We start from the raw sequence: 144,179 nt of genomic DNA, 5'->3' as shown, positions 1-144,179 counted from the left end.
AAGCGCCCACGATCTGGCGAGAAGTATGCGAAAAATGCGAAAGTATGAGCCAGATAATGGCAAGTGCCAGACCCAACCCTGATCTCACCGCTGTTACCCTCTAATATGTAGATCGAATCCAGGATTAACTCACAGTTTCAGTGTGGTACCACATTACTACGTGATCCAAACCAGAAAACGCCCAGGATCTGGCCAACAAGTATTCGAAAATTGCGAAAGTATGAGCCAGATGATGGCAAATACCAGACCTAACTCAAACCTAACCGTTGTTATCCTCTAAAATATAGATTCTATCCAGGCTTAACTCACTGTTGCTGTGTGGAACCACATTAGTACGTGATCCAAACCAGAAAACGCCCAGGATCTGGCCAATAAGTATGCGAAAAATGCGAAAGCATGAGTGGGATGATGGCAAATACCAGACCTAACCCAGATCCAGCCGGTATTATCCTCTAAAATATAGATTGAATCCAGGTTTAACTCACTGTTTAAGTGTGATACCAAATTGCTATGTGAGCCAAACCAGAAAACGCCCAGGATCTGGCCAACAAGTATGCGAAAAGTGCGAAAGTATGAGGCAGACGATGGCAAATACCAGACCTAACCCTGACCTAACCGGTGTAATCCTCTAAAATATCGATTGAATCCAGGTTGAACTCACTGTTTGAGTGTGGTGCCACATTACTACGTGATCCGACCCAGAAATCGCCCAGGATCTGGCCAACAAGTAGGAGGAAAATGCGAAAGCATGAGGCAGATGATGGCAAATACCAGACCTAACCCAAACGTAACCGATGTTACCCTCTAATATATAGATCGAATCCAGGATTAACTCACTGTTTCAGTGTGGTACCACATTACTACGTGATCCAAACCAGAAAACGCGCTGGATCTGGCCAACAAGTATGCGAAAAGTGCAAAAGTATGAGGCAGACGATGGCAAATACCAGACCTAACCCTGACCTAACCGGTGTAATCCTCTAAAATATCGATTGAATCCAGGTTTAACTCACTGTTTGAGTGTGGTGCCACATTACTACGTGATCCGACCCAGAAAACGCCCAGGATCTGGCCAACAAGTAGGAGAAAAATGCGAAAGCATGAGGCAGATGATGGCAAATACCAGACCTAACCCAAACCTAACCGGTGTTACCCTCTAATATATAGATCGAATCCAGGATTAACTCACTGTTTCAGTGTGGTACCACATTACTACGTGATCCAAACCAGAAAACGCGCTGGATCTGGCAAACAAGTATGCGAAAAGTGCGAAAGTATGAGGCAGACGATGGCAAGTACCAGACCTAACCATGACCTAACCGGTGTTATCCTCTAAAATATAGTTTGAATCCAGGTTTAACTCACTGTTTCAGAGTGGTTCTACATTACTACGTGATCCAAACCAGAAAACGCCCAGTATCTGGCCAACAAGTATGCGAAAAATGCGAAAGTATGAGCCAGATGATGGCAAATACCAGACCTAACCCTGACCTAACCGGTGTTATCCTCTAAAATATAGATCGAATCCTGGATTAACTCACTGTTTCAGTGTGGTACCATATTACTACGTGTACCAAACCAGAAGACGCCCAGGATCTGGCCAACAAGAATGCAAAAAATGCGAAAGTGTGAGGCAGGCGATGGCAAATACCAGACCTAACCCAAACCTAACCGGTGTTATCCTCTAAAAAATAGATTGAATCCAGGTTTAACTCATGTGGCTGTGTGGTACCACATTACTACGTGATCCAAACCAGAATACAACCTGGATCTGGCCAACAAGTATGCGAAAAATGCGAACGTATGAGCCAGATGATGGCAAATACCAGACCTAACCCAAACCTAACCGGTGTTATCCTCTAAAATATAGTTTGAATCCAGGTTTAACTCATGTGGCTGTGTGGTACCACATTACTACGTGATCCAAACCAGAATACGCCCTGGATCTGGCCAACAAGTATGCGAAAAATGCGAAAGTATGAGCCAGATGATGGCAAATACCAGACCTAACCCAAACCTAACCTGTGTTACCCTCTAATATATAGATTGAATACAGGTTTAACTCATGTGGCTGTGTGGTACCACATTGCTGTGTGATCCAAACCAGAAAACGCCCTGGATCTGGCCAACACGTATGCGAAAAATGCGAAAGTATGAGCCATATGATGGCAAATACCAGACCTAACCCAAACCTAACCTGTGTTGCCCTCTAATATATAGATCGAATCCAGGATTGCTTGACTGTTTCAGTGCGGTACCACATTACCACGTGATACAACCCTGAAAACGCCCAGTATCTGGCCGACAAGTAGGTGCAAAATGCGAAAGTATGAGCCAGATGATGGCAAATACCAGACCTAACCCTGACCTAACCGGTGTTACCCTCTAATATATAGATCGAATCCAGGATTAACTCACTGTTTCAGTGTGGTACCACATTACTATGTGATCCAAACCTGAAAACGCCCAGTATCTGGCCAACAAGTATGCGAAAAATGCGAAAGTATGAGCCAGATGATGGCAAATACCAGACCTAACCCTGACCTAACCGGTGTTATCCTCTAAAATATAGATCGAATCCTGGATTAACTCACTGTTTCAGTGTGGTACCATATTACTACGTGTACCAAACCAGAAGATGCCCAGGATCTGGCCAACAAGAATGCGAAAAATGCGAAAGTGTGAGGCAGGCGATGGCAAATACCAGACCTAACCCAAACCTAACCGGTGTTATCCTCTAAAAAATAGATTGAATCCAGGTTTAATTCATGTGGCTGTGTGGTACCACATTACTACGTGATCCAAACCAGAATACAACCTGGATCTGGCCAAAAAGTATGCGAAAAATGCGAATGTATGAGCCAGATGATGGCAAATACCAGACCTAACCCTGACCTAACCGGTGTTATCCTCTAAAATATAGATTGAATTCAGGTTTAACTCACTGTTTGAGTGTGATGCCACATTACTACGTGATCCAACCCAGAAAACGCCCAGTATCTGGCCAACAAGTAGGCGAAAAATGCGAAAGTATGAGACAGATGATGGCATATACCAGACCCAAACCTTACCTCACCGCCGTTATCCTCTAAAATATAGATTGAATCCAGGTTTAACTCATGTGGCAGTGTGGTACCACATTACTACGTGATCCAAACCAGAATACGCCCTGGATCTGGCCAACAAGTATGCGAAAAATGCGAAAGTATGAGCCAGATGATGGCAAATACCAGACCTAACCCTGACCTAACCGGTGTTATCCTCTAAAATATAGATCGAATCCTGGATTAACTCACTGTTTCAGTGTGGTACCATATTACTACGTGTACCAAACCAGAAGACGCCCAGGATCTGGCCAACAAGAATGCGAAAAATGCGAAAGTATGAGGCAGGCGATGGCAAATACCAGACCTAACCCAAACCTAACCGGTGTTATCCTCTAAAAAATAGATTGAATCCAGGTTTATCTCATGTGGCTGTGTGGTACCACATTACTACGTGATCCAAACCAGAATACAACCTGGATCTGGCCAACAAGTATGCGAAAAATGCGAAAGTATGAGCCAAATGATGGCAAATACCAGACCTAACCCTGACCTAACCGGTGTTACCCTCTAATATATAGATCGAATCCAGGATTACTTCACTGTTTCAGTGCGGTACCACATTACCACGTGATCCAACCCAGAAAACGCCCAGTATCTGGCCAACAAGTAGGTGAAAAATGCGAAAGTATGAGACAGACGATTATAAAATACGAGACCTAACCCAAACCTAACCGGTGTTATCCTCTAAAATATAGATTGAATCCAGGTTTTACTCATGTGGCTGTGTTGTACCACATTACTACGTGATCCAAACCAGAATACGCCCTGGATCTGGCCAACAAGTATGCGAAAAATGCGAAAGTATGAGCCATATGATGGCAAATACCAGACCTAACCCAAACCTAACCTGTGTTGCCCTCTAATATATAGATCGAATCCAGGATTACTTCACTGTTTCAGTGCGGTACCACATTACCACGTGATCCAAACCAGAAAACGCCCAGTATCTGGCCAACAAGTAGGTGAAAAATGCGAAAGTATGAGCCAGACGATGGCAAATACGAGACCTAACCCAAACCTAACCGGTGTTATCCTCTAAAATATAGATTGAATCCAGGTTTTACTCATGTGGCTGTGTTGTACCACATTACTACGTGATCCAAACCAGAATACGCCCTGGATCGGGCCAATAAGTATGCGAAAAATGCGAAAGCATGAGTGGGATGATGGCAAATACCAGACCTAACCCAGATCCAGCCGGTATTATCCTCTAAAATATAGATTGTATCCAGGTTTAACTCACTGTTTAAGTGTGATACCAAATTGCTATGTGAGCCAAACCAGAAAACGCCCAGGATCTGGCCAACAAGTATGCGAAAAGTGCGAAAGTATGAGGCAGACGATGGCAAATACCAGACCTAACCCTGACCTAACCGGTGTAATCCTCTAAAATATCGATTGAATCCAGGTTGAACTCACTGTTTGAGTGTGGTGCCACATTACTACGTGATCCGACCCAGAAATCGCCCAGGATCTGGCCAACAAGTAGGAGGAAAATGCGAAAGCATGAGGCAGATGATGGCAAATACCAGACCTAACCCAAACGTAACCGGTGTTACCCTCTAATATATAGATTGAATTCAGGATTAACTCACTGTTTCAGTGTGGTACCACATTACTACGTGATCCAAACCAGAAAACGCGCTGGATCTGGCCAACAAGTATGCGAAAAGTGCGAAAGTATGAGGCAGACGATGGCAAATACCAGACCTAACCTTGACCTAACCGGTGTTATCCTCTAAAATATAGATTGAATCCAGGTTTAACTCACTGTTTGAGTGTGGTGCCACATTACTACGTGATCCGACCCACAAAACGCCCAGGATCTGGCCAACAAGTAGGAGAAAAATGCGAAAGCATGAGGCAGATGATGGCAAATACCAGACCTAACCCTGACCTAACCGGTGTTATCCTCTAAAATATAGATTGAATCCAGGTTTAACTCACTGTTTGAGAGTGGGGCCACATTACTACGTGATCCAACCCAGAAAACGCCCAGTATCTGGCCAACAAGTAGGCGAAAAATGCGAAAGTATGAGACAGATGATGGCAAATACCAGACCTAACCCTGACCTCACCGCTGTTATCCTCTAAAATATAGATTGAATCCAGGTTTAACTCACTGTTTAAGTGTGACACCACAATGCTATGTGATCCAAACCAGAAAACGCCCAGGATCTGGCCAGCAAGTATGCGAAAAATGCGAAAGTATGAGCCAGATGATGGCAAATACCAGACCTAACGCTGACCCAACCGGTGTCATCCTCTAAAATATAGATTGAATCTGGGCTTAACATACTGCTTCAGAGTGGTTCTACATCACTACGTGATCCAAACCAGAAAGCGCCCACGATCTGGCGAGAAGTATGCGAAAAATGCGAAAGTATGAGCCAGATAATGGCAAGTGCCAGACCCAACCCTGATCTCACCGCTGTTACCCTCTAATATGTAGATCGAATCCAGGATTAACTCACAGTTTCAGTGTGGTACCACATTACTACGTGATCCAAACCAGAAAACGCCCAGGATCTGGCCAACAAGTATTCGAAAATTGCGAAAGTATGAGCCAGATGATGGCAAATACCAGACCTAACTCAAACCTAACCGTTGTTATCCTCTAAAATATAGATTCTATCCAGGCTTAACTCACTGTTGCTGTGTGGAACCACATTAGTACGTGATCCAAACCAGAAAACGCCCAGGATCTGGCCAATAAGTATGCGAAAAATGCGAAAGCATGAGTGGGATGATGGCAAATACCAGACCTAACCCAGATCCAGCCGGTATTATCCTCTAAAATATAGATTGAATCCAGGTTTAACTCACTGTTTAAGTGTGATACCAAATTGCTATGTGAGCCAAACCAGAAAACGCCCAGGATCTGGCCAACAAGTATGCGAAAAGTGCGAAAGTATGAGGCAGACGATGGCAAATACCAGACCTAACCCTGACCTAACCGGTGTAATCCTCTAAAATATCGATTGAATCCAGGTTGAACTCACTGTTTGAGTGTGGTGCCACATTACTACGTGATCCGACCCAGAAATCGCCCAGGATCTGGCCAACAAGTAGGAGGAAAATGCGAAAGCATGAGGCAGATGATGGCAAATACCAGACCTAACCCAAACGTAACCGATGTTACCCTCTAATATATAGATCGAATCCAGGATTAACTCACTGTTTCAGTGTGGTACCACATTACTACGTGATCCAAACCAGAAAACGCGCTGGATCTGGCCAACAAGTATGCGAAAAGTGCAAAAGTATGAGGCAGACGATGGCAAATACCAGACCTAACCCTGACCTAACCGGTGTAATCCTCTAAAATATCGATTGAATCCAGGTTTAACTCACTGTTTGAGTGTGGTGCCACATTACTACGTGATCCGACCCAGAAAACGCCCAGGATCTGGCCAACAAGTAGGAGAAAAATGCGAAAGCATGAGGCAGATGATGGCAAATACCAGACCTAACCCAAACCTAACCGGTGTTACCCTCTAATATATAGATCGAATCCAGGATTAACTCACTGTTTCAGTGTGGTACCACATTACTACGTGATCCAAACCAGAAAACGCGCTGGATCTGGCAAACAAGTATGCGAAAAGTGCGAAAGTATGAGGCAGACGATGGGAAGTACCAGACCTAACCATGACCTAACCGGTGTTATCCTCTAAAATATAGTTTGAATCCAGGTTTAACTCACTGTTTCAGAGTGGTTCTACATTACTACGTGATCCAAACCAGAAAACGCCCAGTATCTGGCCAACAAGTATGCGAAAAATGCGAAAGTATGAGCCAGATGATGGCAAATACCAGACCTAACCCTGACCTAACCGGTGTTATCCTCTAAAATATAGATCGAATCCTGGATTAACTCACTGTTTCAGTGTGGTACCATATTACTACGTGTACCAAACCAGAAGACGCCCAGGATCTGGCCAACAAGAATGCAAAAAATGCGAAAGTGTGAGGCAGGCGATGGCAAATACCAGACCTAACCCAAACCTAACCGGTGTTATCCTCTAAAAAATAGATTGAATCCAGGTTTAACTCATGTGGCTGTGTGGTACCACATTACTACGTGATCCAAACCAGAATACAACCTGGATCTGGCCAACAAGTATGCGAAAAATGCGAACGTATGAGCCAGATGATGGCAAATACCAGACCTAACCCAAACCTAACCGGTGTTATCCTCTAAAATATAGTTTGAATCCAGGTTTAACTCATGTGGCTGTGTGGTACCACATTACTACGTGATCCAAACCAGAATACGCCCTGGATCTGGCCAACAAGTATGCGAAAAATGCGAAAGTATGAGCCAGATGATGGCAAATACCAGACCTAACCCAAACCTAACCTGTGTTACCCTCTAATATATAGATTGAATACAGGTTTAACTCATGTGGCTGTGTGGTACCACATTGCTGTGTGATCCAAACCAGAAAACGCCCTGGATCTGGCCAACACGTATGCGAAAAATGCGAAAGTATGAGCCATATGATGGCAAATACCAGACCTAACCCAAACCTAACCTGTGTTGCCCTCTAATATATAGATCGAATCCAGGATTGCTTGACTGTTTCAGTGCGGTACCACATTACCACGTGATACAACCCTGAAAACGCCCAGTATCTGGCCAACAAGTAGGTGCAAAATGCGAAAGTATGAGCCAGATGATGGCAAATACCAGACCTAACCCTGACCTAACCGGTGTTACCCTCTAATATATAGATCGAATCCAGGATTAACTCACTGTTTCAGTGTGGTACCACATTACTATGTGATCCAAACCTGAAAACGCCCAGTATCTGGCCAACAAGTATGCGAAAAATGCGAAAGTATGAGCCAGATGATGGCAAATACCAGACCTAACCCTGACCTAACCGGTGTTATCCTCTAAAATATAGATCGAATCCTGGATTAACTCACTGTTTCAGTGTGGTACCATATTACTACGTGTACCAAACCAGAAGATGCCCAGGATCTGGCCAACAAGAATGCGAAAAATGCGAAAGTGTGAGGCAGGCGATGGCAAATACCAGACCTAACCCAAACCTAACCGGTGTTATCCTCTAAAAAATAGATTGAATCCAGGTTTAATTCATGTGGCTGTGTGGTACCACATTACTACGTGATCCAAACCAGAATACAACCTGGATCTGGCCAAAAAGTATGCGAAAAATGCGAATGTATGAGCCAGATGATGGCAAATACCAGACCTAACCCTGACCTAACCGGTGTTATCCTCTAAAATATAGATTGAATTCAGGTTTAACTCACTGTTTGAGTGTGATGCCACATTACTACGTGATCCAACCCAGAAAACGCCCAGTATCTGGCCAACAAGTAGGCGAAAAATGCGAAAGTATGAGACAGATGATGGCATATACCAGACCCAAACCTTACCTCACCGCCGTTATCCTCTAAAATATAGATTGAATCCAGGTTTAACTCATGTGGCAGTGTGGTACCACATTACTACGTGATCCAAACCAGAATACGCCCTGGATCTGGCCAACAAGTATGCGAAAAATGCGAAAGTATGAGCCAGATGATGGCAAATACCAGACCTAACCCTGACCTAACCGGTGTTATCCTCTAAAATATAGATCGAATCCTGGATTAACTCACTGTTTCAGTGTGGTACCATATTACTACGTGTACCAAACCAGAAGACGCCCAGGATCTGGCCAACAAGAATGCGAAAAATGCGAAAGTATGAGGCAGGCGATGGCAAATACCAGACCTAACCCAAACCTAACCGGTGTTATCCTCTAAAAAATAGATTGAATCCAGGTTTATCTCATGTGGCTGTGTGGTACCACATTACTACGTGATCCAAACCAGAATACAACCTGGATCTGGCCAACAAGTATGCGAAAAATGCGAAAGTATGAGCCAAATGATGGCAAATACCAGACCTAACCCTGACCTAACCGGTGTTACCCTCTAATATATAGATCGAATCCAGGATTACTTCACTGTTTCAGTGCGGTACCACATTACCACGTGATCCAACCCAGAAAACGCCCAGTATCTGGCCAACAAGTAGGTGAAAAATGCGAAAGTATGAGACAGACGATTATAAAATACGAGACCTAACCCAAACCTAACCGGTGTTATCCTCTAAAATATAGATTGAATCCAGGTTTTACTCATGTGGCTGTGTTGTACCACATTACTACGTGATCCAAACCAGAATACGCCCTGGATCTGGCCAACAAGTATGCGAAAAATGCGAAAGTATGAGCCATATGATGGCAAATACCAGACCTAACCCAAACCTAACCTGTGTTGCCCTCTAATATATAGATCGAATCCAGGATTACTTCACTGTTTCAGTGCGGTACCACATTACCACGTGATCCAAACCAGAAAACGCCCAGTATCTGGCCAACAAGTAGGTGAAAAATGCGAAAGTATGAGCCAGACGATGGCAAATACGAGACCTAACCCAAACCTAACCGGTGTTATCCTCTAAAATATAGATTGAATCCAGGTTTTACTCATGTGGCTGTGTTGTACCACATTACTACGTGATCCAAACCAGAATACGCCCTGGATCTGGCCAATAAGTATGCGAAAAATGCGAAAGTATGAGCCATATGATGGCAAATACCAGACCTAACCCAAACCTAACCTGTGTTGCCCTCTAATATATAGATCGAATCCAGGATTACTTCACTGTATCAGTGCGGTACCACATTACCACGTGATCCAAACCAGAAAACGCCCAGTATCTGGCCAACAAGTATGCGAAAAATGCGAAAGTATGAGCCAGATGATGGCAAATACCAGACCTAACCCTGACCTAACCGGTGTTATCCTCTAAAATATAGATCGAATCCTGGATTAACTCACTGTTTCAGTGTGGTACCATATTACTACGTGTACCAAACCAGAAGACGCCCAGGATCTGGCCAACAAGAATGCGAAAAATGCGAAAGTATGAGGCAGGCGATGGCAAATACCAGACCTAACCCAAACCTAACCGGTGTTATCCTCTAAAAAATAGATTGAATCCAGGTTTAACTCATGTGGCTGTGTGGTACCACATTACTGCGTGATCCAAACCAGAATACAACCTGGATCTGGCCAACAAGTATGCGAAATATGCGAAAGTATGAGGCGGGCGATGGCAAATACCAGACCTAACCCTGGCCTCACCGCTGTTATCCTCTAAAATATAGTTTGAATCCAGGTTTAACTTACTGTTTAAGTGTGATACCACATTGCTATGTGATCCAAACCAGAAAACGCCCAGGATCTGGCCAACAAGTATGCGAAATATGCGAAAGTATGAGCCGGATGATGACAAATACCAGAACTAACCCGAACCTAACCGGTATTACCCTCTAATATATAGATCGAATCCAGGATTACTTCACTGTTTCAGTGCGGTACCACACTACTACCTGATCCAACCCAGAAAACGCCCAGGATCTGGCCAACAAGTATGCGAAAAATGCGGAAGCAAGAGCCAGATGATGGCAAATACCTGACCTAACCCTGACCTAACGGGTGTTATCCTCTAAAAAAAAGGTTTTGATCTAGGCTTAACACACTGTTTCAGAGTGGTTCTACATCACTACGTGATCCAAACCAGAAAACGCCAGGATCTGGCCAACAAGTATGCGAAAAATGCGAAAGTATGAGCCAGTTGATGTCAAATACCAGACCTAACCCTGACCTAACCGGTGTCAACCTCCAAAATATAGATTGAATCCAAGATAAACTCACTGTTTCAGTGTGGTACCACATTACTGCGTGATCCAAACCAGAAAACGCCCTGGATCTGGCCATCAAGTATGCGAAAAATGCGGAAGCATGAGCCAGATGATGGCAAATACCAGATCTAACCCAAACCTAAACGGTGTTACCCTCTAATATATAGATCGAATCCAGGATTACTTCACTGTTTCAGTGCGGTACCACACTACTACCTGATCCAACCCAGAAAACGCCCAGGATCTGGCCAACAAGTATACGAAAATTGCGAAAGTATGAGCCAGATGATGGCAAATACCAGACCTAACACAAACCTAACCTGTGTTACCGTCTAATATATAGATTGAATACAGGTTTAACTCATGTGGCTGTGTGGTACCACATTACTACGTTATCCAAACCAGAAAACGCCCTGGATCTGGCCAACAAGTATGCGAAAATTGCGAAAGTATGAGGCAGATGATGGCAAATACCAAACCCAACCCTGACCTAACCGGTGTTATCCTCTAAAATATAGATTCAATCCAGGTTTAACTCACAGCTTCAGAGTGGTTCTACATTACTACGTGATCCAAACCAGAAAATGCCCAGGATCTGGCCAACAAGTATGCGAAATATGCGAAAGTATGAGCCGGATGATGACAAATACCAGACCTAACCCAAACCTAACCGGTGTTACACTCTAATATATAGATCGAATCCAGGATTACTTCACTGTTTCAGTGCGGTACCACATTACCACGTGATACAACCCTGAAAACGCCCAGTATCTGGCCAACAAGTAGGTGAAAAATGCGAAAGTATGTGCCAGATGGGCCCGGCGGGCCGAGTTCGTCGCCTCTATGTGGCAATGGTCCAGTCGGTGGCCCTATACGGGGCCCCCGTCTGGGCGGACGACCTGGCTGCCTCCCGGCGCGGCATGACTATGCTGCGTCGGGTGCAGAGGCGCATGGCGCTCAGGGTCGTCCGCGGGTATCGGACCATGTCACATGAGGCGGCGACGGTTCTAGCGGGGATGCCGCCCATGGACCTGCTCGCGCGGTCGCACGCGGTGATGTACCGGCACCGCGTCGACCGTCGCGCGGGGGTGGGGGCGGTCCCGGGCGGGCAGGAACCTGCTTGGGGCGATTTGAAGCGCCAGGCCCGGCAGTCCGTGTTGCTCGCGTGGCAGGAGCGGCTGGCTCTGCCAACCGCGGGGCACCGGACTGTCGGGGCGGTTCGGCCACTCCTGAAGGAGTGGCTGGACAGAGGCCATGGCAGCCTCACCTACCGGATGGCACAGGTATTTTCCGGGCATGGCAGCTTCGGAAGATACCTGTGCCGGATAGGGAAGGAGCCGACGGCGCGTTGCTGCCACTGCGACGCTGAGCAGGACACGGCGGATCATACCCTGGAGGTATGCCCCGCGTGGGAGGGGGAGCGCCGTGTCCTGGTCGGCGTCGTCGGGCGGGATGTCTCGCTGCCGGGCGTGGTGCGCGCCATGCTCGGCAGCGAGGAGAAGTGGAGGGCCGTGGCCTCCTTCTGCGAGAACGTAATGTTGCAGAAGGAGGCCGCGGGGAGGGAGCGCGAGCTTCAGCGGCGGGCTGAAGCACGCGCTCGTGCGGTGGCCCGAGGTCGTCGCCCGGTCGCGAGGCGTCGCGGGCGGCCGCCTCGGCGTGGCGGATGACCTAGGCTGGGAGGGGGGTCCTGAGGGGACCCTCCTCCCGCCAGGCGGCGCCGGGTCGGACCGGTTGGGGGTAGGAGTGCCTCCCCCTACCGGTCCGACGCAAGGGGAGGCACCCTCGGCGGTCTGGTGCGGCCATGAACGCCCGGCCGCCGAGGGGTGGAAACGGGGTCGCGGGCGGTTGCGAGTTGGGGCACGCAGCCGCCACTAAACGCGGCCCCGGGACGGATAGCGGCGGGATGGAGTGGCCCCGTCCCGCCGCTATGAGGCAGTGTGTCTACTGGGGGGACCGATTGTCCCCCCGGGGGATGGGCGCGAAAGCGCGGGCACGGGGAGGATACCGGAAGAATGCTTCGAGCGATTCCCGGTATCCTCCCAAAGCGTGCCGAAGGGTCACCGTGGGGTTTTTAGTGGGTAGGTCCTGCGCCTGTCGTTGTACGGGCGCGGGGAATCCCACACACCCCTCCCACCTCTCCCCAAGGAGGTGGGAGGGAGTCTTTCGAAGATTTTCCCCACAACAAAAAAAAAAAAAAAAAAAAAAAAAAAAAGAAAGTATGAGCCAGATGATGGCAAATACCAGACCTAACCCAAACCTAACCGGTGTTATCCTCTAAAATATAGATTGAATCCAGGTTTAACTCATGTGGCTGTGTGGTACCACATTACTACGTGATCCAAACCAGAATACGAACTGGATCTGGCCAACAAGTATGCGAAAAATGCGAAAGTATGAGCCAGATGATGGCAAATACCAGACCTAACCCAAACCTAACCTGTGTTACCGTCTAATATATAGATTGAATACAGGTTTAACTCATGTGGCTGTGTGGTACCACATTACTACGTGATCCAAACCAGAAAACGCCCTGGATCTGGCCAACAAGTATGCGAAAATTGCGAAAGTATGAGGCAGATGATGGCAAATACCAAATCCAACCCTGACCTAACCGGTGTTATCCTCTAAAATATAGATTGAATCCAGGTTTAACTCACAGCTTCAGAGTGGTTCTACATTACTACGTGATCCAAACCAGAAAATGCCCAGGATCTGGCCAACAAGTATGCGATAAATGCGAAAGTATGAGCCGGATGATGACAAATACCAGACCTAACCCAAACCTAACCGGTGTTACCCTCTAATATATAGATCGAATCCAGGATTACTTCACCGTTTCAGTGCGGTACCACATTACCACGTGATACAACCCTGAAAACGCCCAGTATCTGGCCAACAAGTAGGTGAAAAATGCGAAAGTATGAGCCAGATGATGGCAAATACCAGACCTAACCCTGACCTAACCGGTGTTATCCTCTAAAATATAGATTGTATCCAGGTTTAACTCACTGTTTCAGTGAGGTACCACACTACTACCTGATCCAACCCAGAAAACGCCCAGGATCAGGCCACCAAGTATTCGAAAATTGCGAAAGTATGAGCCAGATGATGGCAAATACCAGACCTAACCCAGATCTAACCGGTATTATCCTCTAAAATATAGATCGAATCCAAGATAAACTCACTGTTTCAGTGTGGTACCACACTACTACCTGATCCAGCCCAGAAAACGCCCAGGATCTGGCCAACAAGTATTCGAAAAATGCGAAAGTATGAGCCAGATGATGGCAAATACCAGAACTAACCCAAACCTAACCGGTGTTATCCTCTAAAATATAGATTGAATCCAGGTTTAACTCATGTGGCTGTGTGGTACCACATTACTACGTGATCCAAACCAGAATACGCCCTGGATCTGGCCAACAAGTATACGAAAATTGCGAAAGTATGAGCCAGATGATGGCAAATACCAGACCTAACCCAAACCTAACCTGTGTTACCCTCCAATATATAGATCGAATCCAGGATTACTTCACTGTTTCAGTGCGGTACCACATTACCACGTGATCCAAACCAGAAAACGCCCAGGATCTGGCCAACAAGTATGCGAAATATGCGAAAGTATGAGCCGGATGATGACAAATACCAGACCTAACCCAAACCTAACCGGTGTTACCCTCTAATGTATAGATCGAATCCAGGATTACTTCACTGTTTCAGTGCGGTACCACATTACCACGTGATCCAAACCAGAAAACGCCCAGGACCTGGCCAACAAGTATGCGAATAATGCGAAAGTATGAGGCGGGCGATGGCAAATACCAGACCTAACCCTGGCCTCACCGCTGTTATCCTCTAAAATATTGTTTGAATCCAGGTTTAACTTACTGATTAAGTGTGATACCAAATTGCAATGTGATCCAAACCAGAAAACGCCCAGGATCTGGCCAACAAGTATGCGAAATATGCGAAAGTATGAGCCGGATGATGACAAATACCAGACCTAACCCTGGCCTGACCGGTGTTGCCCTCTAATATATAGTTCGAATACAGGATTAACTCACAGTTTCAGTGAGGTACCACATTACAACGTGATCCAAACCAGAAAACGCCCTGGATCTGGCCAACAAGTATGCGAAAAAAGCGAAAGTATGAGGCAGGCGATGGCAAATACAAGACCCAAGCCTGATCTCACCGCTGTTATCCTCTAAAATATAGATTGAATTTAGGATTAACTCACTGTTTCAGTGTGGTACCACATTGCTATGTGATCCAAACCAGAAAACGCCCAGGATCTGGCCAACAAGTATGCGAAATATGCGAAAGTATGAGCCGGATGATGACAAATACCAGACCTAACCCAAACCTAACCGGTATTACCCTCTAATATATAGATCGAATCCAGGATAACTTCACTGTTTCAGTGCGGTACCACACTACTACCTGATCCAACCCAGAAAACGCCCAGGATCTGGCCAACAAGTATGCGAAAAATGCGGAAGCAAGAGCCAGATGATGGCAAATACCTGACCTAACCCTGACCTAACGGGTGTTATACTCTAAAAAAAAGGTTTTGATCTAGGCTTAACACACTGTTTCAGAGTGGTTCTACATCACTACGTGATCCAAACCAGAAAACGCCAGGATCTGGCCAACAAGTATGCGAAAAATGCGAAAGTATGAGCCAGCTGATGTCAAATACCAGACCTAACCCTGACCTAACCGGTGTCATCCTCCAAAATATAGATTGAATCCAAGATAAACTCACTGTTTCAGTGTGGTACCACATTACTGCGTGATCCAAACCAGAAAACGCCCTGGATCTGGCCATCAAGTATGCGAAAAATGCGGAAGCATGAGCCAGATGATGGCAAATATCAGATCTAACCCAAACCTAAACGGTGTTACCCTCTAATATATAGATCGAATCCAGGATTACTTCACTGTTTCAGTGCGGTACCACACTACTACCTGATCCAACCCAGAAAACGCCCAGGATCTGGCCAACATGTATTCGAAAAATGCGAAAGTATGAGCCTGATGATGGCAAATACCAGACCTAACCCTGACCTAACGGGTGTTATCCTCTAAAATATAGATAGAATCTGAGCTTAACACACTGTTTCAGAGTGGTTCTACATTACTACGTGATCCAAACCAGAAAACGCCCAGTATTTGGCCAACAAGTATGCGAAAAATCGAAAGTATGAGCCAGGTGATGTCAAATACCAGACCTAACTCTGACCTAACCGCTGTCATCCTCCAAAATATAGATTGGATCCAAGATAAACTCACTGTTTCAGTGTGGTACCACATTACTGCGTGTTCCAAACCAGAAAACGCCCTGGATATGGCCATCTAGTATGCGAAAAATGCGAAAGTATGAGTCGGATGATGGCAAATACCAGACCTAACCCAGACCTAACCGGTGTTATCCTCGAAAATATAGATTGAATCCAGGTTTAACTCATGTGGCTGTGTGGTACCACGTTACTACGTGATCCAAACCAGAAAACGCCCTGGATCTGGCCAACAAGTATGCGAAAATTGCGAATGTATGAGCCAGATGATGGCAAATACCAGAGCTAACCCAAACCTAACCGGTGTTACCCTCTAATATATAGTTCGAATCCAGGATTAACTCACTGTTTCAGTGTTGTACCACATTACTACGTGATCCGAACCAGAAAACGCCCAGGATCTGGCCAACAAGTATGCGACAAATGCGAAAGCATGAGCCAGATGATGGCAAATACCAGACCTAACCCTGACCTAACTGGTGTTATGCTCTAAAATATAAATTTAATCCAGGTTTAACTCATGTGGCTGTGTGGTACCACATTACTACGTGATCCAAACCTGAAAACGCCCTGGATCTGGCCAACAAGTATGCGAAAATTGCGAAAGTATGAGGCAGATGATGACAAATACCAAACCCAACCCTGACCTAACCGGTGTTATCCTTTAAAATATAGATTGAATCCAGGTTTAACACACAGCTTCAGAGTGGTTCTACATTACTACGTAATCCAAACCAGAAAACGCCCAGGATCTGGCCAACAAGTATGCGAAATATGCGAAAGTATGAGCCGGATGATGACAAATACCAGACCTAACCCAAACCTAACCTGTGTTACCCTCTAATATATAGATCGAATCCAGAATTAACTCACTGTTTCAGTGTGGTACCACATTACTACGTGATCCAAACAAGAAAACGCCCTGGATCTGGCCAACAAGTATGCGAAAAATGCGAAAGTATGAGGCAGGCGATGGCAAATACCAGACCTAACACGGACCTAACCGGTGTTATCCTCTAAAATATAGATTGAATCCAGGTTTAACTCATGTGGCTGTGTGGTACCACATTACTACGTGATCCAAACCAGAATACAACCTGGATCTGGCCAACAAGTATGCGAAAAATGCGAAAGTATGAGCCAGATGATGGCAAATACCGGACCTAACCCAAACCTAACCGGTGTTATCCTCTAAAATATAGATTGAATCCAGGTTTAACTCATGTGGCTGTGTGGTACCACATTACTACGTGATCCAAACCAGAATACGAACTGGATCTGGCCAACAAGTATGCGAAAAATGCGAAAGTATGAGCCAGATGATGGCAAATACCAGACCTAACCCAAACCTAACCGGTGTTACCCTCTAATATATAGATGGAATCCAGGATTACTTCACTGTTTCAGTGCGGTACCACACTACTACCTGATCCAACCCAGAAAACGCCAAGGATCTGGCCAACAAGTATACGAAAATTGCGAAAGTATGAGCCAGATGATGGCAAATACCAGACCTAACCCAAACCTAACCTGTGTTACCCTCCAATATATAGATCGAATCCAGGATTACTTTACTGTTTCAGTGCGGTACCACATTACCACGTGATCCAAACCAGAAAACGCCCAGGATCTGGCCAACAAGTATGCGAAATATGCGAAAGTATGAGCCGGATGATGACAATTACCAGACCTAACCCAAACCTAACCGGTGTTACCCACTAATATATAGATCGAATCCAGGTTTAACTCACTGTTTGAGTGTGGTGCCGCATTACTACGTGATCCGACCCAGAAAACGCCCAGGATCTGGCCAACAAGTAGGAGAAAAATGCGAAAGCATGAGGCAGATGATGGCAAATACCAGACCTAACCCTGACCTAACCGGTGTTACCCTCTAATATATAGATCGAATCCAGGATTAACTCACTGTTTCAGTGTTGTACCACATTACTACGTGATCCGAACCAGAAAACGCCCAGACTCTGGCCAACAAGTATGCGAAAATTGCGAAAGTATGAGGCAGATGATGGCAAATACCAAACCCAACCCTGACCTAACCGGTGTTATCCTCTAAAATATAGATTGAATCCAGGTTTAACTCACAGCTTGAGAGTGGTTCTACATTACTACGTGATCCAAACCAGAAAACGCCCAGGATCTGGCCAACAAGTATGCGAAATATGCGAAAGTATGAGCCGGATGATGACAAATACCAGACCTAACACAAACCTAACCGGTGATTCCCTCTAATGTATAGATCGAATCCAGGTTTAACTCACTGTTTGAGTGTGGTGCCGCATTACTACGTGATCCGACCCAGAAAACGCCCAGGATCTGGCCAACAAGTATGCGAATAATGCAAATGTATGAGGCAGGCGATGGCAAATACCAGACCTAACCCTGACCTAACCGGTGTTATCCTCCAAAATATAGATTGAATCCAAGATAAACTCACTGTTTCAGTGTGGTACCATATTACTGCGTGATCCAAACCAGAAAACGCCCTGGATATGGCCATCTAGTATTCGAAAACTGCGAAAGTATGAGCCAGATGATGGCAAATACCAGACCTAACCCAGATGTAACCGGTATTATCCTCTAAAATATAGATCGAATCCAGGATTACTTCACTGTTTCTGTGCGGTACCACACTACTACCTGATCCAATACCAGACCTAACCCTGACCTAACCGGTGTTATCCTCTAAAATATAGATTGTATCCAGGTTTAACTCACTGTTTCAGTGAGGTACCACACTACTACCTGATCCAACCCAGAAAACGCCCAGGATCTGGCCACCAAGTATTCGAAAACTGCGAAAGTATGAGCCAGATGATGGCAAATACCAGACCTAACCCAGATGTAACCGGTATTATCCTCTAAAATATAGATCGAATCCAAGATAAACTCACTGTTTCAGTGTGGTACCACACTACTACCTGATCCAGCCCAGAAAACGCCCAGGATCTGGCCAACAAGTATTCGAAAAACGCGAAAGTATGAGCCAGATGATGGCAAATACCAGACCTAACCCAAACCTAACCGGTGTTATCCTCTAAAATATAGATTGAATCCAGGTTTAACTCATGTGGCTGTGTGGTACCACATTACTACGTGATCCAAACCAGAATACAACCTGGATCTGGCCAACAAGTATGCGAAAAATGCGAAAGTATGAGCCAGATGATGGCAAATACCGGACCTAACCCAAACCTAACCGGTGTTATCCTCTAAAATATAGATTGAATCCAGGTTTAACTCATGTGGCTGTGTGGTACCACATTACTACGTGATCCAAACCAGAATACGAACTGGATCTGGCCAACAAGTATGCGAAAAATGCGAAAGTATGAGCCAGATGATGGCAAATACCAGACCTAACCCAAACCTAACCGGTGTTACCCTCTAATATATAGATGGAATCCAGGATTACTTCACTGTTTCAGTGCGGTACCACACTACTACCTGATCCAACCCAGAAAACGCCAAGGATCTGGCCAACAAGTATACGAAAATTGCGAAAGTATGAGCCAGATGATGGCAAATACCAGACCTAACCCAAACCTAACCTGTGTTACCCTCCAATATATAGATCGAATCCAGGATTACTTTACTGTTTCAGTGCGGTACCACATTACCACGTGATCCAAACCAGAAAACGCCCAGGATCTGGCCAACAAGTATGCGAAATATGCGAAAGTATGAGCCGGATGATGACAATTACCAGACCTAACCCAAACCTAACCGGTGTTACCCACTAATATATAGATCGAATCCAGGTTTAACTCACTGTTTGAGTGTGGTGCCGCATTACTACGTGATCCGACCCAGAAAACGCCCAGGATCTGGCCAACAAGTAGGAGAAAAATGCGAAAGCATGAGGCAGATGATGGCAAATACCAGACCTAACCCTGACCTAACCGGTGTTACCCTCTAATATATAGATCGAATCCAGGATTAACTCACTGTTTCAGTGTTGTACCACATTACTACGTGATCCGAACCAGAAAACGCCCAGACTCTGGCCAACAAGTATGCGAAAATTGCGAAAGTATGAGGCAGATGATGGCAAATACCAAACCCAACCCTGACCTAACCGGTGTTATCCTCTAAAATATAGATTGAATCCAGGTTTAACTCACAGCTTGAGAGTGGTTCTACATTACTACGTGATCCAAACCAGAAAACGCCCAGGATCTGGCCAACAAGTATGCGAAATATGCGAAAGTATGAGCCGGATGATGACAAATACCAGACCTAACACAAACCTAACCGGTGATTCCCTCTAATGTATAGATCGAATCCAGGTTTAACTCACTGTTTGAGTGTGGTGCCGCATTACTACGTGATCCGACCCAGAAAACGCCCAGGATCTGGCCAACAAGTATGCGAATAATGCAAATGTATGAGGCAGGCGATGGCAAATACCAGACCTAACCCTGACCTAACCGGTGTTATCCTCCAAAATATAGATTGAATCCAAGATAAACTCACTGTTTCAGTGTGGTACCATATTACTGCGTGATCCAAACCAGAAAACGCCCTGGATATGGCCATCTAGTATTCGAAAACTGCGAAAGTATGAGCCAGATGATGGCAAATACCAGACCTAACCCAGATGTAACCGGTATTATCCTCTAAAATATAGATCGAATCCAGGATTACTTCACTGTTTCTGTGCGGTACCACACTACTACCTGATCCAATACCAGACCTAACCCTGACCTAACCGGTGTTATCCTCTAAAATATAGATTGTATCCAGGTTTAACTCACTGTTTCAGTGAGGTACCACACTACTACCTGATCCAACCCAGAAAACGCCCAGGATCTGGCCACCAAGTATTCGAAAACTGCGAAAGTATGAGCCAGATGATGGCAAATACCAGACCTAACCCAGATGTAACCGGTATTATCCTCTAAAATATAGATCGAATCCAAGATAAACTCACTGTTTCAGTGTGGTACCACACTACTACCTGATCCAGCCCAGAAAACGCCCAGGATCTGGCCAACAAGTATTCGAAAAACGCGAAAGTATGAGCCAGATGATGGCAAATACCAGACCTAACCCAAACCTAACCGGTGTTATCCTCTAAAATATAGATTGAATCCAGGTTTAACTCATGTGGCTGTGTGGTACCACATTACTACGTGATCCAAACCAGAATACGCCCTGGATCTGGCCAACAAGTATGCGAAATATGCGAAAGTAAGAGCCGGATGATGACAAACACCAGACCTAACCCAAACCTAACCGGTGTTACCCTCTAATGTATAGATCGAATCCAGAATTAACTCACTGTTTCAGTGTGGTACCACATTACTACGTGATCCATACCAGAAAACGCCCTGGATCTGGCCAACAAGTATGCGAATAATGCGAAAGTATGAGGCAGGCTATGGCAAATACCAGACCTAACCCTGGCCTCACCGCTGTTATCCTCTAAAATATAGTTTGAATCCAGGTTTAACCTACTGTTTAAGTGTGATACCACATTGCTATGTGATCCAAACCAGAAAACGCCCAGGATCTGGCCAACAAGTAGGAGAGAAATGCGAAAGCATGAGGCAGATGATGGCAAATACCAGACCTAACCCTGACCTAACCGGTGTTACCCTCTAATATATAGATCGAATCCAGGATTAACTCACTGATTCAGTGTTGTACCACATTACTACGTGATCCGAACCAGAAAACGCCCAGGATCTGGGCAACAAGTATGCGACAAATGCGAAAGCATGAGCCAGATGATGGCAAATACCAGACCTAACCCAAACCTAACCTGTGTTACCCTCTAATATATAGATCGAATCCAGAATTAACTCACTGTTTCAGTGTGGTACCACATTACTACGTGATCCAAACAAGAAAACGCCCTGGATCTGGCCAACAAGTATGCGAAAATTGCGAAAGTATGAGGCAGATGATGGCAAATACCAAACCCAACCCTGACCTAACCGGTGTTATCCTCTAAAATATAGATCGAATCCAGAATTAACTCACTGTTTCAGTGTGGTACCACATTACTACGTGATCCAAACCAGAAAACGCCCAAGATCTGGCCAACAAGTATGCGAATAATGCGAAAGTATGAGGCAGGCGATGGCAAATACCAGACCTAACCCTGACCTAACCGGTGTTATCCTCTAAAATATAGATTGAATCCAGGTTTAACTCACTGTTTGAGTGTGGTGCCACATTACTACGTGATCCAACCCAGAAAACGCCCAGTATCTGGCCAACAAGTAGGCGAAAAATGCGAAAGTATGAGCCGGATGATGACAAATACCAGACCTAACCCTGACCTAACCGGTGTTACCCTCTAATATATAGTTCGAATACAGGATTAACTCACTGTTTCAGTGAGGTACCTCATTACTACGTCGTCCAAGCCAGAAAACGCCCCAGATCTGGCCAACAAGTATGCGAAATATGCGAAAGTATGAGCCGGTTGATGACACATACCAGACCTAACCCAAACCTAACCGGTGTTACCCACTAACATATTGATCGAATCCAGGTTTAACTCACTGCTTGAGTGTGGTGCCGCATTACTACGTGATCCGACCCAGAAAACGCCCAGGATCTGGCCAACAAGTAGGTGAAAAATGCGAAAGTATGAGCCAGATGATGGCAAATACCAGACCTAACCCTAACCTAACCGGTGTCATCCTCCAAAATATAGTTTGAATCCAAGATAAACTCACTGTTTCAGTGTGGTACCACATTACTGCGTGATCCAAACCAGAAAACGCCCTGGATATGGCCATCTAGTATGCGAAACATGCGGAAGCATGATCCAGATGATGGCAAATACCAGATCTAACCCAAACCTAAACGGTGTTACCCTCTAATATATAGATCGAATCCAGGATTACTTCACTGTTTCTGTGCGGTGCCACACTACTACCTGATCCAACCCAGAAAACGCCCAGGATCTGGCCAACAAGTATGCGAAAAATGCGAAAGTATGAGCCAGATGATGGCAAATACCAGACCTAACCCTGACCTAACCGGTGTTATCCTCTAAAATATAGATTGTATCCAGGTTTAACTCACTGTTTCAGTGAGGTACCACACTACTACCTGATCCAACCCAGAAAACGCCCAGGATCTGGCCACCAAGTATTCGAAAATTGCGAAAGTATGAGCCAGATGATGGCAAATACCAGACCTAACCCAGATCTAACCGGTATTATCCTCTAAAATATAGATCGAATCCAAGATAAACTCACTGTTTCAGTGTGGTACCACACTACTACCTTATCCAGCCCAGAAAACGCCCAGGATCTGGCCAACAAGTATTCGAAAAATGCAAAAGTATGAGCCAGATGATGGCAAATACCAGACCTAACCCAAACCTAACCGGTGTTATCCTCTAAAATATAGATTGAATCCAGGTTTAACTCATGTGGCTGTGTGGTACCACATTACTACGTTATCCAAACCAGAATACGCCGTGGATCTGGCCAACAAGTATGCGAAAAATGCGAAAGTATGAGCCAGATGATGGCAAATACCAGACCTAACCCAAACCTAACCGGTGTTACCCTCTAATATATAGATCGAATCCAGGATTACTTCACTGTTTCAGTGCGGTACCACACTACTACCTGATCCAACCCAGAAAACGCCCAGGATCTGGCCAACAAGTATACGAAAATTGCGAAAGTATGAGCCAGATGATGGCAAATACCAGACCTAACACAAACCTAACCTGTGTTACCCTCCAATATATAGATCGAATCCAGGATTACTTCACTGTTTCAGTGCGGTACCACATTACCACGTGATCCAAACCAGAAAACGCCCAGGATCTGGCCAACAAGTATGCGAAATATGCGAAAGTATGAGCCGGATGATGACAAATACCAGACCTAACCCTGACCTAACCGGTGTTACCCTCTAATATATAGCTCGAATCCAGGATTAACTCACTGTTTCAGTGTTGTACCACATTACTACGTGATCCGAACCAGAAAACGCCCAGAATCTGGCCAACAAGTATGCGACAAATGCGAAAGCATGAGCCAGATGATGGGTAACACCAGACCTAACCCTGACCTAACCGGTGTTATGCTCTAAAATATAAATTTAATCCAGGTTTAACTCATGTGGCTGTGTGGTACCACATTACTACGTGATCCAAACCTGAAAACGCCCTGGATCTGGCCAACAAGTATGCGAAATATGCGAAAGTATGAGCCGGATGATGACAAATACCAGACCTAACCCAAACCTAACCGGTGTTACCCACTAATATATAGATCGAACCCAGGTTTAACTCACTGTTTGAGTGTGGTGCCGCATTACTATGTGATCCGACCCAGAAAACGCCCAGGATCTGGCCAACAAGTAGGAGAAAAATGCGAAAGCATGAGGCAGATGATGGCAAGTACCAGACCTAACCCTGACCTAACCGGTGTTATCCTCTAAAATATAGATTGAATCCAGGTTTAACTCACAGCTTGAGAGTGGTTCTACATTACTACGTGATCCAAACCAGAAAACGCCCAGGATCTGGCCAACAAGTATGCGAAATATGCGAAAGTATGAGCCGGATGATGACAAATACCAGACCTAACACAAACCTAACCGGTGATTCCCTCTAATGTATAGATCGAATCCAGGTTTAACTCACTGTTTGAGTGTGGTGCCGCATTACTACGTGATCCGACCCAGAAAACGCCCAGGATCTGGCCAACAAGTATGCGAATAATGCAAATGTATGAGGCAGGCGATGGCAAATACCAGACCTAACCCTGACCTAACCGGTGTTATCCTCCAAAATATAGATTGAATCCAAGATAAACTCACTGTTTCAGTGTGGTACCATATTACTGCGTGATCCAAACCAGAAAACGCCCTGGATATGGCCATCTAGTATTCGAAAACTGCGAAAGTATGAGCCAGATGATGGCAAATACCAGACCTAACCCAGATGTAACCGGTATTATCCTCTAAAATATAGATCGAATCCAGGATTACTTCACTGTTTCTGTGCGGTACCACACTACTACCTGATCCAATACCAGACCTAACCCTGACCTAACCGGTGTTATCCTCTAAAATATAGATTGTATCCAGGTTTAACTCACTGTTTCAGTGAGGTACCACACTACTACCTGATCCAACCCAGAAAACGCCCAGGATCTGGCCACCAAGTATTCGAAAACTGCGAAAGTATGAGCCAGATGATGGCAAATACCAGACCTAACCCAGATGTAACCGGTATTATCCTCTAAAATATAGATCGAATCCAAGATAAACTCACTGTTTCAGTGTGGTACCACACTACTACCTGATCCAGCCCAGAAAACGCCCAGGATCTGGCCAACAAGTATTCGAAAAACGCGAAAGTATGAGCCAGATGATGGCAAATACCAGACCTAACCCAAACCTAACCGGTGTTATCCTCTAAAATATAGATTGAATCCAGGTTTAACTCATGTGGCTGTGTGGTACCACATTACTACGTGATCCAAACCAGAATACGCCCTGGATCTGGCCAACAAGTATGCGAAATATGCGAAAGTAAGAGCCGGATGATGACAAATACCAGACCTAACCCTGACCTAACCGGTGTTACCCTCTAATATATAGATCGAATCCAGGATTAACTCACTGTTTCAGTGTTGTACCACATTACTACGTGATCCGAACCAGAAAACGCCCAGACTCTGGCCAACAAGTATGCGAAAATTGCGAAAGTATGAGGCAGATGATGGCAAATACCAAACCCAACCCTGACCTAACCGGTGTTATCCTCTAAAATATAGATTGAATCCAGGTTTAACTCACAGCTTGAGAGTGGTTCTACATTACTACGTGATCCAAACCAGAAAACGCCCAGGATCTGGCCAACAAGTATGCGAAATATGCGAAAGTATGAGCCGGATGATGACAAATACCAGACCTAACACAAACCTAACCGGTGATTCCCTCTAATGTATAGATCGAATCCAGGTTTAACTCACTGTTTGAGTGTGGTGCCGCATTACTACGTGATCCGACCCAGAAAACGCCCAGGATCTGGCCAACAAGTATGCGAATAATGCAAATGTATGAGGCAGGCGATGGCAAATACCAGACCTAACCCTGACCTAACCGGTGTTATCCTCCAAAATATAGATTGAATCCAAGATAAACTCACTGTTTCAGTGTGGTACCATATTACTGCGTGATCCAAACCAGAAAACGCCCTGGATATGGCCATCTAGTATTCGAAAACTGCGAAAGTATGAGCCAGATGATGGCAAATACCAGACCTAACCCAGATGTAACCGGTATTATCCTCTAAAATATAGATCGAATCCAGGATTACTTCACTGTTTCTGTGCGGTACCACACTACTACCTGATCCAATACCAGACCTAACCCTGACCTAACCGGTGTTATCCTCTAAAATATAGATTGTATCCAGGTTTAACTCACTGTTTCAGTGAGGTACCACACTACTACCTGATCCAACCCAGAAAACGCCCAGGATCTGGCCACCAAGTATTCGAAAACTGCGAAAGTATGAGCCAGATGATGGCAAATACCAGACCTAACCCAGATGTAACCGGTATTATCCTCTAAAATATAGATCGAATCCAAGATAAACTCACTGTTTCAGTGTGGTACCACACTACTACCTGATCCAGCCCAGAAAACGCCCAGGATCTGGCCAACAAGTATTCGAAAAACGCGAAAGTATGAGCCAGATGATGGCAAATACCAGACCTAACCCAAACCTAACCGGTGTTATCCTCTAAAATATAGATTGAATCCAGGTTTAACTCATGTGGCTGTGTGGTACCACATTACTACGTGATCCAAACCAGAATACAACCTGGATCTGGCCAACAAGTATGCGAAAAATGCGAAAGTATGAGCCAGATGATGGCAAATACCGGACCTAACCCAAACCTAACCGGTGTTATCCTCTAAAATATAGATTGAATCCAGGTTTAACTCATGTGGCTGTGTGGTACCACATTACTACGTGATCCAAACCAGAATACGAACTGGATCTGGCCAACAAGTATGCGAAAAATGCGAAAGTATGAGCCAGATGATGGCAAATACCAGACCTAACCCAAACCTAACCGGTGTTACCCTCTAATATATAGATGGAATCCAGGATTACTTCACTGTTTCAGTGCGGTACCACACTACTACCTGATCCAACCCAGAAAACGCCAAGGATCTGGCCAACAAGTATACGAAAATTGCGAAAGTATGAGCCAGATGATGGCAAATACCAGACCTAACCCAAACCTAACCTGTGTTACCCTCCAATATATAGATCGAATCCAGGATTACTTTACTGTTTCAGTGCGGTACCACATTACCACGTGATCCAAACCAGAAAACGCCCAGGATCTGGCCAACAAGTATGCGAAATATGCGAAAGTATGAGCCGGATGATGACAATTACCAGACCTAACCCAAACCTAACCGGTGTTACCCACTAATATATAGATCGAATCCAGGTTTAACTCACTGTTTGAGTGTGGTGCCGCATTACTACGTGATCCGACCCAGAAAACGCCCAGGATCTGGCCAACAAGTAGGAGAAAAATGCGAAAGCATGAGGCAGATGATGGCAAATACCAGACCTAACCCTGACCTAACCGGTGTTACCCTCTAATATATAGATCGAATCCAGGATTAACTCACTGTTTCAGTGTTGTACCACATTACTACGTGATCCGAACCAGAAAACGCCCAGACTCTGGCCAACAAGTATGCGAAAATTGCGAAAGTATGAGGCAGATGATGGCAAATACCAAACCCAACCCTGACCTAACCGGTGTTATCCTCTAAAATATAGATTGAATCCAGGTTTAACTCACAGCTTGAGAGTGGTTCTACATTACTACGTGATCCAAACCAGAAAACGCCCAGGATCTGGCCAACAAGTATGCGAAATATGCGAAAGTATGAGCCGGATGATGACAAATACCAGACCTAACACAAACCTAACCGGTGATTCCCTCTAATGTATAGATCGAATCCAGGTTTAACTCACTGTTTGAGTGTGGTGCCGCATTACTACGTGATCCGACCCAGAAAACGCCCAGGATCTGGCCAACAAGTATGCGAATAATGCAAATGTATGAGGCAGGCGATGGCAAATACCAGACCTAACCCTGACCTAACCGGTGTTATCCTCCAAAATATAGATTGAATCCAAGATAAACTCACTGTTTCAGTGTGGTACCATATTACTGCGTGATCCAAACCAGAAAACGCCCTGGATATGGCCATCTAGTATTCGAAAACTGCGAAAGTATGAGCCAGATGATGGCAAATACCAGACCTAACCCAGATGTAACCGGTATTATCCTCTAAAATATAGATCGAATCCAGGATTACTTCACTGTTTCTGTGCGGTACCACACTACTACCTGATCCAATACCAGACCTAACCCTGACCTAACCGGTGTTATCCTCTAAAATATAGATTGTATCCAGGTTTAACTCACTGTTTCAGTGAGGTACCACACTACTACCTGATCCAACCCAGAAAACGCCCAGGATCTGGCCACCAAGTATTCGAAAACTGCGAAAGTATGAGCCAGATGATGGCAAATACCAGACCTAACCCAGATGTAACCGGTATTATCCTCTAAAATATAGATCGAATCCAAGATAAACTCACTGTTTCAGTGTGGTACCACACTACTACCTGATCCAGCCCAGAAAACGCCCAGGATCTGGCCAACAAGTATTCGAAAAACGCGAAAGTATGAGCCAGATGATGGCAAATACCAGACCTAACCCAAACCTAACCGGTGTTATCCTCTAAAATATAGATTGAATCCAGGTTTAACTCATGTGGCTGTGTGGTACCACATTACTACGTGATCCAAACCAGAATACGCCCTGGATCTGGCCAACAAGTATGCGAAATATGCGAAAGTAAGAGCCGGATGATGACAAACACCAGACCTAACCCAAACCTAACCGGTGTTACCCTCTAATGTATAGATCGAATCCAGAATTAACTCACTGTTTCAGTGTGGTACCACATTACTACGTGATCCATACCAGAAAACGCCCTGGATCTGGCCAACAAGTATGCGAATAATGCGAAAGTATGAGGCAGGCTATGGCAAATACCAGACCTAACCCTGGCCTCACCGCTGTTATCCTCTAAAATATAGTTTGAATCCAGGTTTAACCTACTGTTTAAGTGTGATACCACATTGCTATGTGATCCAAACCAGAAAACGCCCAGGATCTGGCCAACAAGTAGGAGAGAAATGCGAAAGCATGAGGCAGATGATGGCAAATACCAGACCTAACCCTGACCTAACCGGTGTTACCCTCTAATATATAGATCGAATCCAGGATTAACTCACTGATTCAGTGTTGTACCACATTACTACGTGATCCGAACCAGAAAACGCCCAGGATCTGGGCAACAAGTATGCGACAAATGCGAAAGCATGAGCCAGATGATGGCAAATACCAGACCTAACCCAAACCTAACCTGTGTTACCCTCTAATATATAGATCGAATCCAGAATTAACTCACTGTTTCAGTGTGGTACCACATTACTACGTGATCCAAACAAGAAAACGCCCTGGATCTGGCCAACAAGTATGCGAAAATTGCGAAAGTATGAGGCAGATGATGGCAAATACCAAACCCAACCCTGACCTAACCGGTGTTATCCTCTAAAATATAGATCGAATCCAGAATTAACTCACTGTTTCAGTGTGGTACCACATTACTACGTGATCCAAACCAGAAAACGCCCAAGATCTGGCCAACAAGTATGCGAATAATGCGAAAGTATGAGGCAGGCGATGGCAAATACCAGACCTAACCCTGACCTAACCGGTGTTATCCTCTAAAATATAGATTGAATCCAGGTTTAACTCACTGTTTGAGTGTGGTGCCACATTACTACGTGATCCAACCCAGAAAACGCCCAGTATCTGGCCAACAAGTAGGCGAAAAATGCGAAAGTATGAGCCGGATGATGACAAATACCAGACCTAACCCTGACCTAACCGGTGTTACCCTCTAATATATAGTTCGAATACAGGATTAACTCACTGTTTCAGTGAGGTACCTCATTACTACGTCGTCCAAGCCAGAAAACGCCCCAGATCTGGCCAACAAGTATGCGAAATATGCGAAAGTATGAGCCGGTTGATGACACATACCAGACCTAACCCAAACCTAACCGGTGTTACCCACTAACATATTGATCGAATCCAGGTTTAACTCACTGCTTGAGTGTGGTGCCGCATTACTACGTGATCCGACCCAGAAAACGCCCAGGATCTGGCCAACAAGTAGGTGAAAAATGCGAAAGTATGAGCCAGATGATGGCAAATACCAGACCTAACCCTAACCTAACCGGTGTCATCCTCCAAAATATAGTTTGAATCCAAGATAAACTCACTGTTTCAGTGTGGTACCACATTACTGCGTGATCCAAACCAGAAAACGCCCTGGATATGGCCATCTAGTATGCGAAACATGCGGAAGCATGATCCAGATGATGGCAAATACCAGATCTAACCCAAACCTAAACGGTGTTACCCTCTAATATATAGATCGAATCCAGGATTACTTCACTGTTTCTGTGCGGTGCCACACTACTACCTGATCCAACCCAGAAAACGCCCAGGATCTGGCCAACAAGTATGCGAAAAATGCGAAAGTATGAGCCAGATGATGGCAAATACCAGACCTAACCCTGACCTAACCGGTGTTATCCTCTAAAATATAGATTGTATCCAGGTTTAACTCACTGTTTCAGTGAGGTACCACACTACTACCTGATCCAACCCAGAAAACGCCCAGGATCTGGCCACCAAGTATTCGAAAATTGCGAAAGTATGAGCCAGATGATGGCAAATACCAGACCTAACCCAGATCTAACCGGTATTATCCTCTAAAATATAGATCGAATCCAAGATAAACTCACTGTTTCAGTGTGGTACCACACTACTACCTTATCCAGCCCAGAAAACGCCCAGGATCTGGCCAACAAGTATTCGAAAAATGCAAAAGTATGAGCCAGATGATGGCAAATACCAGACCTAACCCAAACCTAACCGGTGTTATCCTCTAAAATATAGATTGAATCCAGGTTTAACTCATGTGGCTGTGTGGTACCACATTACTACGTTATCCAAACCAGAATACGCCGTGGATCTGGCCAACAAGTATGCGAAAAATGCGAAAGTATGAGCCAGATGATGGCAAATACCAGACCTAACCCAAACCTAACCGGTGTTACCCTCTAATATATAGATCGAATCCAGGATTACTTCACTGTTTCAGTGCGGTACCACACTACTACCTGATCCAACCCAGAAAACGCCCAGGATCTGGCCAACAAGTATACGAAAATTGCGAAAGTATGAGCCAGATGATGGCAAATACCAGACCTAACACAAACCTAACCTGTGTTACCCTCCAATATATAGATCGAATCCAGGATTACTTCACTGTTTCAGTGCGGTACCACATTACCACGTGATCCAAACCAGAAAACGCCCAGGATCTGGCCAACAAGTATGCGAAATATGCGAAAGTATGAGCCGGATGATGACAAATACCAGACCTAACCCTGACCTAACCGGTGTTACCCTCTAATATATAGCTCGAATCCAGGATTAACTCACTGTTTCAGTGTTGTACCACATTACTACGTGATCCGAACCAGAAAACGCCCAGAATCTGGCCAACAAGTATGCGACAAATGCGAAAGCATGAGCCAGATGATGGGTAACACCAGACCTAACCCTGACCTAACCGGTGTTATGCTCTAAAATATAAATTTAATCCAGGTTTAACTCATGTGGCTGTGTGGTACCACATTACTACGTGATCCAAACCTGAAAACGCCCTGGATCTGGCCAACAAGTATGCGAAATATGCGAAAGTATGAGCCGGATGATGACAAATACCAGACCTAACCCAAACCTAACCGGTGTTACCCACTAATATATAGATCGAACCCAGGTTTAACTCACTGTTTGAGTGTGGTGCCGCATTACTATGTGATCCGACCCAGAAAACGCCCAGGATCTGGCCAACAAGTAGGAGAAAAATGCGAAAGCATGAGGCAGATGATGGCAAGTACCAGACCTAACCCTGACCTAACCGGTGTTACCCTCTAATATATAGATCGAATCCAGGATTAACTCACTGTTTCAGTGTTGTACCACATTACTACGTGATCCGAACCAGAAAACGCCCAGAATCTGGCCAACAAGTATGCGACAAATGCGAAAGCATGAGCCAGATGATGGCTAACACCAGACCTAACCCTGACCTAACCGGTGTTATGCTCTAAAATATAAATTTAATCCAGGTTTAACTCATGTGGCTGTGTGGTACCACATTACTACGTGATCCAAACCTGAAAACGCCCTGGATCTGGCCAACAAGTATGCGAAAATTGCGAAAGTATGTGGCAGATGATGGCAAATACCAAACCCAACCCTGACCTAACCGGTGTTATCCTCTAAAATATAGATTGAATCCAGGTTTAACTCACAGCTTGAGAGTGGTTCTACATTACTACGTGATCCAAACCAGAAAACGCCCAGGATCTGGCCAACAAGTATGCGAAATATGCAAAAGTATGAGCCGGATGATGACAAATACCAGACCTAACCCTGACCTAACCGGTGTTACCCTCTAATATATAGTTCGAATACAGGATTAACTCACAGTTTCAGTGAGGTACCACATTACTACGCGATCCAACCCAGAAAACGCCCAGTATCTGGCCAACAAGTAGGCGAAAAATGCGAAAGTATGAGACAGATGATGGCAAATACCAGACCTAACCCTGGCCTCACCGCTGTTATCCTCTAAAATATAGTTTGAATGCAGGTTTAACTCACTGTTTAAGTGTGATACCACATTGCGATGTAATCCAAACCAGAAAACGCCCAGGATCTGGCCAACAAGTATGCGAAATATGCGAAAGTATGAGCCGGATGATGATAAATACCAGACCTAACCCTGACCTAACCGGTGTTACCCTCTAATATATAGTTCGAATCCAGGATTAACTCACTGTTTCAGTGTTGTACCACATTACTACGTGATCCGAACCAGAAAACGCCCAGGATCTGGCAAACAAGTATGCGACAAATGCGAAAGCATGAGCCAGATGATGGCAAATACCAGACCTAACCCAGACCTAACCGGTGTTATGCTCTAAAATATAAATTTAATCCAGGTTTAACTCATGTGGCTGTGTGGTACCACATTACTACGTGATCCAAACCTGAAAACGCCCTGGATCTGGCCAACAAGTAGGCGAAAAATGCGAAAGTATGAGACAGATGATGGCAAATACCAGACCTAACCCTGGGCTCTCCGCTGTTACCCTCTAAAATATAGTTTGAATGCAGGTTTAACTCACTGTTTAAGTGTGATACCACATTGCTATGTGATCCAAACCAGAAAACGCCCAGTATCTGGCCAACAAGTAGGCGAAAAATGCGAAAGTATGAGACAGATGATGGCAAATACCAGACCTAACCCTGGCCTCACCGCTGTTATCCTCTAAAATATAGTTTGAATGCAGGTTTAACTCTCTGTTTAAGTGTGATACCGCATTGCTATGTGATCCAAACCAGAAAACGCCCAGGATCTGGCCGACAAGTATGCGAAATATGCGAAAGTATGAGCCGGATGATGACAAATACCAGACCTAACCCTGACCTAACCGGTGTTACCCTCTAATATATAGTTCGAATCCAGGATTAACTCACAGTTTCAGTGTTGTACCACATTACTACGTGATCCAAACCTGAAAACGCCCTGGATCTGGCCAACAAGTATGCGAAATATGCGAAAGTATGAGCCGGATGATGACAAATACCAGACCTAACCCAAACCTAACCGGTGTTGCCCTCTAATGTATAGATCGAATCCAGAATTAACTCACTGTTTCAGTGTGGTACCACATTACTACGTGATCCAAACCAGAAAACGCCCAGGATCTGGCCAACAAGTAGGCGAAAAATGCGAAAGTATGAGACAGATGATGGCAAATACCAGACCTAACCCTGGCCTCTCCGCTCTTACCCTCTAAAATATAGTTTGAATGCAGGTTTAACTCACTGTTTAAGTGTGATACCACATTGCTATGTGATCCAAACCAGAAAACGGCCAGGATCTGGCCAACAAGTATACGAAAATTGCGAAAGTATGAGCCAGATGATGGTCAATACCAGACCTAACCGAAACCTAGCCGGTGTTATCCTCTAAAATATAGATTGAATCCAGGTTTAACTCATGTGGCTGTGTGGTACCACATTAGTGCGTGATCCAAACCAGAAGATGCCCCGGATCTGGCCAACAAGTATGCGAAAAATGCGAAAGTATGAGCCGGATGATGACAAATACCAGACCTAACCCTGACCTAACCGGTGTTACCCTCTAATATATAGTTCGAATCCAGGATTAACTCACTGTTTCAGTGTTGTACCACATTACTACGTGATCCAAACCTGAAAACGCCCTGGATCTGGCCAACAAGTATGCGAAATATGCGAAAGTATGAGCCGGATGATGACAAATACCAGACCTAACCCAAACCTAACCGGTGTTGCCCTCTAATGTATAGATCGAATCCAGAATTAACTCACTGTTTCAGTGTGGTACCACATTACTACGTGATCCAAACCAGAAAACGCCCAGGATCTGGCCAACAAGTAGGCGAAAAATGCGAAAGTATGAGACAGATGATGGCAAATACCAGACCTAACCCTGGCCTCTCCGCTGTTACCCTCTAAAATATAGTTTGAATGCAGGTTTAACTCACTGTTTAAGTGTGATACCACATTGCTATGTGATCCAAACCAGAAAACGCCCAGTATCTGGCCAACAAGTAGGCGAAAAATGCGAAAGTATGAGACAGATGATGGCAAATACCAGACCTAACCCTGGCCTCACCGCTGTTATCCTCTAAAATATAGTTTGAATGCAGGCTTAACTCTCTGTTTAAGTGTGATACCACATTGCTATGTGATCCAAACCAGAAAACGCCCAGGATCTGGCCAACAAGTATGCGAAATATGCGAAAGTATGAGGCAGATGATGGCAAATACCAAACCCAACCCTGACCTAGCCGGTGTTTTCCTGTAAAATACAGATTGAATCCAGGTTTAACTCACAGCTTCAGAGTGGTTCTACATTACTACGAGATCCAAACCAGAAAACGCCCAGGATCTGGCCAACAATTATGCGAAATATGCGAAAGTATGAGCCGGATGATGACAAATACCAGACCTAACCCTGACCTAACCGGTGTTACCCTCTAATATATAGTTCGAATACAGGATTAACTCACAGTTTCAGTGAGGTACCACATTACTACGTGATCCAATCCAGAAAACGCCCTGGATCTGGCCAACAAGTATGCGAAAAATGTGAAACTATGTGCCAGATGATGGCAAATACAAGACCTAACCCAAACCTAACCGGTGTTATCCTCTAAAATATAGATTGAGTCCAAGTTTAACTCATGTGGCTGTGTGGTACCACATTACTACGTGATCCAAACCAGAATACGCCCTGGATCTGGCCAACAAGTATGCGAAAAAAGCGAAAGTATGAGGCAGGCGATGGCAAATACAAGACCCAACCCTGATCTCACCGCTGTTATCCTCTAAAATATAGATTGAATCTGGGATTAACTCACTGTTTCAGTGTGGTACCTTATTACTACGTGATCCAAACCAGAAGACGCCCAGGATCTGGCCAACAAGTATGCGAAAAATGTGTAACTATGTGCCAGATGATGGCAAATACAAAACCTAACCCAAACCTAACCGGTGTTATCCTCTAAAATATAGATTGAATCCAAGTTTAACTCATGTGGCTGTGTGGTACCACAGTACTACGTGATCCAAACCAGAATACGCCCTGGATCTGGCCAACAAGTATGCGAAAAATGCGAAAGTATGAGCCAGATTATAGCAAATACCAGACCTAACCCTGACCTAGCCGGTGTTATCCTCTAAAATATAGATTGAATCCAGGTTTAACTCATGTGGCTGTGTGGTACCACATTACTACGTGATCCAAACCAGAATACGCCCTGGATCTGGCCAACAAGTATGCGAAATATGCGAAAGTATGAGGCAGATGATGGCAAATACCAAACCCAACCCTGACCTAGCCGGTGTTATCCTGTAAAATACAGATTGAATCCAGGTTTAACTCACAGCTTCAGAGTGGTTCTACATTACTACGAGATCCAAACCAGAAAACGGCCAGGATCTGGCCAACAAGTATACGAAAATTGCGAAAGTATGAGCCAGATGATGGCCAATACCAGACCTAACCGAAACCTAGCCGGTGTTATCCTCTAAAATATAGATTGAATCCAGGTTTAACTCATGTGGCTGTGTGGTACCACATTAGTGCGTGATCCAAACCAGAAAACGCCCAGGATCTGGCCAACAAGTAGGCGAAAAATGCGAAAGTATGAGACAGATGATGGCAAATACCAGACCCAACCCTGGCCTCTCCGCTTTTACCCTCTAAAATATAGTTTGAATGCAGGTTTAACTCACTGTTTAAGTGTGATACCACATTGCTATGTGATCCAAACCAGAAAACGCCCAGTATCTGGCCAACAAGTAGGCGAAAAATGCGAAAGTATGAGACAGATGATGGCAAATACCAGACCTAACCCTGGCCTCACCGCTGTTATCCTCTAAAATATAGTTTGAATGCAGGTTTAACTCTCTGTTTAAGTGTGATACCACATTGCTATGTGATCCAAACCAGAAAACGCCCAGGATCTGGCCAACAAGTATGCGAAATATGCGAAAGTATGAGCCGGATGATGACAAATACCAGACCTAACCCTGACCTAACCGGTGTTACCCTCTAATATATAGTTCGAATCCAGGATTAACTCACAGTTTCAGTGTTGTACCACATTACTACGTGATCCAAACCTGAAAACGCCCTGGATCTGGCCAACAAGAATGCGAAATATGCGAAAGTATGAGCCGGATGATGACAAATACCAGACCTAACCCAAACCTAACCGGTGTTACCCTCTAATGTATAGATCGAATCCAGAATTAACTCACTGTTTCAGTGTGGTACCACATTACTACGTGATCCAAACCACAAAACGCCCAGGATCTGGCCAACAAGTATGCGAATAATGCGAAAGTATGAGGCAGGCGATGGCAAATACCAGACCTAACCCTGACCTAACCGGTGTTATCCTCTAAAATATAGATTGAATCCAGGTTTAACTCACTGTTTGAGTGTGGTGCCACATTACTACGTGATCCAACCCAGAAAACGCCCAGTATCTGGCCAACAAGTAGGCGAAAAATGCGAAAGTATGAGACAGATGATGGCAAATACCAGACCTAACCCTGGCCTCACCGCTGTTATCCTCTAAAATATAGTTTGAATGCAGGTTTAACTCACTGTTTAAGTGTGATACCACGTTGCTATGTGGTCCAAACCAGAAAACGCCCAGGATCTGGCCAACATGTATGCGAAATATGCGAAAGTATGAGCCGGATGATGACAAATACCAGACCTAACCCTGACCTAACCGGTGTTACCCTCTAATATATAGTTCGAATACAGGATTAACTCACAGTTTCAGTGAGGTACCACATTACTACGTGATCCAAACCAGAAAACGCCCTGGATCTGGCCAACAAGTATGCGAAAAATGTGAAACTATGTGCCAGATGATGGCAAATACCAGACCTAACCCTGATCTAACCGGTGTCATCCTCCAAAATATAGATTGGATCCAAGATAAACTCACTGTTTCAGTGTGGTACCACATTACCGCGTGATCCAAACCAGAATACGCCCTGGATGTGGCCAACAAGTATGCGAAAAATGCGAAAGTATGAGTCAGATGATGTCAAATACCAGACCTAACCCTGACCTAACCGGTGTCATCCTCCAAAATATAGATTGGATCCAAGATAAACTCACTGTTTCAGTGTGGTACCACATTACCGCGTGATCCAAACCAGAAAACGCCCAGTATCTGGCCAACAGGTAGTTGAAAAATGCGAAAGTATGAGCCAGATGATGGCAAATACCAGACCTAACCCTGACCTAACCGGTGTTATCCTCTAAAATATAGATTGAATCCAGGTTTAACTCATGTGGCTGTGTGGTACGACATTACCGCGTGATCCAAACCAGAAAACGCCCTGGATCCGGCCATCAAGTATGCGAAATATGGGGGAGCATGAGCCAGATGATGGCAAATACCAGACCTAACCCAAACCTAACCGGTGTTACCCTCTAATATATAGATCGAATCCAGGATTACTTCACTGTTTCAGTGCGGTACCACACTACTACCTGATCCAACCCAGAAAACGGCCAGGATCTGGCCAACAAGTATACGAAAATTGCGAAAGTATGAGCCAGATGATGGCCAATACCAGACCTAACCGAAACCTAGCCGGTGTTATCCTCTAAAATATAGATTGAATCCAGGTTTAACTCATGTGGCTGTGTGGTACCACATTAGTACGTGATCCAAACCAGAAGATGCCCTGGATCTGGCCAACAAGTATGCGAAAAATGTGAAAGTATGAGCCAGATGATGGCAAATACAAGACCTAACCCAAACCTAACCGGTGTTATCCTCTAAAATATAGATTGAATCCAAGTTTAACTCATGTGGCTGTGTGGTACCACATTACTACGTGATCCAAACCAGAATACGCCCTGGATCTGGCCAACAAGTATGCGAAAAATGCGAAAGTATGAGCCAGATGATGGCAAATACCAGATCTAACCCAGACCTAACCGGTGTTATCCTCTAAAATATAGATTGAATACAGGTTTAACTCACTGTTTCAGAGTGGTTCTACACTACTACGTGATCCAAACCAGAAAACGCCCAGTATCTGGCCAACAAGTATGCGAAAAATGGAAGGTATGAGGCAGGCGATGGCAAATACCAGACCTAACCCTGACCTAACCGGTGTTATCATCTAAAATATAGATTGAATCCAGGTTTAACTCACTGTTTCAGTGTGGTACCTTATTACTACGTGATCCAAACCAGAAGACGCCCAGGATCTGGCCAACAAGTATGCGAAAAATGCGAAACTATGTGCCACATGATGGAAAATACAAGACCTAACCCAAACCTAACCGGTGTGATCCTCTAAAATATAGATTGAATCCAAGTTTAACTCATGTGGCTGTGTGGTACCACATTACTACGTGATCCAAACCAGAATACGCCCTGGATGTGGCCAACAAGTATGCGAAAAGTGCGAAAGTATGAGCCAGATGATGTCAAATACCAGACCTAACCCTGACCTAACCGGTGTCATCCTCCAAAATATAGATTGGATCCAAGATAAACTCACTGTTTCAGTGTGGTACCACATTACCGCGTGATCCAAACCAGAAAACGCCCAGTATCTGGCCAACATGTAGCTCAAAAATGCGAAAGTATGAGCCAGATGATGGCAAATACCAGAACTAGCGCTGACCTAACCGGTGTTGCCCTCTAATATATAGATCGAATCCAGGATTAACTCACTGTTTCAGTGTGGTACCACATTATTACGTGATCCAAACCTGAAAACGCCCAGGATCTGGCCAACAAGTATGCGAAAAATGCGAAAGTATGAGCCAGATGATGGCAAATACCAGACCTTACCCAAACCTAACCGGTGTTATCCTCTAAAATATAGATTGAATCCAGGTTTAACTCACTGTTTCAGAGTGGTTCTACATTGCTACGTGATCCAAACCAGAAAACTCCCAGGATCTGGCCAACAAGTATGCGAAAAATGCGGAAGCAAGAGCCAGATGATGGCAAATACCTGACCTAACCCAAACCTAACCGGTGTTACCCTCTAACATATAGATCGAATCCAGGATTACTTCACTGTTTCAGTGCGGTACCACATTATCACGTGATCCAGTTCAGAAAATGCCCAGTATCTGGCCAACAAGTAGGTGAAAAATGCGAAAGTATGAGCCAGATGATGGCAAATACCAGACCTAACCCAAACCTATCCGGTGTTATCCTCTAAAATATAGATTGAATCCAGGTTTAACTCATGTGGCTGTGTCGTACCACATATGTACGTGATCCAAACCAGAATACGCCCTGGATGTGGCCAACAAGTATGCGAAAAATGCGGAAGCAAGAGCCAGATGATGGCAAATACCTGACCTAACCCAAACCTAACCGGTGTTACCCTCTAACATATAGATCGAATCCAGGATTACTTCACTGTTTCAGTGCGGTACCACATTATCACGTGATCCAACCCAGAAAATGCCCAGTATCTGGCCAACAAGTAGGCGAAAAATGCGAAAGTATGAGACAGATGATGGCAAATACCAGACCTAACCCTCGCCTCACCGCTGTTATCCTCTAAAATATAGTTTGAATGCTGGTTTAACTCTCTGTTTAAGTGTGATACCACATTGCTATGTGATCCAAACCAGAAAACGCCCAGGATCTGGCCAACAAGTATGCGAAATATGCGAAAGTATGAGCCGGATGATGACAAATACCAGACCTAACCCTGACCTAACCGGTGTTACCCTCTAATATATAGTTCGAATCCAGGATTAACTCACAGTTTCAGTGTTGTACCACATTACTACGTGATCCAAACCTGAAAACGCCCTGGATCTGGCCAACAAGTATGCGAAATATGCGAAAGTATGAGCCGGATGATGACAAATACCAGACCTAACCCAAACCTAACCGGTGTTACCCTCTAATGTATAGATCGAATCCAGAATTAACTCACTGTTTCAGTGTGGTACCACATTACTACGTGATCCAAACCAGAAAACGCCCAGGATCTGGCCAACAAGTATGCGAATAATGCTTAAGTATGAGGCAGGCGATGGCAAATACCAGACCTAACCCTGACCTAACCGGTGTTATCCTCTAAAATATAGATTGAATCCAGGTTTAACTCACTGTTTGAGTGTGGTGCCACATTACTACGTGATCCAACCCAGAAAACGCCCAGTATTTGGCCAACAAGTAGGCGAAAAATGCTAAAGTATGAGACAGATGATGGCAAATACCAGACCTAACCCTGGCCTCACCACTGTTATCCTCTAAAATATAGTTTGAATGCAGGTTTAACTCACTGTTTAAGTGTGATACCACGTTGCTATGTGGTCCAAACCAGAAAACGCCCAGGATCTGGCCAACAAGTATGCGAAATATGCGAAAGTATGTGCCGGATGATGACAAATACCAGACCTAACCCTGACCTAACCGGTGTTACCCTCTAATATATAGTTCGAATACAGGATTAACTCACAGTTTCAGTGAGGTACCACATTACTACGTGATCCAAACCAGAAAACGCCCTGGATCTGGCCAACAAGTATGCGAAAAATGTGAAACTATGTGCCAGATGATGGCAAATACCAGACCTAACCCTGACCTAACCGGTGTCATCCTCCAAAATATAGATTGGATCCAAGATAAACTCACTGTTTCAGTGTGGTACCACATTACCGCGTGATCCAAACCAGAATACGCCCTGGATGTGGCCAACAAGTATGCGAAAAATGCGAAAGTATGAGCCAGATGATGTCAAATACCAGACCTAACCCTGACCTAACCGGTGTCATCCTCCAAAATATAGATTGGATCCAAGATAAACTCACTGTTTCAGTGTGGTACCACATTACCGCGTGATCCAAACCAGAAAACGCCCAGTATCTGGCCAACAGGTAGTTGAAAAATGCGAAAGTATGAGCCAGATGATGGCAAATACCAGACCTAACCCTGACCTAACCGGTGTTATCCTCTAAAATATAGATTGAATCCAGGTTTAACTCATGTGGCTGTGTGGTACCACATTACCGCGTGATCCAAACCAGAGAACGCCCTTGATCTGGCCATCAAGTATGCGATATATGGGGGAGCATGAGCCAGATGATGGCAAATACCAAACCTAACCCAAACCTAACCGGTGTTACCCTCTAATGTATAGATTGAATCCAGGATTACTTCACTGTTTCAGTGCGGTACCACACTACTACCTGATCCAACCCAGAAAACGGCCAGGATCTGGCCAACAAGTATACGAAAATTGCGAAAGTATGAGCCAGATGATGGCCAATACCAGACCTAACCGAAACCTTGCCGGTGTTATCCTCTAAAATATAGATTGAATCCAGGTTTAACTCATGTGGCTGTGTGGTACCACATTAGTACGTGATCCAAACCAGAAGATGCCCTGGATCTGGCCAACAAGTATGCGAAAAATGTGAAAGTATGAGCCAGATGATGGCAAATACAAGACCTAACCCAAACCTAACCGGTGTTATCCTCTAAAATATAGATTGAATCCAAGTTTAACTCATGTGGCTGCGTGGTACCACATTACTACGTGATCCAAACCAGAATACGCCCTGGATCTGGCCAACAAGTATGCGAAAAATGCGAAAGTATGAGCCAGATGATGGCAAATACCAGATCTAACCCAGACCTAACCGGTGTTATCCTCTAAAATATAGATTGAATACAGGTTTAACTCACTGTTTCAGAGTGGTTCTACACTACTACGTGATCCAAACCGGAAAACGCCCAGTATCTGGCCAACAAGTATGCGAAAAATGGAAGGTATGAGGCAGGCGATGGCAGATACCAGACCTAACGCTGACCTAACCGGTGTTATCATCTAAAATATAGATTGAATCCAGGTTTAACTCACTGTTTCAGTGTGGTACCTTATTACTACGTGATCCAAACCAGAAGACGCCCAGGATCTGGCCAACAAGTATGCGAAAAATGCGAAACTATGTGCCAGATGATGGAAAATACAAGACCTAACCCAAACCTAACCGGTGGGATCCTCTAAAATATAGATTGAATCCAAGTTTAACTCATGTGGCTGTGTGGTACCACATTACTACGTGATCCAAACCAGAATACGCCCTGGATGTGGCCAACAAGTATGCGAAAAATGCGAAAGTATGAGCCAGATGATGTCAAATACCAGACCTAACCCTGACCTAACCGGTGTCATCCTCCAAAATATAGATTGGATCCAAGATAAACTCACTGTTTCAGTGTGGTACCACATTACCGCGTGATCCAAACCAGAAAACGCCCAGTATCTGGCCAACAAGTAGCTCAAAAATGCGAAAGTATGAGCCAGATGATGGCAAATACCAGAACTAGCGCTGACCTAACCGGTGTTAACCTCTAATATATAGATCGAATCCAGGATTAACTCACTGTTTCAGTGTGGTACCACATTACTACGTGATCCAAACCTGAAAACGCCCAGGATCTGGCCAACAAGTATGCGAAAAATGCGAAAGTATGAGCCAGATGATGGCAAATACCAGACCTTACCCAAACCTAACCGGTGTTATCCTCTAAAATATAGATTGAATCCAGGTTTAACTCATGTGGCTGTGTGGTTCCACATTACTACGTGATCCAAACCAGAATACGCCCTGGATCTGGTCAACAAGCATGCGAAACATGCGAAAGTATGAGCCAGATGATGGCAAATACCAGACCTAACCCTGACCTAACCGGTGTTATCCTCTAAAATATAGATTGAATCCAGGTTTAACTCATGTGGCTGTGTGGTACCACATCACTACGTGATCCAAACCAGAATACGCCCTGGATCTGGCCAACAAGCATGCGAAAGATGCGAAAGTATGAGCCAGATGATGGCAAATACCAGACCTAACCCAAACCTAACCTGTGTTACCCTCTAATATATAGATCGAACCCAGGATTACTTCACTGTTTCAGTGCGGTACCACATTACCACGTGATCCGACCCAGAAAATGCCCAGTATCTGGCCAACAAGTAGGTGAAAAATGCGAAAGTATGAGCCAGATGATGGCAAATACCAGACCTAACCCTGACCTAACCGGTGTTACCCTCCAATATACAGATCAAATCCAGGATTAACTCACTGTTTCAGTGTGGTACCACATTACTACGTGATCCAAACCTGAAAACGCCCAGGATCTGGCCAACAAGTATGCGAAAAATGCGAAAGAATGAGCCAGATTATAGCAAATACCAGACCTAACCCTGACCTAACCGGTGTTATCCTCTAAAATATATATTGAATCCAGGTTTAACTCACTGCTTCAGAGTGGTTCTACATTACTACGTGATCCAAACCAGAAACCGCCCAGTATCTGGCCAACAAGTATGCAAAAAATGCGAAAGTATGAGCCAGATGATGGCAAATACCAGACATAACCCTGACCTAACCGGTGTTATCCTCTAAAATATAGATTGAATCTAGGCTTAACACACTGTTTCAGAGTGGTTCTACATCACTACGTGATCCAAACCAGAAAACGCCCAGGATCTGGCCAACAAGTATGCGAAAAATGCGAAAGTATGAGCCAGATGATGTCAAATACCAGACCTAACCCTGACCTAACCGGTGTCATCCTCCAAAATATAGATTGAATCCAAGATAAACTCACTGTGTCAGTGTGGTACCACATTACTGCGTGATCCAAACCAGAAAACGCCCTGGATCTGGCCATCACGTATGCGAAAGATGCGGAAGCATGAGCTAGATGATGGCAAATACCTGATCTAACGCAAACCTAAACGGTGATACCCTCTACTATATAGATCGAATCCAGGATTACTTCACTGTTTCAGTGCGGTACCACACTACTACCTGATCCAACCCAGAAAACGCCCAGGATCTGGCCAACAAGTATTCGAAAAATGCGAAAGTATGAGCCAGATGATGGCAAATACCAGACCTAACCCAAACCTAACCGGTGTTACCCTCTAATATATAGATCGAATCCAGGATTACTTCACTGTTTCAGTGCGGTACCACACTACTACCTGATCCAACCCAGAAAACCCCCAGGATCTGGCCAACAAGTATACGAAAATTGCGAAAGTATGAGCCAGATGATGGCCAATACCAGACCTAACCCAAACCTAGCCGGTGTTATCCTCTAAAATATAGATTGAATCCAGGTTTAACTCATGTGGCTGTGTGGTACCACATTAGTACGTGATCCAAACCAGAAAACGCCCTGGATCTGGCCAACAAGTATGCGAAAAATGCGAAAGTTTGAGCCAGATGATGGCAAATACCAGACCTAACCCTGACCTAACCGGTGTTACCCTCCAATATATAGATCGAAACCAGGATTAACTCACTGTTTCAGTGTGGTACCACATTACTACGTGATCCAAACCTGAAAACGCCCAGGATCTGACCAACAAGTATGCGAAAAATGCAAAAGTATGAGCCAGATTATGGCAAATACCAGACCTAACCCAGACCTAACCGGTGTTACCCTCTAATATATAGATCGAATCCAGGATTACTTCACTGTTTCAGTGCGGTACCACATTATCACGTGATCCAACCCAGAAAATGACCAGTATCTGGCCAACAAGTAGGTGAAAAATGCGAAAGTATGAGCCAGATGATGGCAAATACCAGACCTAACCCAAACCTATCCGGTGTTATCCTCTAAAATATAGATTGAATCCAGGTTTAACTCATGTGGCTGTGTCGTACCACATATGTACGTGATCCAAACCAGAATACGCCCTGGATGTGGCCAACAAGTATGCGAAAAATGCGAAAGTATGAGCCAGATGATGGCAAATACCAGACCTAACCCAAACCTAACCGGTGTTACCCTCTAATATATAGATCGAATCCAGGATTACTTCACTGTTTCAGTGCGGTGCCACACTACTACCTGATCCAACCCAGAAAACGGCCAGGATCTGGCCAACAAGTATACGAAAATTGCGAAAGTATGAGCCAGATGATGGCCAATACCAGACCTAACCGAAACCTAGCCGGTGTTATCCTCTAAAATATAGATTGAATCCAGGTTTAACTCATGTGGCTGTGTGGTACCACATTAGTACGTGATCCAAACCAGAAGATGCCCTGGATCTGGCCAACAAGTATGCGAAAAATGCGAAAGTATGAGCCAGATGATGGCAAATACCAGACCTAACCCAAACCTAACCGGTGTTACCCTCTAATATATAGTTCGAATACAGGATTAACTCACAGTTTCAGTGAGGTACCACATTACTACGTGATCCAAACCAGAAAACGCCCTGGATCTGGCCAACAAGTATGCGAAAAAAGCGAAAGTATGAGCCAGATGATGGCAAATACCAGACCTAACCCAAACCTAACCTGTGTTACCCTCTAATATATACATCGAATCCAGGATTACTTCACTGTTTCTGTGCGGTACCACATTACCACGTGATCCAACCCAGAAAACGCCCAGTATCTGGCCAACAAGTAGCTGAAAAATGCGAAAGTATGAGCCATATGATGGCAAATACCAGAACTAACCCTGACCTAACCGGTGTTACCCTCTAATATATAGATCGAATCCAGGGTTAACTCACTGTTTCAGAGTGGTACCACATTACTACGTGATCCAAACCTGAAAACGCCCAGGATCTGGCCAACAAGTATGCGACAAATGCGAATGTATGAGCCAGATTATAGCAAGTACCAGACCTAACCCTGACATAGCCGGTGTTATCCTCTAAAATATAGATTGAATCCAGGTTTAACTCATGTGGCTGTGTGGTACCACATTACTACGTGATCCAAACCAGAATACGCCTTGGATCTGGCCAACAAGTATGCGAAAAATGCGAAAGTATGAGCCAGATGATGGCAAATACCAGACCTAACCCAAACCTAAACTGTGTTACCCTCTAATATATAGATCGAATCCAGGATTTCTTCACTGTTTCAGTGCGGTACCACACTACTACCTGATCCAACCCAGAAAACGCCCAGGATCTGGCCAACAAGTATGCGAAAAATGCGGAAGCAAGAGCCAGCTGATGGCAAATACCTGACCTAACCTAAACCTAACCGGTGTTACCCTCCAATATATAGATCGAATCCAGGATTACTTCACTGTTTCAGTGCGGTACCACATTACCACGTGATACAACCCAGAAAACGCCCAGTATCTGGCCAACAGGTAGTTGAAAAATGCGAAAGTATGAGCCAGATGATGGCAAATACCAGACCTAACCCTGACCTAACCGGTGTTATCCTCTAAAATATAGATTGAATCCAGGTTTAACTCATGTGGCTGTGTGGTACCACATTACCGCGTGATCCAAACCAGAAAATGCCCTGGATCTGGCCATCAAGTATGCGGAATATGCGGAAGCATGAGCTAGATGATGGCAAATACCAGACCTAACCCAGACCTAACCGGTGTTATCCTGTAAAATATAGATTGAATACAGGTTTAACTCACTGTTTCAGAGTGGTTCTACACTACTACGTGATCCAAACCAGAAAACGCCCAGTATCTGGCCAACAAGTATGCGAAAAATGGAAGGTATGAGCCAGATGATGGCAAATACCAGACCTAACCCTGACCTAACCGGTGTTATCATCTAAAATATAGATTGAATCCAGGTTTAACTCACTGTTTCAGAGTGGTTCTACATTACTACGTGATCCAAAGCAGAAAACGCCCAGTATCTGGCCAACAAGTATTCGAAAAATGCGAAGGTATGAGCCAGATTATGGCAAATACCAGACCTAACCCTGACCTAACGGGTGTTATCCTCTAAAATATAGATTAAATCTGGGCTTAACACACTGTTTCAGAGTGGTTCTACATTACTACGTGATCCAAACCAGAAAACGCCCAGTATTTGGCCAACAAGCATGCGAAAAATGCGAAAGTATGAGCCAGGTGATGTCAAATACCAGACCTAACCCTGACCTAACCGGTGTCATCCTCCAAAATATAGATTGGATCCAAGATAAACTCACTGTTTCAGTGTGGTACCACATTACCGCGTGATCCAAACCAGAAAACGCCCTGGATATGGCCATCTAGTATACGAAAAATGCGGAAGCATGAGCCAGATGATGGCAAATACCAGATCTAACCCAAACCTAAACGGTGTTATCCTCTAAAATATAGATCGAATCCAGGATTAACTCACTGTTTCAGTGTGGTACCACATTACTACGTGATCCAAACCTGCAAACGCCCAGGATCTGGCCAACAAGTAGGAGAAAAATGCGAAAGCATGAGGCAGATGATGGCAAATACCAGACCTAACCCAAACCTAACCGGTGTTACCCTCTAATATATAGATCGAATCCAGGATTAACTCACTGTTTCAGTGTGGTACCACATTACTACGTGATCCAAACCAGAAAACGCGCTGGATCTGGCCAACAAGTATGCGAAAAGTGCGAAAGTATGAGGCAGACGATGGCAAATACCAGACCTAACCCTGACCTAACCGGTGTTATCCTCTAAAATATAGATTGAATCCAGGTTTAACTCACTGTTTGAGTGTGGTGCCACATTACTACGTGATCCGACCCAGGAAACGCCCAGGATCTGGCCAACAAGTAGGAGAAAAATGCGAAAGCATGAGGCAGATGATGGCAAATACCAGACCTAACCCAAACCTAACCGGTGTTACCCTCTAATATATAGATCGAATCCAGGATTAACTCACTGTTTCAGTGTGGTACCACATTACTACGTGATCCAAACCAGAAAACGCGCTGGATCTGGCCAACAAGTATGCGAAAAGTGCGAAAGTATGAGGCAGACGATGGCAAATACCAGACCTAACCCAAACCTAACCGGTGTTACCCTCTAATATATAGATCGAATCTAGGATTACTTCACTGTTTCAGTGCGGTACCACACTACTACCTGATCCAACCCAGAAAACGCCCAGGATCTGGCCAACAAGTTTGCGAAAAATGCGGAAGCATGAGCCAGATGATGGCAAATACCAGACCTAACACAAACCTAACCGGTGTTACCCTCTAATATATAGATCGAATCCAGGATTAACTCACTGTTTCAGTGTGGTACCACATTACTACGTGATCCAAACCAAATAACGCCCAGGATCTGGCCAACTAGTATGCGAAAAATCAGAAAGCATGAGGCTGGCGATGGCAAATACCAGACCTAACCCTGACCTAACCGGTGTTATCCTGTAAAATATAGATTGAATCCAGGTTTAACTCGCTGTTGCTGTGTGGAACCACATTACTACGTGATCCAACCCAGAATACGCCCAGTATCTGGCCAACAAGTAGGTGAAGAATGCGAAAGTATGAGCCAGATTATAGCAAATACCAGACCTAACCTTGACCTAACCGGTGTCATCCTCCAAAATATAGATTGAATCCAAGATAAACTCACTGTTTCAGTGTGGTACCACATTACTGCGTGATCCCAACCAGAAAACGCCCTGGATCTGGCCATCAAGTTTGCGAAAAATGCGGAAGCATGAGCCAGATGATGGCAAATACCAGATCTAGTCCAAACATAAACGGTGTTACCCTCTAATATATAGATCGAATCCAGGATTACTTCACTGTTTCAGTGCGGTACCAGACTACTACATGGTCCAACCCAGAAAACGCCCAGGATCTGGCCAACAAGTATGCGAAAAATGCGGAAGCATGAGTCAGATGATGGCAAATACCTGACCTAACCCAAACCTAACCGGTGTTACCCTCTAATATATAGATCGAATCCAGGATTACTTCACTGTTTCAGTGCGGTACCACACTACTACCTCATCCAACCCAGAAAACGCCCAGGATCTGGCCAACAAGTATTCGAAAATTGCGAAAGTATGAGCCAGATGATGGCAAATACCAGATCTAACCCTGACCTAACCGGTGTTACCCTCTAATATATAGATCGAATCCAGGATTAACTCACTGTTTCAGTGCGGTACCACACTACTACCTGATCCAACCCAGAAAACGCCCAGGATCTGGCCAACAAGTTTGCGAAAAATGCGGAAGCATGAGCCAGATGATGGCAAATACCAGACCTAACCCAAACCTAACCGGTGTTACCCTCTAATATATAGATCGCATCCAGGATTACTTCACTGTTTTAGGGGGTTACCACACTACTACCAGATCCAACCCAGAAAACGCCCAGGATCTGGCCAAAAAGAATGCGAAAAATGCGAAAGTATGAGCCAGATGATGGCAAATACCAGACCGAACCCTGACCTAACCGGTGTTATCCTCGAAAATATAGATTGAATCCAGGTTTAACTCATGTGGCTGTGTGGTACAACATTACTACGTGATCCAAACCAGAAACCGCCCTGGATCTGGCCATCTAGTATGCGAAAAATGCGGAAGCATGAGCCAGATGATGGCAAATACCAGATCTAACCCAAACCTAAACGGTGTTACCCTCTAATATATAGATCGAATCCAGGATTACTTCACTGTTTCAGTGCGGTACCACACTACTACCTGATGCAACCCAGAAAACGCCCAGGATCTGGCCAACAAGTATGCGAAAAATGCGAAAGTATGAGCTAGATGATGGCAAATACCAGACCTAACCCTGACCTAACCGGTGTTGTTCTCTAAAATTTAGATTGTATCCAGGTTTAACTCACTGTTTCAGTGAGGTACCACACTACTACCTGATCCAAACCAGAAAACGCCCAGTATCTGGCCAACAAGTATGCGAAAATTGCGAGAGCATGAGCCAGATGATGGCAAATACCAGACCTAACCCAAACCTAACCGGTGTTACCCTCTAATATACAGATCGAATCGAGGATTAACTCACTGTTTCAGTGTGGTACCTTATTACTACGTGATCCAAACCAGAAGACGCCCAGGATCTGGCCAATAAGTATGCGACAAATGCGAAAGCATGAGCCAGATGATGGCAAATACCAGACCTAACCCTGACCTAACCGGTGTTATGCTCTAAAATATAGATTGAATCCAGGTTTAACTCATGTGGCTGTGTGGTACCACATTACTACGTGAAACAAACCAGAAAACGACCTGGATCTGGCCAACAAGTATTCGAAAATTGCGAAAGTATGAGCCAGATGATGGCAAATAACAGATCTAACCCTGACCTAACCGGTGTTATCCTCTAAAATATAGATTGAATCCAGGTTTAACTTACTGTTTGAGTGTGGTTCTACATTACTACGTGATCCAAATCTGAAAACACCCAGGATCTGGCAAACAAGTATGCGAAATATGCGAAAGTATTAGCAGGATGATGACAAATACCAGACCTAACCCAAACCTAACCGGTGTTACTCTCTAATATATAGACCGAATCCAGGAATAACTCACTGTTTCAGTGTGGTACCACATTACTACGTGATCCAAACCAGAAAACGCGCTGGATCTGGCCAACAAGTATGCGAAAAGTGCGAAAGTATGAGGCAGACGATGGCAAATACCAGACCTAACCCTGACCTAACCGGTGTTATCCTCTAAAATATAGATTGAATCCAGGTTTAACTCACTGTTTGTGTGTGGTGCCGCATTACTACGTGATCCGACCCAGAATACGCCCAGTATCTGGCCAACAAGTAGGTGAAGAATGCGAAAGTATGAGCCAGATTATAGCAAATACCAGACCTAACCCTGACCTAACCGGTGTCATCCTCCAAAATATAGATTGAATCCAAGATAAACTCACTGTTTCAGTGTGGTACCACATTACTGCGTGATCCCAACCAGAAAACGCCCTGGATCTGGCCATCAAGTTTGCGAAAAATGCGGAAGCATGAGCCAGATGCTGGCAAATACCAGATCTAGTCCAAACCTAAACGGTGTTACCCTCTAATATTTAGATCGAATCCAGGATTACTTCACTGTTTCAGTGCGGTACCACACTACTACATGGTCCAACCCAGAAAACGCCCAGGATCTGGCCAACAAGTATGCGAAAAATGCGGAAGCATGAGTCAGATGATGGCAAATACCTGACCTAACCCAAACCTAACCGGTGTTACCCCCTAATATATAGATCGAATCCAGGATTAACTCACTGTTTCAGTGTGGTACCACATTACTACATGATCCAAACCAGAAAACGCGCTGGATCTGGCCAACAAGTATGTGCGAAATATGCGAAAGTATGAGCCGGATGATGGCAAGTACCAGACCTAACCCTGACCTAACCGGTGTTGCCCTCTAATATATAGTTCGAATACAGGATTAACTCACAGTTTCAGTGAGGTACCACATTACTACGTGATCCAACCCAGAAAACGCCCTGTATCTGGCCAACAAGTAGGTGAAAAATGCGAAAGTATGACCCAGATGATGGCAAATACCAGACCTAACCCAAACCTAACCGGTGTTACCCTCTAATATATAGATCGAATCTAGGATTACTTCACTTTTTCAGTGCGGTACCACACTACTACCTGATCCAACCCAGAAAACGCCCAGGATCTGGCCAACAAGTATGCGAAAAATCAGAAAGCATGAGGCAGGCGATGGCAAATACCAGACCTAACCCTGACCTAACCGGTGTTATCCTCTAAAATATAGATTAAATCCAGGTTTAACTCACTGTTTGTGTGTGGTGCCGCATTACTACGTGATCCGACCCAGAATACGCCCAGTATCTGGCCAACAAGTAGGTGAAGAATGCGAAAGTATGAGCCAGATTATAGCAAATACCAGACCTAACCCTGACCTAACCGGTGTCATCCTCCAAAATATAGATTGAATCCAAGATAAACTCACTGTTTCAGTGTGGTACCACATTACTGCGTGATCCCAACCAGAAAACACCCTGGATCTGGCCATCAAGTTTGCGAAAAATGCGGAAGCATGAGTCAGATGATGGCAAATACCTGACCTAACCCAAACCTAACCGGTGTTACCCTCTAATATATAGATCGAATCCAGGATTACTTCACTGTTTCAGTGCGGTACCACACTACTACCTCATCCAACCCAGAAAACGCCCAGGATCTGGCCAACAAGTATTCGAAAATTGCGAAAGTATGAGCCAGATGATGGCAAATACCAGATCTAACCCTGACCTAACCGGTGTTACCCTCTAATATATAGATCGAATCCAGGATTAACTCACTGTTTCAGTGTGGTACCACATTACTACGTGATCCAAACCTGAAAACGCCCAGGATCTGGCCAACAAGTATTCGAAAAATGCGAAAGCATGAGCCAGATGATGGCAAATACCAGACCTAACCCAAACCGAACCGGTGTTACCCTCTAATATATAGATCGAATCTAGGATTACTTCACTGTTTCAGTGCGGTACCACACTACTACCTGATCCAACCCAGAAAACGGCCAGGATCTGGCCAACAAGTTTGCGAAAAATGCGGAAGCATGAGCCAGATGATGGCAAATACCAGACCTAACCCAAACCTAACCGGTGTTACCCTCTAATATATAGATCGCATCCAGGATTACTTCACTGTTTTAGGGGGTTACCACACTACTACCAGATCCAACCCAGAAAACGCCCAGGATCTGGCCAAAAAGAATGCGAAAAATGCGAAAGTATGAGCCAGATGATGGCAAATACCAGACCTAACCCTGACCTAACCGGTGTTATCCTCGAAAATATAGATTGAATCCAGGTTTAGCTCACTGTTTGAGTGTGGTGCCACATTACTACGTGATCCAAACCAGAAAATGCCCAGGATCTGGCCAACATGTATGCGAAAAATGCAAAAGTATGAGCCGGATGATGGCAAATACCAGACCTAACCCTGACGTAACCGGTGTTACCCTCGAATATATAGATCGAATACTGGACTAACTGACTGTTTCAGTGCGGTACCACACTACTACCTGATCCAACCCAGAAAACGCCCAGGATCTGGCCAACAAGTTTGCGAAAAATGCGGAAGCATGAGCCAGATGATGGCAAATACCAGACCTAACCCTGACCTAACCGGTGTTACCCTCTAATATATAGATCGAATCCAGGATTAACTCACTGTTTCAGTGCGGTACCACACTACTACCTGATCCAACCCAGAAAACGCCCAGGATCTGGCCAACAAGTTTGCGAAAAATGCGGAAGCATGAGCCAGATGATGGCAAATACCAGACCTAACCCAAACCTAACCGGTGTTACCCTCTAATATATAGATCGCATCCAGGATTACTTCACTGTTTTAGGGGGTTACCACACTACTACCAGATCCAACCCAGAAAACGCCCAGGATCTGGCCAACAAGTATGCGAAAAATGCGAAAGTATGAGCTAGATGATGGCAAATACCAGACCTAACCCTGACCTAACCGGTGTTGTTCTCTAAAATTTAGATTGTATCCAGGTTTAACTCACTGTTTCAGTGAGGTACCGCACTACTACCTGATCCAAACCAGAAAACGCCCAGTATCTGGCCAACAAGTATGCGAAAATTGCGAAAGCATGAGCCAGATGATGGCAAATACCAGACCTAACCCAAACCTAACCGGTGTTACCCTCTAATATACAGATCGAATCCAGGATTAACTCACTGTTTCAGTGTGGTACCTTATTACTACGTGATCCAAACCAGAAGACGCCCAGGATCTGGCCAATAAGTATGCGACAAATGCGAAAGCATGAGCCAGATGATGGCAAATACCAGACCTAACCCTGACCTAACCGGTGTTATGCTCTAAAATATAGATTGAATCCAGGTTTAACTCATGTGGCTGTGTGGTACCACATTACTACGTGATCCAAACCAGAGAACGCCCTGGATCTGGCCAACAAGTATGCGAAAATTGCGGAAAGTATGAGGCAGATGATGGCAAATACCAAACCCAACCCTGACCTAACCGGTGTTATCCTCTAAAATATAGATTGAATCCAGGTTTAACTCACAGCTTCAGAGTGGTTCTACATTACTACGTGATCCAAATCAGAAAACACCCAGGATCTGGCCAACAAGTATGCGAAATATGCGAAAGTATTAGCAGGATGATGACAAATACCAGACCTAACCCAAACCTAACCGGCGTTACCCTCTAATATATAGATCGAATCCAGAATTAACTCACTGTTTCAGTGTGGTACCACATTACTACGTGATCGAAACCAGAAAACGCCCTGTATCTGGCCAACAAGTATGCGCAAAATGCGAAAGTATGAGGCAGGCGATGGCAAATACCAGACCTAACCCTGACCTAACCGGTGTTATCCTCTACAATATAGATTGAATCCAGGTTTAACTCACTGTTTGAGTGTGGTGCCGCATTACTACGTGATCCGACCCAGAAAACGCCCAGGATCTGGCCAACAAGTATTCGAAAATTGCGAAAGTATGAGCCAGATGATGGCAAATACCAGATCTAACCCTGACCTAACCGGTGTTACCCTCTAATATATAGATCGAATCCAGGAATAACTCACTGTTTCAGTGTGGTACCACATTACTACGTGATCCAAACCAGAAAACGCGCTGGATCTGGCCAACAAGTATGCGAAAAGTGCGAAAGTATGAGGCAGACGATGGCAAATACCAGACCTAACCCTGACCTAACCGGTGTTATCCTCTAAAATATAGATTGAATCCAGGTTTAACTCACTGTTTGAGTGTGGTGCCACATTACTACGTGATCCGACCCAGAAAACGCCTAGGATCTGGCCAACAAGTAGGAGAAAAATGCGAAAGCATGAGGCAGATGATGGCAAATACCAGACCTAACCCTGACCTAACCGGTCTTACCATCTAAAATATAGATTGAATCCAGGTTTAACTCATGTGGCTGTGTGGTACCACATTACTACGTGAAACAAACCAAGAAACGACCTGGATCTGTCCAACAAGTTCGCGAAAAATGCGAAAGTATGAGCCAGATGATGGCAAGTACCAGACCTAACCCAAACCTAACCGGTGTTACCCTCTAATATATAGATCGAATCCAGGATTAACTCACTGTTTCAGTGTGGTACCACATTACTACATGATCCAAACCAGAAAACGCGCTGGATCTGGCCAACAAGTAGGTGAAAAATGCGAAAGTATGACCCAGATGATGGCAAATACCAGACCTAACCCAAACCTAACCGGTGTTACCCTCTAATATATAGATCGAATCTAGGATTACTTCACTGTTTCAGTGCGGTACCACACTACTACCTGATCCAACCCAGAAAACGCCCAGGATCTGGCCAACAAGTTTGCGAAAATTGCGAAAGTATGAGCCAGATGATGGCAAATACCAGACCTAACCCAAACCTAACCGGTGTTATCCTCTAAAATATACATTGAATCCAGGTTTAACTCATGCGGCTGTGTGGTACCACATTACTACGTGATCCAAACCAGAATACGCCCTGGATCTGGCCAACACGTATGCGAAAAATGCGAAAGTGTGAGCCAGATGATGGCAAATACCAGACCTAACCCAAACCTAACCGGTGTTACCCTCTAATATATAGATCGAATCCAGGATTAACTCACTGTTTCAGTGTGGTACCACATTACTACGTGATCCAAACCAGATAACGCCCAGGATCTGGCCAACAAGTATGCGAAAAATCAGAAAGCATGAGGCAGGCGATGGCAAATACCAGACCTAACCCTGACCTAACCGGTGTCATCCTCCAAAATATAGATTGAATCCAAGATAAACTCACTGTTTCAGTGTGGTACCACATTACTGCGTGCTCCAAACCAGAAAACGCCCTGGATCTGGCCATCAAGTATGCGAAAAATGCGGAAGCATGAGCCAGATGATGGCAAATACCAGATCTAACCCAAACCTAAACGGTGTTACCCTCTAATATATAGATCGAATCCAGGATTACTTCACTGTTTCAGTGCGGTACCACACTACTACCTGATCCAACCCAGAAATCGCCCAGGATCTGGCCAACAAGTATGCGAAAAATGCGGAAGCATGAGCCAGATGATGGCAAATACCTGACCTAACCCAAACCTAACCGGTGTTACCCTCTAATATCTAGATCGAATCCAGGATTACTTCACTGTTTCAGTGCGGTACTACACTGCCACCTGATCCAACCCAGAAAACGCCCAGGATCAGGCCAACAAGTATTCGAAAATTGCGAAAGTATGAGCCAGATGATGGCAAATACCAGACCTAACCCAAACCTAACCGGTGTTATCCTCTAAAATATACATTGAATCCAGGTTTAACTCATGTGGCTGTGTGGTACCACATTACTACGTGATCCAAACCAGAATACGCCCTGGATCTGGCCAACACGTATGCGAAAAATGCGAAAGTGTGAGCCAGATGATGGCAAATACCAGACCTAACCCAAACCTAACCGGTGTTACCCTCTAATATATAGATAGAATCTAGGATTACTTCACTGTTTCAGTGCGGTAACACACTACTACCTGATCCAACCCAGAAAACGCCCAGGATCTTGCCAACAAGTTTGCGAAAAATGCGGAAGCATGAGCCAGATGATGGCAAATACCAGACCTAACCCAAACCTAACCGGTGTTACCCTCTAATATATAGATCGAATCCAGGATTAACTCACTGTTTCAGTGTGGTACCACCTTATTACGTGATCCAAACCAGATAACGCCCAGGATCTAGCCAACAAGTAGGTGAAGAATGCGAAAGTATGAGACAGATGATGGCAAATACCAGACCTAACCCTGACCTAACCGGTGTTACCCTCTAATATATAGTTCGAATACAGGATTAACTCACAGTTTCAGTGAGGTACCACATTATTACGTGATCCAAACCAGAAAACGCCCTGGATCTGGCCAACAAGTATGCGAAATATGCGAAAGTATGAGCCGGATGATGGCAAATACCAGACCTAACCCAAACCTAACCGGTGTTACCCACTAATATATAGATCGAATCCAGGTTTAACTCACTGTTTGAGTGTGGTGCCGCATTACTACGTGATCCGACCCAGAAAACGCCCAGGATCTGGCCAACAAGTATTCGAAAATTGCGAAAGTATGAGCCAGATGATGGCAAATACCAGATCTAACCCTGACCTAACCGGTGTTACCCTCTAATATATAGATCGAATCCAGGAATAACTCACTGTTTCAGTGCGGTACCACATTACTACGTGATCCAAACCAGAAGACGCGCTGGATCTGGCCAACAAGTATGCGAAAAGTGCGAAAGTATGAGGCAGACGATGGCAAATACCAGACCTAACCCTGACCTAACCGGTGTTATCCTCTAAAATATAGATTGAATCCAGGTTTAACTCACTGTTTCAGTGCGGTACCACACTGCCACCTGATCCAACCCAGAAAACGCCCAGGATCTGGCCAACAAGTATTCGAAAATTGCGAAAGTATGAGCCAGATGATGGCAAATACCAGACCTAACCCAAACCTAACCGGTGTTATCCTCTAAAATATACATTGAATCCAGGTTTAACTCATGCGGCTGTGTGGTACCACATTACTACGTGATCCAAACCAGAATACGCCCTGGATCTGGCCAACATGTATGCGAAAAATGCGAAAGTGTGAGCCAGATGATGGCAAATACCAGACCTAACCCAAACCTAACCGGTGTTACCCTCTAATATATAGATAGAATCTAGGAATACTTCACTGTTTCAGTGCGGTACCACACTACTACCTGATCCAACCCAGAAAACGCCCAGGATCTTGCCAACAAGTTTGCGAAAAATGCGGAAGCATGAGCCAGATGATGGCAAATACCAGACCTAACGCAAACCTAACCGGTGTTACCCTCTAATATATAGATCGAATCCAGGATTAACTCACTGTTTCAGTGTGGTACCACCTTACTACGTGATCCAAACCAGATAACGCCCAGGATCTAGCCAACAAGTATGCGAAAAATGCGAAAGTATGAGGCAGGCGATGGCAAATACCAGACCTAACCCTGACCTAACCGGTGTTATCCTCTAAAATATAGATTGAATCCAGGTTTAACTCACTGTTTGAGTGTGGTGCCACATTACTACGTGATCCAACCCAGAAAACGCCCAGTATCTGGCCAACAAGTAGGTGAAAAATGCGAAAGTATGAGACAGATGATGGCAAATACCAGACCTAACCCTGACCTAACCGGTGTTACCCTCTAATATATAGTTCGAATACAGGATAAACTCACAGTTTCAGTGAGGTACCACATTATTACGTGATCCAAACCAGAAAACGCCCTGGATCTGGCCAACAAGTATGCGAAATATGCGAAAGTATGAGCCGGATGATGGCAAATACCAGACCTAACCCAAACCTAACCGGTGTTACCCACTAATATATAGATCGAATCCAGGTTTAACTCACTGTTTGAGTGTGGTGCCGCATTACTACGTGATCCGACCCAGAAAACGCCCAGGATCTGGCCAACAAGTATTCGAAAATTGCGAAAGTATGAGCCAGATGATGGCAAATACCAGACCTAACCTTGACCTAACCGGTGTCATCCTCCAAAATATAGATTGAATCCAAGATAAACTCACTGTTTCAGTGTGGTACCACATTACTGCGTGCTCCAAACCAGAAAACGCCCTGGATCTGGCCATCAAGTATGCGAAAAATGCGGAAGCATGAGCCAGATGATGGCAAATACCAGATCTAACCCAAACCTAAACGGTGTTACCCTCTAATATATAGATCGAATCCAGGATTACTTCACTGTTTCAGTGCGGTACCACACTACTACCTGATCCAACCCAGAAATCGCCCAGGATCTGGCCAACAAGTATGCGAAAAATGCGGAAGCATGAGCCAGATGATGGCAAATACCTGACCTAACCCAAACCTAACCGGTGTTACCCTCTAATATCTAGATCGAATCCAGGATTACTTCACTGTTTCAGTGCGGTACTACACTGCCACCTGATCCAACCCAGAAAACGCCCAGGATCAGGCCAACAAGTATTCGAAAATTGCGAAAGTATGAGCCAGATGATGGCAAATACCAGACCTAACCCAAACCTAACCGGTGTTATCCTCTAAAATATACATTGAATCCAGGTTTAACTCATGTGGCTGTGTGGTACCACATTACTACGTGATCCAAACCAGAATACGCCCTGGATCTGGCCAACACGTATGCGAAAAATGCGAAAGTGTGAGCCAGATGATGGCAAATACCAGACCTAACCCAAACCTAACCGGTGTTACCCTCTAATATATAGATAGAATCTAGGATTACTTCACTGTTTCAGTGCGGTAACACACTACTACCTGATCCAACCCAGAAAACGCCCAGGATCTTGCCAACAAGTTTGCGAAAAATGCGGAAGCATGAGCCAGATGATGGCAAATACCAGACCTAACCCAAACCTAACCGGTGTTACCCTCTAATATATAGATCGAATCCAGGATTAACTCACTGTTTCAGTGTGGTACCACCTTATTACGTGATCCAAACCAGATAACGCCCAGGATCTAGCCAACAAGTAGGTGAAAAATGCGAAAGTATGAGACAGATGATGGCAAATACCAGACCTAACCCTGACCTAACCGGTGTTACCCTCTAATATATAGTTCGAATACAGGATTAACTCACAGTTTCAGTGAGGTACCACATTATTACGTGATCCAAACCAGAAAACGCCCTGGATCTGGCCAACAAGTATGCGAAATATGCGAAAGTATGAGCCGGATGATGGCAAATACCAGACCTAACCCAAACCTAACCGGTGTTACCCACTAATATATAGATCGAATCCAGGTTTAACTCACTGTTTGAGTGTGGTGCCGCATTACTACGTGATCCGACCCAGAAAACGCCCAGGATCTGGCCAACAAGTATTCGAAAATTGCGAAAGTATGAGCCAGATGATGGCAAATACCAGATCTAACCCTGACCTAACCGGTGTTACCCTCTAATATATAGATCGAATCCAGGAATAACTCACTGTTTCAGTGCGGTACCACATTACTACGTGATCCAAACCAGAAGACGCGCTGGATCTGGCCAACAAGTATGCGAAAAGTGCGAAAGTATGAGGCAGACGATGGCAAATACCAGACCTAACCCTGACCTAACCGGTGTTATCCTCTAAAATATAGATTGAATCCAGGTTTAACTCACTGTTTCAGTGCGGTACCACACTGCCACCTGATCCAACCCAGAAAACGCCCAGGATCTGGCCAACAAGTATTCGAAAATTGCGAAAGTATGAGCCAGATGATGGCAAATACCAGACCTAACCCAAACCTAACCGGTGTTATCCTCTAAAATATACATTGAATCCAGGTTTAACTCATGCGGCTGTGTGGTACCACATTACTACGTGATCCAAACCAGAATACGCCCTGGATCTGGCCAACATGTATGCGAAAAATGCGAAAGTGTGAGCCAGATGATGGCAAATACCAGACCTAACGCAAACCTAACCGGTGTTACCCTCTAATATATAGATCGAATCCAGGATTAACTCACTGTTTCAGTGTGGTACCACCTTACTACGTGATCCAAACCAGATAACGCCCAGGATCTAGCCAACAAGTATGCGAAAAATGCGAAAGTATGAGGCAGGCGATGGCAAATACCAGACCTAACCCTGACCTAACCGGTGTTATCCTCTAAAATATAGATTGAATCCAGGTTTAACTCACTGTTTGAGTGTGGTGCCACATTACTACGTGATCCAACCCAGAAAACGCCCAGTATCTGGCCAACAAGTAGGTGAAAAATGCGAAAGTATGAGACAGATGATGGCAAATACCAGACCTAACCCTGACCTAACCGGTGTTACCCTCTAATATATAGTTCGAATACAGGATAAACTCACAGTTTCAGTGAGGTACCACATTATTACGTGATCCAAACCAGAAAACGCCCTGGATCTGGCCAACAAGTATGCGAAATATGCGAAAGTATGAGCCGGATGATGGCAAATACCAGACCTAACCCAAACCTAACCGGTGTTACCCACTAATATATAGATCGAATCCAGGTTTAACTCACTGTTTGAGTGTGGTGCCGCATTACTACGTGATCCGACCCAGAAAACGCCCAGGATCTGGCCAACAAGTATTCGAAAATTGCGAAAGTATGAGCCAGATGATGGCAAATACCAGATCTAACCCTGACCTAACCGGTGTTACCCTCTAATATATAGATCGAATCCAGGATTACTTCACTGTTTCAGTGCGGTACCACACTACTACCTGATCCAACCCAGAAAACGCCCAGGATCTGGCCAACAAGTATGCGAAAAATGCGAAAGTATGAGGCAGACGATGGCAAATACCAGACCTAACCCTGACCTAACCGGTGTTATCCTCTAAAATATAGATTGAATCCAGGTTTAACTCACTGTTTCAGTGCGGTACCACACTGCCACCTGATCCAACCCAGAAAACGCCCAGGATCTGGCCAACAAGTATTCGAAAATTGCGAAAGTATGAGCCAGATGATGGCAAATACCAGACCTAACCCAAACCTAACCGGTGTTATCCTCTAAAATATACATTGAATCCAGGTTTAACTCATGTGGCTGTGTGGTACCACATTACTACGTGATCCAAACCAGAATACGCCCTGGATCTGGCCAACACGTATGCGAAAAATGCGAAAGTGTGAGCCAGATGATGGCAAATACCAGACCTAACCCAAACCTAACCGGTGTTACCCTCTAATATATAGATAGAATCTAGGATTACTTCACTGTTTCAGTGCGGTACCACACTACTACCTGATCCAACCCAGAAAACGCCCAGGATCTTGCCAACAAGTTTGCGAAAAATGCGGAAGCATGAGCCAGATGATGGCAAATACCAGACCTAACCCAAACCTAACCGGTGTTACCCTCTAATATATAGATCGAATCCAGGATTACTTCACTGTTTCAGTGCGGTACCACACTACTACCTGATCCAACCCAGAAAACGCCCAGGATCTGGCCAACAAGTATGCGAAAAATGCGAAAGCATGAGCCAGATGATGGCAAATACCAGACCTAACCCTGACCTAGCCGGTGTTATGCTCTAAAATATAGATTGAATCCAGGTTTAACTCATGTGGCTGTGTGGTACCACATTACTACGTGATCCAAACCAGAGAACGCCCTGGATCTGACCAACAAGTATGCGAAAATTGCGGAAAGTATGAGGCAGATGATGGCAAATACCAAACCCAACCCGGACCTAACCGGTGTTATCCTCTAAAATATAGATTTAATCCAGGTTTAACTCACAGCTTCAGAGTGGTTCTACATTACTACGTGATCCAAACCAGAAAACACCCAGGATCTGGCCAACAAGTATGCGAAATATGCGAAAGTATTAGCAGGATGATGACAAATACCAGACCTAACCCAAACCTAACCGGTGTTACCCTCTAATATATAGATCGAATCCAGAATTAACTCACTGTTTCAGTGTGGTACCACATTACTACGTGATCCAAACCAGAAAACGCCCTGTATCTGGCCAACAAGTATGCGAAAAATGCGAAAGTATGAGGCAGGCGATGGCAAATACCAGACCTAACCCTGACCTAACCGGTGTTATCCTCTAAAATATAGATTGAATCCAGGTTTAACTCACTGTTTGAGTGTGGTGCCACATTACTACGTGATCCAACCCAGAAAACGCCCAGTATCTGGCCAACAAGTAGGTGAAAAATGCGAAAGTATGAGACAGATGATGGCAAATACCAGACCTAACCCTGACCTAACCGGTTCTACCCTCTAATATATAGTTCGAATACAGGATTAACTCACAGTTTCAGTGAGGTACCACATTATTACGTGATCCAAACCAGAAAACGCCCTGGATCTGGCCAACAAGTATGCGAAATATGCGAAAGTATGAGCTGGATGATGGCAAATACCAGACCTAACCCAAACCTAACCGGCGTTACCCACTAATATATAGATCGAATCCAGGAATAACTCACTGTTTCAGTGTGGTACCACATTACTACGTGATCCAAACCAGAAAACGCGCTGGATCTGGCCAACAAGTATGCGAAAAGTGCGAAAGTATGAGGCTGACGATGGCAAATACCAGACCTAACCCTGACCTAACCGGTGTTATCCTCTAAAATATAGATTGAATCCAGGTTTAACTCACTGTTTGAGTGTGGTGCCACATTACTACGTGATCCGACCCAGAAAACGCCCAGGATCTGGCCAACAAGTAGGAGAAAAATGCGAAAGCATGAGGCAGATGATGGCAAATATCAGACCTAACCCTGACCTAACCGGTGTTACCCTCTAATATATAGTTCGAATACAGGATTGACTCACAGTTTCAGTGAGGTACCACATTACTACGTGATCCAACCCAGAAAACGCCCAGTATCTCGCCAACAAGTATGTGAAAAATGCTGAAGCATGAGCCAGATGGTGGCAAATACCAGACCTAACCCAAACCTAACCGGTGTTACCCTCTAATATATAGATCGAATCCAGGATTACTTCACTGTTTCAGTGCGGTACCACACTACTACCTCATCCAACCCAGAAAACGCCCAGGATCTGGCCAACAAGTACTCGAAAATTGCGAAAGTATGAGCCAGATGATGGCAAACACCAGATCTAACCCTGACCTAACCAGTGTTACCCTCTAATATATAGATCGAATCCAGGATTAACTCACTGTTTCAGTGTGGTACCACATTACTACGTGATCCAAACCTGAAAACGCCCAGGATCTGGCCAACAAGTATGCGAAAAATGCGAAAGCATGAGCCAGATGATGGCAAATACCAGACCTAACCCAAACCTAACCGGTGTTACCATCTAATATATTGATCGCATCCAGGATTACTTCACTGTTTTAGTGGGTTACCACACTACTACCAGATCCAACCCAGAAAACGCCCAGGATCTGGCCAACAAGTATGCGAAAAATGCGAAAGTATGAGCCAGATGATGGCAAATACCAGACCTAACCCTGACCTAACCGGTGTTATCCTCTAAAATATAGATTGTATCCAGGTTTAACTCACTGTTGCTGTGTGGAACCACATTACTACGTGATCCAAACCAGAAAACGGCCAGGATCTGGCCAATAAGTATGCGAAAATTGCGAAAGCATGAGTCGGATGATGGCAAATACCAGACCTAACCCAGATCTAACCGGCATAATCCTCTAAAATATCGATTGAATCCAGGTTTAACTCACTGTTTAAGTGTGATACCACATTGTTATGTGATCCAAACCAGAAAACGCCCAGGATCTGGCCAACAAGTATGCGAAAAATCAGAAAGCATGAGGCAGGCGATGGCAAATACTAGACCTAACCCTGACCTAACCGGTGTTATCGTGTAAAATATAGATTGAATCCAGGTTTAACTCACTGTTTGAGTGTGGTGCCACATTACTACGTGATCCAACCCAGAATACGCGCAGTATCTGGCCAACAAGTAGGTGAAGAATGCGAAAGTATGAGCCAGATGATGGCAAATACCAGACCTAACCCTGACCTAACCGGTGTTATCCTCTAAAATATAGATTGAATCCTGGTTAAACTCACTGTTTGAGTGTGGTGCCGCATTACTACGTGATCCGACCCAGAAAACGCCCAGGATCTGGCCAACAAGTAGGAGAAAAATGCGAAAGCATGAGGCAGATGATGGCAAATACCAGACCTAAACCAAACCTAATCTGTGTTACCCTCTAACATATAGACCGAATCCAGGATTACTTCACTGTTTCAGTGCGGTACCACATTACCACGTGATACAACCCAGAAAACGCCCAGTATCTGGCCAACAAGTAGGTGAAAAATACGAAAGTATGAGCCAGATGATGGCAAATACCAGACCTAACCCTGACCTAACCGGTGTTACCCTCTAATATATAGATCGAATCCAGCATAAACTCACTGTTTCAGTGTGGTACCACATTACTACGTGATCCAAACCAGAAAACGCGCTGGATCTGGCCAACAAGTATGCGAAAAGTGCGAAAGTATGAGGCAGACGATGGCAAATACCAGACCTAACCCTGACCTAACCGGTGTTATCCTCTAAAATATAGATTGAATCCAGGTTTAACTCACTGTTTGAGTGTGGTGCCACATTACTACGTGATCCGACCCAGAAAACGCCCAGGATCTGGCCAACAAGTAGGAGAAAAATGCGAACGCATGAGGCAGATGATGGCAAATACCAGACCTAACCCTGACCTAACCGGTGTTACCCTCTAATATATAGTTCGAATACAGGATTAACTCACAGTTTCAGTGAGGTACCACATTACTACGTGATCCAACCCAGAAAACGCCCAGTATCTGGCCAACAAGTAGGTGAAAAATGCGAAAGTATGAGCCAGATGATGGCAAATACCAGACCCAACCCTGACCTAACCGGTGTTACCCTCTAATGTATACATCGAATCCAGGATTAACTCACTGTTTCAGTGTGGTACCACATTACTACGTGATCCAAACCTGAAAACGCCCAGGATCTGGCCAACAAGTATGCGAAAAATGCGAAAGTATGAGCCAGATTATAGCAAATACCAGACCTAACCCTGACCTAACCGGTGTCATCCTCCAAAATATAGATTGAATCCAGGTTTAACTCACTGTTTGAGTGTGGTGCCACATTACTACGTGATCCGACCCAGAAAACGCCCAGGATCTGGCCAACAAGTAGGAGAAAAATGCGAAAGTATGAGGCAGGCGATGGCAAATACCAGACCTAACCCTGACCTAACCGGTGTTATCCTCTAAAATATAGATTGAATCCAGGTTTAACTCACTGTTTGAGTGTGGTGCCACATTACTACGCGATCCAACCCAGAAAACGCCCAGTATCTGGCCAACAAGTAGGTGAAAAATGCGAAAGTATGAGACAGATGATGGCAAATACCAGACCTAACCCTGACCTAACCGGTGTTACCCTCTAATATATAGTTCGAATACAGGATTAACTCACAGTTTCAGTGAGGTACCACATTATTACGTGATCCAAACCAGAAAACGCCCTGGATCTGGCCAACAAGTATGCGAAATATGCGAAAGTATGAGCCGGATGATGGCAAATACCAGACCTAACCCAAACCTAACCGGTGTTACCCACTAATATATAGATCGAATCCAGGTTTAACTCACTGTTTGAGTGTGGTGCCGCATTACTACGTGATCCGACCCAGAAAACGCCCAGGATCTGGCCAACAAGTATTCGAAAATTGCGAAAGTATGAGCCAGATGATGGCAAATACCAGATCTAACCCTGACCTAACCGGTGTTACCCTCTAATATATAGATTGAATCCAGGAATAACTCACTGTTTCAGTGTGGTACCACATTACTACGTGATCCAAACCAGAAGACGCGCTGGATCTGGCCAACAAGTATGCGAAAAGTGCGAAAGTATGAGGCAGACGATGGCAAATACCAGACCTAACCCTGACCTAACCGGTGTTATCCTCTAAAATATAGATTGAATCCAGGTTTAACTCACTGTTTGAGTGTGGTGCCACATTACTACGTGATCCGACCCAGAAAACGCCCAGGATCTGGCCAACAAGTAGGAGAAAAATGCGAAAGCATGAGGCAGATGATGGCAAATACCAGACCTAACCCTGACCTAACCGGTGTTACCCTCTAAAATATAGATTGAATCCAGGTTTAACTCATGTGGCTGTGTGGTACCACATTACTACGTGAAACAAACCAGAAAACGCCCTGGATCTGGCCAACAAGTATGCGAAAAATCAGAAAGCATGAGGCAGGCGATGGCAAGTACCAGACCTAACCCAAACCTCACCGGTGTTACCCTCTAATATATAGATCGAATCCAGGATTAACTCACTGTTTCAGTGTGGTACCACATTACTACATGATCCAAACCAGAAAACGCGCTGGATCTGACCAACAAGTATGCGAAATATGCGAAAGTATGAGCCGGATGATGGCAAATACCAGACCTAACCCTGACCTAACCGGTGTTACCCTCTAATATATAGTTCGAATACAGGATTAACTCACAGTTTCAGTGAGGTACCACATTACTACGTGATCTGACCCAGAAAACGCCCAGGATCTGGCCAACAAGTAGGAGAAAAATGCGAAAGCATGAGGCAGATGATGACAAATACCAGACCTAACCCTGACCTAACCGGTGTTACCCTCTAATATATAGATCGAATCTAGGATTACTTCACTGTTTCAGTGCGGTACCACACTACTACCTGATCCAACCCAGAAAACGCCCAGGATCTGGCCAACAAGTTTGCGAAAAATGCGGAAGCATGAGCCAGATGATGGCAAATACCAGACCTAACACAAACCTAACCGGTGTTACCCTCTAATATATAGATCGAACCCAGGATTAACTTACTGTTTCAGTGTGGTACCACATTACTACGTGATCCAAACCAGATAACGCCCAGGATCTGGCCAACAAGTATGCGAAAAATCAGAAAGCATGAGGTAGGCGATGGCAAATACCAGACCTAACCCTGACCTAACCGGTGTTATCCTGTAAAATATAGATTGAATCCAGGTTTAACTCACTGTTGCTGTGTGGAACCACATTACTACGTGATCCAACCCAGAATACGCCCAGTATCTGGCCAACAAGTAGGTGAAGAATGCGAAAGTATGAGCCAGATTAAAGCAAATACCAGACCTAACCCTGACCTAACCGGTGTCATCCTCCAAAATATAGATTGAATCCAAGATAAACTCACTGTTTCAGTGTGGTACCACATTACTGCGTGATCCCAACCAGAAAACGCCCTGGATCTGGCCATCAAGTTTGCGAAAAATGCGGAAGCATGAGCCAGATGATGGCAAATACCAGATCTAGTCCAAACCTAAACGGTGTTACCCTCTAATATATAGATCGAATCCAGGATTAACTCACTGTTTCAGTGTGGTACCACATTACTACGTGATCCAAACCTGAAAACGCCCAGGATCTGGCCAACAAGTATGCGAAAAATGCGAAAGCATGAGCCAGATGATGGCAAATACCAGACCTAACCCAAACCTAACCGGTGTTACCCTCTAATATATAGATCGAATGTAGGATTACTTCACTGTTTCAGTGCGGTACCACACTACTACCTGATCCAACCCAGAAAACGCCCAGGATCTGGCCAACAAGTTTGCGAAAAATGCGGAAGCATGAGCCAGATGATGGCAAATACCAGACCTAACCCAAACCTAACCGGTGTTACCCTCTAATATATAGATCGCATCCAGGATTACTTCACTGTTTTAGTGGGTTACCACACTACTACCAGATCCAACCCAGAAAACGCCCAGGATCTGGCCAAAAAGAATGCGAAAAATGCGAAAGTATGAGCCAGATGATGGCAAATACCAGACCTAACCCTGACCTAACCGGTGTTATCCTCGAAAATATAGATTGAATCCAGGTTTAACTCACTGTTTGAGTGTGGTGCCACATTACTACGTGATCCGACCCAGAGAACGCCCAGGATCTGGCCAACAAGTAGGAGAAAAATGCGAAAGCATGAGGCAGATGATGGCAAATACCAGACCTAACCCTGACCTAACCGGTGTTATCCTCTAAAATATAGATTGAATCCAGGTTTAACTCACTGTTTGAGTGTGGTGCCACATTACTACGTGATCCGACCCAGAAAACGCCCAGGATCTGGCCAACAAGTAGGAGAAAAATGCGAAAGCATGAGCCAGATGATGGCAAATACCAGACCTAACCCAAACCTAGCCGGTGTTATCCTCTAAAATATAGATTGAATCCAGGTTTAACTCATGTGGCTGTGTGGTACCACATTACTACGTGATCCAAACCAGAAAACGTCCTGGATCTGGCCATCTAGTATGCGAAAAATGCGGAAGCATGAGCCAGATGATGGCAAATACCAGATCTAACCCAAACCTAAACGGTGTTACCCTCTAATATATAGATCGATTCCAGGATTACTTCACTGTTTCAGTGCGGTACCACACTACTACCTGATCCAACCCAGAAAACGCCCAGGATCTGGCCAACAAGTATGCGAAAAATGCGAAAGTATGAGCTAGATGATGGCAAATACCAGACCTAACCCTGACCTAACCGGTGTTGTCCTCTAAAATTTAGATTGTATCCAGGTTTAACTCACTGTTTCAGTGAGGTACCACAATACTACCTGATCCAAACCAGAAAACGCCCAGTATCTGGCCAACAAGTATGCGAAAATTGCGAAAACATGAGCCAGATGATGGCAAATACCAGACCTAACCCAAACCTAGCCGGTGTTATCCTCTAAAATATAGATTGAATCCAGGTTTAACTCATGTGGCTGTGTGGTACCACATTACTACGTGATCCAAACCAGAAAACGTCCTGGATCTGGCCATCTAGTATGCGAAAAATGCGGAAGCATGAGCCAGATGATGGCAAATACCAGACCTAACCCTGACCTAGCCGGTGTTATGCTCTAAAATATAGATTGAATCCAGGTTTAACTCATGTGGCTGTGTGGTACCACATTACTACGTGATCCAAACCAGAGAACGCCCTGGATCTGACCAACAAGTATGCGAAAATTGCGGAAAGTATGAGGCAGATGATGGCAAATACCAAACCCAACCCGGACCTAACCGGTGTTATCCTCTAAAATATAGATTGAATCCAGGTTTAACTCACAGCTTCAGAGTGGTTCTACATTACTACGTGATCCAAACCAGAAAACACCCAGGATCTGGCCAACAAGTATGCGAAATATGCGAAAGTATTAGCAGGATGATGACAAATACCAGACCTAACCCAAACCTAACCGGTGTTACCCTCTAATATATAGATCGAATCCAGAATTAACTCACTGTTTCAGTGTGGTACCACATTACTACGTGATCCAAACCAGAAAACGCCCTGTATCTGGCCAACAAGTATGCGAAAAATGCGAAAGTATGAGGCAGGCGATGGCAAATACCAGACCTAACCCTGACCTAACCGGTGTTATCCTCTAAAATATAGATTGAATCCAGGTTTAACTCACTGTTTGAGTGTGGTGCCACATTACTACGTGATCCAACCCAGAAAACGCCCAGTATCTGGCCAACAAGTAGGTGAAAAATGCGAAAGTATGTGACAGATGATGGCAAATACCAGACCTAACCCTGACCTAACCGGTGTTACCCTCTAATATATAGTTCGAATACAGGATTAACTCACAGTTTCAGTGAGGTACCACATTACTACGTGATCCAAACCAGAAAACGCCCTGGATCTGGCCAACAAGTATGCGAAATATGCGAAAGTATGAGCTGGATGATGGCAAATACCAGACCTAACCCAAACCTAACCGGTGTTACCCACTAATATATAGATCGAATCCAGGAATAACTCACTGTTTCAGTGTGGTACCACATTACTACGTGATCCAAACCAGAAAACGCGCTGGATCTGGCCAACAAGTATGCGAAAAGTGCGAAAGTATGAGGCTGACGATGGCAAATACCAGACCTAACCCTGACCTAACCGGTGTTATCCTCTAAAATATAGATTGAATCCAGGTTTACCTCACTGTTTGAGTGTGGTGCCACATTACTACGTGATCCGACCCAGAAAACGCCCAGGATCTGGCCAACAAGTAGGAGAAAAATGCGAAAGCATGAGGCAGATGATGGCAAATATCAGACCTAACCCTGACCTAACCGGTGTTACCCTCTAATATATAGTTCGAATACAGGATTGACTCACAGTTTCAGTGAGGTACCACATTACTACGTGATCCAACCCAGAAAACGCCCAGTATCTCGCCAACAAGTATGCGAAAAATGCTGAAGCATGAGCCAGATGGTGGCAAATACCAGACCTAACCCAAACCTAACCGGTGTTACCCTCTAATATATAGATCGAATCCAGGATTACTTCACTGTTTCAGTGCGGTACCACACTACTACCTCATCCAACCCAGAAAACGCCCAGGATCTGGCCAACAAGTACTCGAAAATTGCGAAAGTATGAGCCAGATGATGGCAAACACCAGATCTAACCCTGACCTAACCAGTGTTACCCTCTAATATATAGATCGAATCCAGGATTAACTCACTGTTTCAGTGTGGTACCACATTACTACGTGATCCAAACCTGAAAACGCCCAGGATCTGGCCAACAAGTATGCGAAAAATGCGAAAGCATGAGCCAGATGATGGCAAATACCAGACCTAACCCAAACCTAACCGGTGTTACCATCTAATATATTGATCGCATCCAGGATTACTTCACTGTTTTAGTGGGTTACCACACTACTACCAGATCCAACCCAGAAAACGCCCAGGATCTGGCCAACAAGTATGCGAAAAATGCGAAAGTATGAGCCAGATGATGGCAAATACCAGACCTAACCCTGACCTAACCGGTGTTATCCTCTAAAATATAGATTGTATCCAGGTTTAACTCACTGTTGCTGTGTGGAACCACATTACTACGTGATCCAAACCAGAAAACGGCCAGGATCTGGCCAATAAGTATGCGAAAAATGCGAAAGCATGAGTCGGATGATGGCAAATACCAGACCTAACCCAGATCCAACCGGCATAATCCTCTAAAATATCGATTGAATCCAGGTTTAACTCACTGTTTAAGTGTGATACCACATTGTTATGTGATCCAAACCAGAAAACGCCCAGGATCTGGCCAACAAGTATGCGAAAAATCAGAAAGCATGAGGCAGGCGATGGCAAATACTAGACCTAACCCTGACCTAACCGGTGTTATCCTGTAAAATATAGATTGAATCCAGGTTTAACTCACTGTTTGAGTGTGGTGCCACATTACTACGTGATCCAACCCAGAATACGCGCAGTATCTGGCCAACAAGTAGGTGAAGAATGCGAAAGTATGAGCCAGATGATGGCAAATACCAGACCTAACCCTGACCTAACCGGTGTTATCCTCTAAAATATAGATTGAATCCAGGTTAAACTCACTGTTTGAGTGTGGTGCCGCATTACTACGTGATCCGACCCAGAAAACGCCCAGGATCTGGCCAACAAGTAGGAGAAAAATGCGAAAGCATGAGGCAGATGATGGCAAATACCAGACCTAACCCAAACCTAACCGTTGTTACCCTCTAATATATAGATCGAATCCAGGATTAACTCACTGTTTCAGTGTGGTGCCACATTACTACGTGATCCAAACCGGAAAACGCGCTGGATCTGGCCAACAAGTATGCGAAAGGTGCGAAAGTATGAGGCAGACGATGGCAAATACCAGACCTAACCCTGACCTAACCGGTGTTATCCTCTAAAATATAGATTGAATCCAGGTTTAACCCATGTGGCTGTGTGGTACCTCATTACTACGTGATCCAAACCAGAAAACGCCCTGGATCTGGCCAACACGTATGCGAAAAATGCGAAAGTATGAGCCAGATTATGGCAAATACCAGACCTAAACCAAACCTAATCTGTGTTACCCTCTAACATATAGATCGAATCCAGGATTACTTCACTGTTTCAGTGCGGTACCACATTACCACGTGATACAACCCAGAAAACGCCCAGTATCTGGCCAACAAGTAGGTGAAAAATACGAAAGTATGAGCCAGATGATGGCAAATACCAGACCTAACCCTGACCTAACCGGTGTTACCCTCTAATATATAGATCGAATCCAGCATAAACTCACTGTTTCAGTGTGGTACCACATTACTACGTGATCCAAACCAGAAAACGCGCTGGATCTGGCCAACAAGTATGCGAAAAGTGCGAAAGTATGAGGCAGACGATGGCAAATACCAGACCTAACCCTGACCTAACCGGTGTTATCCTCTAAAATATAGATTGAATCCAGGTTTAACTCACTGTTTGAGTGTGGTGCCACATTACTACGTGATCCGACCCAGAAAACGCCCAGGATCTGGCCAACAAGTAGGAGAAAAATGCGAAAGCATGAGGCAGATGATGGCAAATACCAGACCCAACCCTGACCTAACCGGTGTTACCCTCTAATATATAGTTCGAATACAGGATTAACTCACAGTCTCAGTGAGGTACCACATTACTACGTGATCCAACCCAGAAAACGCCCAGTATCTGGCCAACAAGTAGGTGAAAAATGCGAAAGTATGAGCCAGATGATGGCAAATACCAGACCCAACCCTGACCTAACCGGTGTTACCCTCTAATGTATACATCGAATCCAGGATTAACTCACTGTTTCAGTGTGGTACCACATTACTACGTGATCCAAACCTGAAGACGCCCAGGATCTGGCCAACAAGTATGCGAAAAATGCGAAAGTATGAGCCAGATTATAGCAAATACCAGACCTAACCCTGACCTAACCGGTGTCATCCTCCAAAATATAGATTGAATCCAGGTTTAACTCACTGTTTGAGTGTGGTGCCACATTACTACGTGATCCGACCCAGAAAACGCCCAGGATCTGGCCAACAAGTAGGAGAAAAATGCGAAAGCATGAGGCAGATGATGGCAAATACCAGACCTAACCCTGACCTAACCGGTGTTACCCTCTAATATATAGTTCGAATACAGGATTAACTCACAGTTTCAGTGAGGTACCACATTACTACGTGATCCAACCCAGAAAACGCCCAGTATCTGGCCAACAAGTAGGTGAAAAATGCGAAAGTATGAGCCAGATGATGGCGAATACCAGACCCAACCCTGACCTAACCGGTGTTACCCTCTAATGTATAGATCGAATCCAGGATTAACTCACTGTTTCAGTGTGGTACCACATTACTACGTGATCCAAACCTGAAAACGCCCAGGATCTGGCCAACAAGTATGCGAAAAATGCGAAAGTATGAGCCAGATTATAGCAAATACCAGACCTAACCCTGACCTAACCGGTGTCATCCTCCAAAAAATAGATTGAATCCAAGATAAACTCACTGTTTCAGTGTGGTACCACATTACTGCGTGATCCCAACCAGGAAACGCCCTGGATCTGGCCATCAAGTATGCGAAAAATGCGGAAGCATGAGCCAGATGATGGCAAATACCAGATCTAACCCAAACCTAAACTGTGTTACCATCTAATATATAGATCGAATCCAGGATTACTTCACTGTTTCAGTGCGGTACCACACTACTACCTGATCCAACCTAGAAAACGCCCAGGATCTGGCCAACAAGTATGCGAAAAATGCGGAAGCATGAGCCAGATGATGGCAAATACCTGACCAAACCCAAACCTAACCGGTGTTGCCCTCTAATATATAGATCGAATCCAGGATTACCTCACTGTTTCAGTGCGGTACCACCCTACTACCTGATCCAAACCAGAAAACGCCCAGGATCTGGCCAATAAGTATGCGAAAAATGCGAAAGCATGAGTCGGATGATGGCAAATACCAGACCTAACCCAGATCTAACCGGCATAATCCTCTAAAATATCGATTGAATCCAGGTTTAACTCACTGTTTAAGTGTGATACCACATTGTTATGTGATCCAAACCAGAAAACGCCCAGGATCTGGCCAACAAGTATGCGAAAAATCAGAAAGCATGAGGCAGGCGATGGCAAATACTAGACCTAACCCTGACCTAACCGGTGTTATCCTGTAAAATATAGATTGAATCCAGGTTTAACTCACTGTTTGAGTGTGGTGCCACATTACTACGTGATCCAACCCAGAATACGCGCAGTATCTGGCCAACAAGTAGGTGAAGAATGCGAAAGTATGAGCCAGATGATGGCAAATACCAGACCTAACCCTGACCTAACCGGTGTTATCCTCTAAAATATAGATTGAATCCAGGTTAAACTCACTGTTTGAGTGTGGTGCCGCATTACTACGTGATCCGACCCAGAAAACGCCCAGGATCTGGCCAACAAGTAGGAGAAAAATGCGAAAGCATGAGGCAGATGATGGCAAATACCAGACCTAACCCAAACCTAACCGTTGTTACCCTCTAATATATAGATCGAATCCAGGATTAACTCACTGTTTCAGTGTGGTACCACATTACTACGTGATCCAAACCAGAAAACGCGCTGGATCTGGCCAACAAGTATGCGAAAGGTGCGAAAGTATGAGGCAGACGATGGCAAATACCAGACCTAACCCTGACCTAACCGGTGTTATCCTCTAAAATATAGATTGAATCCAGGTTTAACCCATGTGGCTGTGTGGTACCACATTACTACGTGATCCAAACCAGAAAACGCCCTGGATCTGGCCAACACGTATGCGAAAAATGCGAAAGTATGAGCCAGATTATGGCAAATACCAGACCTAAACCAAACCTAATCTGTGTTACCCTCTAACATATAGATCGAATCCAGGATTACTTCACTGTTTCAGTGCGGTACCACATTACCACGTGATACAACCCAGAAAACGCCCAGTATCTGGCCAACAAGTAGGTGAAAAATACGAAAGTATGAGCCAGATGATGGCAAATACCAGACCTAACCCTGACCTAACCGGTGTTACCCTCTAATATATAGATCGAATCCAGCATAAACTCACTGTTTCAGTGTGGTACCACATTACTACGTGATCCAAACCAGAAAACGCGCTGGATCTGGCCAACAAGTATGCGAAAAGTGCGAAAGTATGAGGCAGACGATGGCAAATACCAGACCTAACCCTGACCTAACCGGTGTTATCCTCTAAAATATAGATTGAATCCAGGTTTAACTCACTGTTTGAGTGTGGTGCCACATTACTACGTGATCCGACCCAGAAAACGCCCAGTATCTGGCCAACAAGTAGGTGAAAAATGCGAAAGTATGAGCCAGATGATGGCAAATACCAGACCCAACCCTGACCTAACCGGTGTTACCCTCTAATATATAGTTCGAATACAGGATTAACTCACAGTCTCAGTGAGGTACCACATTACTACGTGATCCAACCCAGAAAACGCCCAGTATCTGGCCAACAAGTAGGTGAAAAATGCGAAAGTATGAGCCAGATGATGGCAAATACCAGACCCAACCCTGACCTAACCGGTGTTACCCTCTAATGTATACATCGAATCCAGGATTAACTCACTGTTTCAGTGTGGTACCACATTACTACGTGATCCAAACCTGAAGACGCCCAGGATCTGGCCAACAAGTATGCGAAAAATGCGAAAGTATGAGCCAGATTATAGCAAATACCAGACCTAACCCTGACCTAACCGGTGTCATCCTCCAAAATATAGATTGAATCCAGGTTTAACTCACTGTTTGAGTGTGGTGCCACATTACTACGTGATCCGACCCAGAAAACGCCCAGGATCTGGCCAACAAGTAGGAGAAAAATGCGAAAGCATGAGGCAGATGATGGCAAATACCAGACCTAACCCTGACCTAACCGGTGTTACCCTCTAATATATAGTTCGAATACAGGATTAACTCACAGTTTCAGTGAGGTACCACATTACTACGTGATCCAACCCAGAAAACGCCCAGTATCTGGCCAACAAGTAGGTGAAAAATGCGAAAGTATGAGCCAGATGATGGCGAATACCAGACCCAACCCTGACCTAACCGGTGTTACCCTCTAATGTATAGATCGAATCCAGGATTAACTCACTGTTTCAGTGTGGTACCACATTACTACGTGATCCAAACCTGAAAACGCCCAGGATCTGGCCAACAAGTATGCGAAAAATGCGAAAGTATGAGCCAGATTATAGCAAATACCAGACCTAACCCTGACCTAACCGGTGTCATCCTCCAAAAAATAGATTGAATCCAAGATAAACTCACTGTTTCAGTGTGGTACCACATTACTGCGTGATCCCAACCAGGAAACGCCCTGGATCTGGCCATCAAGTATGCGAAAAATGCGGAAGCATGAGCCAGATGATGGCAAATACCAGATCTAACCCAAACCTAAACTGTGTTACCATCTAATATATAGATCGAATCCAGGATTACTTCACTGTTTCAGTGCGGTACCACACTACTACCTGATCCAACCTAGAAAACGCCCAGGATCTGGCCAACAAGTATGCGAAAAATGCGGAAGCATGAGCCAGATGATGGCAAATACCTGACCAAACCCAAACCTAACCGGTGTTGCCCTCTAATATATAGATCGAATCCAGGATTACCTCACTGTTTCAGTGCGGTACCACCCTACTACCTGATCCAAACCAGAAAACGCCCAGGATCTGGCCAATAAGTATGCGAAAAATGCGAAAGCATGAGTCGGATGATGGCAAATACCAGACCTAACCCAGATCTAACCGGCATAATCCTCTAAAATATCGATTGAATCCAGGTTTAACTCACTGTTTAAGTGTGATACCACATTGTTATGTGATCCAAACCAGAAAACGCCCAGGATCTGGCCAACAAGTATGCGAAAAATCAGAAAGCATGAGGCAGGCGATGGCAAATACTAGACCTAACCCTGACCTAACCGGTGTTATCCTGTAAAATATAGATTGAATCCAGGTTTAACTCACTGTTTGAGTGTGGTGCCACATTACTACGTGATCCAACCCAGAATACGCGCAGTATCTGGCCAACAAGTAGGTGAAGAATGCGAAAGTATGAGCCAGATGATGGCAAATACCAGACCTAACCCTGACCTAACCGGTGTTATCCTCTAAAATATAGATTGAATCCAGGTTAAACTCACTGTTTGAGTGTGGTGCCGCATTACTACGTGATCCGACCCAGAAAACGCCCAGGATCTGGCCAACAAGTAGGAGAAAAATGCGAAAGCATGAGGCAGATGATGGCAAATACCAGACCTAACCCAAACCTAACCGTTGTTACCCTCTAATATATAGATCGAATCCAGGATTAACTCACTGTTTCAGTGTGGTACCACATTACTACGTGATCCAAACCAGAAAACGCGCTGGATCTGGCCAACAAGTATGCGAAAGGTGCGAAAGTATGAGGCAGACGATGGCAAATACCAGACCTAACCCTGACCTAACCGGTGTTATCCTCTAAAATATAGATTGAATCCAGGTTTAACCCATGTGGCTGTGTGGTACCACATTACTACGTGATCCAAACCAGAAAACGCCCTGGATCTGGCCAACACGTATGCGAAAAATGCGAAAGTATGAGCCAGATTATGGCAAATACCAGACCTAAACCAAACCTAATCTGTGTTACCCTCTAACATATAGATCGAATCCAGGATTACTTCACTGTTTCAGTGCGGTACCACATTACCACGTGATACAACCCAGAAAACGCCCAGTATCTGGCCAACAAGTAGGTGAAAAATACGAAAGTATGAGCCAGATGATGGCAAATACCAGACCTAACCCTGACCTAACCGGTGTTACCCTCTAATATATAGATCGAATCCAGCATAAACTCACTGTTTCAGTGTGGTACCACATTACTACGTGATCCAAACCAGAAAACGCGCTGGATCTGGCCAACAAGTATGCGAAAAGTGCGAAAGTATGAGGCAGACGATGGCAAATACCAGACCTAACCCTGACCTAACCGGTGTTATCCTCTAAAATATAGATTGAATCCAGGTTTAACTCACTGTTTGAGTGTGGTGCCACATTACTACGTGATCCGACCCAGAAAACGCCCAGGATCTGGCCAACAAGTAGGAGAAAAATGCGAAAGCATGAGGCAGATGATGGCAAATACCAGACCTAACCCTGACCTAACCGGTGTTACCCTCTAATATATAGTTCGAATACAGGATTAACTCACAGTCTCAGTGAGGTACCACATTACTACGTGATCCAACCCAGAAAACGCCCAGTATCTGGCCAACAAGTAGGTGAAAAATGCGAACGTATGAGCCAGATGATGGCGAATACCAGACCCAACCCTGACCTAACCGGTGTTACCCTCTAATGTATAGATCGTATCCAGGATTAACTCACTGTTTCAGTGTGGTACCACATTACTACGTGATCCGACCCAGAAAACGCCCAGGATCTGGCCAACAAGTAGGAGAAAAATGCGAAAGCATGAGGCAGATGATGGCAAATACCAGACCTAACCCTGACCTAACCGGTGTTACCCTCTAATATATAGTTCGAATACAGGATTAACTCACAGTCTCAGTGAGGTACCACATTACTACGTGATCCAACCCAGAAAACGCCCAGTATCTGGCCAACAAGTAGGTGAAAAATGCGAAAGTATGAGCCAGATGATGGCAAATACCAGACCCAACCCTGACCTAACCGGTGTTACCCTCTAATGTATACATCGAATCCAGGATTAACTCACTGTTTCAGTGTGGTACCACATTACTACGTGATCCAAACCTGAAGACGCCCAGGATCTGGCCAACAAGTATGCGAAAAATGCGAAAGTATGAGCCAGATTATAGCAAATACCAGACCTAACCCTGACCTAACCGGTGTCATCCTCCAAAATATAGATTGAATCCAGGTTTAACTCACTGTTTGAGTGTGGTGCCACATTACTACGTGATCCGACCCAGAAAACGCCCAGGATCTGGCCAACAAGTAGGAGAAAAATGCGAAAGCATGAGGCAGATGATGGCAAATACCAGACCTAACCCTGACCTAACCGGTGTTACCCTCTAATATATAGTTCGAATACAGGATTAACTCACAGTTTCAGTGAGGTACCACATTACTACGTGATCCAACCCAGAAAACGCCCAGTATCTGGCCAACAAGTAGGTGAAAAATGCGAAAGTATGAGCCAGATGATGGCGAATACCAGACCCAACCCTGACCTAACCGGTGTTACCCTCTAATGTATAGATCGAATCCAGGATTAACTCACTGTTTCAGTGTGGTACCACATTACTACGTGATCCAAACCTGAAAACGCCCAGGATCTGGCCAACAAGTATGCGAAAAATGCGAAAGTATGAGCCAGATTATAGCAAATACCAGACCTAACCCTGACCTAACCGGTGTCATCCTCCAAAATATAGATTGAATCCAAGATAAACTCACTGTTTCAGTGTGGTACCACATTACTGCGTGATCCCAACCAGGAAACGCCCTGGATCTGGCCATCAAGTATGCGAAAAATGCGGAAGCATGAGCCAGATGATGGCAAATACCAGATCTAACCCAAACCTAAACTGTGTTACCATCTAATATATAGATCGAATCCAGGATTACTTCACTGTTTCAGTGCGGTACCACACTACTACCTGATCCAACCTAGAAAACGCCCAGGATCTGGCCAACAAGTATGCGAAAAATGCGGAAGCATGAGCCAGATGATGGCAAATACCTGACCAAACCCAAACCTAACCGGTGTTGCCCTCTAATATATAGATCGAATCCAGGTTTAACTCATGTGGCTGTGTGGTACCACATTACTACGTGATCCAAACCAGAAAACGTCCTGGATCTGGCCATCTAGTATGCGAAAAATGCGGAAGCATGAGCCAGATGATGGCAAATACCAGATCTAACCCAAACCTAAACGGTGTTACCCTCTAATATATAGATCGATTCCAGGATTACTTCACTGTTTCAGTGCGGTACCACACTACTACCTGATCCAACCCAGAAAACGCCCAGGATCTGGCCAACAAGTATGCGAAAAATGCGAAAGTATGAGCTAGATGATGGCAAATACCAGACCTAACCCTGACCTAACCGGTGTTGTCCTCTAAAATTTAGATTGTATCCAGGTTTAACTCACTGTTTCAGTGAGGTACCACAATACTACCTGATCCAAACCAGAAAACGCCCAGTATCTGGCCAACAAGTATGCGAAAATTGCGAAAACATGAGCCAGATGATGGCAAATACCAGACCTATCCCAAACCTAGCCGGTGTTATCCTCTAAAATATAGATTGAATCCAGGTTTAACTCATGTGGCTGTGTGGTACCACATTACTACGTGATCCAAACCAGAAAACGTCCTGGATCTGGCCATCTAGTATGCGAAAAATGCGGAAGCATGAGCCAGATGATGGCAAATACCAGACCTAACCCTGACCTAGCCGGTGTTATGCTCTAAAATATAGATTGAATCCAGGTTTAACTCATGTGGCTGTGTGGTACCACATTACTACGTGATCCAAACCAGAGAACGCCCTGGATCTGACCAACAAGTATGCGAAAATTGCGGAAAGTATGAGGCAGATGATGGCAAATACCAAACCCAACCCGGACCTAACCGGTGTTATCCTCTAAAATATAGATTGAATCCAGGTTTAACTCACAGCTTCAGAGTGGTTCTACATTACTACGTGATCCAAACCAGAAAACACCCAGGATCTGGCCAACAAGTATGCGAAATATGCGAAAGTATTAGCAGGATGATGACAAATACCAGACCTAACCCAAACCTAACCGGTGTTACCCACTAATATATAGATCGAATCCAGGAATAACTCACTGTTTCAGTGTGGTACCACATTACTACGTGATCCAAACCAGAAAACGCGCTGGATCTGGCCAACAAGTATGCGAAAAGTGCGAAAGTATGAGGCTGACGATGGCAAATACCAGACCCAACCCTGACCTAACCGGTGTTATCCTCTAAAGTATAGATTGAATCCAGGTTTAACTCACTGTTTGAGTGTGGTGCCACATTACTACGTGATCCGACCCAGAAAACGCCCAGGATCTGGCCAACAAGTAGGAGAAAAATGCGAAAGCATGAGGCAGATGATGGCAAATATCAGACCTAACCCTGACCTAACCGGTGTTACCCTCTAATATATAGTTCGAATACAGGATTGACTCACAGTTTCAGTGAGGTACCACATTACTACGTGATCCAACCCAGAAAACGCCCAGTATCTCGCCAACAAGTATGCGAAAAATGCTGAAGCATGAGCCAGATGGTGGCAAATACCAGACCTAACCCAAACCTAACCGGTGTTACCCTCTAATATATAGATCGAATCCAGGATTACTTCACTGTTTCAGTGCGGTACCACACTACTACCTCATCCAACCCAGAAAACGCCCAGGATCTGGCCAACAAGTACTCGAAAATTGCGAAAGTATGAGCCAGATGATGGCAAACACCAGATCTAACCCTGACCTAACCAGTGTTACCCTCTAATATATAGATCGAATCCAGGATTAACTCACTGTTTCAGTGTGGTACCACATTACTACGTTATCCAAACCTGAAAACGCCCAGGATCTGGCCAACAAGTATGCGAAAAATGCGAAAGCATGAGCCAGATGATGGCAAATACCAGACCTAACCCAAACCTAACCGGTGTTACCATCTAATATATTGATCGCATCCAGGATTACTTCACTGTTTTAGTGGGTTACCACACTACTACCAGATCCAACCCAGAAAACGCCCAGGATCTGGCCAACAAGTATGCGAAAAATGCGAAAGTATGAGCCAGATGATGGCAAATACCAGACCTAACCCTGACCTAACCGGTGTTATCCTCTAAAATATAGATTGTATCCAGGTTTAACTCACTGTTGCTGTGTGGAACCACATTACTACGTGATCCAAACCAGAAAACGGCCAGGATCTGGCCAATAAGTATGCGAAAAATGCGAAAGCATGAGTCGGATGATGGCAAATACCAGACCTAACCCAGATCCAACCGGCATAATCCTCTAAAATATCGATTGAATCCAGGTTTAACTCACTGTTTAAGTGTGATACCACATTGTTATGTGATCCAAACCAGAAAACGCCCAGGATCTGGCCAACAAGTATGCGAAAAATCAGAAAGCATGAGGCAGGCGATGGCAAATACTAGACCTAACCCTGACCTAACCGGTGTTATCCTGTAAAATATAGATTGAATCCAGGTTTAACTCACTGTTTGAGTGTGGTGCCACATTACTACGTGATCCAACCCAGAATACGCGCTGGATCTGGCCAACAAGTATGCGAAAGGTGCGAAAGTATGAGGCAGACGATGGCAAATACCAGACCTAACCCTGACCTAACCGGTGTTATCCTCTAAAATATAGATTGAATCCAGGTTTAACCCATGTGGCTGTGTGGTACCACATTACTACGTGATCCAAACCAGAAAACGCCCTGGATCTGGCCAACACGTATGCGAAAAATGCGAAAGTATGAACCAGATTATGGCAAATACCAGACCTAAACCAAACCTAATCTGTGTTACCCTCTAACATATAGATCGAATCCAGGATTACTTCACTGTTTCAGTGCGGTACCACATTACCACGTGATACAACCCAGAAAACGCCCAGTATCTGGCCAACAAGTAGGTGAAAAATACGAAAGTATGAGCCAGATGATGGCAAATACCAGACCTAACCCTGACCTAACCGGTGTTACCCTCTAATATATAGATCGAATCCAGCATAAACTCACTGTTTCAGTGTGGTACCACATTACTACGTGATCCAAACCAGAAAACGCGCTGGATCTGGCCAACAAGTATGCGAAAAGTGCGAAAGTATGAGGCAGACGATGGCAAATACCAGACCTAACCCTGACCTAACCGGTGTTATCCTCTAAAATATAGATTGAATCCAGGTTTAACTCACTGTTTGAGTGTGGTGCCACATTACTACGTGATCCGACCCAGAAAACGCCCAGGATCTGGCCAACAAGTAGGAGAAAAATGCGAAAGCATGAGGCAGATGATGGCAAATACCAGACCTAACCCTGACCTAACCGGTGTTACCCTCTAATATATAGTTCGAATACAGGATTAACTCACAGTCTCAGTGAGGTACCACATTACTACGTGATCCAACCCAGAAAACGCCCAGTATCTGGCCAACAAGTAGGTGAAAAATGCGAAAGTATGAGCCAGATGATGGCAAATACCAGACCCAACCCTGACCTAACCGGTGTTACCCTCTAATGTATACATCGAATCCAGGATTAACTCACTGTTTCAGTGTGGTACCACATTACTACGTGATCCAAACCTGAAGACGCCCAGGATCTGGCCAACAAGTATGCGAAAAATGCGAAAGTATGAGCCAGATTATAGCAAATACCAGACCTAACCCTGACCTAACCGGTGTCATCCTCCAAAATATAGATTGAATCCAAGATAAACTCACTGTTTCAGTGTGGTACCACATTACTGCGTGATCCCAACCGGGAAACGCCCTGGATCTGGCCATCAAGTATGCGAAAAATGCGGAAGCATGAGCCAGATGATGGCAAATACCAGATCTAACCCAAACCTAAACTGTGTTACCATCTAATATATAGATCGAATCCAGGATAACTTCACTGTTTCAGTGCGGTACCACACTACTACCTGATCCAACCTAGAAAACGCCCAGGATCTGGCCAACAAGTATGCGAAAAATGCGGAAGCATGAGCCAGATGATGGCAAATACCTGACCAAACCCAAACCTAACCGGTGTTGCCCTCTAATATATAGATCGAATCCAGGATTACCTCACTGTTTCAGTGCGGTACCACCCTACTACCTGATCCAAACCAGAAAACGCCCAGGATCTGGCCAATAAGTATGCGAAAAATGCGAAAGCATGAGTCGGGTGATGGCAAATACCAGACCTAACCCAGATCTAACCGGTATTATCCTCTAAAATATAGATTGAATCCAGGTTTAACTCACTGTTTAAGTGTGATACCACATTGTTATGTGATCCAAACCAGAAAACGCCCAGGATCTGGCCAACAAGTATGCGAAAAATCAGAAAGCATGAGGCAGGCGATGGGAAATACTAGACCTAACCCTGACCTAACCGGTGTTATCCTGTAAAATATAGATTGAATCCAGGTTTAACTCACTGTTTGAGTGTGGTGCCACATTACTACGTGATCCAACCCAGAATACGCGCAGTATCTGTCCAACAAGTATTCGAAAATTGCGAAAGCATGAGGCAGATGATGGCAAATACCAGACCTAACCCTGACCTAACCGGTGTTACCCTCTAATATATAGTTCGAATACAGGATTAACTCACAGTCTCAGTGAGGTACCACATTACTACGTGATCCAACCCAGAAAACGCCCAGTATCTGGCCAACAAGTAGGTGAAAAATGCGAAAGTATGAGCCAGATGATGGCGAATACCAGACCCAACCCTGACCTAACCGGTGTTACCCTCTAATGTATAGATCGAATCCAGGATTAACTCACTGTTTCAGTGTGGTACCACATTACTACGTGATCCGACCCAGAAAACGCCCAGGATCTGGCCAACAAGTAGGAGAAAAATGCGAAAGCATGAGGCAGATGATGGCAAATACCAGACCTAACCCTGACCTAACCGGTGTTACCCTCTAATATATAGTTCGAATACAGGATTAACTCACAGTCTCAGTGAGGTACCACATTACTACGTGATCCAACCCAGAAAACGCCCAGTATCTGGCCAACAAGTAGGTGAAAAATGCGAAAGTATGAGCCAGATGATGGCAAATACCAGACCCAACCCTGACCTAACCGGTGTTACCCTCTAATGTATACATCGAATCCAGGATTAACTCACTGTTTCAGTGTGGTACCACATTACTACGTGATCCAAACCTGAAGACGCCCAGGATCTGGCCAACAAGTATGCGAAAAATGCGAAAGTATGAGCCAGATTATAGCAAATACCAGACCTAACCCTGACCTAACCGGTGTCATCCTCCAAAATATAGATTGAATCCAGGTTTAACTCACTGTTTGAGTGTGGTGCCACATTACTACGTGATCCGACCCAGAAAACGCCCAGGATCTGGCCAACAAGTAGGAGAAAAATGCGAAAGCATGAGGCAGATGATGGCAAATACCAGACCTAACCCTGACCTAACCGGTGTTACCCTCTAATATATAGTTCGAATACAGGATTAACTCACAGTTTCAGTGAGGTACCACATTACTACGTGATCCAACCCAGAAAACGCCCAGTATCTGGCCAACAAGTAGGTGAAAAATGCGAAAGTATGAGCCAGATGATGGCGAATACCAGACCCAACCCTGACCTAACCGGTGTTACCCTCTAATGTATAGATCGAATCCAGGATTAACTCACTGTTTCAGTGTGGTACCACATTACTACGTGATCCAAACCTGAAAACGCCCAGGATCTGGCCAACAAGTATGCGAAAAATGCGAAAGTATGAGCCAGATTATAGCAAATACCAGACCTAACCCTGACCTAACCGGTGTCATCCTCCAAAATATAGATTGAATCCAAGATAAACTCACTGTTTCAGTGTGGTACCACATTACTGCGTGATCCCAACCGGGAAACGCCCTGGATCTGGCCATCAAGTATGCGAAAAATGCGGAAGCATGAGCCAGATGATGGCAAATACCAGATCTAACCCAAACCTAAACTGTGTTACCATCTAATATATAGATCGAATCCAGGATAACTTCACTGTTTCAGTGCGGTACCACACTACTACCTGATCCAACCTAGAAAACGCCCAGGATCTGGCCAACAAGTATGCGAAAAATGCGGAAGCATGAGCCAGATGATGGCAAATACCTGACCAAACCCAAACCTAACCGGTGTTGCCCTCTAATATATAGATCGAATCCAGGATTACCTCACTGTTTCAGTGCGGTACCACCCTACTACCTGATCCAAACCAGAAAACGCCCAGGATCTGGCCAATAAGTATGCGAAAAATGCGAAAGCATGAGTCGGGTGATGGCAAATACCAGACCTAACCCAGATCTAACCGGTATTATCCTCTAAAATATAGATTGAATCCAGGTTTAACTCACTGTTTAAGTGTGATACCACATTGTTATGTGATCCAAACCAGAAAACGCCCAGGATCTGGCCAACAAGTATGCGAAAATTGCGAAAGTATGCGCCAGATGATGGCAAATACCTGACCTAACCCAGACCAAACCGGTGTTGCCCTCCAATATATAGATCGAATCCAGGATTACTTCACTGTTTCAGTGCGGTACCACACTACTACCTGATCCAAACCAGAAAACGCCCAGGATCTGGCCATCAAGTATGCGAAAAATGCGGAAGCATGAGCCAGATGATGGCAAATACCAGATCTAACCCAAACCTAAACTGTGTTACCCTCCAATATATAGATCGAATCCAGGATTACTTCACTGTTTCAGTGCGGTACCACACTACTACCTGATCCAACCCAGAAAACGCCCAGGATCTAGCCAACAAGTATTCGAAAATTGCGAAAGTATGAGCCAGATGATGGCAAATACCATATCTAACCCTGACCTAACAGGTGTTATCCTCTAAAATATAGATTGTATCCAGGATTAACTCACTGTTTCAGTGTGGTACCACATTACTACGTGATCCAAACCAGATAACGCCCAGGATCTGGCCAACAAGTATGCGAAAAATCAGAAAGCATGAGGCAGGCGATGGCAAATACCAGACCTAACCCTGACCTAACCGGTGTTATCCTGTAAAATATAGATTGAATCCAGGTTTAACTCACTGTTTGAGTGTGGTGCCGCATTACTACGTGACCCAACCCAGAATACGCCCAGTATCTGGCCAACAAGTAGGTGAAGAATGCGAAAGTATGTGCCAGATGATGGCAAATACCAGACCTAACCCTGACCTAACAGGTGTTACCCTCTAATATATAGATCGAATCCAGCATTAACTCACTGTTTCAGTGTGGTACCACATTACTACGTGATCCAAACCTGAAAACGCCCAGGATCTGGCCAACAAGTATGCGAAAAATCAGAAAGCATGAGCCAGATGATGGCAAATACCAGATCTAACCCTGACCTAACCGGTGTTATCCTGTAAAATATAGATTGAATCCAGGTTTAACTCACTGTTTGAGTGTGGTGCCGCATTACTACGTGACCCAACCCAGAATACGCCCAGTATCTGGCCAACAAGTAGGTGAAGAATGCGAAAGTATGAGCCAGATGATGGCAAATGCCAGACCTAACCCTGACCTAACCGGTGTTATCCTCTAAAATATAGGTTGAATCCAGGTTTAACTCATGTGGCTGTGTGGTACCACATTACTACGTGAACCAAACCAGAAAACGCCTTGGATCTGGCCAACAAGTTCGCGAAAAATGCGAAAGTAAAAGCCAGATGATGGCAAATACCAGACCTAACCCAAACCTAACCGGTGTTACCCTCTAATATATAGATCGAATCCAGGATTAACTCACTGTTTCAGTGTGGTACCACATTACTACATGATCCAAACCAGAAAACACGCTGGATCTGGCCAACAAGTATGCGAAAAGTGCGAAAGTATGAGGCAGACGATGGCAAATACCAGACCTAACCCTGACCTAACCGGTGTTATCCTCTAAAATATAGATCGAATCCAGGATTAACTCACTGTTTCAGTGTGGTACCACATTACTACGTGATCCGACCCAGAAAACGCCCAGGATCTGGCCAACAAGTAGGAGAAAAATGCGAAAGCATGAGGCAGATGATGGCAAATACCAGACCTAATCCTGACCTAACCGGTGTTACCCTCTAATATATAGTTCGAATACAGGATTAACTCACAGTTTCAGTGAGGTACCACATTACTACGTGATCCACCCCAGAAAACGCCCAGTATCTGGCCAACAAGTAGGAGAAAAATGCGAAAGCATGAGGCAGATACCAGACCTAACCCTGACCTAACCGGTGTTATCCTGTAATATATAGATTGGATCCAGGTTTAACTCACTGTTTGAGTGTGGTGCCGCATTACTACGTGACCCAACCCAGAATACGCCCAGTATCTGGCCAACAAGTAGGTGAAGAATGCGAAAGTATGTGCCAGATGATGGCAAATACCAGACCTAACCCTGACCTAACAGGTGTTACCCTCTAATATATAGATCGAATCCAGCATTAACTCACTGTTTCAGTGTGGTACCACATTACTACGTGATCCAAACCTGAAAACGCCCAGGATCTGGCCAACAAGTATGCGAAAAATCAGAAAGCATGAGCCAGATGATGGCAAATACCAGATCTAACCCTGACCTAACCGGTGTTATCCTGTAAAATATAGATTGAATCCAGGTTTAACTCACTGTTTGAGTGTGGTGCCGCATTACTACGTGACCCAACCCAGAATACGCCCAGTATCTGGCCAACAAGTAGGTGAAGAATGCGAAAGTATGAGCCAGATGATGGCAAATGCCAGACCTAACCCTGACCTAACCGGTGTTATCCTCTAAAATATAGGTTGAATCCAGGTTTAACTCATGTGGCTGTGTGGTACCACATTACTACGTGAACCAAACCAGAAAACGCCTTGGATCTGGCCAACAAGTTCGCGAAAAATGCGAAAGTAAAAGCCAGATGATGGCAAATACCAGACCTAACCCAAACCTAACCGGTGTTACCCTCTAATATATAGATCGAATCCAGGATTAACTCACTGTTTCAGTGTGGTACCACATTACTACATGATCCAAACCAGAAAACACGCTGGATCTGGCCAACAAGTATGCGAAAAGTGCGAAAGTATGAGGCAGACGATGGCAAATACCAGACCTAACCCTGACCTAACCGGTGTTATCCTCTAAAATATAGATCGAATCCAGGATTAACTCACTGTTTCAGTGTGGTACCACATTACTACGTGATCCGACCCAGAAAACGCCCAGGATCTGGCCAACAAGTAGGAGAAAAATGCGAAAGCATGAGGCAGATGATGGCAAATACCAGACCTAATCCTGACCTAACCGGTGTTACCCTCTAATATATAGTTCGAATACAGGATTAACTCACAGTTTCAGTGAGGTACCACATTACTACGTGATCCACCCCAGAAAACGCCCAGTATCTGGCCAACAAGTAGGAGAAAAATGCGAAAGCATGAGGCAGATGATGGCAAATACCAGACCTAACCCTGACCTAACCGGTGTTATCCTGTAATATATAGATTGGATCCAGGTTTAACTCACTGTTTGAGTGTGGTGCCACATTACTACGTGATCCAAACCAGAAAACGCCTAGGATCTGGCCAAGAAGTATGCGAAAAATGCGAAAGCATGAGTCGGATGATGGCAAGTACCAGACCTAACCCAGATCTAACCGGTAATATCCTCTAAAATATAGATTGAATCCAGGTTTAACTCACTGTTTAAGTGTGATACCACATTGCTATGTGATCCAAACCAGAAAACGCCCATGATCTGGCCAACAAGTATGCGAAAATTGCGAAAGTATGCGCCAGATGATGGCAAATACCAGACCTAACACAAACCTAACCGGTGTTACCCTCTAATATATAGATCGAATCCAGGATTACTTCACTGTTTCAGTGCGGTACCACATTACTACGTGATCCAAACCAGATAACGCCCAGGATCTGGCCAACAAGTATGCGAAAAATCAGAAAGCATGAGGCAGGCGATGGTAAATACCAGACCTAACCCTGACCTAACCGGTGTTATCCTGTAATATATAGATTGGATCCAGGGTTAACTCACTGTTTGAGTGTGGTGCCACATTACTACGTGATCCAACCCAGAATACGCCCAGTATCTGGCCAACAAGTAGGTGAAGAATGCGAAAGTATGAGCCAGATGATGGCAAATACCAGACCTATCCTTGACCTAACCGGTGTTATCCTCTAAAATATAGGTTGAATCCAGGTTTAACTCATGTGGCTGTGTGGTACCACATTACCACGTGATCCGACCCAGAAAACGCCCAGGATCTGGCCAACTAGTAGGAGAAAAATGCGAAAGCATGAGGCAGATGATGGCAAATACCAGACCTAACCCAAACCTAACCGTTGTTACCCTCTAATATATAGATCGAATCCAGGATTAACTCACTGTCTCAGTGTGGTTCCACATTACTACGTGATCCAAACCAGAAAACGCGCTGGATCTGGCCAACAAGTATGCGAAAAGTGCGAAAGTATGAGGCAGACGATGGCAAATACCAGACCTAACCCTGACCTAACCCGGTGTTGTCCTCTAAAATATAGTTTGAATCCAGGTTTAACTCACTGTTTGAGTGTGGTGCCACATTACCACGTGATCCGACCCAGAAAACGCCCAGGATCTGGCCAACAAGTAGGAGAAAAATGCGAAAGCATGAGGCAGATGATGGCAAATACCAGACCTAACCCTGACCTAACCGGTGTTATCCTCTAAAATATAGGTTGAATCCAGGTTTAACTCATTGTTTGAGTGTGGGGCCACATTACTACGTGATCCAAACCAGAAAACGCCCTGGATCTGGCCATCAAGTATGCGAAAAATACGGAAGCATGAGCCAGATGATGGCAAATACCAGATCTAACCCAAACCTAAACTGTGTAACCCTCTAATATATAGATCGAATCCAGGATTACTTCACTGTTTCAGTGCGGTACCACGTTACTACGTGATCCAAACCTGGAAACGCCCAGGATCTGGTCAACAAGTAGGTGAAAAATGCGAAAGTATGAGCCAGATGATGGCAAATACCAGACCTAACCCTGACCTAACCGGTGTTACCCTCTAATATATAGATCGAATCCAGGATTAACTCACTGTTTCAGTGTGGTACCACATTACCACGTGATCCAAACCTGAAAACGCCCAGGATCTGGCCAACAAGTATGCGAAAAATCAGAAAGCATGAGGCAGGCGATGACAAATACCAGACCTAACCCTGACCTAACCGGTGTTATCCTGTAAAATATAGATTGAATCCAGGTTTAACTCACTGTTTGAGTGTGGTGCCGCATTACTACGTGATCCAAACCTGAAAGCGCCCAGTATCTGGCCAACAAGTAGGCGAAAAATGCGAAAGTATGAGACAGTTGAAGGCAAATACCAGACCTAACCCTGACCTAACCGGTGTCATCCTCCAAAATATAGATTGAATCCAAGATAAACTCACTGTTTCAGTGTGGTATCACATTACTGCGTGATCCCAACCAGAAAACGCCCTGGATCTGGCCATCAAGTATGCGAAAAATGCGGAAGCATGAGCCAGATGATGGCAAATACCAGATCTAACCCAAACCTAAACTGTGTTGCCCTCTAATATATAGATCGAATCCAGGATTACTTCACTGTTTCAGTGCGGTACCACACTACTACCTGATCCAACCCAGAAAACGCCCAGGATCTGGCTAACAAGTATGCGAAAAATGCGGAAGCATGAGCCAGATGATGGCAAATACCTGACCTAACCCAAACCTAACCGGTGTTGCCCTCTAATATATAGATCGAATCCAGGATTACTTCACTGTTTCAGTGCGGTACCACACTACTACCTGATCCAACCCAGAAAACGCCCAGGATCTGGCCAACAAGTATTCGAAAATTGCGAAAGTATGAGCCAGATGATGGCAAATACCAGATCTAACCCTGACCTAACCGGTGTTACCCTCTAATATATAGATCGAATACAGGATTAACTCACTGTTTCAGTGTGGTACCACATTACCACGTGATCCAAACCTGAAAACGCCCAGGATCTGGGCAACAAGTATGCGAAAAATGCGAAAGCATGAGCCAGATGATTGCAAATACCAGACCTAACCCAAACCTAACCGGTGTTACTCTCTAATATATAGATCGAATCTAGGATTACATCACTGTTTCAGTGCGGTACCACACTACTACCTGATCCAACCCAGAAAACGCCCAGGATCTGGCCAACAAGTTAGCGAAAAATGAGGAAGCATGAGCCAGATGATGGCAAATACCAGACCTAACCCAAAACTAACCGGAGTTACCCTCTAATATATAGATCGCATCCAGGATTACTTCACTGTTTTAGTGGGTTACCACACTACTACCAGATCCAACCCAGAAAACGCCCAGGATCTGGCCAACAAGTATGCGAAAAATGCGAAAGTATGAGCCAGATGATGGCAAATACCAGACCTAACCCTGACCTAACCGGTGTTATCCTCTAAAATATAGATTGGATCCAGGTTTAACTCACTGTTTGAGTGTGGTGCCACATTACTACGTGATCCAACCCAGAATACGCCCAGTATCTGGCCAACAAGTAGGTGAAGAATGCGAAAGTATGAGCCAGATGATGGCAAATACCAGACCTAACCCTGACGTAACCGGTGTTATCCTCTAAAATATAGGTTGAATCCAGGTTTAACTCATGTGGCTGTGTGGTACCACATTACTACGTGAACCAGACCAGAAAACGCCCTTGGATCTGGCCAACAAGTTCGCGAAAAATGCGAAAGTAAGAGCCAGATGATGGCAAATACCAGACCTAACCCAAACCTAACCGGTGTTGCCCTCTAATATATAGATTGAATCCAGAATTACTTCACTGTTTCAGTGCGGTACCACGCTACTACCTGATCCAACCCAGAAAACGCCCAGGATCTGGCCAACAAGTATTCGAAAATTGCGAAAGTATGAGCCAGATGATGGCAAATACCAGATCTAACCCTGACCTAACCGGTGTTATCCTCTAAAATATAGATTGAATCCAGGTTTAACTCACTGTTTGAGTGTGGTGCCGCATTACTACGTGACCCAACCCAGAATACGCCCAGTATCTGGCCAACAAGTAGGTGAAGAATGCGAAAGTATGAGCCAGATGATGGCAAATGCCAGACCTAACCCTGACCTAACCGGTGTTATCCTCTAAAATATAGGTTGAATCCAGGTTTAACTCATGTGGCTGTGTGGTACCACATTACTACGTGAACCAAACCAGAAAACGCCTTGGATCTGGCCAACAAGTTCGCGAAAAATGCGAAAGTAAAAGCCAGATGATGGCAAATACCAGACCTAACCCAAACCTAACCGGTGTTACCCTCTAATATATAGATCGAATCCAGGATTAACTCACTGTTTCAGTGTGGTACCACATTACTACATGATCCAAACCAGAAAACACGCTGGATCAGGCCAACAAGTATGCGAAAAGTGCGAAAGTATGAGGCAGACGATGGCAAATACCAGACCTAACCCTGACCTAACCGGTGTTACCCTCTAATATATAGTTCGAATACAGGATTAACTCACAGTTTCAGTGAGGTACCACATTACTACGTGATCCAACCCAGAAAACGCCCAGTATCTGGCCAACAAGTAGGTGAAAAATGCGAAAGTATGAGCCAGATGATGGCGAATACCAGACCCAACCCTGACTTAACCGGTGTTACCCTCTAATGTATAGATCGAATCCAGGATTAACTCACTGTTTCAGTGTGGTACCACATTACTACGTGATCCAAACCTGAAAACGCCCAGGATCTGGCCAACAAGTATGCGAAAAATGCGAAAGTATGAGCCAGATTATAGCAAATACCAGACCTAACCCTGACCTAACCGGTGTCATCCTCCAAAATATAGATTGAATCCAAGATAAACTCACTGTTTCAGTGTGGTACCACATTACTGCGTGATCCCAACCAGGAAACGCCCTGGATCTGGCCATCAAGTATGCGAAAAATGCGGAAGCATGAGCCAGATGATGGCAAATACCAGATCTAACCCAAACCTAAACTGTGTTACCATCTAATATATAGATCGAATCCAGGATTACTTCACTGTTTCAGTGCGGTACCACACTACTACCTGATCCAACCTAGAAAACGCCCAGGATCTGGCCAACAAGTATGCGAAAAATGCGGAAGCATGAGCCAGATGATGGCAAATACCTGACCAAACCCAAACCTAACCGGTGTTGCCCTCTAATATATAGTTCGAATCCAGGATTACCTCACTGTTTCAGTGCGGTACCACCCTACTACCTGATCCAAACCAGAAAACGCCCAGGATCTGGCCAATAAGTATGCGAAAAATGCGAAAGCATGAGTCGGATGATGGCAAATACCAGACCTAACCCAGATCTAACCGGTATTATCCTCTAAAATATAGATTGAATCCAGGTTTAACTCACTGTTTAAGTGTGATACCACATTGTTATGTGATCCAAACCAGAAAACGCCCAGGATCTGGCCAACAAGTATGCGAAAATTGCGAAAGTATGCGCCAGATGATGGCAAATACCTGACCTAACCCAGACCAAACCGGTGTTGCCCTCCAATATATAGATCGAATCCAGGATTACTTCACTGTTTCAGTGCGGTACCACACTACTACCTGATCCAAACCAGAAAACGCCCAGGATCTGGCCATCAAGTATGCGAAAAATGCGGAAGCATGAGCCAGATGATGGCAAATACCAGATCTAACCCAAACCTAAACTGTGTTACCCTCCAATATATAGATCGAATCCAGGATTACTTCACTGTTTCAGTGCGGTACCACACTACTACCTGATCCAACCCAGAAAACGCCCAGGATCTAGCCAACAAGTATTCGAAAATTGCGAAAGTATGAGCCAGATGATGGCAAATACCATATCTAACCCTGACCTAACAGGTGTTATCCTCTAAAATATAGATTGTATCCAGGATTAACTCACTGTTTCAGTGTGGTACCACATTACTACGTGATCCAAACCAGATAACGCCCAGGATCTGGCCAACAAGTATGCGAAAAATCAGAAAGCATGAGGCAGGCGATGGCAAATACCAGACCTAACCCTGACCTAACCGGTGTTATCCTGTAAAATATAGATTGAATCCAGGTTTAACTCACTGTTTGAGTGTGGTGCCGCATTACTACGTGACCCAACCCAGAATACGCCCAGTATCTGGCCAACAAGTAGGTGAAGAATGCGAAAGTATGTGCCAGATGATGGCAAATACCAGACCTAACCCTGACCTAACAGGTGTTACCCTCTAATATATAGATCGAATCCAGCATTAACTCACTGTTTCAGTGTGGTACCACATTACTACGTGATCCAAACCTGAAAACGCCCAGGATCTGGCCAACAAGTATGCGAAAAATCAGAAAGCATGAGCCAGATGATGGCAAATACCAGATCTAACCCTGACCTAACCGGTGTTATCCTGTAAAATATAGATTGAATCCAGGTTTAACTCACTGTTTCAGTGTGGTACCACATTACTACATGATCCAAACCAGAAAACACGCTGGATCTGGCCAACAAGTATGCGAAAAGTGCGAAAGTATGAGGCAGACGATGGCAAATACCAGACCTAACCCTGACCTAACCGGTGTTATCCTCTAAAATATAGATCGAATCCAGGATTAACTCACTGTTTCAGTGTGGTACCACATTACTACGTGATCCGACCCAGAAAACGCCCAGGATCTGGCCAACAAGTAGGAGAAAAATGCGAAAGCATGAGGCAGATGATGGCAAATACCAGACCTAATCCTGACCTAACCGGTGTTACCCTCTAATATATAGTTCGAATACAGGATTAACTCACAGTTTCAGTGAGGTACCACATTACTACGTGATCCACCCCAGAAAACGCCCAGTATCTGGCCAACAAGTAGGAGAAAAATGCGAAAGCATGAGGCAGATGATGGCAAATACCAGACCTAACCCTGACCTAGCCGGTGTTATCCTGTAATATATAGATTGGATCCAGGTTTAACTCACTGTTTGAGTGTGGTGCCACATTACTACGTGATCCAAACCAGAAAACGCCTAGGATCTGGCCAATAAGTATGCGAAAAATGCGAAAGCATGAGTCGGATGATGGCAAGTACCAGACCTAACCCAGATCTAACCGGTAATATCCTCTAAAATATAGATTGAATCCAGGTTTAACTCACTGTTTAAGTGTGATACCACATTGCTATGTGATCCAAACCAGAAAACGCCCATGATCTGGCCAACAAGTATGCGAAAATTGCGAAAGTATGCGCCAGATGATGGCAAATACCAGACCTAACACAAACCTAACCGGTGTTACCCTCTAATATATAGATCGAATCCAGGATTACTTCACTGTTTCAGTGCGGTACCACATTACTACGTGATCCAAACCAGATAACGCCCAGGATCTGGCCAACAAGTATGCGAAAAATCAGAAAGCATGAGGCAGGCGATGGTAAATACCAGACCTAACCCTGACCTAACCGGTGTTATCCTGTAATATATAGATTGGATCCAGGTTTAACTCACTGTTTGAGTGTGGTGCCACATTACTACGTGATCCAACCCAGAATACGCCCAGTATCTGGCCAACAAGTAGGTGAAGAATGCGAAAGTATGAGCCAGATGATGGCAAATACCAGACCTATCCTTGACCTAACCGGTGTTATCCTCTAAAATATAGGTTGAATCCAGGTTTAACTCATGTGGCTGTGTGGTACCACATTACCACGTGATCCGACCCAGAAAACGCCCAGGATCTGGCCAACTAGTAGGAGAAAAATGCGAAAGCATGAGGCAGATGATGGCAAATACCAGACCTAACCCAAACCTAACCGTTGTTACCCTCTAATATATAGATCGAATCCAGGATTAACTCACTGTCTCAGTGTGGTTCCACATTACTACGTGATCCAAACCAGAAAACGCGCTGGATCTGGCCAACAAGTATGCGAAAAGTGCGAAAGTATGAGGCAGACGATGGCAAATACCAGACCTAACCCTGACCTAACCCGGTGTTGTCCTCTAAAATATAGTTTGAATCCAGGTTTAACTCACTGTTTGAGTGTGGTGCCACATTACCACGTGATCCGACCCAGAAAACGCCCAGGATCTGGCCAACAAGTAGGAGAAAAATGCGAAAGCATGAGGCAGATGATGGCAAATACCAGACCTAACCCTGACCTAACCGGTGTTATCCTCTAAAATATAGGTTGAATCCAGGTTTAACTCATTGTTTGAGTGTGGGGCCACATTACTACGTGATCCAAACCAGAAAACGCCCTGGATCTGGCCATCAAGTATGCGAAAAATGCGGAAGCATGAGCCAGATGATGGCAAATACCAGATCTAACCCAAACCTAAACTGTGTAACCCTCTAATATATAGATCGAATCCAGGATTACTTCACTGTTTCAGTGCGGTACCACGTTACTACGTGATCCAAACCTGGAAACGCCCAGGATCTGGTCAACAAGTAGGTGAAAAATGCGAAAGTATGAGCCAGATGATGGCAAATACCAGACCTAACCCTGACCTAACCGGTGTTACCCTCTAATATATAGATCGAATCCAGGATTAACTCACTGTTTCAGTGTGGTACCACATTACCACGTGATCCAAACCTGAAAACGCCCAGGATCTGGCCAACAAGTATGCGAAAAATCAGAAAGCATGAGGCAGGCGATGACAAATACCAGACCTAACCCTGACCTAACCGGTGTTATCCTGTAAAATATAGATTGAATCCAGGTTTAACTCACTGTTTGAGTGTGGTGCCGCATTACTACGTGATCCAAACCTGAAAGCGCCCAGTATCTGGCCAACAAGTAGGCGAAAAATGCGAAAGTATGAGACAGTTGAAGGCAAATACCAGACCTAACCCTGACCTAACCGGTGTCATCCTCCAAAATATAGATTGAATCCAAGATAAACTCACTGTTTCAGTGTGGTATCACATTACTGCGTGATCCCAACCAGAAAACGCCCTGGATCTGGCCATCAAGTATGCGAAAAATGCGGAAGCATGAGCCAGATGATGGCAAATACCAGATCTAACCCAAACCTAAACTGTGTTGCCCTCTAATATATAGATCGAATCCAGGATTACTTCACTGTTTCAGTGCGGTACCACACTACTACCTGATCCAACCCAGAAAACGCCCAGGATCTGGCTAACAAGTATGCGAAAAATGCGGAAGCATGAGCCAGATGATGGCAAATACCTGACCTAACCCAAACCTAACCGGTGTTGCCCTCTAATATATAGATCGAATCCAGGATTACTTCACTGTTTCAGTGCGGTACCACACTACTACCTGATCCAACCCAGAAAACGCCCAGGATCTGTCCAACAAGTATTCGAAAATTGCGAAAGTATGAGCCAGATGATGGCAAATACCAGATCTAACCCTGACCTAACCGGTGTTACCCTCTAATATATAGATCGAATACAGGATTAACTCACTGTTTCAGTGTGGTACCACATTACCACGTGATCCAAACCTGAAAACGCCCAGGATCTGGGCAACAAGTATGCGAAAAATGCGAAAGCATGAGCCAGATGATTGCAAATACCAGACCTAACCCAAACCTAACCGGTGTTACTCTCTAATATATAGATCGAATCTAGGATTACATCACTGTTTCAGTGCGGTACCACACTACTACCTGATCCAACCCAGAAAACGCCCAGGATCTGGCCAACAAGTTAGCGAAAAATGAGGAAGCATGAGCCAGATGATGGCAAATACCAGACCTAACCCAAACCTAACCGGTGTTGCCCTCTAATATATAGATTGAATCCAGAATTACTTCACTGTTTCAGTGCGGTACCACGCTACTACCTGATCCAACCCAGAAAACGCCCAGGATCTGGCCAACAAGTATTCGAAAATTGCGAAAGTATGAGCCAGATGATGGCAAATACCAGATCTAACCCTGACCTAACCGGTGTTATCCTCTAAAATATAGATTGAATCCAGGTTTAACTCACTGTTTGAGTGTGGTGCCGCATTACTACGTGACCCAACCCAGAATACGCCCAGTATCTGGCCAACAAGTAGGTGAAGAATGCGAAAGTATGAGCCAGATGATGGCAAATGCCAGACCTAACCCTGACCTAACCGGTGTTATCCTCTAAAATATAGGTTGAATCCAGGTTTAACTCATGTGGCTGTGTGGTACCACATTACTACGTGAACCAAACCAGAAAACGCCTTGGATCTGGCCAACAAGTTCGCGAAAAATGCGAAAGTAAAAGCCAGATGATGGCAAATACCAGACCTAACCCAAACCTAACCGGTGTTACCCTCTAATATATAGATCGAATCCAGGATTAACTCACTGTTTCAGTGTGGTACCACATTACTACATGATCCAAACCAGAAAACACGCTGGATCAGGCCAACAAGTATGCGAAAAGTGCGAAAGTATGAGGCAGACGATGGCAAATACCAGACCTAACCCTGACCTAACCGGTGTTATCCTCTAAAATATAGATCGAATCCAGGATTAACTCACTGTTTCAGTGTGGTACCACATTACTACGTGATCCGACCCAGAAAACGCCCAGGATCTGGCCAACAAGTAGGAGAAAAATGCGAAAGCATGAGGCAGATGATGGCAAATACCAGACCTAATCCTGACCTAACCGGTGTTACCCTCTAATATATAGTTCGAATACAGGATTAACTCACAGTTTCAGTGAGGTACCACATTACTACGTGATCCACCCCAGAAAACGCCCAGTATCTGGCCAACAAGTAGGAGAAAAATGCGAAAGCATGAGGCAGATGATGGCAAATACCAGACCTAACCCTGACCTAACCGGTGTTATCCTGTAATATATAGATTGGATCCAGGTTTAACTCACTGTTTGAGTGTGGTGCCACATTACTACGTGATCCAAACCAGAAAACGCCTAGGATCTGGCCAATAAGTATGCGAAAAATGCGAAAGCATGAGTCGGATGATGGCAAGTACCAGACCTAACCCAGATCTAACCGGTATTATCCTCTAAAATATAGATTGAATCCAGGTTTAACTCACTGTTTAAGTGTGATACCACATTGCTATGTGATCCAAACCAGAAAACGCCCAGGATCTGGCCAACTAGTAGGAGAAAAATGCGAAAGCATGAGGCAGATGATGGCAAATACCAGAGCTAACACAAACCTAACCGTTGTTACCCTCTAATATATAGATCGAATCCAGGATTAACTCACTGTCTCAGTGTGGTTCCACATTACTACGTGATCCAAACCAGAAAACGCGCTGGATCTGGCCAACAAGTATGCGAAAAGTGCGATAGTATGAGGCAGACGATGGCAAATACCAGACCTAACCCTGACCTAACCCGGTGTTGTCCTCTAAAATATAGTTTGAATCCAGGTTTAACTCACTGTTTGAGTGTGGTGCCACATTACCACGTGATCCGACCCAGAAAACGCCCAGGATCTGGCCAACAAGTAGGAGAAAAATGCGAAAGCATGAGGCAGATGATGGCAAATACCAGACCTAACCCTGACCTAACCGGTATTATCCTCTAAAATATAGGTTGAATCCAGGTTTAACTCATTGTTTGAGTGTGGGGCCACATTACTACGTGATCCAAACCAGAAAACGCCCTGGATCTGGCCATCAAGTATGCGAAAAATGCGGAAGCATGAGCCAGATGATGGCAAATACCAGATCTAACCCAAACCTAAACTGTGTAACCCTCTAATATATAGATCGAATCCAGGATTACTTCACTGTTTCAGTGCGGTACCACGTTACTACGTGATCCAAACCTGGAAACGCCCAGGATCTGGTCAACAAGTAGGTGAAAAATGCGAAAGTATGAGCCAGATGATGGCAAATACCAGACCTAACCCTGACCTAACCGGTGTTTCCCTCTAATATATAGATCGAATCCAGGATTAACTCACTGTTTCAGTGTGGTACCACATTACCACGTGATCCAAACCTGAAAACGCCCAGGATCTGGCCAACAAGTATGCGAAAAATCAGAAAGCATGAGTCTGGCGATGACAAATACCAGACCTAACCCTGACCTAACCGGTGTTATCCTGTAAAATATAGATTGAATCCAGGTTTAACTCACTGTTTGAGTGTGGTGCCGCATTACTACGTGATCCAAACCTGAAAGCGCCCAGTATCTGGCCAACAAGTAGGCGAAAAATGCGAAAGTATGAGACAGTTGAAGGCAAATACCAGACCTAACCCTGACCTAACCGGTGTCATCCTCCAAAATATAGATTGAATCCAAGATAAACTCACTGTTTCAGTGTGGTATCACATTACTGCGTGATCCCAACCAGAAAACGCCCTGGATCTGGCCATCAAGTATGCGAAAAATGCGGAAGCATGAGCCAGATGATGGCAAATACCAGATCTAACCCAAACCTAAACTGTGTTGCCCTCTAATATATAGATCGAATCCAGGATTACTTCACTGTTTCAGTGCGGTACCACACTACTACCTGATCCAACCCAGAAAACGCCCAGGATCTGGCTAACAAGTATGCGAAAAATGCGGAAGCATGAGCCAGATGATGGCAAATACCTGACCTAACCCAAACCTAACCGGTGTTGCCCTCTAATATATAGATAGAATCCAGGATTACTTCACTGTTTCAGTGCGGTACCACACTACTACCTGATCCAACCCAGAAAACGCCCAGGATCTGGCCAACAAGTATTCGAAAATTGCGAAAGTATGAGCCAGATGATGGCAAATACCAGATCTAACCCTGACCTAACCGGTGTTACCCTCTAATATATAGATCGAATACAGGATTAACTCACTGTTTCAGTGTGGTACCACATTACCACGTGATCCAAACCTGAAAACGCCCAGGATCTGGGCAACAAGTATGCGAAAAATGCGAAAGCATGAGCCAGATGATTGCAAATACCAGACCTAACCCAAACCTAACCGGTGTTACTCTCTAATATACAGATCGAATCTAGGATTACATCACTGTTTCAGTGCGGTACCACACTACTACCTGATCCAACCCAGAAAACGCCCAGGATCTGGCCAACAAGTATGCGAAAAATGCGAAAGTATGAGCCAGATGATGGCAAATACCAGACCTAACCCTGACCTAACCGGTGTTATCCTCTAAAATATAGATTGGATCCAGGTTTAACTCACTGTTTGAGTGTGGTGCCACATTACTACGTGATCCAACCCAGAATACGCCCAGTATCTGGCCAACAAGTAGGTGAAGAATGCGAAAGTATGAGCCAGATGATGGCAAATACCAGACCTAACCCTGACCTAACCGGTGTTATCCTCTAAAATATAGGTTGAATCCAGGTTTAACTCATGTGGCTGTGTGGTACCACATTACTACGTGAACCAAACCAGAAAACGCCCTTGGATCTGGCCAACAAGTTCGCGAAGAATGCGAAAGTATGAGCCAGATGATGGCAAATACCAGACCTATCCTTGACCTAACCGGTGTTATCCTCTAAAATATAGGTTGAATCCAGGTTTAACTCATGTGGCTGTGTGGTACCACATTACCACGTGATCCGACCCAGAAAACGCCCAGGATCTGGCCAACTAGTAGGAGAAAAATGCGAAAGCATGAGGCAGATGATGGCAAATACCAGACCTAACCCAAACCTAACCGTTGTTACCCTCTAATATATAGATCGAATCCAGGATTAACTCACTGTCTCAGTGTGGTTCCACATTACTACGTGATCCAAACCAGAAAACGCGCAGGATCTGGCCAACAAGTATGCGAAAAGTGCGAAAGTATGAGGCAGACGATGGCAAATACCAGACCTAACCCTGACCTAACCCGGTGTTGTCCTCTAAAATATAGTTTGAATCCAGGTTTAACTCACTGTTTGAGTGTGGTGCCACATTACCACGTGATCCGACCCAGAAAACGCCCAGGATCTGGCCAACAAGTAGGAGAAAAATGCGAAAGCATGAGGCAGATGATGGCAAATACCAGACCTAACCCTGACCTAACCGGTGTTATCCTCTAAAATATAGGTTGAATCCAGGTTTAACTCATTGTTTGAGTGTGGGGCCACATTACTACGTGATCCAAACCAGAAAACGCCCTGGATCTGGCCATCAAGTATGCGAAAAATGCGGAAGCATGAGCCAGATGATGGCAAATACCAGATCTAACCCAAACCTAAACTGTGTAACCCTCTAATATATAGATCGAATCCAGGATTACTTCACTGTTTCAGTGCGGTACCACGTTACTACGTGATCCAAACCTGGAAACGCCCAGGATCTGGTCAACAAGTAGGTGAAAAATGCGAAAGTATGAGCCAGATGATGGCAAATACCAGACCTAACCCTGACCTAACCGGTGTTACCCTCTAATATATAGATCGAATCCAGGATTAACTCACTGTTTCAGTGTGGTACCACATTACCACGTGATCCAAACCTGAAAACGCCCAGGATCTGGCCAACAAGTATGCGAAAAATCAGAAAGCATGAGGCAGGCGATGACAAATACCGGACCTAACCCTGACCTAACCGGTGTTATCCTGTAAAATATAGATTGAATCCAGGTTTAACTCACTGTTTGAGTGTGGTGCCGCATTACTACGTGATCCAAACCTGAAAGCGCCCAGTATCTGGCCAACAAGTAGGCGAAAAATGCGAAAGTATGAGACAGTTGAAGGCAAATACCAGACCTAACCCTGACCTAACCGGTGTCATCCTCCAAAATATAGATTCAATCCAAGATAAACTCACTGTTTCAGTGTGGTATCACATTACTGCGTGATCCCAACCAGAAAACGCCCTGGATCTGGCCATCAAGTATGCGAAAAATGCGGAAGCATGAGCCAGATGATGGCAAATACCAGATCTAACCCAAACCTAAACTGTGTTGCCCTCTAATATATAGATCGAATCCAGGATTACTTCACTGTTTCAGTGCGGTACCACACTACTACCTGATCCAACCCAGAAAACGCCCAGGATCTGGCTAACAAGTATGCGAAAAATGCGGAAGCATGAGCCAGATGATGGCAAATACCAGATCTAACCCTGACCTAACCGGTGTTACCCTCTAATATATAGATCGAATACAGGATTAACTCACTGTTTCAGTGTGGTACCACATTACCACGTGATCCAAACCTGAAAACGCCCAGGATCTGGGCAACAAGTATGCGAAAAATGCGAAAGCATGAGCCAGATGATTGCAAATACCAGACCTAACCCAAACCTAACCGGTGTTACTCTCTAATATATAGATCGAATCTAGGATTACATCACTGTTTCAGTGCGGTACCACACTACTACCTGATCCAACCCAGAAAACGCCCAGGATCTGGCCAACAAGTTAGCGAAAAATGAGGAAGCATGAGCCAGATGATGGCAAATACCAGACCTAACCCAAAACTAACCGGAGTTACCCTCTAATATATAGATCGCATCCAGGATTACTTCACTGTTTTAGTGGGTTACCACACTACTACCAGATCCAACCCAGAAAACGCCCAGGATCTGGCCAACAAGTATGCGAAAAATGCGAAAGTATGAGCCAGATGATGGCAAATACCAGACCTAACCCTGACCTAACCGGTGTTATCCTCTAAAATATAGATTGGATCCAGGTTTAACTCACTGTTTGAGTGTGGTGCCACATTACTACGTGATCCAACCCAGAATACGCCCAGTATCTGGCCAACAAGTAGGTGAAGAATGCGAAAGTATGAGCCAGATGATGGCAAATACCAGACCTAACCCTGACCTAACCGGTGTTATCCTCTAAAACATAGGTTGAATCCAGGTTTAACTCATGTGGCTGTGTGGTACCACATTACTACGTGAACCAAACCAGAAAACGCCCTTGGATCTGGCCAACAAGTTCGCGAAAAATGCGAAAGTAAGAGCCAGATGATGGCAAATACCAGACCTAACCCAAACCTAACCGGTGTTGCCCTCTAATATATAGATTGAATCCAGAATTACTTCACTGTTTCAGTGCGGTACCACGCTACTACCTGATCCAACCCAGAAAACGCCCAGGATCTGGCCAACAAGTATTCGAAAATTGCGAAAGTATGAGCCAGATGATGGCAAATACCAGATCTAACCCTGACCTAACCGGTGTTATCCTCTAAAATATAGATTGAATCCAGGTTTAACTCACTGTTTGAGTGTGGTGCCGCATTACTACGTGACCCAACCCAGAATACGCCCAGTATCTGGCCAACAAGTAGGTGAAGAATGCGAAAGTATGAGCCAGATGATGGCAAATGCCAGACCTAACCCTGACCTAACCGGTGTTATCCTCTAAAATATAGGTTGAATCCAGGTTTAACTCATGTGGCTGTGTGGTACCACATTACTACGTGAACCAAACCAGAAAACGCCTTGGATCTGGCCAACAAGTTCGCGAAAAATGCGAAAGTAAAAGCCAGATGATGGCAAATACCAGACCTAACCCAAACCTAACCGGTGTTACCCTCTAATATATAGATCGAATCCAGGATTAACTCACTGTTTCAGTGTGGTACCACATTACTACATGATCCAAACCAGAAAACACGCTGGATCTGGCCAACAAGTATGCGAAAAGTGCGAAAGTATGAGGCAGACGATGGCAAATACCAGACCTAACCCTGACCTAACCGGTGTTATCCTCTAAAATATAGATCGAATCCAGGATTAACTCACTGTTTCAGTGTGGTACCACATTACTACGTGATCCGACCCAGAAAACGCCCAGGATCTGGCCAACAAGTAGGAGAAAAATGCGAAAGCATGAGGCAGATGATGGCAAATACCAGACCTAATCCTGACCTAACCGGTGTTATCCTGTAATATATAGATTGGATCCAGGTTTAACTCACTGTTTGAGTGTGGTGCCACATTACTACGTGATCCAAACCAGAAAACGCCTAGGATCTGGCCAATAAGTATGCGAAAAATGCGAAAGCATGAGTCGGATGATGGCAAGTACCAGACCTAACCCAGATCTAACCGGTGTTATCCTCTAAAATATAGATCGAGTCCAGGATTACTTCACTGTCTCAGTGTGGTTCCACATTACTACGTGATCCAAACCAGAAAACGCGCTGGATCTGGCCAACAAGTATGCGAAAATTGCGAAAGTATGCGCCAGATGATGGCAAATACCAGACCTAACACAAACCTAACCGGTGTTACCCTCTAATATATAGATCGAATCCAGGATTACTTCACTGTTTCAGTGCGGTACCACATTACTACGTGATCCAGACCAGATAACGCCCAGGATCTGGCCAACAAGTATGCGAAAAATCAGAAAGCATGAGGCAGGCGATGGTAAATACCAGACCTAACCCTGACCTAACCGGTGTTATCCTGTAATATATAGATTGGATCCAGGTTTAACTCACTGTTTGAGTGTGGTGCCACATTACTACGTGATCCAACCCAGAATACGCCCAGTATCTGGCCAACAAGTAGGTGAAGAATGCGAAAGTATGAGCCAGATGATGGCAAATACCAGACCTATCCTTGACCTAACCGGTGTTATCCTCTAAAATATAGGTTGAATCCAGGTTTAACTCATGTGGCTGTGTGGTACCACATTACCACGTGATCCGACCCAGAAAACGCCCAGGATCTGGCCAACTAGTAGGAGAAAAATGCGAAAGCATGAGGCAGATGATGGCAAATACCAGACCTAACCCAAACCTAACCGTTGTTACCCTCTAATATATAGATCGAATCCAGGATTAACTCACTGTCTCAGTGTGGTTCCACATTACTACGTGATCCAAACCAGAAAACGCGCTGGATCTGGCCAACAAGTATGCGAAAAGTGCGAAAGTATGAGGCAGACGATGGCAAATACCAGACCTAACCCTGACCTAACCCGGTGTTGTCCTCTAAAATATAGTTTGAATCCAGGTTTAACTCACTGTTTGAGTGTGGTGCCACATTACCACGTGATCCGACCCAGAAAACGCCCAGGATCTGGCCAACAAGTAGGAGAAAAATGCGAAAGCATGAGGCAGATGATGGCAAATACCAGACCTAACCCTGACCTAACCGGTGTTATCCTCTAAAATATAGGTTGAATCCAGGTTTAACTCATTGTTTGAGTGTGGGGCCACATTACTACGTGATCCAAACCAGAAAACGCCCTGGATCTGGCCATCAAGTATGCGAAAAATGCGGAAGCATGAGCCAGATGATGGCAAATACCAGATCTAACCCAAACCTAAACTGTGTAACCCTCTAATATATAGATCGAATCCAGGATTACTTCACTGTTTCAGTGCGGTACCACGTTACTACGTGATCCAAACCTGGAAACGCCCAGGATCTGGTCAACAAGTAGGTGAAAAATGCGAAAGTATGAGCCAGATGATGGCAAATACCAGACCTAACCCTGACCTAACCGGTGTTACCCTCTAATATATAGATCGAATCCAGGATTAACTCACTGTTTCAGTGTGGTACCACATTACCACGTGATCCAAACCTGAAAACGCCCAGGATCTGGCCAACAAGTATGCGAAAAATCAGAAAGCATGAGGCAGGCGATGACAAATACCAGACCTAACCCTGACCTAACCGGTGTTATCCTGTAAAATATAGATTGAATCCAGGTTTAACTCACTGTTTGAGTGCGGTGCCGCATTACTACGTGATCCAAACCTGAAAGCGCCCAGTATCTGGCCAACAAGTAGGCGAAAAATGCGAAAGTATGAGACAGTTGAAGGCAAATACCAGACCTAACCCTGACCTAACCGGTGTCATCCTCCAAAATATAGATTGAATCCAAGATAAACTCACTGTTTCAGTGTGGTATCACATTACTGCGTGATCCCAACCAGAAAACGCCCTGGATCTGGCCATCAAGTATGCGAAAAATGCGGAAGCATGAGCCAGATGATGGCAAATACCAGATCTAACCCAAACCTAAACTGTGTTGCCCTCTAATATATAGATCGAATCCAGGATTACTTCACTGTTTCAGTGCGGTACCACACTACTACCTGATCCAACCCAGAAAACGCCCAGGATCTGGCTAACAAGTATGCGAAAAATGCGGAAGCATGAGCCAGATGATGGCAAATACCTGACCTAACCCAAACCTAACCGGTGTTGCCCTCTAATATATAGATAGAATCCAGGATTACTTCACTGTTTCAGTGCGGTACCACACTACTACCTGATCCAACCCAGAAAACGCCCAGGATCTGGCCAACAAGTATTCGAAAATTGCGAAAGTATGAGCCAGATGATGGCAAATACCAGATCTAACCCTGACCTAACCGGTGTTACCCTCTAATATATAGATCGAATACAGGATTAACTCACTGTTTCAGTGTGGTACCACATTACCACGTGATCCAAACCTGAAAACGCCCAGGATCTGGGCAACAAGTATGCGAAAAATGCGAAAGCATGAGCCAGATGATTGCAAATACCAGACCTAACCCAAACCTAACCGGTGTTACTCTCTAATATATAGATCGGATCTAGGATTACATCACTGTTTCAGTGCGGTACCACACTACTACCTGATCCAACCCAGAAAACGCCCAGGATCTGGCCAACAAGTTAGCGAAAAATGAGGAAGCATGAGCCAGATGATGGCAAATACCAGACCTAACCCAAAACTAACCGGAGTTACCCTCTAATATATAGATCGCATCCAGGATTACTTCACTGTTTTAGTGGGTTACCACACTACTACCAGATCCAACCCAGAAAACGCCCAGGATCTGGCCAACAAGTATGCGAAAAATGCGAAAGTATGAGCCAGATGATGGCAAATACCTGACCTAACCCTGACCTAACCGGTGTTATCCTCTAAAATATAGATTGGATCCAGGTTTAACTCACTGTTTGAGTGTGGTGCCACATTACTACGTGATCCAACCCAGAATACGCCCAGTATCTGGCCAACAAGTAGGTGAAGAATGCGAAAGTATGAGCCAGATGATGGCAAATACCAGACCTAACCCTGACCTAACCGGTGTTATCCTCTAAAATATAGGTTGAATCCAGGTTTAACTCATGTGGCTGTGTGGTACCACATTACTACGTGAACCAAACCAGAAAACGCCCTTGGATCTGGCCAACAAGTTCGCGAAGAATGCGAAAGTATGAGCCAGATGATGGCAAATACCAGACCTATCCTTGACCTAACCGGTGTTATCCTCTAAAATATAGGTTGAATCCAGGTTTAACTCATGTGGCTGTGTGGTACCACATTACCACGTGATCCGACCCAGAAAACGCCCAGGATCTGGCCAACTAGTAGGAGAAAAATGCGAAAGCATGAGGCAGATGATGGCAAATACCAGACCTAACCCAAACCTAACCGTTGTTACCCTCTAATATATAGATCGAATCCAGGATTAACTCACTGTCTCAGTGTGGTTCCACATTACTACGTGATCCAAACCAGAAAACGCGCTGGATCTGGCCAACAAGTATGCGAAAAGTGCGAAATTATGAGGCAGACGATGGCAAATACCAGACCTAACCCTGACCTAACCCGGTGTTGTCCTCTAAAATATAGTTTGAATCCAGGTTTAACTCACTGTTTGAGTGTGGTACCACATTACCACGTGATCCGACCCAGAAAACGCCCAGGATCTGGCCAACAAGTAGGAGAAAAATGCGAAAGCATGAGGCAGATGATGGCAAATACCAGACCTAACCCTGACCTAACCGGTGTTATCCTCTAAAATATAGGTTGAATCCAGGTTTAATTCATTGTTTGAGTGTGGGGCCACATTACTACGTGATCCAAACCAGAAAACGCCCTGGATCTGGCCATCAAGTATGCGAAAAATGCGGAAGCATGAGCCAGATGATGGCAAATACCAGATCTAACCCAAACCTAAACTGTGTAACCCTCTAATATATAGATCGAATCCAGGATTACTTCACTGTTTCAGTGCGGTACCACGTTACTACGTGATCCAAACCTGGAAACGCCCAGGATCTGGTCAACAAGTAGGTGAAAAATGCGAAAGTATGAGCCAGATGATGGCAAATACCAGACCTAACCCTGACCTAACCGGTGTTACCCTCTAATATATAGATCGAATCCAGGATTAACTCACTGTTTCAGTGTGGTACCACATTACCACGTGATCCAAACCTGAAAACGCCCAGGATCTGGCCAGCAAGTATGCGAAAAATCAGAAAGCATGAGGCAGGCGATGACAAATACCAGACCTAACCCTGACCTAACCGGTGTTATCCTGTAAAATATAGATTGAATCCAGGTTTAACTCACTGTTTGAGTGTGGTGCCGCATTACTACGTGATCCAAACCTGAAAGCGCCCAGTATCTGGCCAACAAGTAGGCGAAAAATGCGAAAGTATAAGACAGTTGAAGGCAAATACCAGACCTAACCCTGACCTAACCGGTGTCATCCTCCAAAATATAGATTGAATCCAAGATAAACTCACTGTTTCAGTGTGGTATCACATTACTGCGTGATCCCAACCAGAAAACGCCCTGGATCTGGCCATCAAGTATGCGAAAAATGCGGAAGCATGAGCCAGATGATGGCAAATACCAGATCTAACCCAAACCTAAACTGTGTTGCCCTCTAATATATAGATCGAATCCAGGATTACTTCACTGTTTCAGTGCGGTACCACACTACTACCTGATCCAACCCAGAAAACGCCCAGGATCTGGCTAACAAGTATGCGAAAAATGCGGAAGCATGAGCCAGATGATGGCAAATACCTGACCTAACCCAAACCTAACCGGTGTTGCCCTCTAATATATAGATCGAATCCAGGATTACTTCACTGTTTCAGTGCGGTACCACACTACTACCTGATCCAACCCAGAAAACGCCCAGGATCTGGCCAACAAGTATTCGAAAATTGCGAATGTATGAGCCAGATGATGGCAAATACCAGATCTAACCCTGACCTAACCGGTGTTACCCTCTAATATATAGATCGAATACAGGATTAACTCACTGTTTCAGTGTGGTACCACATTACCACGTGATCCAAACCTGAAAACGCCCAGGATCTGGGCAACAAGTATGCGAAAAATGCGAAAGCATGAGCCAGATGATTGCAAATACCAGACCTAACCCAAACCTAACCGGTGTTACTCTCTAATATATAGATCGAATCTAGGATTACATCACTGTTTCAGTGCGGTACCACACTACTACCTGATCCAACCCAGAAAACGCCCAGGATCTGGCCAACAAGTTAGCGAAAAATGAGGAAGCATGAGCCAGATGATGGCAAATACCAGACCTAACCCAAAACTAACCGGAGTTACCCTCTAATATATAGATCGCATCCAGGATTACTTCACTGTTTTAGTGGGTTACCACACTACTACCAGATCCAACCCAGAAAACGCCCAGGATCTGGCCAACAAGTATGCGAAAAATGCGAAAGTATGAGGCAGATGATGGCAAATACCAGACCTAACCCTGACCTAACCGGTGTTATCCTCTAAAATATAGATTGGATCCAGGTTTAACTCACTGTTTGAGTGTGGTGCCACATTACTACGTGATCCAACCCAGAATACGCCCAGTATCTGGCCAACAAGTAGGTGAAGAATGCGAAAGTATGAGCCTGATGATGGCAAATACCAGACCTAACCCTGACCTAACCGGTGTTATCCTCTAAAATATAGGTTGAATCCAGGTTTAACTCATGTGGCTGTGTGGTACCACATTACTACGTGAACCAAACCAGAAAACGCCCTTGGATCTGGCCAACATGTTCGCGAAAAATGCGAAAGTAAGAGCCAGATGATGGCAAATACCAGACCTAACCCAAACCTAACCGGTGTTACCCTCTAATATATAGATCGAATCCAGGATTAACTCACTGTTTCAGTGTGGTACCACATTACTACATGATCCAAACCAGAAAACGCGCTGGATCAGGCCAACGAGTATGCGAAAAGTGCGAAAGTATGAGGCAGACGATGGCAAATACCAGACCTAACCCTGACCTAACCGGGTGTTGTCCTCTAAAATATAGATTGAATCCAGGTTTAACTCACTGTTTGAGTGTGGTGCCGCATTACGACGTGATCCGACCCAGAAAACGCCCAGGATCTGGCCAACTAGTAGGAGAAAAATGCGAAAGCATGAGGCAGATGATGGCAAATACCAGACCTAACCCAAACCTAACCGTTGTTACCCTCTAATATATAGATTGGATCCAGGATTAACTCACTGTCTCAGTGTGGTACCACATTACTACGTGATCCAAACCAGAAAACGCGCTGGATCTGGCCAACAAGTATGCGAAAAGTGCGAAAGTATGAGGCAGACGATGGCAAATACCAGACCTAACCCTGACCTAACCGGGTGTTGTCCTCTAAAATATAGATTGAATCCAGGTTTAACTCACTGTTTGAGTGTGGTGCCACATTACTACGTGATCCGACCCAGAAAACGCCCAGGATCTGGCCAACAAGTAGGAGAAAAATGCGAAAGCATAGGCAGATGATGGCAAATACCAGACCTAACCCTGACCTAACCGGTGTTATCCTCTAAAATATAGGTTGAATCCAGGTTTAACTCATTGTTTGAGTGTGGGGCCACATTACTACGTGATCCAAACCAGAAAACGCCCTGGATCTGGCCATCAAGTATGCGAAAAATGCGGAAGCATGAGCCAGATGATGGCAAATACCAGATCTAACCCAAACCTAACCTGTGTTACCCTCTAATATATAGATCGAATCCAGGATTAACTCACTGTTTCAGTGTGGTACCACATTACCACGTGATCCAAACCTGAAAACGCCCAGGATCTGGCCAACAAGTATGCGAAAAATCAGAAAGCATGAGGCAGGCGATGGCAAATACCAGACCTAACCCTGACCTAACCGGTGTTATCCTGTAAAATATAGATTGAATCCAGGTTTAACTCACTGATTGAGTGTGGTGCCGCATTACTACGTGATCCAAACCAGATAACGCCCAGGATCTGGCCAACAAGTATTCGAAAAATCAGAAAGCATGAGGCAGGCGATGGTAAATACCAGACCTAACCCTGACCTAACCGGTGTTATCCTGTAAAATATAGATTGGATCCAGGTTTAACTCACTGTTTGAGTGTGGTGCCACATTACTACGTGATCCAACCCAGAATACGCCCAGTATCTGGCCAACAAGTAGGTGAAGAATGCGAAAGTATGAGCCAGATGATGGCAAATACCAGACCTAACCCTGACCTAACCGGTGTTATCCTGTAAAATATAGATTGAATCCAGGTTTAACTCACTGATTGAGTGTGGTGCCGCATTACTACGTGATCCAAACCAGATAACGCCCAGGATCTGGCCAACAAGTATTCGAAAAATCAGAAAGCATGAGGCAGGCGATGGTAAATACCAGACCTAACCCTGACCTAACCGGTGTTATCCTGTAAAATATAGATTGGATCCAGGTTTAACTCACTGTTTGAGTGTGGTGCCACATTACTACGTGATCCGACCCAGAAAACGCCCAGGATCTGGCCAACAAGTAGGAGAAAAATGCGAAAGCATAGGCAGTTGATGGCAAATACCAGACCTAACCCTGACCTAACCGGTGTTATCCTCTAAAATATAGGTTGAATCCAGGTTTAACTCATTGTTTGAGTGTGGGGCCACATTACTACGTGATCCAAACCAGAAAACGCCCTGGATCTGGCCATCAAGTATGCGAAAAATGCGGAAGCATGAGCCAGATGATGGCAAATACCAGATCTAACCCAAACCTAACCTGTGTTACCCTCTAATATATAGATCGAATCCAGGACTAACTCACTGTTTCAGTGTGGTACCACATTACTACATGATCCAAACCAGAAAACACGCTGGATCTGGCCAACAAGTATGCGAAAAGTGCGAAAGTATGAGGCAGACGATGGCAAGTACCAGACCTAACCCTGACCTAACCGGTGTTATCCTCTAAAATATAGATTGAATCCAGGTTTAACTCACTGTTTGAGTGTGGTGCCGCATTACGACGTGATCCGACCCAGAAAACGCCCAGGATCTGGCCAACTAGTAGGAGAAAAATGCGAAAGCATGAGGCAGATGATGGCAAATACCAGACCTAACCCAAACCTAACCGTTGTTACCCTCTAATATATAGATCGAATCCAGGATTAACTCACTGTCTCAGTGTGGTACCACATTATAACGTGATCCAAACCAGAAAACGCGCTGGATCTGGCCAACAAATATGCGAAAAGTGCGAAAGTATGAGGCAGACGATGGCAAATACCAGACCTAACCCTGACCTGACCCGGTGTTGTCCTCTAAAATATAGTTTGAATCCAGGTTTAACTCACTGTTTGAGTATGGTGCCACATTACTACGTGATCCGACCCAGAAAACGCCCAGGATCTGGCCAACAAGTAGGAGAAAAATGCGAAAGCATGAGGCAGATGATGGCAAATACCAGACCTAACCCTGACCTAACCGGTGTTATCCTCTAAAATATAGGTTGAATCCAGGTTTAACTCATTGTTTGAGTGTGGGGCCACATTACTACGTGATCCAAACCAGAAAACGCCCTGGATCTGGCCATCAAGTATGCGAAAAACGGGGAAGCATGAGCCAGATGATGGCAAATACCAGATCTAACCCAAACCTAAACTGTGTTACCCTCTAATATATAGATCGAATCCAGGATTACTTCACTGTTTCAGTGCGGTACCACGTTACTACGTGATCCAAACCTGGAAACGCCCAGGATCTGGTCAACAACTAGGTGAAAAATGCGAAAGTATGAGCCAGATGATGGCAAATACCAGACCTAACCCTGACCTAACCAGTGTTACCCTCTAATATATAGATCGAATCCAGGATTAACTCACTGTTTCAGTGTGGTACCACATTACCACGTGATCCAAACCTGAAAACGCCCAGGATCTGGCCAACAAGTATGCGAAAAATCAGAAAGCATGAGGCAGTCGATGGCAAATACCAGACCTAACCCTGACCTAACCGGTGTTATCCTGTAAAATATAGATTGAATCCAGGTTTAACTCACTGTTTGAGTGTGGTGCCGCTTTACTACGTGATCCAAACCTGAAAACGCCCAGGATATTGCCAACAAGTATGCGAAAAATGCGAAAGTATGAGCCAGATTATAGCAAATACCAGACCTAAGCCTGACCTAACCGCTGTCATCCTCCAAAATATAGATTGAATCCAAGATAAACTCATTGTTTCAGTGTGGTACCACATTACTGCGTGATCCCAACCAGAAAACGCCCTGGATCTGGGCATCAAGTATGCGAAAAATGCGGAAGCATGAGCCAGATGATGGCAAATACCAGATCTAACCCAAACCTAAACTGTGTTACCCTCTAATATATAGATCGAATCCAGGATTACTTCACTGTTTCAGTGCGGTACCACACTACTACCTGTTCCAACCCAGAAAACGCCCAGGATCTGGCTAACGTGTATGCGAAAAATGCGGAAGCATGAGCCAGATGATGGCAAATACCAGACCTAACCCTGACCTAACCGGGGTCATCCTCCAAAATATAGATTGAATCCAAGATAAACTCACTGTTTCAGTGTGGTACCACATTACTGCGTGATCCCAACCAGAAAACGCCCTGGATCTGGTCATCAAGTATGCGAAAAATGCGGAAGCATGAGCCAGATGATGGCAAATACCAGACCTAACCCAAACCAAACCGGTGTTACTCTCTAATATATAGATCGAATCTAGGATTACATCACTGTTTCAGTGCGGTACCACACTACTACCTGATCCAACCCAGAAAACGCCCAGGATCTGGCCAACAAGTTAGCGAAATATGCGGAAGCATGAGCCAGATGATGGCAAATACCAGACCTAACCCTGACCTAACAGGTGTTATCCACTAAAATATAGATTGTATCCAGGTTTAACTCACTGTTGCTGTGTGGAACCACATTACTACGTGATCCAAACCAGAAAACGCCCAGGATCTGGCCAATAAGTATGCGAAAAATGCGAAAGCATGAGTCGGATGATGGCAAATACCAGACCTAACCCAGATCTAACCGGTATTATCCTCTAAAATATAGATTGAATCCAGGTTTAACTCACTGTTTAAGTGTGATACCACATTGTTATATGATCCAAACCAGAAAACGCCCAGGATCTGGCCAACATGTATGCGAAAATTGCGAATGTATGCGCCAGATGATGGCAAATACCAGACCTAACACAAACCTAACCGGTGTTACCCTCTAATATATAGATCGCATCCAGGATTACTTCACTGTTTTAGTGAGTTACCACACTACTACCAGATCCAACCCAGCAAACGCCCACGATCTGGCCAACAAGTATGGGAAAAAAGCGAATGTATGAGGCAGGAGATGGCAAATACATGACCCAACCCTGATCTCACCGCTGTTATCCTCTAAAATATAGATTGAATCTAGGATTAACTCACTGTTTCAGTGTGGTACCACATTACTACGTGATCCAAACCAGAAAACGCGCTGGATCTGGCCAACAAGTATGCGAAAAGTGCGAAAGTATGAGGCAGACGATGGCAAATACCAGACCTAACCCTGACCTAACCGGTGTTATCCTCTTAAATATTGATTGAATCCAGGTTTAACTCATGTGGCTGTGTGGTACCACATTACTACGTGATCCAAACCAGAATACGCCCTGGATCTGGCCAACAAGTATGCGAAAAATGCGAAAGTATGAGCCAGATGATGGCAAATACCAGACCTAACCCAAACCTAACATGTGTTACCCTCTAATATATAGATCGAATCCAGGATTACTTCACTGTTTCAGTGCGGTACCACATTACCACGTGATCCAACCCAGAAAACGCCCAGTATCTGGCCAACAAGTAGGTGAAAAATGCGAAAATATGAGCCAGATGATGGCAAATACCAGACCTATCCCTGACCTAACCGGTGTTACCCTCTAATATATAGATCGAATCCAGGATTAACTCACTGTTTCAGTGTGGTACCACATTACTACGTGATCCAAACCTGAAAACGCCCAGGATCTGGCCAACAAGTATGCGAAAAATCAGAAAGCATGAGGCAGGCGATGGCAAATACCAGACCTAACCCTGACCTAACCGGTGTTATCCTGTAAAATATAGATTGAATCCAGGTTTAACTCACTGCTTGAGTGTGGTGCCGCATTACTACGTGATCCAACCCAGAATACGCCCAGTATCTGGCCAACAAGTAGGTGAAGAATGCGAAAGTATGAGCCAGATGATGGCAAATACCAGACCTAACCCTGACCTAACCGGTGTTATCCTCTAAAATATAGATTGAATCCAGGTTTAACTCATGTGGCTGTGTGGTACCACATTACTACGTGGACCAAACCAGAAAACGCCCTGGATCTGGCCAACAAGTTCGCGAAAAATGCGAAAGTATGAGCCAGATGATGGCAAGTACCAGACCTAACCCAAACCTAACCGGTGTTACCCTCTAATATATAGATCGAATCCAGGATTAACTCACTGTTTCAGTGTGGTACCACATTACTACATGATCCAAACCAGAAAACGCGCTGGATCTGGCCAACAAGTATGCGAAAAGTGCGAAAGTATGAGGCAGACGATGGCAAATACCAGACCTAACCCTGACCTAACCGGTGTTATCCTCTAAAATATAGATTGAATCCAGGTTTAACTCACTGTTTGAGTGTGGTGCCGGTTTACTACGTGATCCGACCAAGAAAACGCCCAGGATCTGGCCAACAAGTAGGAGAAAAATGCGAAAGCATGAGGCAGATGATGGCAAATACCAGACCTAACCCAAACCTAACCGTTGTTACCCTCTAATATATAGATCGAATCCAGGATTAACTCACTGTTTCAGTGTGGTACCACATTACTACGTGATCCAAACCAGAAAACGCCCAGTATCTGGCCAACAAGTTGGTGAAAAATGCGAAAGTATGAGCCAGATTATAGGAAATACCAGAACTAACCCTGACCTAACCGGGGTCATCCTCCAAAATATAGATTGAATCCAAGATAAACTCACTGTTTCAGTGCGGTACCACATTACTATGTGAACCAAACCAGAAAACGCCCTGGATCTGGCCAACAAGTTCGCGAAAAATGCGAAAGTATGAGCCAGATGATGGCAAGTACCAGACCTAACCCAAACCTAACCGGTGTTACCCTCTAATATATAGATCGAATCCAGGATTAACTCACTGTTTCAGTGCGGTACCACATTACCACGTGATACAACCCAGAAAACGCCCAGTATCTGGCCAACAAGTAGGTGAAAAATGCGAAAGTATGAGCCAGATGATGGCAAATACCAAACCTAACCCTGACCTAACCGGTGTTATCCTCTAAAATATAGATTGAGTCTAGGTTTAACTCACTGTTTGAGTCTGGTGCCGCATTACTACGTGATCCAAACCAGAAAACGCGCTGGATCTGGCCAACAAGTATGCGAAAAGTGCGAAAGTATGAGGCAGACGATGGCAAGTACCAGACCTAACCCTGACCTAACCGGTGTTATCCTCTAAAATATAGATTGAATCCAGGTTTTACTCACTGTTTGAGTGTGGTGCCACATTACTACGTGATCCGACCCAGAAAGAGCCCAGTATCTGGCCAACAAGTACGCGAAAAAAGCGAATGTATGAGGCAGGAGATGGCAAATACAAGACCCAACCCTGATCTTACCGCTGTTATCCTCTAAAATATAGATTGAATCTAGGATTAACTCACTGTTTCAGTGCGGTACCACACTACTACCTGATCCAACCCAGAAAACGCCCCGAATCTGGCCAACAAGTATACGAAAATTGCGAAAGTATGAGCCAGATGATGGCAAATACCAGACCTAACCAAAACCTAGCCGGTGTTATCCTCTAAAATATAGATTGAATCCAGGTTTAACTCATGTGGCTGTGTGGTACCACATTACTACGTGAACCAAACCAGAAAACGCCCTGGATCTGGCCAACAAGTTCGCGAAAAATGCGAAAGTATGAGCCAGATGATGGCAAGTACCAGACCTAACCCAAACCTAACCGGTGTTACCCTCTAATATATAGATCGAATCCAGGATTAACTCACTGATCAGTGTGGTACCACATTACTACATGATCCGACCCAGAAAACGCCCAGGACCTGGCCAACAAGTAGGAGAAAAATGCGAAAGCAAGAGGCAGATGATGGCAAATACCAGACCTAACCCTGACCTAACCGGTGTTACCCTCTAATATATAGTTCGAATACAGGATTAACTCACAGTTTCAGTGAGGTACCACATTACTACGTGATCCAACCCAGAAAACGCCCAGTATCTGGCCAACAAGTAGGTGAAAAATGCGGAAGCATGAGCCAGATGATGGCAAATACCAGACCTAACCCAAACCTAACCGGTGTTACCCTCTAATATATAGATCGAATCCAGGATTACTTCACTGTTTCAGTGCGGTACCACACTACTACCTGATCCAACCCAGAATACGCCCAGGATCTGGCCAACAAGTATTCGAAAATTGCGAAAGCATGAGCCAGATCATGGCAAATACCAGATCTAACCCTGACCCAACCGGTGTTATCCTCTAAAATATATATTGAATCCAGGTTTAACTCAGGTGGCTGTGTGGTACCACATTACTACGTGAACCAAACCAGAAAACGCCCTGGATCTGGCCAACAAGTTCGCGAAAAATGCGAAAGTATGAGCCAGATGATGGCAAGTACCAGACCTAACCCAAACCTAACCGGTGTTACCCTCTAATATATAGATCGAATCCAGGATTAACTCACTGATCAGTGTGGTACCACATTACTACATGATCCAAACCAGAAAACGGGCTGGATCTGGCCAACAAGTATGCGAAAAGTGCGAAAGTATGAGGCGGACGATGGCAAATACCAGACCTAACCCTGACCTAACCGGTGTTATCCTCTAAAATATAGATTGAGTCTAGGTTTAACTCACTGTTTGAGTCTGGTGCCGCATTACTACGTGATCCGACCCAGAAGACGCCCAGGATCTGGCCAACAAGTAGGAGAAAAATGCGAAAGCATGAGGCAGATGATGGCAAATACCAGACCTAACCCAAACCTAACCGTTGTTACCCTCTAATATATAGATCGAATCCAGGATTAACTCACTGTTTCAGTGTGGTACCACATTACAACGTGATCCAAACCAGAAAACGCCCAGGATCTGGCCAACAAGTATGCGAAAAGTGCGAAAGTATGAGGCAGACAATGGCAAATACCAGACCTAAACCAAACCTTGCCTGTGTTACCCTCTAACATATAGATCGAATCCAGGATTAACTCACTGTTTCAGTGCGGTACCACATTACCACGTGATACAACCCAGAAAACGCCCAGTATCTGGCCAACAAGTAGGTGAGAAATGCGAAAGTATGAGCCAGATGATGGCAAATAGCAGACCTAACCCTGACCTAACCGGTGTTACCCTTTAATATATAGATCGAGTCCAGGATTAACTCACTGTTTCAGTGTGGTACCACATTACTACATGATCCAAACCAGAAAACGCGCTGGATCTGGCCAACAAGTATGCGAAAAGTGCGAAAGTATGAGGCAGACGATGGCAAATACCAGACCTAACCCTGACCTAACCGGTGTTACCCTCTAATATATAGTTCGAATACAGGATTAACTCACAGTTTCAGTGAGGTACCACATTACTACGTGATCCAACCCAGAAAATGCCGAGTATCTGGCCAACAAGTAGGTGAAAAATGCGAAAGTATGAGCCAGATGATGGCAAATACCAGACCTAACCCTGACCTAACCGGTGTTACCCTCTAATATATAGATCGAATCCAGGATTAACTCACTGTTTCAGTGTGGTACCACATTACTACGTGATCCAAACCTGAAAACGCCCAGGATCTGGCCAACAAGTATGCGAAAAATGCGAAAGTATGAGCCAGATTATAGCAAATACCAGACCTAACCCAAACCTAACCGTTGTTACCCTGTAATATATAGATCGAATCCAGGATTAACTCACTGTTTCAGTGTGGTACCACATTACTACATGATCCAAACCAGAAAACGCGCTGGATCTGGCCAACAAGTATGCGAAAAGTGCGAAAGTATGAGGCAGACGATGGCAAATACCAGACCTAACCCTGACCTAACCGGTGTTATCATCTAAAATATAGATTGAATCCAGGTTTTACTCATTGTTTGAGTGTGGTGCCACATTACTACGTGATCCGACCCAGAAAACGCCCAGGATCTGGCCAACAAGTATGCGAAAAAAGCGAATGTATGAGGAAGGAGATGGCAAATACAAGACCCAACCCTGATCTCACCGCTGTTATCCTCTAAAATATAGATTGAATCTGGGATTAACTCACTGTTTCAGTGTGGTACCACATTACAACGTGATCCAAACCAGAAAACGCGCTGGATCTGGCCAACAAGTATGCGAAAAGTGCGAAAGTATGAGGCAGACGATGGCAAATACCAGACCTAACCCTGACCTAACCGGTGTTATCCTCTAAAATATAGATTGAATCCAGGTTTTACTCATTGTTTGAGTGTGGTGCCACATTACTACGTGATCCGACCCAGAAAACGCCCAGGATCTGGCCAACAAGTATGCGAAAAAAGCGAATGTATGAGGCAGGAGATGGCAAATACAAGACCCAACCCTGATCTCACCGCTGTTATCCTCTAAAATATAGATTGAATCTGGGATTAACTCACTGTTTCAGTGTGGTACCACATTACTACGTGATCCAAACCAGAAAACGCGCTGGATCTGGCCAACAAGTATGCGAAAAGTGCGAAAGTATGAGGCAGACGATGGCAAATACCAGACCTAACCCTGACCTAACCGGTGTTATCCTCGTAAATATAGATTGAATCCAGGTTTAACTCATGTGGCTGTGTGGTATCACATTACTACGTGATCCAAACCAGAATACGCCCTGGATCTGGCCAACACGTATGCGAGAAATGCGAAAGTATGAGCCAGATGATGGCAAATACCAGACCTAAGCCAAACCTAACCGGTGTTACCCTCTAATATATAGATCGAATCCAGGATTACTTCACTGTTTCAGTGCGGTACCACACTACTACCTGATCCAACCCAGAAAACGCCCAGGATCTGGCCAACAAGTATACGAAAATTGCGAAAGTATGAGCCAGATGATGACAAATACCAGACCTAACCCAAACCCAGCCGGTGTTATCCTCTAAAATATAGATTGAATCCAGGTTTAACTCATGTGGCTGTGTGGTACCACATTACTACGTGATCCAAACCAGAAAACGCCCTGGATCTGGCCAACACGTATGCGAAAAATGCGAAAGTATGAGCCAGATGATGGCAAATACCAGACCTAAACCAAACCTTGCCTGTGTTACCCTCTAACATATAGATCGAATCCAGGATTACTTCACTGTTTCAGTGCGGTACCACATTACCACGTGATACGACCCAGAAAACGCCCAGTATCTGACCAACAAGTAGGTGAAAAATGCGAAAGTATGAGCCAGATGATGGCAAATACCAGACCTAACCCTGACCTAACCGGTGTTACCCTCTAATATATAGATCGAATCCAGGATAAACTCACTGTTTCAGTGTGGTACCACGTTACTACGTGATCCAAACCAGAAAACGCGCTGGATCTGGCCAACAAGTATGCGAAAAGTGCGAAAGTATGAGGCAGACGATGGCAAATACCAGACCTAACCCTGACCTAACCGGTGTTATCCTCTAAAATATAGATTGAATCCAGGTTTTACTCATTGTTTGAGTGTGGTGCCACATTACTACGTGATCCGACCCAGAAAACGCCCAGGATCTGGCCAACAAGTATGCGAAAAAAGCGAATGTATGGGGCAGGAGATGGCAAATACAAGACCCAACCCTGATCTCACCGCTGTTATCCTCTAAAATATAGATTGAATCTGGGATTAACTCACTGTTTCAGTGTGGTACCACATTACTACGTGATCCAAACCAGAAAACGCGCTGGATCTGGCCAACAAGTATGCGAAAAGTGCGAAAGTATGAGGCAGACGATGGCAAATACCAGACCTAACCCTGACCTAACCGGTGTTATCCTCTTAAATATAGATTGAATCCAGGTTTAACTCATGTGGCTGTGTGGTACCACATTACTACGTGATCCAAACCAGAAAACGCCCTGGATCTGGCCAACACGTATGCGAAAAATGCGAAAGTATGAGCCAGATGATGGCAAATTCCAGACCTAAACCAAACCTTGCCTGTGTTACCCTCTAACATATAGATCGAATCCAGGATTACTTCACTGTTTCAGTGCGGTACCACATTACCACGTGATACAACCCAGAAAACGCCCAGTATCTGACCAACAAGTAGGTGAAAAATGCGAAAGTATGAGCCAGATGATGGCAAATACCAGACCTAACCCTGACCTAACCGGTGTTACCCTCTAATATATAGATCGAATCCAGGATAAACTCACTTTTTCAGTGTGGTACCACGTTACTACGTGATCCAAACCAGAAAACGCGCTGGATCTGGCCAACAAGTATGCGAAAAGTGCGAAAGTATGAGGCAGACGATGGCAAATACCAGACCTAACCCTGACCTAACCGGTGTTATCCTCTAAAATATAGATTGAATCCAGGTTTTACTCATTGTTTGAGTGTAGTGCCACATTACTACGTGATCCGACCCAGAAAACGCCCAGGATCTGGCCAACAAGTATGCGAAAAAAGCGAATGTATGAGGCAGGAGATGGCAAATACAAGACCCAACCCTGATCTCACCGCTGTTATCCTCTAAAATATAGATTGAATCTGGGATTAACTCACTGTTTCGGTGTGGTACCACATTACTACGTGATCCAAACCAGAAAACGCGCTGGATCTGGCCAACAAGTATGCGAAAAGTGCGAAAGTATGAGGCAGACGATGGCAAATACCAGACCTAACCCTGACCTAACCGGTGTTATCCTCGTAAATATAGATTGAATCCAGGTTTAACTCATGTGGCTGTGTGGTATCACATTACTACGTGATCCAAACCAGAATACGCCCTGGATCTGGCCAACACGTATGCGAGAAATGCGAAAGTATGAGCCAGATGATGGCAAATACCAGACCTAACCCAAACCTAACCGGTGTTACCCTCTAATATATAGATCGAATCCAGGATTACTTCACTGTTTCAGTGCGGTACCACACTACTACCTGATCCAACCCAGAAAACGCCCAGGATCTGGCCAACAAGTATACGAAAATTGCGAAAGTATGAGCCAGATGATGGCAAATACCAGACCTAACCCAAACCCAGCCGGTGTTATCCTCTAAAATATAGATTGAATCCAGGTTTAACTCATGTGGCTGTGTGGTACCACATTACTACGTGATCCAAACCAGAAAACGCCCTGGATCTGGCCAACACGTATGCGAAAAATGCGAAAGTATGAGCCAGATGATGGCAAATACCAGACCTAAACCAAACCTTGCCTGTGTTACCCTCTAACATATAGATCGAATCCAGGATTACTTCACTGTTTCAGTGCGGTACCACATTACCACGTGATACGACCCAGAAAACGCCCAGTATCTGACCAACAAATAGGTCAAAAATGCGAAAGTATGAGCCAGATGATGGCAAATACCAGACCTAACCCTGACCTAACCGGTGTTACCCTCTAATATATAGATCGAATCCAGGATAAACTCACTGTTTCAGTGTGGTACCACGTTACTACGTGATCCAAACCAGAAAACGCGCTGGATCTGGCCAACAAGTATGCGAAAAGTGCGAAGGTATGAGGCAGACGATGGCAAATACCAGACCTTACCCTGACCTAACCGGTGTTATCCTCTAAAATATAGATTGAATCCAGGTTTTACTCATTGTTTGAGTGTGGTGCCACATTACTACGTGATCCGACCCAGAAAACGCCCAGGATCTGGCCAACAAGTATGCGAAAAAAGCGAATGTATGAGGCAGGAGATGGCAAATACAAGACCCAACCCTGATCTCACCGCTGTTATCCTCTAAAATATAGATTGAATCTGGGATTAACTCACTGTTTCAGTGTGGTACCACATTACTACGTGATCCAAACCAGAAAACGCGCTGGATCTGGCCAACAGGTATGCGAAAAGTGCGAAAGTATGAGGCAGACGATGGCAAATACCAGACCTAACCCTGACCTAACCGGTGTTATCCTCTTAAATATAGATTGAATCCAGGTTTAACTCATGTGGCTGTGTGGTACCACATTACTACGTGATCCAAACCAGAAAACGCCCTGGATCTGGCCAACACGTATGCGAATAATGCGAATGTATGAGCCAGATGATGGCAAATTCCAGACCTAATCCAAACCTTGCCTGTGTTACCCTCTAACATATAGATCGAATCCAGGATTACTTCACTGTTTCTGTGCGGTACCACATTACCACGTGATACAACCCAGAAAACGCCCAGTATCTGACCAACAAGTAGGTGAAAAATGCGAAAGTATGAGCCAGATGATGGCAAATACCAGACCTAACCCTGACCTAACCGGTGTTACCCTCTAATATATAGATCGAATCCAGGATAAACTCACTGTTTCAGTGTGGTACCACGTTACTACGTGATCCAAACCAGAAAACGCGCTGGATCTGGCCAACAAGTATGCGAAAAGTGCGAAAGTATGAGGCAGACGATGGCAAATACCAGACCTAACCCTGACCTAACCGGTGTTATCCTCTAAAATATAGATTGAATCCAGGTTTTACTCATTGTTTGAGTGTGGTGCCACATTACTACGTGATCCGACCCAGAAAACGCCCAGGATCTGGCCAACAAGTATGCGAAAAAAGCGAATGTATGAGGCAGGAGATGGCAAATACCAGACCTAACCCTGACCTAACCGGTGTTACCCGCTAATATATAGATCGAATCCAGGATAAACTCACTGTTTCAGTGTGGTACCACGTTACTACGTGATCCAAACCAGAAAACGCGCTGGATCTGGCCAACAAGTATGCGAAAAGTGCGAAAGTATGAGGCAGACGATGGCAAATACCAGACCTAACCCTGACCTAACCGGTGTTATCCTCGTAAATATAGATTGAATCCAGGTTTAACTCATGTGGCTGTGTGGTATCACATTACTACGTGATCCAAACCAGAATACGCCCTGGATCTGGCCAACACGTATGCGAGAAATGCGAAAGTATGAGCCAGATGATGGCAAATACCAGACCTAACCCAAACCTAACCGGTGTTACCCTCTAATATATAGATCGAATCCAGGATTACTTCACTGTTTCAGTGCGGTACCACACTACTACCTGATCCAACCCAGAAAACGCCCAGGATCTGGCCAACAAGTATACGAAAATTGCGAAAGTATGAGCCAGATGATGGCAAATACCAGACCTAACCCAAACCCAGCCGGTGTTATCCTCTAAAATATAGATTGAATCCAGGTTTAACTCATGTGGCTGTGTGGTACCACATTACTACGTGATCCAAACCAGAAAACGCCCTGGATCTGGCCAACACGTATGCGAAAAATGCGAAAGTATGAGCCAGATGATGGCAAATACCAGACCTAAACCAAACCTTGCCTGTGTTACCCTCTAACATATAGATCGAATCCAGGATTACTTCACTGTTTCAGTGCGGTACCACATTACCACGTGATACGACCCAGAAAACGCCCAGTATCTGACCAACAAGTAGGTGAAAAATGCGAAAGTATGAGCCAGATGATGGCAAATACCAGACCTAACCCTGACCTAACCGGTGTTACCCTGTAATATATAGATCGAATCCAGGATAAACTCACTGTTTCAGTGTGGTACCACGTTACTACGTGATCCAAACCAGAAAACGCGCTGGATCTGGCCAACAAGTATGCGAAAAGTGCGAAAGTATGAGGCAGACGATGGCAAATACCAGACCTAACCCTGACCTAACCGGTGTTATCCTCTAAAATATAGATTGAATCCAGGTTTTACTCATTGTTTGAGTGTGGTGCCACATTACTACGTGATCCGACCCAGAAAACGCCCAGGATCTGGCCAATAAGTATGCGAAAAAAGCGAATGTATGAGGCAGGAGATGGCAAATACAAGACCCAACCCTGATCTCACCGCTGTTATCCTCTAAAATATAGATTGAATCTGGGATTAACTCACTGTTTCAGTGTGGTACCACATTACTACGTGATCCAAACCAGAAAACGCGCTGGATCTGGCCAACAAGTATGCGAAAAGTGCGAAAGTATGAGGCAGACGATGGCAAATACCAGACCTAACCCTGACCTAACCGGTGTTATCCTCGTAAATATAGATTGAATCCAGGTTTAACTCATGTGGCTGTGTGGTATCACATTACTACGTGATCCAAACCAGAATACGCCCTGGATCTGGCCAACACGTATGCGAGAAATGCGAAAGTATGAGCCAGATGATGGCAAATACCAGACCTAACCCAAACCTAACCGGTGTTACCCTCTAATATATAGATCGAATCCAGGATTAACTCACTGTTTCAGTGTGGTGCCACATTACTTCGTGATCCCAACCAGAAAACGCCCACGATCTGGCCAACAGGTATGCGAAAAAAGCGAATGTATGAGGCAGGAGATGGCAAATACAAGACCCAACCCTGATCTCACCGCTGTTATCCTCTAAAATATAGATTGAATCTGGGATTAACTCACTGTTTCAGTGTGGTACCACATTACTACGTGATCCAAACCAGAAAACGCGCTGGATCTGGCCAACAAGTATGCGAAAAGTGCGAAAGTATGAGGCAGACGATGGCAAATACCAGACCTAACCCTGACCTAACCGGTGTTATCCTCGTAAATATAGATTGAATCCAGGTTTAACTCATGTGGCTGTGTGGTATCACATTACTACGTGATCCAAACCAGAATACGCCCTGGATCTGGCCAACACGTATGCGAGAAATGCGAAAGTATGAGCCAGATGATGGCAAATACCAGACCTAACCCAAACCTAACCGGTGTTACCCTCTAATATATAGATCGAATCCAGGATTACTTCACTGTTTCAGTGCGGTACCACACTACTACCTGATCCAACCCAGAAAACGCCCAGGATCTGGCCAACAAGTATACGAAAATTGCGAAAGTATGAGCCAGATGATGGCAAATACCAGACCTAACCCAAACCCAGCCGGTGTTATCCTCTAAAATATAGATTGAATCCAGGTTTATCTCATGTGGCTGTGTGGTACCACATTACTACGTGATCCAAACCAGAAAACGCCCTGGATCTGGCCAACACGTATGCGAAAAATGCGAAAGTATGAGCCAGATGATGGCAAATACCAGACCTAAACCAAACCTTGCCTGTGTTACCCTCTAACATATAGATCGAATCCAGGATTACTTCACTGTTTCAGTGCGGTACCACATTACCACGTGATACAACCCAGAAAACGCCCAGTATCTGACCAACAAGTAGGTGAAAAATGCGAAAGTATGAGCCAGATGATGGCAAATACCAGACCTAACCCTGACCTAACCGGTGTTACCCGCTAATATATAGATCGAATCCAGGATAAACTCACTGTTTCAGTGTGGTACCACGTTACTACGTAATCCAAACCAGAAAACGCGCTGGATCTGGCCAACAAGTATGCGAAAAGTGCGAAAGTATGAGGCAGACGATGGCAAATACCAGACCTAACCCTGACCTAACCGGTGTTATCCTCTAAAATATAGATTGAATCCAGGTTTAACTCACTGTTTGAGTGTGGTGCCACATTACTACGTGATCCGACCCAGAAAACGCCCAGGATCTGGCCAACAAGTAGGAGAAAAATACGAAAGCAAGAGGCAGATGATGGCAAATACCAGACCTAACCCTGACCTAACCGGTGTTACCCTCTAATATATAGTTCGAATACAGGATTAACTCACAGTTTCAGTGAGGTACCACATTACTACGTGATCCAACCCAGAAAACGCCCAGTATCTGGCCAACAAGTAGGTGAAAAATGCGAAAGTATGAGCCAGATGATGGCAAATACCAGATCTAACCCTGACCTAACCGGTGTTACCCTCTAATATATAGATCGAATCCAGGATTAACTCACTGTTTCAGTGTGGTGCCACATTACTGCGTGATCCCAACCAGAAAACGCCCTGGATCTGGCCATCAAGTATGCGAAAAATGCGGAAGCATGAGCCAGATGATGGCAAATACCTGACCTAACCCAAACCTAACCGGTGTTACCCTCTAATATATAGATCGAATCCAGGATTACTTCACTGTTTCAGTGCGGTACCACACTACTACCTGATCCAACCCAGAAAACGCCCAGGATCTGGCCAACAAGTATTCGAAAATTGCGAAAGTATGAGCCAGATGATGGCAAATACCAGATCTAACCCTGACCTAACCGGTGTTATCCTCTAAAATATAGATTGAATCCAGGTTTTACTCACTGTTTGAGTGTGGTGCCACATTACTACGTGATCCGACCCAGAAAACGCCCAGGATCTGGCCAACAAGTAGGAGAAAAATGCGAAAGCAAGAGGCAGATGATGGCAAATACCAGACCTAACCCTGACCTAACCGGTGTTACCCTCTAATATATAGTTCGAATACAGGATTAACTCACAGTTTCAGTGAGGTACCACATTACTACGTGATCCAACCTAGAAAACGCCCAGTATCTGGCCAACAAGTAGGTGAAAAATGCGAAAGTATGAGCCAGATGATGGCAAATACCTGACCTAACCCTGACCTAACCGGTGTTACCCTCTAATATATAGATCGAATCCAGGATTAACTCACTGTTTCAGTGTGGTACCACATTACTACATGATCCAAACCAGAAAACGCGCTGGATCTGGCCAACAAGTATGCGAAAAGTGCGAAAGTATGAGGCAGACGATGGCAAATACCAGACCTAACCCTGACCTAACCGGTTATCCTCTAAAATATAGATTGAATCTAGGTTTATCTCACTGTTTGAGTGTGGTGCCGCATTACAACGTGATCCGACCCAGAAAACGCCCAGGATCTGGCCAACAAGTAGGAGAAAAATGCGAAGGCATGAGGCAGATGATGGCAAATACCAGACCTAACCCAAACCTGACCGTTGTTACCCTCTAATATATAGATCGAATCCAGGTTTAACTCACTGTTTCAGTGTGGTACCACATTACTACGTGATCCAAACCTGAAAACGCGCTGGATCTGGCCAACAAGTATGCGAAAAATGCGAAAGTATGAGCCAGTGGATGGCAAATACCAGACCTAACCCAATCCTAACCGGTGTTATCCTATAAAATATAGATTGAATCCAGGTTTAGCCCAATGTTGCAGTGTGGAACCACATTACTACGTGATCCAAACCAGAAAACGCCCTGGATCTGGCCATCAAGTATGCGAAAAATGAGGAAGTATGAGCCAGATTATAGCAAATACCAGACCTAACCCTGACCTAACCGGTGTTATCCACTAAAATATAGATTGAATCCAGGTTTAACTTATGTGGCAGTGTGGTACCACATTACTACGTGACCCAAACCAGAAGACGCCCTGGATCTGGCCAACAAGTATGCCAAAAATGCGAAAGTATGAGCCAGATGATGGCAAATACCAGACCTAACCCTGACCTAACCGGTGTTATCCTGTAAAATATAGATTGAATCCAGGTTTAACTCATGTGGCCGTGTGGTACCACATTACTACGTGATCCATACCAGAAAACGCCCTGGATCTGGCCAACAAGTATGCGAAAAATGCGAAAGTATGAGCCGGATGATGGCAAATACTAGACCTAACCCTGACCTAACCGCTGTTATCCTCTAAAATATAGATTGAATCCAGGTTTAGCTCATTGTTTCAGTGTGGTACCATATTACTACGTGATCCAAACCAGAAAAAGCCAGCATTTGGCCAACAATTATGCAAAAAAGGTGAAAGTATGAGCGTGATGATGGCGAATCCCAGACATGACCCAGACCTAACCGGTGTTATCCTCTAAAGAATTGATCGGACCCCGGTTTATCTCATGTGGCAGTGTGGTACCACATTACTACGTGATTCAAACCAGAAAACGCCCTGGATCTGGCCAACAAGTATGCGAAAAATGCGAAAGTATGAGCCGGATGATGGCAAATACTAGACCTAACCCTGACCTAACCGCTGTTATCCTCTAAAATATAGATTGAATCCAGGTTTAGCTCATTGTTTCAGTGTGGTACCATATTACTACGTGATCCAAACCAGAAAACGCACAGGACCTGGCCAACAAGTATGCGAAAAATGCGAAAGTATGAGCCGGATGATGGCAAATACCAGACCTGACCCTGACCTAACCGGTGTTATCCACTAAAATATAGATTGAATCCAGGTTTAACTCATGTGGCAGTGTGGTACCACATTACTACGTGGTCCAAACCAGAAAACGCCCTGGGTCTGGCCAACAAGTATGCGAAAAACGCGAAAGTATGGGCCAGGTAATATCAAATATCAGACCTAACCCAAACCTAACAGATGTTACCCTCTAATATATAGATCGAAACCAGGATTACTTCACTGTTTCAGTGCGGTACCACACTAGTACCTGATCCAACCCAGAAAACGTCCAGGATCTGGCCAACAAGTATGCGAAAAATGGGAAAGTATGTGCCAGATGATGGCAAATACAAGACCTAACCCAAACCTAACCGGTGTTACCCTCTAATATATAGATCGAATCCAGGATTACTTCACTTTTTCAGTGCGGTACCACACTACTACCTGATCCAAACAAGGTAAAGCCCGGGATCTGGCCAACAAGTATGCGAATAATGCGAAAGTATGACCCAGATGATGGTAAATACCAGACCTAACCCTGATCTAACCGGTGTTATCCTCTAAAATATTGATCGGCCCCAGGTTTAACTCACTGATTCAGTGGGTTACCACATTACTACGTGATCTAAACCACAGTAAACCCAGGATCAAGCCAACAAGTACGCGCAAAATGAGAAAGTCTGAGCCAGATGATGGCAAACACCAGACCTAACCCAGACGTAACCGGTGTTATCCCCTAAAATATTGATCGGACCCTGGTTTAATTCACTGTGTCAGTGCGGTACCACACTACTACCTGATCCAAACAAGATAAAGCCCGGGATCTGGCCAACAAGTATGCGAATAATGCGAAACTATGAGCCAGATGATGGCAAATACCAGACCTAACCCTGACCTAACCGGTGTTATCCTCTAAAATATAGATTGAATCCAGGTTTAACTCATGTGGCAGTGTGGTACCACATTACTACGTGATCCAAACCAGAAAACGCCCTGGATCTGGCCAACAAATATGCGAAAAATGCGAAAGTATGAGCCAGATGATGGCAAATACCAGACCTAACCCAAACCTAACCGGTGTTATCCTCTAAAGAATTGATCGGACCCCGGTTTAATCCGCTGTTTCATTGTGGTACCACATTACTACGTGATCCATACCAGAAAAAGCCCAGGATCTGGCCAACATTTATACGAAACATGCGAAAGTAAGGGCCAGGTAATATCAAATACCAGACCTAACCCAAACCTAACCGGAGTTACCCTCTAATATATAGATCGAATCCAGGATTAATTCACTGCTTCAGTGTGGCATCACACTACTACGTGATCCAACCCAGAAAACGCCCAGGATCTGGCCAAAAAGTATGCGAAAAATGCGAAAGTATGAGCCAGATGATGGAAAATACCAGACCTAACCCTGACCTAACCGGTGTTATCCTCTAAAATATAGGTTGTATCCAGGTTTAACTCACTGTTGCAGTGTGGCACCACATTACTACGTTATCCAAACCAGAAAAAGCCAGCATTTGGCCAACAATTATGCAAAAAAGGTGAAAGTATGAGCGAGATGATGGCGAATCCCAGACATGACCCAGACCTAACCGGTGTTATCCTCTAAAGAATTGATCGGACCCCGGTTTATCTCATGTGGCAGTGTGGTACCACATTACTACGTGATTCAAACCAGAAAACGCCCTGGATCTGGCCAACAAGTATGCGAAAAATGCGAAAGTATGAGCCAGATGGAGGCAAATACCAGACCTAACCCTGACCTAACCGCTGTTATCCTCTAAAATATTGATTGAATCCAGGATTAATTCACTGTTTCAGTGTGGCATCACACTACTACGTGATCCAACCCAGAAAACGCCCAGGACCTGGCCAACAAGTTTGCGAAAAATGCGAATGTATGAGGCAGACGATGGCAAATACCAGACCTAACCCTGACATAACCGGTGTCATCCTCTAAAATATAGATAGAATCCTGGTTTAACTCACTGTTTCAGAGTGGTTCTACATTACTGCGTGATCCAAACCAGAAAACGCCCAGGATCTGGCCAACAAGTATGCGAAAAATGCGAAAGTATGAGCCACGTGATGGCAAATACCAGACCTAACCCAGAACTAACCGGTGTTATCCTCTAGAATATAGATTGAATCCAGGTTTAGCTCATGTGGCAGTGTGGTACCACAGTACTACGTGATCCATACCAGAAAACGCCCTGGATCTGGCCAACAAGTATGCGAAAAATCCGAAAGTATGAGCCGGATGATGGCAAATACTAGACCTAACCCTGACCTAACCGCTGTTATCCTCTAAAATATAGATTGAATCCAGGTTTAGCTCATTGTTTCAGTGTGGTACCATATTACTACGTGATCCAAACCAGAAAACGCACAGGATCTGGCCAACAAGTATGCGAAAAATGCGAAAGTATGAGCCGGATGATGGCAATTACCAGACCTAACCCTGACCTAACCGGTGTTATCCACTAAAATATAGATTGAATCCAGGTTTAACTCATGTGGCAGTGTGGTACCACATTACTACGTGATCCAAACCAGAAAACGCCCTGGGTCTGGCCAACAAGTATGCGAAAAATGCGAAAGTATGGGCCAGGTAATATCAAATATCAGACCTAACCCAAACCTAACCGGTGTTACCCTCTAATATATAGATCGAATCCAGGATTAATTCACTGTTTCAGTGTGGCATCACACTACTACGTGATCCAGCCCAGAAAACGCCCAGGATCTGGCCAAAAAGTATGCGAAAAATGCGAAAGTATGAGCCAGATGATGGAAAATACCAGACCTAACCCAAACCTAACCGGTGTTACCCTCTAATTTATAGATCGAATCCAGGATTAATTCACTGTTTCAGTGTGGGATCACACTACTACGTGATCCAGCCCAGAAAACGCCCAGGATCTGGCCAAAAAGTATGCGAAAAATGCGAAAGTATGAGCCAGATGATGGAAAATACCAGACCCAACCCTGACCTAACCGGTGTTATCCTCTAAAATATAGATTGAATCCTGGTTTAACCCACTGTTCCAGTGTGGAACCACATTACTACGTGATCCAAACCAGAAAACGCCCATGATCTGGCCAATAAGTATGCGAAAAATTCGAAACTATGAGCCAGATGATGGAAAATACCAGACCTCACCCTGACCTAGCCGGTGTCATCCTCTAAAATATAGATTGAATCCAGGTTTAACTCACTGTTTCAGAGTGGTGCTACATTACTACGTGATCCAAACCAGAAAGCGCCCAGGATCTGGCCAACATGTATGCGAAAAATGCGAAAGTATGAGCCAGTGGATGGCAAATACCAGACCTAACCCTGACCTAACCGGTGTCATCCTCTAAAGTATAGATTGAATCCAGGTTTAACTCACTGTTTGAGTGTGGTGCCACATTACTACGTGATCCAACCCAGAAGACGCCCAGGATCAGGCCAACAAGTAGGTGAAAAAGGCGAAAGTATGAGCCAGGTGATGGCAAATACCAGACCTAACTCTGACCTAACCGGTGTTATCCTCTAAAGTATAGATTGAATCCAGCTTTAACTCACTGTTTCAGTGTGGTACCACATTACTACGCGATCCAACCCAGAAAACGCCCAGGATCAGGCCAACAAGTAAGTGAAAAAGGCGAAAGTATAAGCCAGATGATGGCAAATACCAGACCTAACCCTGACCTAACCAGTGTTATCCTCTAAACTATAGATTGAATCCAGGTTTAACTCACTGTTGCAGTGTGGTGCCACATTACTACGTAATCCAAACCAGAAAACGCCCAGGATCTGGCCAACAAGTATGCGAAAAATGCGAATGTATGAGCCAGATGATGGCAAATACCAGTCCTAACCCTGACCTAACCGGTGTTATCCTCTAAAATATAGATTGAATCCAGGTTTAACTCCCTGTTTCAGAGTGGTGCTACATTACTACGTGATCCAAACCAGAAAGCGCCCAGGATCAGGCCAACAAGTAGGTGAAAAAGGCGAAAGTATGAGCCAGATTATGGCAAATACCAGACCTAACCCAATCCTAACCGGTGTTATCCTCTAAAATATAGATGGAATCCAGGTTTAACTCACTGTTGCAGTGTGGTACCGCATTACTACGTGACACAAACCAGAAAACGCCCAGGATCTGGCCAACAAGTATGCGAAAAATGCGAATGTATGAGCCAGATGATGGCAAATACCAGTCCTAACCCTGACCTAACCGGTGTTATCCTCGAAAATATAGATTGAATCCAGGTTTAACTCCCTGTTTCAGAGTGGTGCTACATTACTACGTGATCCAAACCAGAAAGCGCCCAGGATCTGGCCAACAAGTATGCGAAAAATGCGAAAGTATGAGCCAGATGATGGCAAATACCAGACCTAACCCTGACCTAACCAGTGTTATCCTCTAAACTATAGATTGAATCCAGGTTTAACTCACTGTTGCAGTGTGGTGCCACATTACTACGTAATCCAAACCAGAAAGCGCCCAGGATGTGGCCAACAAGTATGCGAAAAATGCGAAAGTATGGGCCAGGTGATGGCAAATACCAGACGTAACCCTGACCTAACCGGTGTTATCCTCTAATATATAGATCGAATCCAGGATTACTTCACTGTTTCAGTGTGGTACCACATTACTACGTGATCCAAACCAGAAAACGCCCAGGATCAGGCCAACAAGTAGGTGAAAAAGGCGAAAGTATGAGCCAGATTATGGCAAATACCAGACCTAACCCAATCCTAACCGGTGTTATCCTCTAAAATATAGATGGAATCCAGGTTTAACTCACTGTTGCAGTGTGGTACCGCATTACTACGTGACACAAACCAGAAAACGCCCAGGATCTGGCCAACAAGTATGCGAAAAATGCGAATGTATGAGCCAGATGATGGCAAATACCAGTCCTAACCCTGACCTAACCGGTGTTATCCTCTAAAATATAGATTGAATCCAGGTTTAACTCCCTGTTTCAGAGTGGTGCTACATTACTACGTGATCCAAACCAGAAAGCGCCCAGGATCTGGCCAACAAGTATGCGAAAAATGCGAAAGTATGAGCCAGATGATGGCAAATACCAGACCTAACCCAAACCTAACCGGTGTCTCCCTCTAAAATATAGATTGAATCGAGGTTTAACTCCCTGTTTCAGAGTGGTGCTACATTACTACGTGATCCAAACCAGAAAGCGCCCTGGATCTGGCCAACAAGTATGCGAAAAATGCGAAAGTATGGGCCAGGTGATGGCAAATACCAGACCTAACTCTGACCTAACCCGTGTTATCCTCTAAAGTATAGATTGAATCCAGCTTTAACTCACTGTTTCAGAGTGGTACCACATTACTACGCGATCCAACCCAGAAAACGCCCAGGATCAGGCCAACAAGTAAGTGAAAAAGGCGAAAGTATAAGCCAGATGATGGCAAATACCAGACCTAACCCTGACCCAACCAGTGTTATCCTCTAAACTATAGATTGAATCCAGCTTTAACTCACTGTTGCAGTGTAGTACCGCATTAATACGTGACACAAACCAGAAAACGCCCAGGATCTGGCCAACATGTATGCGAAAAATGCGAATGTATCAGCCAGATGATGGCAAATACCAGACCTAACCCTGACCTAACCGGTGTTATCCTCTAAAATATAGATTGAATCCAGGTTTAACTCACTGTTTCAGAGTGGTGCTACATTACTACGTGATCCAAACCAGAAAGCGCCCAGGATCTGGCCAACAAGGATGCGAAAAATGCGAAAGTATGAGCCAGATGATGGCAGATACCAGACCTAACCCAAACCTAACCGGTGTCACCCTATAATATTCAGATCGAATCCAGGATTACTTCACCGTTTTAGTGCGGTACCACACTACTACCTGATCCAACCCAGAAAACGCCCAGGATCTTGCAATCAAGTATGCGAAAAATATGAAAGTATGAGCCGGATGATTGTAAATACCAGTCCTAACCCTGACCTAACCGGTGTTATCGTCTAAAATATTGATCGGACCCAGGCTTAACCCACCCTTTCAGTGTGGAGCACATTACTACGTGATGCAATCCAGGAAAAGCCCAGGATCTGGCCAACAAGTATGCGAAGAATGCGAAAATATGATCCAGATGATGGCAAAGACCAGACCTGACTCTGACTTAAGCGGTGTTATCCTCTAAAATATTGATCGGAACCAGGTTCAACTCACTGATTCAGTGTGTTACCACATTACTACGTGATCCAAACCAGAAAACGCCCTGGTTCTGGCCAACAAGTTGGCGAAAAATGCGAAAGTATGAGGCAGACGTTGGCAAATACCAGACCTAACCCTGACCTAACCGGTGTTATCCTCTAAAATATAGATTGAATCCAGGTTTAACTCACTGTTTGAGTGTGGTGCCACATTACTACGTGACCCAACCCAGAAGACGCCCAGGATCTGGCCAACAAGTATGCGAAAAATGCGAAAGTATGAGCCGGATGATGGCAAATACCAGACCTAACCGAAAGCTAACCGGTGTTACCCTTTAATGTATAGTTCGAATCCAGGATTACTTCACTGTTGCAGTGCGGTACCACACTACCACCTGATCTAACCCAGAAAACGCCCAGGATCTGGCCAACAAGTAAGTGAAAAATGCGAATGTATGAGCCAGATGACGGCAAATACCAGACCTAACCCTGACCTAACCGGTGTTATCCTCTAAAATATAGATTGAATCCAAGTTTAACTCACTGTTTCAGAGTGGTTCTACATTACTACGTGATCCAAACCAGAAAACGCCCAGGATCTGGCCAACAAGTATGCGAAAAATGCGAAAGTATGAGCCAGATGATGGCAAATACCAGACCTAACCCTGACCTAACTGGTGTTATTCTTCTATTATATAGATTGAATCCGGGTTTAACTCACTGATGAAGTGTGGAACCACATTACAACGTGATCCAAACCAGAAACGCCCAGTATCTGGCCAATAAGTATGCGAAAAATGCGAAACTATGGACCAGATAATATCAAATACCAGACCTAACCCAAACCTAACCGGTGTTACCCTCTAATATATAGATCGAATCCAGGATTAATTCACTGTTTCAGTGTGGCATCACACTACTACGTGTTCCAACCCAGGAAACGCCCAGGATATGGCCAAAAACTATGCGAAAATTGCGAAAGTATGTGACAGATGATGGAAAATACCAGACCAAACCCTGACCTAACCTGTGTTATCCTCTATAATATAGATTGAAACCTGGTTTAACCCACTGTTTCAGTGTGGTACCATTTTACTACGTGATCCAAACCAGAAAACGCCCAGGATCTGGCCAACAAGTATGCGAAAAATGCGAAAGTATGAGCCAGATGATGGCAAATACCAGACCTAACCCTGACCTAACTGGTGTTATTCTTCTATTATATAGATTGAATCCAGGTTTAACTCACTGTTTCAGAGTGGTGCTACATTACTACGTGATCCAAACCAGAAGACGCCCAGGATGTGGCCAACAAGTATGCGAAAAATGCGAAAGTATCAGCCAGATGATGGCAAATACCAGACCTAACCCAATCCTAACCGGTGTTATCCTCTAAAATATAGATGGAATCCAGGTTTAACGCACTGTTGCAGTGTAGTACCGCATTACTACGTGACACAGATCAGAAAACGCCCAGGATCTGGCCAACAAGTATGCGAAAAATGCGAAAGTATGGGACAGGTGATGGCAAATACCAGACCTAACCCTGACCTAACCGGTGTTATCCTCTAAAATATCGATCGGACCCAGGTTAAACTCACTGCTTCTGTGTGGTACCACATTACTACGAGATCCGTACCAGAAAGCGCCCTGATCCGGCCAGCAAGTATGCGAAAAATGCGATTTTATGTGCCAGATGATGGCAAATACGAAACCTAACCATGACCTAACCGGAGTTATCCTCCAAAATACAGATCGAATCCAGGTTTAATTCACAGTTTCAGTGTGGCACCACATTACAACGTGACCCAAGCCAGAAAAAGCCCAGGATCTGGCTAACATATATGTGAAAATTGCGAAGGTATGAGCCAGATGATGGGAAATACCAGACCTAACCCTGACCTAACCGGTGTTATCCTCTAAAATATAGATCCAATGCAGGATTAATTCACTGTTTCTGTGTGGTACCTCACTACTACATGATGCAACCCGGTAAACGCCCAGAATCTGACCAAGAAGTATGCGAAGAGTGAGAAAGTATGAGCCAGATGATGGCAGATACCGGACCTAACCCTCACCTAACCGGTGTTATCTTCTGAAATATAGATCGAATCCAGGTTTAACACACTGTTTCAGTGTGGTTCCACATTGCTACGTGATCCAACCCAGAAAAGGCCCAGGATCTGGCCAACAAGTATGCGAAAAATGCGAAACTATGAGCCGGATGATGGCAAATACAAGACCTAACCCAAACCTAACCGGTGTTACCCTCTAATATATAGATCGAATCCAGGATTACTTCACTGTTTCAGTGCGGTACCACACTACTACCTGATCCAAACAAGGTAAAGCCCGGGATCTGGCCAACAAGTATGCGAATAATGCGAAAGTATGACCCAGATGATGGTAAATACCAGACCTAACCCTGATCTAACCGGTGTTATCCTCTAAAATATTGATCGGCCCCAGGTTTAACTCACTGATTCAGTGGGTTACCACATTACTACGTGATCTAGACCACAGTAAACCCAGGATCAAGCCAACAAGTACGCGCAAAATGAGAAAGTCTGAGCCAGATGATGGCAAACACCAGACCTAACCCAGACGTAACCGGTGTTATCCCCTAAAATATTGATCGGACCCTGGATTGCCCCACTGTTTCTGAGTGGTACCACATTACTACGTGATCCAAACCAGAAAAAGCCCTGGATCTGACAAACGAGCATGTGACAAATGCGAAGGTATGAGCCAGATGATGGCAAATAACAGACCTAACCCTCACCTAACCGTTGTTGTCCTCTAAAATATAGATCGAATCCAGGTTTAACCCACTGTTTCAGTGTGGTGCCACATTACTACGTGATCCGAACCAGAAAAAGCCCTGGATCTGGCCAACAAGTATGCGAAAAATGCGAAAGTATGAGCCAGGTGATGGCAAATTCCAGACCTAACCCTGACAAAACCGGTGTTATCGTGTAAAATATAGATTGAATCCAGGTTTATCTCACTGTTGCAGTGTGGTACCACATTACTACGTGATCCAAACCAGAAAAGGCCCAGGATCTGGTCAACAAGTCTGCGAAAAATGCGAAACTATGAGCCGGGTGATGGCAAATACCAGATCCAACCCTGACCTAACCGGTGTTATCCTCTAAAAAATATAGATTGAATCTAGGTTGATCTCACTGTTTGAGTGTGGTGCCACATTACTACGTGATCCAACCCAGAAGACGCCCAGGATCAGGCCAACAAGTAGGTGAAAAATGCGAAAGTATGAGCCACGTGATGGCAAATACCAGACGTAACCCTGACCTAACCGGTGTTATCCTCTAATATATAGATCGAATCCAGGATTACTTCACTGTTTCAGTGTGGTACCACATTACTACGTGATCCAAACCAGAAAACGCCCAGGATCAGGCCAACAAGTAGGTTTAAAAGGCGAAAGTATGAGCCAGATGATGGCAAATACCAGACCTAACCCAGACCTAACTGGTGTTATCCTCTAAAATATAGATTGAATCCAGGTTTAACTCACTGTTTCAGAGTGGTGCTACATTACTACGTGATCCAAACCAGAAAGCGCCCAGGATCTGGCCAACAAGTATGCGAAAAATGCGAAAGTATGAGCCAGTGGATGGCAAATACCAGACCTAACCCTGACCTAACCGGTGTCATCCTCTAAAGTATAGATTGAATCCAAGATTAACTCACTGTTGCAGTGTGGTTCCACATTACTACGTGACCCAAACCAGAAAACGCCCAGGATCTGGCCAACAAGTATGCGAAAAATGCGAAAGTATGAGCCAGGTGATGGCAAATACCAGACCTAACCCAAACCTAACCGGTGTTACCCTTCTAATATGTAGATCGAATCCAGGATTACTTCACAGTTTCATTGCGGTACCACACTACTACCTGATCCAACCCAGAAAACGCCCTGGATCTGGCCAACAAGTATGCGAAAAATGCGAAAGTATGGGCCAGGTGATGGCAAATACCAGACCTAACACTGACCTAACCGGTGTTATCCTCTAAAGTATAGATTGAATCCAGCTTTAACTCACTGTTTCAGTGTGGTACCACATTACTACGCGATCCAACCCAGAAAACGCCCAGGATCAGGCCAACAAGTAAGTGAAAAAGGCGAAAGTATACGCCAGATGATGGCAAATACCAGACCTAACCCTGACCTAACCTGTGTTATCCTCTAAACTATAGATTGAATCCAGGTTTAACTCACTGTTGCAGTGTGGTGCCACATTACTACGTAATCCAAACCAGAAAACGCCCAGGATGTGGCCAACAAGTATGCGAAAAATGCGAAAGTATGAGCCAGATTATGGCAAATACCAGACCTAACCCAATCCTAACCGGTGTTATCCTCTAAAATATAGATGGAATCCAGGTTTAACTCACTGTTGCAGTGTGGTACCGCATTACTACGTGACACAAACCAGAAAACGCCCAGGATCTGGCCAACAAGTACGCGAAAAATGCGAATGTATGAGCCAAATGATGGCAAATACCAGTCCTAACCCTGACCTAACCGGTGTTATCCTCTAAAATATAGATTGAATCCAGGTTTAACTCCCTGTTTCAGAGTGGTGCTACATTACTACGTGATCCAAACCAGAAAGCGCCCAGGATCTGGCCAACAAGTATGCGAAAAATGCGAAAGTATGAGCCAGATGATGGCAAATACCAGACCTAACCCAAACCTAACCGGTGTCTCCCTCTAAAATATAGATTGAATCCAGGTTTAACTCCCTGTTTCAGAGTGGTGCTACATTACTACGTGATCCAAACCAGAAAGCGCCCTGGATCTGGCCAACAAGTATGCGAAAAATGCGAAAGTATGGGCCAGGTAATGGCAAATAACAGACCTAACTCTGACCTAACCCGTGTTATCCTCTAAAGTATAGATTGAATCCAGCTTTAACTCACTGTTTCAGAGTGGTACCACATTACTACGCGATCCAACCCAGAAAACGTCCAGGATCAGGCCAACAAGTAAGTGAAAAAGGCGAAAGTATAAGCCAGATGATGGCAAATACCAGACCTAACCCTGACCTAACCAGTGTTATCCTCTAAACTATAGATTGAATCCAGCTTTAACTCACTGTTGCAGTGTAGTACCGCATTACTACGTGACACAAACCAGAAAACGCCCAGGATCTGGCCAACATGTATGCGAAAAATGCGAATGTATGAGCCAGATGATGGCAAATACCAGACCTAACCCTGACCTAACCGGTGTTATCCTCTAAAATATAGATTGAATCCAGGTTTAACTCACTGTTTCAGAGTGGTGCTATATTACTACGTGATCCAAACTAGAAAGCGCCCAGGATCTGGCCAACAAGGATGCGAAAAATGCGAAAGTATGAGCCAGATGATGGCAAATACCAGACCTAACCCAAACCTAACCGGTGTCACCCTATAATATTCAGATCGAATCCAGGATTACTTCACCGTTTTAGTGCGGTACCACACTACTACCTGATCCAACCCAGAAAACGCCCAGGATCTTGCAATCAAGTATGCGAAAAATATGAAAGTATGAGGCAGATGATGGCAAATACCAGACGTAACTCCGACCTAACCGGTGTTATCCTCCAAAATATAGATCGAATCCAGGTTTAACTCACTGTTTCAGTGTGGTAC

The sequence above is a fragment of the Colletes latitarsis genome, unplaced genomic scaffold (assembly GCF_051014445.1).
Source record: "Colletes latitarsis isolate SP2378_abdomen unplaced genomic scaffold, iyColLati1 scaffold0021, whole genome shotgun sequence".
NCBI classification, from domain to species: domain Eukaryota; kingdom Metazoa; phylum Arthropoda; class Insecta; order Hymenoptera; family Colletidae; genus Colletes; species Colletes latitarsis.
The sequence above is the reverse complement of the archived record's forward strand: the minus strand, read 5'-3'. Positions refer to the sequence as shown.